The sequence below is a fragment of the Trifolium pratense genome, linkage group LG3 (genome assembly GCF_020283565.1).
Source record: "Trifolium pratense cultivar HEN17-A07 linkage group LG3, ARS_RC_1.1, whole genome shotgun sequence".
Lineage (NCBI taxonomy): Eukaryota > Viridiplantae > Streptophyta > Magnoliopsida > Fabales > Fabaceae > Trifolium > Trifolium pratense.
Genome location: NC_060061.1, coordinates 8,248,199 through 8,357,584, shown reverse-complemented (window position 1 = coordinate 8,357,584; position 109,386 = coordinate 8,248,199). Strand labels below are relative to the sequence as shown.

General features: G+C 33.4%; 13 protein-coding genes across 15 annotated transcripts; 6 read left to right on the top strand and 7 right to left on the bottom strand.

Moving 5' to 3' along the window:
- Positions 1-729: 729 nt before the first annotated feature.
- LOC123913989 lies at positions 730-1,935 on the bottom strand. The gene is made up of 2 exons (XM_045964941.1): positions 1,591-1,935; positions 730-1,257 (listed from the first exon to the last, which is right to left on the bottom strand). Exons 1-2 carry the CDS (start codon positions 1,842-1,844, stop codon positions 1,065-1,067), a joined length of 447 nt encoding a protein of 148 aa, XP_045820897.1. The 5' UTR covers positions 1,845-1,935; the 3' UTR covers positions 730-1,064.
- Positions 1,936-11,807: 9,872 nt separating this feature from the next.
- On the bottom strand, positions 11,808-16,549 carry LOC123913987 (small GTPase LIP1). The gene is made up of 7 exons (XM_045964940.1): positions 15,931-16,549; positions 14,545-14,636; positions 14,313-14,454; positions 13,918-14,222; positions 12,529-12,582; positions 12,314-12,438; positions 11,808-12,238 (listed from the first exon to the last, which is right to left on the bottom strand). The coding sequence occupies exons 1-7, from the start codon at positions 16,019-16,021 to the stop codon at positions 12,043-12,045; spliced, it is 1,005 nt and encodes a 334-aa protein (XP_045820896.1). The 5' UTR covers positions 16,022-16,549; the 3' UTR covers positions 11,808-12,042.
- A 3,313-nt stretch (positions 16,550-19,862) lies between these two features.
- Positions 19,863-22,626, bottom strand: LOC123913985 (probable WRKY transcription factor 51). The gene is made up of 3 exons (XM_045964938.1): positions 22,278-22,626; positions 21,670-21,804; positions 19,863-20,133 (listed from the first exon to the last, which is right to left on the bottom strand). Exons 1-3 carry the CDS (start codon positions 22,556-22,558, stop codon positions 19,965-19,967), a joined length of 585 nt encoding a protein of 194 aa, XP_045820894.1. The 5' UTR covers positions 22,559-22,626; the 3' UTR covers positions 19,863-19,964.
- Positions 22,627-26,684: 4,058 nt separating this feature from the next.
- On the top strand, positions 26,685-29,800 carry LOC123913984 (ras-related protein Rab7). Its single transcript, XM_045964937.1, has 7 exons — positions 26,685-27,279; positions 27,506-27,532; positions 28,050-28,149; positions 28,242-28,388; positions 28,976-29,056; positions 29,160-29,305; positions 29,557-29,800. The coding sequence occupies exons 1-7, from the start codon at positions 27,215-27,217 to the stop codon at positions 29,618-29,620; spliced, it is 630 nt and encodes a 209-aa protein (XP_045820893.1). The 5' UTR covers positions 26,685-27,214; the 3' UTR covers positions 29,621-29,800.
- Positions 29,801-31,626: 1,826 nt separating this feature from the next.
- LOC123913986 (iron-sulfur assembly protein IscA, chloroplastic) lies at positions 31,627-33,827 on the top strand. The gene is made up of 3 exons (XM_045964939.1): positions 31,627-31,872; positions 32,493-32,711; positions 33,532-33,827. The coding sequence occupies exons 1-3, from the start codon at positions 31,710-31,712 to the stop codon at positions 33,672-33,674; spliced, it is 525 nt and encodes a 174-aa protein (XP_045820895.1). The 5' UTR covers positions 31,627-31,709; the 3' UTR covers positions 33,675-33,827.
- Positions 33,828-35,637: 1,810 nt separating this feature from the next.
- Positions 35,638-38,526, top strand: LOC123913982 (probable ATP synthase 24 kDa subunit, mitochondrial). Its single transcript, XM_045964935.1, has 7 exons — positions 35,638-35,793; positions 36,283-36,376; positions 36,637-36,781; positions 36,907-37,017; positions 37,186-37,332; positions 37,794-37,916; positions 38,253-38,526. Exons 1-7 carry the CDS (start codon positions 35,755-35,757, stop codon positions 38,317-38,319), a joined length of 726 nt encoding a protein of 241 aa, XP_045820891.1. The 5' UTR covers positions 35,638-35,754; the 3' UTR covers positions 38,320-38,526.
- Positions 38,527-39,660: 1,134 nt separating this feature from the next.
- LOC123913978 lies at positions 39,661-42,511 on the top strand. Its single transcript, XM_045964930.1, has 2 exons — positions 39,661-40,057; positions 40,969-42,511. The coding sequence occupies exons 1-2, from the start codon at positions 39,767-39,769 to the stop codon at positions 42,277-42,279; spliced, it is 1,602 nt and encodes a 533-aa protein (XP_045820886.1). The 5' UTR covers positions 39,661-39,766; the 3' UTR covers positions 42,280-42,511.
- Positions 42,512-44,372: 1,861 nt separating this feature from the next.
- On the bottom strand, positions 44,373-46,537 carry LOC123913980 (probable receptor-like protein kinase At5g24010). The gene has a single exon (XM_045964932.1). The coding sequence runs from the start codon at positions 46,154-46,156 to the stop codon at positions 44,756-44,758; it is 1,401 nt and encodes a 466-aa protein (XP_045820888.1). The 5' UTR covers positions 46,157-46,537; the 3' UTR covers positions 44,373-44,755.
- A 569-nt stretch (positions 46,538-47,106) lies between these two features.
- LOC123913975 (RNA cytidine acetyltransferase 1) lies at positions 47,107-61,755 on the bottom strand. The gene is made up of 27 exons (XM_045964928.1): positions 61,516-61,755; positions 61,237-61,346; positions 60,923-61,014; positions 60,637-60,808; positions 60,416-60,538; positions 58,998-59,171; positions 58,108-58,218; positions 57,871-58,004; positions 57,691-57,784; positions 56,696-56,794; positions 56,442-56,578; positions 56,168-56,259; positions 55,650-55,773; positions 55,476-55,563; positions 55,284-55,383; positions 55,140-55,192; positions 54,768-54,944; positions 54,629-54,666; positions 52,339-52,432; positions 51,317-51,496; positions 51,122-51,230; positions 50,964-51,033; positions 49,232-49,379; positions 48,624-48,752; positions 48,152-48,277; positions 47,885-47,950; positions 47,107-47,799 (listed from the first exon to the last, which is right to left on the bottom strand). The coding sequence occupies exons 2-27, from the start codon at positions 61,339-61,341 to the stop codon at positions 47,536-47,538; spliced, it is 3,099 nt and encodes a 1,032-aa protein (XP_045820884.1). The 5' UTR covers positions 61,342-61,346; positions 61,516-61,755; the 3' UTR covers positions 47,107-47,535.
- A 1,956-nt stretch (positions 61,756-63,711) lies between these two features.
- LOC123913979 (glucan endo-1,3-beta-glucosidase 8-like) lies at positions 63,712-65,328 on the top strand. Its single transcript, XM_045964931.1, has 2 exons — positions 63,712-64,061; positions 64,221-65,328. The coding sequence occupies exons 1-2, from the start codon at positions 63,712-63,714 to the stop codon at positions 65,326-65,328; spliced, it is 1,458 nt and encodes a 485-aa protein (XP_045820887.1).
- A 2,972-nt stretch (positions 65,329-68,300) lies between these two features.
- LOC123913981 (S-adenosylmethionine carrier 1, chloroplastic/mitochondrial) lies at positions 68,301-73,736 on the top strand. Its single transcript, XM_045964934.1, has 13 exons — positions 68,301-68,406; positions 68,544-68,622; positions 69,299-69,400; positions 69,966-70,048; positions 70,229-70,305; positions 71,482-71,572; positions 71,862-71,915; positions 72,005-72,100; positions 72,210-72,299; positions 72,657-72,708; positions 72,905-72,966; positions 73,134-73,214; positions 73,370-73,736. Exons 2-13 carry the CDS (start codon positions 68,565-68,567, stop codon positions 73,505-73,507), a joined length of 984 nt encoding a protein of 327 aa, XP_045820890.1. The 5' UTR covers positions 68,301-68,406; positions 68,544-68,564; the 3' UTR covers positions 73,508-73,736.
- Positions 73,737-75,468: 1,732 nt separating this feature from the next.
- Positions 75,469-101,568, bottom strand: LOC123913974. Of its 3 annotated transcripts, none has more exons than XM_045964926.1 (26): positions 101,351-101,568; positions 100,842-101,017; positions 98,293-100,488; positions 97,945-98,020; positions 93,594-93,716; positions 90,779-91,034; positions 90,229-90,690; positions 89,967-90,152; positions 89,558-89,854; positions 88,183-88,797; positions 86,985-87,381; positions 86,727-86,854; positions 86,304-86,474; positions 85,495-85,695; positions 84,174-84,722; positions 84,040-84,099; positions 83,617-83,945; positions 82,558-82,990; positions 81,394-81,861; positions 80,140-80,256; positions 79,919-80,040; positions 79,107-79,839; positions 78,761-79,015; positions 78,268-78,450; positions 76,904-77,245; positions 75,469-76,635 (listed from the first exon to the last, which is right to left on the bottom strand). In XM_045964926.1, exons 2-26 carry the CDS (start codon positions 101,008-101,010, stop codon positions 75,886-75,888), a joined length of 9,618 nt encoding a protein of 3,205 aa, XP_045820882.1. In that variant the 5' UTR covers positions 101,011-101,017; positions 101,351-101,568; the 3' UTR covers positions 75,469-75,885. The 3 variants fall into 3 exon arrangements, with proteins under 3 accessions (XP_045820882.1, XP_045820881.1, XP_045820883.1); XM_045964925.1 differs by having other exon boundaries at positions 101,360-101,568; XM_045964927.1 differs by lacking the exons at positions 100,842-101,017; positions 101,351-101,568 and having other exon boundaries at positions 93,594-93,732; positions 98,293-98,355.
- On the bottom strand, positions 94,316-97,148 carry LOC123913976. Its single transcript, XM_045964929.1, has 2 exons — positions 95,278-97,148; positions 94,316-95,220 (listed from the first exon to the last, which is right to left on the bottom strand). The coding sequence occupies exons 1-2, from the start codon at positions 97,077-97,079 to the stop codon at positions 94,521-94,523; spliced, it is 2,502 nt and encodes an 833-aa protein (XP_045820885.1). The 5' UTR covers positions 97,080-97,148; the 3' UTR covers positions 94,316-94,520.
- Positions 101,569-109,386: the final 7,818 nt, after the last annotated feature.

The following is a 109,386-nucleotide window of genomic DNA, read 5'->3' as shown; positions in this document are numbered from 1 at the left end:
TAAAATGTTGGCTAAATTGCACTTTTGGCCCCCTAAGTTTTAGATAGTTGCGATTTTGGTCCCGTATGTTTTAAAATAACGCTTTTAGCCCCTTATGTTTACTCCTTTCGCAAAAGGTCAATTTTGATCAAGTCAACGCTGATGTGGGAAGTCATAACATAAATGACTCAGTTGCCACATCAATTTTTTTTCTTCATCTTATAATTATATATATATATATATATATATATATATATATATATATATATATATATATATATATATGCAAAGAGAGTATAAGCAAAGAAAAAGTAATTTTTTTGGGACACTTGTCCAACATGTGTCGTACGAATGTCTTACAGGTGTCGGATACCGGTCAAAGAAATGTCAAAGTAAAGGAAAATTTGACCTTTTTCCGACACCGATATGAGCTATCCGACACGTGTTGGAAGAGTGTCATACGAGTGTCTGACACCGACACGTGTCAGACACCGCGACACGCCTAATCATACAGGTGTCCGTACTTCATAGGTCAAAATTGACCTTTTGCAAAAGGGGGTAAACATAATTTTGCGTTTGAAACTTTAATATCAACATCAACCGAGATAGAGTTATCATCAGCAGAAATTGAATCCAAATTCAGAAACATAGAAACATCTGGACTCTGATCGTTGGAAACTGCAAACGATGAAGATGAATTCAGAAGATCAATTGGAAACCATAAGTGGGAAGCCTCCTTTTGAAGAAAATCATAAACTGAAAGTTGAAGGACAAATGTTGTTGAACCATAAGGGAAAGAGAAAGATGTAGAGGTAAATTTATGTTGCATGTTAACATGTTTTTTTATTAAAAGCATAGGATGAAAAAATGTTACAATATTCATTGAATTGCTATTATATAGTAGTATTGAGGGAACATTTTTTTAACATTCTTCCATGTATTGGTCGAAATTAGGAAAAGGTATGAAACAAACAAAGAACTTGTTTCATACAATACAAAGATAGCAATCTCCTACAACAACAGCTTTGAATTTTGATTAAAATGTCCCTAAAATAAGAACAAGAAAAAAAAAATAACTATTTTGATCAAAGTTCTGCTTTAGATTCCTTGTCAGTTTCAGAACTATCTTTCACTTTTTCTGTTGTCTTATGAATTGCATCTCCAACAAGTTCTGCTGCTGTTTTAGCAGTTTCTTTAACTGATTCTTTGCTTTTGTCGAAACTTTTCCCAACTGCTTCTTTCATACCATCATGTTCTGCATTTCCAGCACCCCTGAAACTAAAAAAAAAAAAAATATACATATCACCGACCTACGTTGTAAGGTGAGGATTGTCTCTTACTTATAAATTCATATTTCAGACTATCTCACATTTGTGAGACTTCTTAACACGAATCATTTTGAGTTGGTTAATTTAGTTATATATTTAAGATTTAATTCAATACATCTCAAGCTAACTCTAACGGTCAAATCAATCATAATAGTTAGATCTTTAAAAATATCTTTAAACTCTATATATCATTATAAAATTGTTTAGTTTAGAGACGAAATTGTGTGATCTTATATATAATCTGAAGATTAAATTGGTGATTCAATACTAAAAATGAACTTACTCCAAAGTTGGTGGTGAAAACTGCATCTGAAGATCATGGATGACAGTTTTGATTTTCTCCCAAGAACTTTCATGTGATTTTCTGAGAAGAGAAACAGTGTCCATCAATATCTTGGAAAAGAGTGGTTTTCCTGGATAATCTTGTGCAACATTTTGGCCACCTTCATCAGAGGTTACATGTTGGAATTGAAGGATTAACAAGATGCTAAAAAGAAGGAAAAACAGGGTTGTTCTGTTAATCAATTTATTTTCCATGCTAATTAAAAATTAATTGTTGAAGATTAGAGAGAAAGAGAAACACATCATAAGGTATATGGCTGGTTTTGGTAGTTAGTAGTTTGCTCAATCTATTCTTCTAACACGTTATGTCTACGTGGGACTCCCATCTTGCATGTCGTGTAAATATTTGAATATTTCAAACACTATAACCATTCTTATATTATATATTTTTGGAAACGTATAATCCTTTAAAATAATTTTTCAATGACAACTCATACATAATACAAAGTTCTGAATGAATTCAAATTAGGTAAAGATGCTCGAATTCGACCTAACAATATTAACATTTGTCAGTTAAGCTAGAGCTTCCGAATTCATGTTTTATCAAACACCAATGTATCTGAAGATCATAAACACCAACTACATATTATATGCAAACAAAAAATCAGTAGCCACATTCAGTAACAAGTCTGTATGAAGAAAGAAACCAACCAAATTATCCTTCCACTCTATGAATCATCAGTCAGGTTCGCATGGACGCAATGACATCTTCGTATTGATCTGTATCGATATTACCAAGGTTAATATGATGATAGTAGTCGAAAATATATTAATCACGAGAAACAAAATCTAAACAATTGAACCAATTGCGATAAAACTTCTTCGACACATTGATAAAATTGTTTCAATCTAGAGTTTGACACACTCACATACTTCACACTATTCCTTATCTTGTCCAATAAGTCACTTACTATCTGTAAACTCTCTTGAACCATAGAATCCAAAACACCAGCACAGCACTTATAATAAAAGTAATCCCCATTACTCAACAGACCTTCAAGCGAACAAAGTCGATGTTTCAAGTTTTGCAAGTCGTCATCTTTAGTTGAAGCATTATCCACAGTAATAGAAAAAACATTTTCTCTGGTGAAACAAAGAGGAGCTAAGCCCAAAAAACTGAACTTAATTTAATTCACTGGTGAAACAATTTCTGGAAAAATTAAAATAGTAAAGAAACAAATTATATTTTTATATTTAGAAATGGAAACAAAAATTGTAAATCAATAATAAAAAGAAGAACCAAAGCATATTTTTTTTAACAAAACACTATGCTTTAAATATGAGAGGAAATAGAGTGGATCTGAACTCGACTATTATGTTTAGCTCGACAGGGAAATTGAAGATTTTAATGGAAAAAAGTGTCAAATTAATTTATCAAGTTAGTAATAGTTAAAATCACATTAAATAAGATGACAAGTCTAAATTTTACCTAAATACTCTCTCCCCTCTAAATCCTTCCCACTTTTGGTTTATAAGAGTTTTTTGCACTCCTCCCCTCCATAAAATTTAATCAAATACCTAAAATTTAAATTAATCTCTTCCCTCTTCTCTTATCCCCTCCAATAAAACCAAGTATTCTCATCATTTTCAACTCAAATTAGACACACTTGTTTATGAATTTGAAGGAAAGGAGAGGGCTTTACTTTGAAGAAAGTATAGGGAAATAGAAAAATCTTCCATATTTTGAGTATTTTTGTAGAGAATAATAAATGAATTTAAAAAATAGATTAAATTTAAAAAGTTCATATACTTTTCAAAACCCTCGTCCAATACAATTGGTTAGTTCCTTCAAATTAAGGCAATTTTGCATTATGAAGGAAAATGAATCTTCAATAGCTCTCGTCTCCCAAATATCCTATACTTTCTATTTGCTCCTTCCAATTTTTCAAAACTCCCACCTCCCCTTCCCTCCAAACTCGCAAACAAAGTCTTAGTACTCTGGTCTTATCAATCTCGCCATCACAAGAAGATCGACGTTTCTCATATACAAGCAAATATCTCAGATTTTCAGCATGGAAAAACAATTACTAAAATGCATCATAGAAACAATTTCTACTAATCAACTAATAGGAGAGGTGCAAATCATAATAGATTTTTTTGTAAAAAAATAAAAACTATAATAGATTTTTACAATAGAATACTAATCATAATTAAGTTGTGAAAAATCTACAAATCCATTCTAAATGGAAAATATAACCAACATGTAGCATAGACTCTGCCACACAAGAAATATAAAATCAATATTACACTTGGTTTTCACATCTACATATTCCCCTAATTAAATAAATCTTGCTTCTTTTTCTTCATCACATCTTGTGAAGTTGTAGCAAAAAATTTCAACATTTGTTTTCTTGGATCATTTAGGTACACTTGGTAAAGTGCCTTGCGTTACAAGATCCCAAACAAAATCCCTCATGTTTGATCAAATTCTAACGTACCTTAAGATTATAAACACCTACTAAATATTATATGTCTAAGCAAAATATCAGTAGCCACATCAAGTAACGAGTCTACATGCAGAAAGAAACCAACCAAATCGATCATCCTTCCGATCTATGAATCTTCAGCTCCGTTCTAATGGAAGCAGTGCCATTAAGAATCTTTCTTAGATAGATTTATGCCAATTTTTCTTGCCTCCTGATGTAATCTACAAACTTGTCTGTGTATTGATATTATAAACAAGGTTAATATAATGATAATTATCAATGATATATTAATCAGGAGAAACAAATTCTAAAATAGTATACCAACTGCGATAAAACTTACCGCTAGGCGAGAGAACCCAAATAACCAACTATGGGAGCATATAAGAGCTTCCATATTTTTTGAAACCATACAACTTCTATACTTGTTCAAAATACTGATGCCATGACTAAAAGCAGATTCTGATGCTACTGCAATTATTGGGACACTCAACACATCTCTAGCCATCCTTGCAAGGATATCATATTCTCGATCGCGTTTCCAATATTGTAAAACATTTGTATCATCTATACATTTCTCTTTCAAATAAAGATCAAGTTGAGTCACACCACCTGCATATTTTTCTTGCCTCTCTTTTTCAAGATATTCCTATGACAATTTAAATCAAAGACAAAATAAATATTCAAGATGAAAGGGAAAAGAAAAAACAAAAGTTGCACAAAATAGAGACATACGCAAAACTGCCTTTCCCGAGATGTAAAAAGAGAATCCCTCACAGGTATCCTGCTTGAAGTTGATGCACTTTTGTTGGCATATTCATTAAAAAGAGCATATATAGCTTTCCTCACATTGCTCACTTTATTTTTTACTGTCTCCATATCATTACCTAAGTTTTCGTAAATAAACTCCAAATATTGAAACTTCAGACAAGGATTTAAAACACAAGCAAATGCAAGAATCATGCTATATTCACTCAAATATTTGTCAAACTCAATCAACATTTTTGAAGCCATGTCTCTTATCTTGTCATCTTCACTTAACATCATTTTTTTCAATGAAAACTCTATTCCCCAAAATTCATATAAATAAGTATCGGATGTAGGATAAGTAGATTCAGGAATGATATTGGCAAGTCCAATAAAATTCTTCAAGAATGCACAAATTATCTCTCCTCTTTCCCACTCCACACTCGATGGGCAATGACTATATGATGTATCTTTCAAACACATGCGTTCAAAGACACTGCGATATTTGATTGCACGCGTAAGCATCATATAAGTAGAAACCCATTTACCGGGCACATCCAAATACAAGCCATCGCCACCATCACCGCCACTAACTTCTACAACACATTGAGAAACTTGTTTCCACCTAGAGTCTGACACACAGAGATACTTCAAACTGTTCCTGATCTTGTCCGATACATCACGTACTACCTTTAAACTCTCTTGAACCATAAGATCCAAGACATGAGCACAACACTTAAAATGTTTTTCTAGAGATGGTGTTGTTGCTGATGTGATGAAAGTTCTCAACAAACTATCAAGCGAGCTGAGTTGATTTTTCAAGTTTAACAAATCATCATCATTAGCCGAGGAATTATCCATAGTGATTGAAAAAATATTTTTCTCTATTCCCCATTCCTGCAAATAACCAATCACCTTCCTTGATAGCTCGAAATTATCATGTGAAGGGTCAAAATGACAAAAATTCAACAATTTGACATTCAAATTCCATTGACCATCCATAAAATGAGCCGTTAAAGTAACATAGCCACGAGAAGAAGCGGAAGAAGTCCAACACCGAATGCTCAAACACACACTACCCTTAATTGCAGCCAGCCGTTTTTTCAATTTATCTTTTTCAAGTAAGTAAACTTTCATCACATCAGCAACAACAGCGTCTCTAGAAAGAAATTGATCTTCATTATGAGAAACAAATTTGGTGAATGCCCTAAATTCATCCCACTCAACAAACTGAAATGGAAGATAATGCTTTATAGTCATTTGAGTGATCGACTGACGAACCATCACGTGTTCAAGTTTTTTAAGCTTGAAATACTTGGCAATACGAGATTTCATCATCAAATGACATTTGGGAATATGTTGATCTAGCTGAGAAATACCTGATCTTCCACCACAAATAAACATTTTCCCACAAGCCTTACATTCACACATTTCTTTTCCATCTTCTTGAATTTTAATATAGTAGTTCCAAACATTAAACCTTTTAAGCTTCTTATTTGGTGGTTCATGATCACCATCAGAATATGCCGAGTTACCAGTTTGTAAAATTTGGCCATCATTTTCACCGCCAATGTAATCCATACTGCAAATAAATAAAAACAAAGACGACACTGAGTATTAATTTAACTTGCTAACAAAGAGATAATAGACTCTATATCCACAAAAAGAAAAAAGGGAAAAAAAAAAAAAAAGGAAAAAGATAATAGACACTTTGATATGAACATGAACAATTTTGTGCATTTTATGGAAACAATGAAAATACCAAAATATTTTTTTTTCTTCATTATTTTCATAAATCTAGCTAACATGTCATAAGTCTCTCAATCACTTTTCTTTTTTTGGTCAAGCAGCCTAACGGATAGAATTTCAATTTTAAGATGAATAAGTGATTGTACGAGAGTTCGAACTTTGATTTCTGTATATTACATGCAATATCTCTGCCAACTAAGTTAAGCTTATGTGACAGTCACAACTGTTTATTAGCAAGTTAAAATGAAAACGTTTCATAAAATGAAAATGGAACATATTTTCAGAAAGTTATCAGAGAATAAGCATCAACAATACTTGCTTAGATTCAAGCAACTAATAAGCAACAACAATATTAAATTATCAACAGCTAAACAATACAGATTCTAAATAAGTAAATCTATCCTTGTAATTATTATTAAAAATAACAAAGAATTTTAAAGTAAAAAAAAAAAAAAAAAAAACCGAACCTGGGAGAGATTTTGAGCGGAAGAGTGAAATGAAAATGACGATTTTGTTTACAATTACAATAGACTTTCATACGGGTTTGGGCTGGGCTTGGATGGGCCCGGCTGGAAATATATAGAAAATGGGTAGTTTTCTTTTCTGCACCCCATTTCAACATGTCTCCCCGTCTCAATAAAAAAAAAAGCATATCATGATTTTGTTGCAAAATATAAATAATTTTTTATAAAATTAATATTATTTTTCTTCATAAAATGTAATTCTTCAGTAATAAATATCATGAATGATTATTTTGAAAATACAATTATTTTTTTATGAGATCATGAAGATTAATTGTATCAATTCACCTAAATTTGATGTTAGTTACTTTTACTTATAACGAGATTGGATGATATATTTTTAAAATTTATTATTGGATCAATATTATATTGGTTCCAGTGGAACAAACATAAGAGGCGTTTGGAGTTCGAACTTTTTGGATTCAAAAATTGTTGATGGAATGAGAGACTCCATTAAAGGTGGCAAGTCGAGTTATTTGGCGTAAAAGCATAATTAATATATACTTCACACCAATATACTCCTAAAAAACTTATAAGACTGGTCACCTTCAATAAAACTTTGAGGTGAAGAAATGGACCATGAACAATAGATGAAGGTATCTTTCTACTAATCAACTAAAAGGTGAGGTACTAGAAAAATTTAGAAGGAAACCCATTAAATAAAGTATGGATGTGATTCATGACTTTAGTGTTAGAATGAATGTCAACTTCTAAGGCAAATATCATTGTTGAGCAAACAAATCATAATAGATTTGTACAACAGAATACTGATATAGTTGTGATAACTGAAAAATGTAACAAACATGCAATTATCCTTCCAATCTATCAATCATCGGCGTTGTTCTCATAGACGCAATGACATTTTGAATCTTGCTTAGATAGATTTATGTCAATTTTTCTTGTCTCCTCAACCTCGATCGCATCTTCAGATTGATCTGTTTATTAACATCACAACCAAGATTAATATAATGATAATAATCAATGATATATTCTTCATCGGAAACAAATGAATTGCGATAAAATTTACCACTAGGTGAGAACCCAAATAACCAATTATGAGAGCATGCGAGAGCTTGCAGATTTTCCGAAACCATACAGTTTCTATACTTGTTCAAGATACAACTGCCAGGACTAAAAGCCGATTCTGATGCAACTGTGATTATTGGGATGCTCAACACATCTCTAGCCATCCTCGCAAGGATGTCATATTTATCATCTCTGGACTTCCAATATTCTAAAGGATTTTTATAGTATCGACCTGTTTCTTTCAAATAAAGATCAAGTTGAGTCACGCCACCTTCGTATTTTTTTTGCCTCTTTTTTTCAAGATATTCCTATGAAAATTCCGATCAAAGAAAAAATAAATATATAAGCAGAAAGACAAAACAAAACAAAAAAAAATCACAACAGAAACATACTTGAAACTTTTGATCCATCGAGTACATCTCCTTTTCCCGTGTTGTTGATGAAGAACGAGAACCCGTTAAAGAAAACCTAGTTGAAGTTGATGCAACTTTGTTGGCATATTCATTAAAAAGAGTATACAAAGCTTTCCTCACATTGCTCACCATTGCTTTTACTGTCTCTGTATCATGACCTAATCTTTCGTATACATACTCCAAACTTTCAAACTTCAGACAAGGATTTAAAACACAACCAAATGCAAGAATCATGCTGTATTCACTAAAATACTTGTCATACTCATTAAACATCTTTGAAGCCATATCTCTTATCTTGTCATTTTCACTCAGCATCATTTTTTTCAATAAAAACTTTATCCCACAAAATTTATCTAAATGATCCAAGGACGTAGGATAAGTAGATTGAGTAATAATAGTGGTAAGTTCATAAAATAGCATCAAGAATTCACAAATTTTCTCTCCTCTTTCCCACTCTTCGCTAGATGGGCAATGGCTATATGTTGTATCTTTCAAACACATGCGTTCAAAGGCACTGCGATATTTGATTGAACTCTTAAGCATCCTGTAAGTAGAAACCCATTTACCAGGCACATCCAAATATAAGCCATCGCTATCATCACCGCCACCAACTTCTTCAACACATTGACAAAATTGTTTCAACCTAGAGTCTGACACACTGAGATACTTCAAATTGTTCCTGATCTTGTCCAATACATCACTTACTACCTTTAAACTATCTTGAACCATAAGATCCAAGACACAGGCACAACACTTAAAATGTTTCTCTAGAGACGGTGCTGTTGCTGATGTGATGAAAGTTCTCAACAAACTATCAAGCGAGCAAAGTTGATTTTTCAAGTTTTGCAAGTCGGTGTCATCATTAGCCGAGGAATTATCCATGGTGATTGAAAAAATATTTTTCTCTATTCCCCATTCCTGCAAACAACCAATCACATTCCTTGATAGCTCAAAATTATCATGTGAATGATCTAAATGACAAAAATTCAACAACTTGACATTCAAATCCCATTGATCATCCATAAAATGAGCCGTTAAAGTAAAATAGCCCCGAGAAGAAGCAGAAGAAGGCCAACACCGAAAGCTCAAACACACACTACCCTCAATTGCAGCCAGCTGTTTTTTCAATTTATCTTTTTCAAGCAAGTAAACATTCATCACATCAGCAGAAACAGCATTTCTAGAAAGAAATTCAGCCTCACTATGAGAAACAAATTTGGTAAATGCCCTAAATTCATCCCACTCAACAAAGTGAAATGGAAGATAATGCTTTAAAGTCATTTGAGTAATCGATTCACGAACCATCATATGATCAATCTTTTTGAGGTTGAAATGCTCGGCAATACGAGATTTCATAACCCCTTTACATACGAGAATATGTTGGTTTAGACGAGAAATACCTGATCTTCCACCACAAGTAAACACTTTCCCACAAGTCTTACATTCATAAATTTCTTTTCCATCTTTATCAATTTTAAGCTTCTTATTTGGTGGTTCATGATCACCATCATAATTTATTGAGTTACAAGTTTGTAAAATTTGACATTCATTTTCAACGCCACGCCTCTCACTAATGCGATCCATACTGCAAAAAGAAATAAAAAGCTTGAGTATACGCAAAAACAACGAAGCTTGAGTATTAATTTTACTTGCTACCAAAGAGACAATAAGCTCTTGAAGCGAACAATTGTGTATAATTTTTTTTTTTTTTCAACACCAGTATCCGGCCCACATACTGGACCGCCTAATCTAGTCCGGGGGGGTCAGTTCTGGCATCAAGTGATTCCAATCCAGCCCCTTCCCGATTGCAGTTACGGGGGATCGAACAGTGGTCTCCGTACAAAGTTCAGCGTCAATTACCACCGGACCAACTGGTATTGTGTATAGTTTTTTAATTGCTTTCATTGTTTAGAATTCAAATAACTAATCAGCAAGAACAATATTGAACTATTAACAATAACACAACACGTATTCTAAATCAGTAAATCTATGCTTGTAATAATCATATTAAAGAAGAAAGGGAAAAAATAAAAATAAAACAAGTAAAGCGAACCTGCGAGAGTTTGTGAGTGAGAGAGAGAGAGAGAGAGAGAAAGAGTGAAAATGACGATTTGCATTTCCGTCTTTCTATTTTCTTTTCTTCCCGCTAATTGGGAAAACTTTGTTTGGGTGCGAGAATTGGGCCTATAGTGTTTGTTTGAGTACTTTTTACTTTCTGCACCACTTTTCTTTCGCTTGATATTTATTGTTTTTTTAATTGATTGGGTCATTTTTTTCATAAAAGAATATCCATAATTTTCTTTCAAAATATAAATAATTCTTATATAACGTATATTTTATGATGTTATTTTTTTATGGATGAAAAATGATATTTCCAGAATACCTCTATTTAATAAAAAAATTGTTTTCAAATACCCTTTTGATAATAAATATGATAGTAATAGTTATTATGAAGTGGAGTTGTTTTTACTTCTCTTTTTTTTTTTTGAAGGAAGAGTTGTTTTGACTTATAACCATACTAAATTAATTTTTTTTTTAAAAAAACTTATATCATCATGATTCATGATTTAGCTTCCATGTTAATAATACACACTAAATTAAAATTTTGACTGCATGATGTATATAAAATGTGTTTGGGAAGTTGATATTCCATATGTGCTTAAATGTGTTTATCTTTTCAAATTTCTTATTGTAAATTTTGAAATTTAAATTTTAGTCTAAAATGTTAAACATATAAAGACTAGATGCTCGAGTCGGTTAGAGTTCGAAGAGAATGACAAGTATATGAAGAATGCGTACATTTCTTAGAAGAATATATCTCTTTTTATAAGCATAGATGTGTGGGTATATTGGGTGGTTTCACAACTTCGTACGTGCTCAAAAATTAGGTCATTCTCTTGTTTAGGTTGGATTCAACTTTGGTCTTGTTCGAAGTATATATAAAACTCATAAACACTTGAATGAGATGATTCGAGTCTCTTTCAATTTAACTAACAAACTTGAGTTTGTTGAATTAAGACTTGTGAACGTGATAGCGTTAAAACTCTTGAGGGAGAAACTTGGCACTCATTGTGGTTCTATTCGGCTAGAGTGATTAGTCTATGCAGTTGCACGAAGAAAATACTTAATTTACAATGATACTAATCGAATATGATGTCCAACTATTTTAAGTTCTAAAAAGCCACATTTGATTGATGAAATTTTAGTAGGCATATGCAAAAGAAGGTATCTATCACTTGAGTGACTTGGGGTATCACATAGTACTGTTTAACATTTCAATGGCAGAAAAAGAAGGTATGATATTAAAGAATCGACCATATATATATCATATAATAAATTCTCCCCAAACTTTGAACAAGTATACTTCTCCCCACTGAGAAAGCCTCTAAAAAATGAATGAATCAGTGGACAGGTTACAAGTGGAACAAAGAATCAAAACAAACATAACTTTGCTCCATGTAAAAGAATACATATCAGTGCAATAGCAGTGCCCAATTAGCAAACATAAAGATCTTCAGACATTTATATCTGATCGCTTTGTTCTCGATGAAGCACTCATTTCTGAGGAACCAGACAAAGAAAATCTAGGGAAGCTGTAGCTTTCAGAGACTGAAACTGGCTGTTGAGGATAGAGTGTAGGTGGTGGAGTTAGATTGCGTTGAGCCGGAAGTGGGGGAAGCATGTTATACTTGTATGGATCACTGCTTCGACTGCAATTAACAATAAAATTTGTAAGGAGTGGCACAAAATATGAAAATGATTTTTTGAAAAGAAGCTGACAATACCTTGTATTATAAGACTGGTCATCTTCGATAAAACTTTCATCTATACGCTGAGAAGATCCTTGAGATGTAGGAATGGACCATGCAGGTGCAGGTATTTCATCTGAGAAATATCTTCTCCTAATCAACTAAAATGAGAGAGGTACAACAAAATTTAGATGACAACCCAGAAAATTAAATAAAAAATAAAGGATTAAATTATCAAAGACATCACTGACCATGCGGAAAAACTTAGTCACAGCCTCCTTATCATACCTTGCATCTTTTGCTGCCTGTAGAGATCCCAACAACAAAAAATTAAAACTGATATAGGAAGAATGAACTGCATAGCAACTGTTGGAAAAAAGAAAAGAAAGGCCGATCTATGCATCAAATATTATTTTTTACTTCATAATCACAACTGATACTTTAGGTTTTGAATGACTATATGAGAAATTGAGATTCCCAGATAGTATAGCATCACCAGTTCAATATTTTCTCAAGTACAGCACAGTCGGCAATGCAGTAGTGATTGAGCTAAATTCATTATTCATAATGAGTGACTATAAAGAAAATATGATCTGATACGCTTCAAGAAACTATGGTTAGAAATATAATTTTATCCATTAGCCTCTTGATTTTGAAAATGAACTAAAAAAAATATCCTACTTCTAATCAAGATAGGTTTCAATGCAAGTCATTCATAATATACAAGCCTTGAAGTAATACAGAAATGGTTGTAAATAAGAACACACCGATTCTTTGGTCACATGGTGTTTTGAATAAGAACACACTATCTATTATTTTTTTTTAATTCTATATACTACATTCCATATTCTCTATAGAGTACAGAAGTTATACAAAATCTATTTATATTTATTGCTATTTAGATTTTTTTTTTCTATTACTATGTAGCATCTATATTTTCTATTAATATAAATTTATTTGATTAGTTTATTGAATTTGTTAAAGTTTATTGTTTGTTGTCCCCGTCAGTCAAATAAGCAGTTAATTTCTGTAGGGAACAACTGATCAAAAGGTTTCATTATATCCCTTCCAAAATAGTTCTATTTCATCTAGTATTTGGTAGAGATAAACAATAAATGGACATCGTCGAAAATAGAAATAATTTTTCTCTTCTGCTATTCAAACTAACAAAATAAAAGAGACCTTCTAAACACTGAGTAGAAATACTTGTTTGTTCTCTAATAATGCTAATAACTGCTCACATGATTTGAAATAAATTAAGAATATCCAACACAGGGGCAGCATAGAGAAACTTTTATTAATGCCAATGAGGTTATCATTAAGTTTCACTTCATCCATTGTCTAAAGTCTAAAGTACCATTCACATACAATGATATGGTTGTAAGAAAATAAATCAAAACTACGTGTAAAACACGTTTAATATGCATTTGAAAACACCAGACAGGTTTAAAGTACAAAACACACAGCTAAAATTATGAATTTGCAGCTATACTGGTTAATACTTAAAACTCCTTAATAATTAGCATTAACATCAGATTTATTCATGGGGGTAGCATACTATCTAGTAGTATCTATATCATACAAAGTGCCATATCAAACTTGTAAAACTGACATAAATAATTTTAAGTTGAGTCGCTTACTGCAACAAGTCCTCCACCTCCAGGAAAACTCTCAGTCAGCGGAAGCTCCTCACTGGATGGAAGCAAACCCTGTTTCTCGACCCACTGGCGTGCAACATCAACGAGATTCCCACTGCTTCCTCGTGTACCCTCTTTTGCAACAATATCAGCTTTGTTACCAATAACAATATACGGAACAGGAAGGCCACCAGGGCCACCAGATCCCAAAGGAGCTGAAAATGTCCCAGTTGCAGCAATCTCAGCTGCCCACTTCTGCAAGCTAGTCTTTGTTCTTCTTTGTGAAAGATCGTGAACAAATATTACACCTGCAAATGAAGTTCAAACAATAAATACTTCCTTCAAATGTAAACAGTTATACAGTTTATAAACTGAAACAATAGGAACTTTTTACTCACCATTAATCTGTGAATAAAACAGAGATCGGCAATCTTTGTAACGTTCATGTCCGGAGACATCCCACAGTTCAACAAAGAAATCTCTCTCAGAATCACCTTTGAGGCTACTTGAAGAGCTGCCAGAATTTCCATAAGTAGTATGCTGGAAATGAAACAGAGGACGTTCGGTGAAGACATTGAACAACAGAAACGCTGTATTCTCATGTGTAACCATTTAATGTGGAATACTTACCTTCACATCTACTGTACAACCAATTGTCTGAGAAGGGCGAGCGACGGGAGAACCTTTAACAATAAGGTGAACTAAAGAAGTCTTCCCAACACCTGCAAGAATGAGATAATATCATACATCTGCAACTAAGATACTCTGAAAAATGGGTTTAGAGAGAGTCCTGAAGTAGGGGGCAGAGCAAGCAATCACATGCCAATAAATACAAAACATAATTTATCTAAAAGCTTCAGAAAAATGCCATATGTGAGAGTGGAAAGCTACAATCTCGATAAATCCAAACTTTGTGGAGTCCAACACCCGTGTAAGAGGTTAAACTACTGTCCTGGAATTCTTGACTCGGCTAATTTTCTTCACCCGTGTATGAAGTTAACCTAATTTTGAATGACGTGAATGCTCATGGCATATGTCTCGAAAGCACGTTCAAAGAAATTTACATTTGTCAAACCACTTAGTGTTTCTCAGAAATTTCCACCTTCTTCCTACTTGTTTCTTATGTAATAAAATGTAGAATCGTAGATCTTTTATCCTTCTATGCTCTAAAGCAGACTACATAAATATATTCTACAACCTTGTGAATAATGCACTATATGTGACGCCTAATTTTAGCAAAATAATAATAACTCTACAAGATTTCATCGAGTATTATAAACCTATAATGGTTTCATCACAATCATTACTTTTCTTAATCCCCTGATCTACGGTTTTCAGCAGCACTGCTTCCAAATCCAAAAGATCTCTACATTACAACCTCCTTCACTCATTCAATTGGACTTTTTCCCGCACCACACAATCTGTAAATTTCCCATTCCCACTAAAAAATCACACTAAAGTTCATAAATCTCTTTTAAACTTAGCTAGTTTCTAAGGTACATAAAGAATGTTTTACTTGTATTGTATCCACCGAGTTAAAATCACAATATATTTCAAATTAAATTAGACTAATTGTGAACATATCTTAATTGTGTTAGTAGAATTAATTCTACCTCTAGAATCATTCTAACTTGAAGTTAGAATTTTCAGTTTTCACCTCTACAATTGATTTTTAGCCTAAAACTTATCGTTCAACCAATGAATCCAAACATCAATCACTTTAAATCCAAATCACTTTTACTCAGAATCTATGAAGCACAGACACGTACACCTATGAAGCACAGACACGTACAACGTCCACATCAATGATAATGTGAAAAAATGACATAATTCAGTGTAATCATAAGTGTCAGCGGTGTCAGACGACACTGGAACATGCCTAATCTGAGGAGTGTCCGTGCTTGTGTCCGTGCTTAGCTCAGAATCAATTTTTGTCGCGGCATAACCAAATATATATATATACACTAAAAATTGCTAAGAACAACAAAAAAGGTATAAGAAATAAGAATTATGAACCTGAATCACCAACAACGAGCACTCTAACTTGTCCACAAAGCACTCCACCGTTATGTTCCTTATTCTCCCTCTCACGTTCCCTCCAGAACATGATTTCCAAATTCTCCAGAACTTTTCAACAATAGAAAAAAAAACTTCAAATACAAACTGAAAACGTTTATTTCCACTAAATATACAGTAATCAAGTTCCGTCAAATAGATTCAACCATCGATTTTTCAAAACGACTGTGTTTAATTTGGTTCCAAAATCCATGTCACGTGAAAATCACGCTGAGATCATGAAAAGAGGAAATTAAAACCCTATAGTTACGCATCGGTGAAGAGAGAAAGGAAAATCATAAGAAAGTGAGAGAATGAAATGAAGCGGTTTAGCGATGGATCTAATGAGGGTGTGAAGGTTTGTTAAGTTTGTGAGAAGTGATGAAAATGATAACGATGAAGATTAGTATGTATGAATGAATGAGTAGAAGAAAGAGTTGAATGGTTTGGTTTGGGATCGATCAGAGTGGTGGAACCTTGAAGATGGGAAGAATGATGATGATGGATGCGATCTCGCTACTCAATCGTGTAAACCACGCGATTAGAAAGCATGTGATTTTATTATACCATCAATTTAATTCTTTGAGAGTGTATTTGGTTGTGTTAATACTTAGTGTATGTTTGGTTTTAATTCTGGAGCATTCAGAATTGATTCTGGACGTGTAGAATTGATTCTGACTTGTTTGGTTTCTCAAAAGTAGAATTGATTTTGCCTCCAGAATTGATTCTACTTGAAGCTAGAAATCGTAGCTTCTAGAATTGATTTTTACACTCAAATTTTTTGTTCAACTCACTTTTTCATGAATATATCCAAACATAAACCACTTCAGCTTAAAATCAATTTTGGCCAGAATCAATTTTACAGAATCAATTCTACCAAAATCAATTCTCTCCACCGCAGAACCAAACACACGCTTAGTAATGTAATGTATTTTATTTTTTTTTTTTGACAAAGTAATATAATGTATTAAAATGAAGCAAAATGATAAATAGTGTCAAAAAAATCAGTGTAAATGGTCATTTTCGTCTCTAACGTTAAATTGTGACGTTAAATCATTCAAAATTATTGATGCGGGACAAGTGTGAAGGTCAAATGATTTGTTGATGCGTCCTTGAGGACCAACTTTGATATAGAAGATCGTGAGCAACCTTTGTCATTTTTCATCTCTTTCACCCCATGCATCTTGTGTCTCTCCTCTCTCAAAACCCTTCACCATTCTTCTCTCTCAAATCTTGTGTCAACCTTCACCACACATGGCGGCGCATCAGGAGGAATTAGAGAGTACACTACTATTGAAAAATAAATAGACTAAATTGGTCATTTTCAATGGATCTATCTGTATTAAAAAATTATTTTTGTCATATTGACTTTTCAAAAGATAAGATTCATACTTTTTCACATTTGCCTTGTTGATTCCCGTTGTTACTTCATATAGCAGAATATAAGTAGAAGATTACAAGAGGAGGCACTAGTGTAGTGTTTTTCAGAAAATTCACTTCTCAATACACAACGCAACTCCAAAGCTCGTGAGGGCGAATCATCTTCTATAATTGGTCTTTGAGGCACATTAGTAATCTTAAATAACTTAATGTCCTAAACAGAAGTATGCCATCTCTTAGGACAATCCTAGAGTCAAAGATTAATTTATGTTTTTATTTGAGTTGAGATTAAAATAACAGCGCATTACACTTATAAAGACCAAAATAGTTGTTCGTCCATTAATTTTTAGTAATGGGGTTTATGTTTTTTTTTTGGATTAATGGGGGTTTATGTTTTGAAAATGATATACTTTGTCCTGAACTAACAGATGACTAATTTTGATTGATCTACTTACTTCACAATTTATAACCAACAAAATTGACATGATGTTGAAGAGTCGACCTATTTTATTGGAGTTTTGTATAAAAACCACATAATTGTTATTATATAGAAATAAGAATATTGTAATCTTAAAATATATAACCAAGCATAAAAAGAGTGAGCTGAATAAATATTCAAGAAATAAAAGTTATTACTTTTTATCACGTCACAAATACGAGTTTTTGCCCATACTCAATCATAGCTAGTATTTGCAGGAGAATCTGTTGAAAGCAGACGGTTGGTTCTATTTCAAGCAAATTTTTATACACACAGGAGTTAGAGATGAAACTTTTGAAACATAGATAAATTTATCATTTTTTTTTTTAAGAAAAAACAAATGAATATAAACACACTAAATCAATCATAAGTTCATAACACAAAATGTGCTAAGAAAAAGAATCACATGAAAGTACAAATCAACAAAGGTAAGTTATTTATTACTTACTCCCTCTAGTCCTTATTATGAGAAAAAAATTTACTTTTTAAATTATAGAATATTTGATGTATTTTATTCATGGTATCGACTAGATACATCGAATATTTTATGAATTAAAAAATAATTTTTTTTTTATAATACGGATTGGTGTGGGAGTAATATTTAAGTTTAGTAAACAAAAACCTTATTATTTAGGTTGTTTCTTTATTCTTTTTTACCACATTTTGTTTTGTTCTAAAACTAATGTTTAATATGGCTCGGGGACACATAAGAGGGGCTGGACCGAGTGAGTTGAGCGTAGCAAGTGAAAATCCTTAATTCAAACCAGTAAACTATTTGATATATATAAGGATTCGATATTCGAGTTCCGATTATCCCACTTATCAACCTTAAGGTGGAATTTCAAACCACTAAACTATTTGACCAGAAAAAAATTTCTATAGTTATGTTGTAGTCGCAGACTTAGAGCCCAACAACGATGTTCAATTATTTGCAATTTGCATTTCTTTTCTTTTATGATTTTCTGTAAGTAGGTTAATGACTTAAAAATATCGTGTTCAAATCATGTTTCTTATTGTGTCTTTATCAACTAAACTGTGTTTTCAATATATTTAAGTAGATTTAAGCTCGTTAGTACATAAATGGATAAATACAAAGAGAATATTTAAAAGTGATTAAGAGTAAAATAAGATATAACCCAATTTAGTTTGGTGATATTGGCTTGTGGGAGTGTGCTTATTAAAAAAAAAAGTAAAATAAGATTTTTAGTACCGCATGTGTGGGCATGAATACCACACATGTGTGATTGTGTGGAGTATATGTAATATATCTTTTGACCAAAAAAGGAGTCTAATCAATGGATTAATGTTTGTAATGCTACAATTTATAGAGAAGTTTCCCCTGTATATGTTCTGTCAATGTCTAACATCCCATGGTGTTTTTTTTATCACTCCCAAATTATAATAATCCATTGTATAAAAATAAAATAAAATTATAAGAAGAATCCACTATACCATTATAATTAGGGTTGGGAACAGGCCAGGTCAGGCCTTGACAGGCCTAAGCCTGGCCTACGATTTTTTTTCAGGCCTGAGCCTGGCCTGCGGCCTATTAAATGTTATTTTTTTTTTGCCTGGCCTGAGCCTTTTAAAAGTCTGGCCTGGTCTTGTAGCATGTTTAAAAGTCTGTGTTACATTAAAGTTTCTTTATATAGTTTTTTTTAAATAGGCTAAACAGGCCTTAAAAAGTTCACATTTAAATTTTTATAATTTCTACAACATTAAGGAAAAGCTAATAATATGATTAACACAATAATTAAAAACTAATAAAATAACAAATACGATTACGAAAAATAATAATTATTATAAATAATATTTTTTTATAAGATATAAATAATAATTATTATAAACTGGCCGGTCTATCAGGCTTCGTAGGCCTTTTTAGAAGCCTAAGCCTGGCCTATTTATGTAAACAGGCCGTTTTCAAAACCTAAGACTGACATTTTTAATAATCAGGCCAGGCCTGGTCAGGCTTATACAGGCCAGGCCGAAGGCCCCTGTAGGCCGTCTGGCCTATTCCCAACCCTAATTATAATAAATGAAAGGTAATAATATATTTTCATTTCTCATTTTTATATATATCAACATACATTAATTAATTAATTAGTAATTGATCAAAACAAGACATGAACGAAGAGAATTATGCATCAGAATATTGCAGAAAGGAGATTTGGCTACAGTAGGAGGAAAATGGGCTCTCATGGTTGTGCACACCTTCATAAGTTGTTATCACATAGCTTGAATCATCTCTATCTCTTTCCACTCTCTTCTTCACTTTGCATCCCACACTTGAACATTTATAGTAGTTCCTGAATGTCATAATTAATAAATACTCTATTAATTATAATATACTCAATTTAAATTAATACATTATTTTGTAGTACTGAATTTAAAAACTCAATAGATCAGGAGTACAACTTGTTTTTATTTTTCAGAATGTTTAGCCAAAATTTATATATAAAAAACGACAAACATTTCTTATTGACTTAACTTTTTCTTTATCATCTTGCTAACTACCACTATTATAATCGGATCTGGATTCCCTGCTGTTGGGAATCACACAGTTTCACGCTATTTTGCATCTCAGCCATCCATTATCAGATCGGACAGATCAGAACAATTCATTTACAAAATTATTTAAAATAATCACAACCACACGATTATGATCGGACAGTCCCTAGCTGTTACAGCGTCCTGCTGTAACAGCGTCCTGCTGTAACAGCGTCCTGCTGTAACAGCAGGAAATCCATTTCCATTATAATCTACCAAAAATGAAATTTCAAAGTGGGGTCCATTTGTAAAACTTATGTTAAGGCAGAGTAGTCTCTATCTCAAGCCATTATCCCACATTATGATCAGCCGCCACAACATTATACATCCACGTACAGCCTTGCACACCATGGATAGATAGTCTAACTAAAATTAAAGTTCCCTCTATCTTAAAATATACGTAAAAGTTGATCAACAAAAATGAATGGATTTAATCTAAATCTTTAATTAAATACATCAAGTTTCTTAACTCATTTTTCTTATATTTTGGGACAGAGAGAGTACATTAGTAAGATTTGGATTAGTCGTTAAAAAAAAAGAAGTAAGATTTGGATTAGGTTTTGCTGTGCAATCATAGATTAAATTTTAAAGTAGGTTTTGATTTACTTTATAAAAAACAATTAAAAATATTATTTACTAGTTAGAAATTTGAAGTGTCCTAATTTGAACGGGCAAATAGGATTTGTGTGACTAGATCCAAAATTGTACCGCACAAAACTTGAGTCCAACTAGTAAGTGTCTCATATTATATTTTTTTTTACCATCTTATCTAGTATTTAGGGCACTTATATAGTAACATGATTCTTTCTTATTATTGATATGCTATAGTTAACCAATTACACTTGAAGTATAATAAATAAAAGTATATTAATAAAAAATGCTTTATTGATATTATAAATTAATTAACTTGTTCAAGGCAATTGTTATGATTAAGATATGTCACATACTATAAACTAAAACTTAAAACTTAAAACTTAAAAATGGATTCACCGTAAAGCATATAAGAGCACCCTAGAAGCTAGTATTTGTTTAAGAGAAAGAGAAAAACTAACATGTGACTTTAACGTACTTGTTTTTTACAAACCCTTAAGGCACTTGTTAGTTTAATAAATAGTAATTTTGAATTAAAAGTTGTGCATTTATATTTTTAGAAGTCAATAATTAATTTATTCAAGACATAAGTACTATTTAAAGTATCCATAACATGTTGGTATGATCCTTTGTTTAAATACAAAATGAAAGTTTAAGGTAAATAAGAAATAAAGTATATAAATATAGGGTTTTCCTTTTAGTACCTTAGGTTGAGATTGTTCTTCACGATCTTCTTTCCATACTTCCTCCATTTGTATCCATCATCCATAATTTCAATCTCTGATTTTGTTCTAAAAGCTATCTTTGGCCCCACTTCTCTCGTAATCCCTTTTTTTTGGCTGCAAAACATTATTTCACATAAATCCAAAATACACTTTATACAAATGAATATTAATTTGTCATATACTCCATTTTTTTTTTGAATACATATACTCCATACTAATTTATCATATAGAAAACACAACACATAGCAAGTATTCCTTCTATTCGAAAATATAGTTTTTTTTATGTAATATATATTTGGACTAAATTTTTAATGAAATATATCAACCTTTTTGACAAAATTTTAATCAAATAAAAATACCATTTTTTTCGTATATTTTAGGACGAATAATACACAATTGCATTTTCTAAAAGTTTAATATCTGACTTAGATATATAGCGACATTAAAACTTTTAGGGAGAGTTTATCATTCATTTGAATCTCACAGCCACAAAATATAATAAATTAGTCTCTGCAATTGCACACAGTACTGGTTTACACCAAAAAGAATGAACAAGAGGAAAACAAATGAAGGAAGAAGGAAAATACATGTTATTGCTCTTAGAGGTTGCATCATTGAATCCTTGACTAGCATCACTGAATGTTATCTTCTCTAATGATTCATTAGTACTTTGTGATGTTACCTTTTCTAATGATTCAATACTTTGTGTTCTTGATTCTTGATCATGGTGAATATCATCAAACATGAGATAATCAGATAGTTGTTGCATAAACTCATGAGAAGAGGAATTAGGAATCATATGATGATGATGATGAGTAGATTGAGCAAAATTGGTAGTAGCATGAGAGTTTACAAAATAGTAGTCCATTGCATATAGATAAACTTAGTTATGAGTTGGTTGGTGTAAAAGGTAGTGTGTGTGTACATATCATTTTGATTTTCTATGATTATATAGAGTATTTATATTATTATAAAATAATGATACTAGTATCTTTTTAATGTAGAAGGATAAAAAAATGTTTTATCTATAATGCTTTTCTATGAACGATCCTTCCAAATTTCCAATGACCTTCCTAGATGGATTCTATGAAAGTTCCTCTATAAGACTATAACCCACGTGCCCACTATTTTGAACATTTTTATTTTTGGTAAGTCTATTTTGGACATTAATTAATTAAGTCGTCATTATGATGACGTTATTTTAATTATTGAGGCAACTAATTAAAGGTTACTATTTTTTTTTTTTTTGGTGATATAAAGGTTACTATATCTATCTATATATAACCAATATTATTGTCTTTTAGTTCTTTGGATTTAGATATAGATCCATATTTAGCAAACATAATCAATTTTAACCAAATATTGGCTAGTTATCATTCATTAGTCAGAATAAGATTCCAATTTTTCAGAGTCAGTTAGTATATTAGATTATAAAGACTTTTATAAGTCAAATTTTTAGCTGATGGCTTATAAGTATATAAGTTGATATTGGAAAAATTTTGTTTGATAACATTTTTCTACAAATTTAGAGCTTATTTTTATTAGCTTTAATTAACATATAGCTTATCATTTCTTACAAATAAACCACGACAAGAGAATAGTCGTTAGTCCAAAGAATTTTGGAGAGACTTTTAAAATTGAAAATTAGGTCTAACTCAATCATATAAAATTGATTTGTAAGTTGAAAATTATTTCTATTCACTATTTTATAAATTCACGTATAGACCATTCAATGTGAAATTTCTTACGAATATGCGATTTCGTTCCAATCAAATATGTTAAATCGATGTCAACATAAGATGAGAAACTTCTTTACTCTTCTTACTGCTATCGACCAATTTTAAGAGAAACTTTTTTTATTGCCCCATATGAGAATTGCATGGCTGACCGCAATTGAAAATCAAAGTCCAATCCATTGAACAAGTAGCAAACAAGTGGTTGGTAATAATTTTGCTATCTTCTTAAAACATACTGTACTATTGTAAAAGTTGGTATAGAAACTTTGTTGGTATTTGGTTTTTATAACAAACAAATATATAAACACACACATGATAGGTATAAACAAATCTTCAAACTCCAAAGTCTCATTTATTAAGCTTCTTATTAAGCCACCTCTTAATTATGAAATCCCTATCAAAGTAACTTTTACATGACTCAGCATTATTCTTTTGTGCCACTAGTTTAGGGGCATAGCCTTACTTATCAAAGTATAGTTTGTTCAACAATCAGCCATATCTGCAGCTAGGGGTGGCAAAGTGGGCATGCCCGTCCAGTTTAGGTCCGCCCCGTTTAAGCTCGCTTAAAAGTGGGATGGGGCAGGGCGGGGCAACTTAGATGTCCGGGTTCAACAACTCAAGCCCGCCCGTTTATTGGCGAGTTGGCGGGTTGGCGGGCCGGCCCGCCAAATACTTTTTTTTATTTTAATAGTTTGAATTTTAACTTCACAATTCTTACCTCCTAGTTGATGTTAAAAAAAATACTAGCAAATTGCATTGAGAGAAGATTGTGAAGTTAAGCAGGTTGAATTATAACTTCACAATTCCTTAAAATTCTTACTTCCTATTTTTAAACTAACAGAAAATAGGAATAATTAAGAGTTGAGAGAAGATTGTAGAGAATAGAGATAATTAAACTAACAGAAACACTAATTAAGTTAATAAGTAATTCCTTACAATTACCCTTAATTAAACTAACAGAAACATCAACTAAGTTAATAAGTAATTCATTACAATATAAGATAAAAGGATAAATACTAGCATAAAGGGAGCACGACGGCGGATGAAATGAATGAAACAAACAACCCTAATATTGGCAGAAAAAGAAACGTGAAGTTTTATATGAGAGAAAAATATGACTGGATTGAGATTTGGGCTCCTCATTCCAAGCCCAATTTTCAGTAAAAGTAAAAAAATATAAAAAATTAAAAATCCCGCTGGCTAACCCGCCCCACCTCACCTCGCTTTTTAGGCGGGTTAGGCGGGGGCAGGCCACCTTAAGATAGCGAGCCAAAAACCTCAGCCCGGCCCGCCAAAAATGGTGGGTCAAACGGGTCGGCCCGGCGGGGCCCGACCCGTTTTCCACCCCTATCTACAGCACTTTGTAACACAGCTGATGTATCAGCAGTTTCTAGTTAATGAAAGTATGTTTAACCTAAAAAAAACAACCGTTTAGGGGAAGGTTGAGTCCGTTCAGGGTATTATTTTTGTAGGGACAATAATTATTATTTTATTCTTAGAGTGTTTTCCTTTCTCTTGAACAAGGGGGAATTTTATGTTCTCTATTATGGTGCTAATTGAGTACCTAGCTAACATTGGTGTGTTTCCATTTTCAATTTCTTTCTTCCCCGATGAATCCATTTTAGAGTTGGTGATTCTGGTGTTTGATGACGAAATCAATGCCTATTGGAGGTGGAGAAGATGTTAGTGGCTTAACATACCGTTAATTAATCCAAGAACAAAAGTGAATTTAAAGAAATGTGGAGGTATATATAGAGAGACTAGGTGAGGGATACCAAGTATAGAATTTTACATTAATTTTACTACAAATGATCTTCAATATATATAGGTTCGATCTCAACTGTGCACTATTAAATTCCAAAGACATGCGCCCACATCTATGTCATTGTATCCTTCAAAAAAGAAAAATCTATGTCATTGTAATAATAGAAAGAGGAAACGAAAAAAAAAAAAAAAAATTATTAAGGTTATATTTCAATGTTACGAAGTATAATCACGTGTTTTACTTTTACCTACATTCAAGCGACACCACATGTTATGTCTCACACATGAGGAACTAGGACCGTGGCAAAATATTGTGGAGCCAACCACAATCAATGATAACTTTATCAGAATCACCATATCAAAACTGAGAAAGTTTGAGAAACATATATAATCAATCTAAAAATCAATATAACATATTTGCTCTTTTTTAAATATTTATGTCATGTTGGACGAAAATAAACAATATGTCAATGCTCCAAAAATACAAGAGAATGAGACTCTACATCTTTCGTAAAACTTTAATACCACTTGTTAGAGAGAGCGGAAGGATCAGAGATTTGATACCCCTTGTTGGAAAGTTTGTGGAGATTAGGAGAAACAATGAACCAACAATATATCCAAGACTAAAGAGGAGGCAACACTATTTCAACCCAAAACTTTAACGCGTTATGTATAGTCACATCTCTTATATATCTAAAATTTTGCTCATTCATAGTCGATGTGAGATATTACCACTCGCATTTGAAATCCAACCTTTTAATATGTTTGGATTATATCAATTGATTTTGAGTTTGCTTCTTGAACTTATTTTAACTTATTTTAACTTAAAATCAGGATTTGTAGTCTTTAACTTATTTCTTGAACTTATGTTAAGCGATAAGTCAATCGATTAGCTCACGATTTAGTTCAAGTATCTCGATTTATTGCTAGTTATCAAGTTTTTAATTATTGTCCACCTTGTATTGAATTAATTATCATGAATGAAATGAACTAAGTTTGCTTGTGTAAAAAAAAAACCTGTAATTTTACTTTCAATTTTATTGTTCATCTCATTTTTATATAAATATATCCAAATCATTATCTTTAATTCATTTTTGACTATAAAATGATTTTAAAATACTTTTTTATGATAAAATAATCTTGTGGAATAATTACACATGAACAAAAAATAGACGGACAATAAGCCGCGTCGCTAATTTTTTTTGCATAGCAAAATCCAATCTTTGAAAAACTACATTTATAGACTTAGGCGACAAACATTATTATGCTAGAAAGTCAAAAGTGTCAAATGTAAACAATATAAAAACGTATTGATTGTCTAAACATGTTTTTTCATGTTTGACCATTTTTACTTGAAGCAGCTTTGAGATCTCTCCCTCCCATAATCTGACAAGTAAAAAAGCTCCCGTCAAATCCACTACATGATGACAATCCAAACAAAACCATAAGAAAAAAAAAATCTTCAAATTTAATGTAGGCATCATAGTTCCTTGTAAGTATGTCAAAATTAAATAGATAAAATCAGAATTCACACCTAAGCAGAAAAGCATTTCTCAACCATCACAAAAGAAGAAAAAAAAAAAACAGCTATTGTAACCCAACAGATTTAGATCCAACAACATAAGAGGCAAGCACGTATATATAATCCAATTTCAACTTTTATTAAGTCAGCGAAAAATACTTTGTAACACCCTCTTTTTATTTTTATTAAAAAATTATAATATATGCTTTGCTGTCACTACAACTTTGGTTTTAGTTGTCAAAATTCACATGATTCTCACTTGCATCATTCAAAATAAAAAGCTTAATATCATCAACAAAGAAGAATCAAGAACAACTACCTCAATCACGGGATTCCCTTTTCTTTGCAACCATTTTTATTTTTTTACTTTCCTTATTTTTTTTTCAATAACGTACTTCATCATTCATTGCTATTGAAAACAGCAAAAAATTGTTCTTTCTGCTTCTGATAAGTGCTTTTGAGTAAAAAAAAAAAAAGTGCTTTTGAGTTTTGAATCTCCAACATGGATATTTCTAGTTCACACAGAAAGAGAACTTTGCTTAAGGTTATTGTCCTTGGAGATAGTGGGTATGTTGTAAATTTTTCTTTAATTCTCTCTTTTTTTTTTTTTCTTTTTTTTTTCTTTTTCATTTCCAAATATTCATTTTGTTTTCTTCTTCATATGCTTCTATGTTATTTTTATGAGTTCTTATTTATTTATTTATGAGATTATTGCTTCATGGAGTTCTTATTATTATTGATGAATGTGAATTGAATTTTGATTTTTTGTTTTCATTTTGATTTTTATTTTCAGGGTTGGGAAGACATCATTGATGAACCAGTATCCATTTGGCATTTTCAATAAAACAGAAAAAGAAAAAAAAAAAAGAAAAAAAAAAAGTGAAACTTTGTTATTTTTTTGATGTTTCATTTTAGATATGCATTATTAATTCCAAGTCATTAATTTTTTTTTGGAGCTTTTCAATATTTTCTTTTTTGTTCCCTTTTTTTAAACGACAAAAAATGATAGATGAGTTGGCAATCCTTTGCTTGTTGGGAACAGTGGTTAAGTCTAGCTGGCAACAGTGGCAAGTAATGATTGTTGCATAATGCATGTTCGAAGTCACGTCGACACCGTATTTTCGTTGAAGCTCTAAATACTGATTATACAGAATTCATCGTAAATCTAAATATGCATTAAAATTCGTGATGTGATCGATGAAATTTTAACGTAAAGTTGAATTATTCAAAATTTGGCTTTTTATTTTTCACTGCTGAATTTGTGTATGATACTTGGATTATAATATGAAATTTTGTTATGGAATTATATATTGTGGAACATTAACTTTTAAATTTAGATATGTTTATAAAAAGTTTAGCCAACAGTATAAAGCCACAATTGGTGCAGATTTTGTTACAAAGGAGATATTAGTTGATGACAAACTTGTAACTTTGCAAGTGAGTAATTTAAATTTTCCTCAATTTTTTTTTTAGTACTTTTTATTTTTATGAGGTAAGAGAATGAACAAAATTTTACAATGTTGATGCAGATTTGGGATACTGCAGGACAAGAAAGGTTCCATAGTCTTGGAGCTGCATTTTATAGAGGGGCAGATTGTTGTGTTTTGGTATATGATGTAAATGTACAGAAAACATTTGATACATTAAACAATTGGCATGATGATTTTCTTAAGCAGGTTTGTGTTTTAATTACATGCTGTTTTTTCTTTTTCAAAATTCTACATTTTTTTGTCACGTAGTTTAGTGACTAGAAATTTCACCCTTAAAGTAGATAAGTGAGATGTCCGGCGTTCGAACCCCGACCCTTATATATAAAATGCGATGTCCCTGCCAACTGAGCTAAGCTACAAAACTCTGCTTTTTTATTTGCATAGTTGCTAGTTTTTTTTAAGCGAAAGTAGTTTGGAGAAATGTTTTAAAAAGAGATCCAACCAAGAATCGACCGGTTCTTCAGTTTTTTTATTTATTTTTTTATAGGCTTTTTCAGTTGATTTGATCTCAATTACATTGCAGTTGAATCGGATTGAATTGCATTTGGATTCTTATTTTCATTATTTTTTATTTGTCACCCGATTCAATCATGGTTCAACGAATTGAACCATGATTTGGATGTCGCATTGCTTCAATTTGTGGTCCTCATTTTTTAAAGTATTGATTTAGAGGGTAGGGCCAACTAATTTGAGTATATAATACTTTTAAAATTTCTTGCTTATAAAAAATTGCTAAACTTAATCTTAATCATGTGATGTGAACTTGATCTCAGGCAGATACAGGAAATCCTGATGCATTTCCCTTTGTATTACTTGGGAACAAGATTGATATAGATGGTGGAAACAGTAGAAGGGTATGTAGATAATTAACCTTTTAATATTTTTTTATGAAATGTTCTAATTGAAACTTTTACATTTAAAGTGTTCACAATTAATTAGCCTTTTTAATTGTTGCAGGTTACAGAGAAGAAAGCTAGGGAATGGTGTGCTTCTAGGGGTAACATACCATATTTTGAGACTTCTGCAAAAGAGGGTTACAATGTTGATGATGCATTTTTATGTGTTGCTAAAGTTGCATCAGAAAATGAACATGATTTAGATATGTAAGTATCTAACTTTCATTTTAATTTCTTGGACCACTTAACAAATTTTAAATTCAAAATTCATGCTTCTTCTTATTTTGTTATAATTTATAATATATTTGATCTAACGAGCTCAATCACTATCCTCTGTCGCGCTTCATCAACTCCAACCGTTGATTTTGGTTTACGCAGCATAGGACAGTCTTAGCATGAGCTCCTCGGATCAATATTGATATATTATGTTGGTGGCTAACATTGATATTTCATGGCAGTTATTTTCGCGGAATATCTGAAACCCCTTCAGAATCAGAACAACGAAGTGGTTGTGCATGTTGAAGTTGGTCAAAGATGAATAAATTTTAAGGAACATAGCTTTGTTCTTTGGTACAGTAACTTTAGCTGATCAAGTTGTGTTTGGTTCAGGTTCTATGGGTTTCAAGAATGGAAAACCCTTCTCTGTTTTTCTTTAGGTGAAATTGTACTTTTTAAAATTTGTTGAATAAAATTATTTTGTAACATTTTTTTGTATATTGCAGCTGTAATTAGTGTACAATTATATTATATACTTTATATTTTATGCATTACATTTAGACAAGATGATAATAATTTATGCCTTTATCAGTACGTTTTAATTTTTGATTAATTGTCATACTGTTAATTTTTTTTAGAGATTAATTTATGTGGAAAAACTTTTTTACATATTCAAATGATCAAATTTGATGTTAAAAAAATAAATAAAAATACAATAAACTTTCATGGTGTATCACTTTTTTGGCATAAATCAGGCACCCTTTGTGTACAAACGGGTAGCAAACTCTCCCTAAGAGTTTTGTTAGATCCAAACGGGTAGCAAACCCTCCCTAAAAGTTTTAACACCGGTGGTGCATGCCCACGCCAGAGATCGAACCCAAGACCTCAGTTAAACTAGAAGTTGAAAAGACTTGCATCATCTTATCTAAGTTCTCTTAGGTTCCATCATATGCAGTATCACTTTGTTGCACCAACTTTTAAAATATTTCAATAAATATTTATATAATAAAATGTGGAGTATTGGATGAACCAGCGGTGATTGAATCATAACTGAGAAAGATAAACTTTTATAACATGGCAACTCAAAGTTTGTGTTGCGATAGAAATATATTTCATGTTTGACACACCTGAAGTATAGGAGTAGACACGTTACTACTTGTGTCTTGTTCAGTTTAATGGATTGGGAGCAGAGATCGAACTCTAGACCACTTAGTCATACAGGCTCTGATATCATGTCAGATATGTAAATAATCATGAAGATTCCTCAATTAAAGAATTAAATCAAGACAAACCATTGGAAAATAATATGTGTGAATGCATTGCCTTGATACATGGAGTAAAATCAAATAATACTCATAAAAACTCTCAATGAGTTTTCCATATATATTAGTACCGTTGGTTTTATACTTAGCCAAATAATAGTCATAAAGCCACACTTATGATATTCCCTTATATGTAATAGTACCGTTGGCTTATGCTTATAAATTGTACTAATAGTGTATCACACAAAAGCAAGCAATACAAGTATCTCACGTTGAAACAATTCTTTTCATTTCAATATCATTATTTTCATTTTCATCAAGATAATCGATTATCTCAAAAGCTTAAGCTGTTAGGATAAAGCCACATCAATGATTTTATATTATTTCTATCGGGGTAACAGATTCATAGTCCAAATCCGCAAATCCAATTCGTATAAATTAAAACTCATTTTTTTTAATTAATACATTGTTTAAGACTTATAATTCTAATTTAATTCAAGTGCTAAAATTTATTATTGTAACATCAAATTAATCTAATGGAACATGGCTTTGGCTCATTGGATTGGGCTGAGTTGTAATCTATTCTGGCCTGCCAGCTCCAAGTTGAGAGTTGGGCCATGAAATTTGGTCGGAGGCTCGGGTCTCATTGTCTCTAATGGGGCTTTTGCCCCTTTATGTATAAAAAAAAATTATTATTGTAAAATCAAATCTAAGTATTGTAAATTAGTAATATTTGTGAAAAAAATGTCATGTCATTTAATTAATAGTATTACTTTTGAAATTTTTTTAATTTTTTTCTCGTTTTGGTAAAAAAAAAAAAGAACTTCTGAATTTACTACTGTACTACTACTCTGTCCCAAAATATAAGGGAAAATTGGTCAAAGAAAGTTGATGTATTTGGTTAAAAATTTAGAGTAGATACATCAACTTTGGTTGACCAATTTTCCCTTATATTTTGGGACGGAGGGAGTATTTTGGTTTGGTTAATTTTGCAGTTGGGTGAAAAATGAAGGGCTCCAATAATTGCATCGAAATGAAAGTATATAAATGAAATTGAGACGTTCACGTACTACGTAGGTAATCGGTGTTTGTTTGGCGTTGTTCTCTTCTCTTGTTTCTCTACAAACAAAAAAATGGCTTTCTCTGCAATTTCTATGCACTGCTCTCCCCAATTTCTTCGCGTTCTTCCTCAATCTCATACTTCCATCTCCTCACGATTTTCAACTCCATCTCTCAATCGCCGTTTTACTCCTAAACCTCTTTCAATTCGATCACTTTCCGCTCCTGCTGCTTCTGGTACGCTTTTTTATCCCCTTTCATTGTTTATTCGTTTATTATCAACAATTCAACTACCTTTTTCTGTTAATCAACATGAAAATTATTAGATTAGGTTATTGCAAATAATTCATTTCCATGTAATTACAGAGCTGATTAACAGCTAGATTAGATTTTAGTACTAATTCCTAATTATTGTGCATAACCCTAGCTCACACGAAATCTGATAAATTTAGTTAGTTTCTTTATTAACAATTATGTTTATATTGAGAGAACCATAACTAGACATTATTTTCATACATTAAGATTCGGATTATGGATACACTTGTTGATTTAAGTGGCGATGGGTTACTTGGTTTCCCTCAAGTAAGGTTTCGGATTTTCCGGTCTTGTGAGTTGCGAATGAGAAAAGTAGATGCTAGGAGAGTTTTGTTTTGCTCTCTTGTACAAGTCTACTTGGCTTGACATGGATTAATTGGGGTTCATTGTGACTTTTGATACCATCTCCATGGGTCTAAAATGAAAAATAATCGGAGTGCAACAAAATACTTTGGTTTTTGTTATGTACTAGTATGCACTATTTTGATGTTTTGCGTTCCACTAACCACTTGTTCAACGTTTACTTTCATCCTATATTTCAGCTGCACCTGCATCTGGGGCTGTGGCACCTGCAATTTCGCTTACAGATAATGCACTGAATCACTTGAATAAGATGAGGTCTGAACGGAGTCAAGATTTGTGTTTAAGAATAGGTGTCAAACAGGGTGGATGCTCTGGTATGTCATACACAATGGATTTTGAGGACAGGGCTAATGCAAGGCCAGATGACTCCATCATTGAATACAAAGGTTTTGTGATTGGTATGACTGCACATTCTCTTTCTCATAGTTAACATTTTCAATTCATAGGGCTCTTTCTCTCTCTTTTATTTGACAAGCTTTAGCTACATTCAATATCTTCAAATGCAATACAGGTTCTAGTATTCATGAAAATCTTAATTGTGGTTTTATTCAGTGTTTTTTTTTTTACCTTTCAATGTTGGTATAAGTAACTGGGTTAAGGCTTTTAGTATGCATCAATGCATCTTTGTACTACAAATACCTAGTTCTTTTCTTGAGGAGAGGGAGGGATTCAACCAAGTACAAGTGTTATCAAACTAGTATTTCAATGGTAATAGAAACCAAGTGGTTCTATTTTGATTTAAACATCTTCTCTAATAGGAATTAACTAGTTTTTCTAGAGACAACTTTCAAGTTGGTCTATCATACCCGTTTTTGCTTCATGTATTAAGTGTAATCAATTTTTTGGTGGTTAACTAAGTGTAATTATGCAAGCCAGCTGCTAGCACTCTGTTTGTTCTTCGGGAAACAAATTTAACTCTTAAGATTTGATTGAAAGCCTGGTCCCTCCACATTTTCTTCTTGGTGCTTTTTAAAATTTTGTTTACTGGTTTTTGCAGCAATTGGTAGTTGAACAGTGTTTAAAACTTTTTGTAAGGTCGCACTTGGTTTGCTTTTACTGATACATGTATATGGCGACTTTGATGGAGGATGAGACTTTTTCTTTTATGTATTTCCATTATTAATGTGTCAGCTGCAGCGCTCCATGTTTCAATTTTTGTAAAGACAACCTCTTTAAATCACTGCATGACATATTTGACTTCTCCATTTGTTTTTGCAGTTTGTGATCCTAAGAGCCTACTATTCGTATTTGGCATGCAATTAGACTATAGTGATGCTCTGATTGGGGGAGGCTTTAATTTCAAGAACCCTAATGCGACACAAACCTGTGGATGTGGTAAATCCTTTAATGCAGAGATGTAAAATCATGTTTATAGACAGTAGTTACAATACTAAGGTAAATGTTTCAAGCAATACATGGACTAATTATAGGATTGTATTACCAACTATTACATTATAATAGTAATTGTCAAGAAAAAAATTATGGAATTTGTTTGTTATTCCTATTTCTGTTGATGTTTGTTGTGCTGCATCAGTTTATTGTTAAGGTCTATAATCACTCATAGGATCTGTTGTATTTATCGTCCGAAATCTGGTTGTCAGAATATAAATACTGAATTAGCAGAACTACCAACTACTGAACCACATTCTCTCTTGATGGATCGATTATGGCATTAGTGGTGCACTAAAACATCCATAATCGATCCGTAAAAAAAAAAATTCAATAATGCAAAGTACCTGCTGAATTGCGAAAGAATTTAACCAACAAGTGTGTGGTATTTTATGCAATTCGTTACAGTTGGTCCATAAAAAGTAATTGCCATGTGCTCTTTTCTATAACATTTTCATGGATGTCGTAATAATATTGTAAGAGAGATCTTTTATCTCCTTTCATATGTAAATGCTTAAGGTAAGACATTTTATTGGATCATTGGGGCTTTTGGACATGAATTTCTGATTTTGTGTACACTTGGGAGAATGAACCTTTTTTTTTTTCCTGGTTTTTCGTACATCATCCAGTGAATTGAAAAGTGCTTATTTATTTGCAAATTCTTGTTGAACGGTTTGTGACTTCCCTCGTTCCTCAAGTACATGGTGTAAACATCGTTTGTTACATAATACTAATCTATTAAACTGATGAATTAATCATATAATTGTGGTATGTAAACCAATTGTATAAATTTCAAACAATAACAATCATATACTTCTATATACAAATTGGACAACATCTGTCAACACCGATTTTACTTACAAGAGAAATGGTATAGTTTACACCTTTTACTAAGCTTACAAAATTTACAAGGTAGTATTTTTCATACTTCCAAACATATGGATGTAATTGTTTTTTTTTTAAAAAATGGATGTAACTATTCATCAATATAATATCAATGCTAATTAATACTAATAGCACGAAGTTGTTTTCTCCAATAAACTATGAAATCAAAATCAACCAATGGAATAGTGATAAGAGAGAAAAACTATAGTTCAATGGAGATAAAAGTGAATATAAAAATTGTGAATATTTCTGTACAATTTGTTAACACAATTTGAAACCACAATACTAGTAATTATATGTGAAAATGTTTGCTTTTAGGTTCATAAATTGTTTGATTTGTGTGGTTCATATAATGGAATACTTACATCAAACATTTTATGAGTATTAAAATATAAATTCAAAACTTATACTATAACATGTTCAAGAGTTCATGACTTATCTTGTAATTTTTTAATGGTTTCCGGCAAAAAATGATTATATGTAATTGTGCTATAACTATATGTGAACATCTCTTTCAACTTAAATTCAAAACTTAGTTCGTCATCTTGTAGGAGTTTAGTCCATTCTTTTGCTAGACCAAACTGTGCTTGTAAGTAGCCTAGTTTTATAGCACTAGTCGTAAACATATTTTTAGCTCTAATAATGTCATTGATATTTTTTATTTTGGGCAAACCTGAAACCACCATTTTGATCTCTGAAAATTAGTCTCTAAATATATCAAATTACAAATACATCCTTAATATATCATTTGATAGTAATTTTATGGACTAAATTGGCAAATAAATAATACATTTAAAGACAAATATGACTAATAAAAAAAATATTTGTAAATTTGTTTATAATTTTAATAAATTCAGAGACTATTATGGTAACGAATTACACATTTGAAGACCAAAACAATGATTCGCCCATTTTAGTTTTGAATAAAAAAGGGAAAATGAAAGAAAAAGAAGGGAATTAAGTGTAAGAGAAGGAACAAGAACCGTAGATTTTAGAATAAGCATCGAGACGAATCGAACGGCTGAGATAAGGCAAAACCTATTAATCGGGAATAGGGTGTACCTTCTCATTACAATAGAGCAAGCAAAGAGAGAAAGAAGAACAGAATCAGCATCAAAGTGAAATAAACAAAGAGAAAGCCCTAACCTAACCAAACGCATTTCAGCCATGGCACTCGCTTCTCGCATCGCATCCAAATCCAAATTGGTAATCTCTTCTCATTTCATCTCTTCCGATTGCATTTCATATTCCGATTTCTCATTTTGTTCTTCTTATACACTATTATCCGAATCTGCACAAATCTTGTTTTTTCATCTATCTGATTCTCTATCTCACTAATTGAATCAACACAAGTTTTGTAAAATTGAGATCATTTTTCATTGGATTTCGAGTGGTAAGATCTCATTTGTTATTTTATTTTGTCAAATTAGGTTATTATTTTACCCAATCGATCGGGGAAATCGCTTATTACAATAATCTGCATCTAGCTACAACAACTATTCAATAATCTCTCATCAGTTATATTAAGTTACATTGCAGTCGTTGAAAATGAATAAAATGACTGGATTTAATTTTATCGGTTGATATGAATTATTTGTTTATTAACTCAACTGTGATGGTTTATGTAATCCACCTACTGATTTTTTTTTTTTTTTTTCATATCGAATTGTGACCAATTATCTACTTTTGTTATAGCTCTATGGTGGTAGTCAAATGCTCTCTGTTCCGGTTCGACACTTTGCTAAAGAGTCTGGGCAGCAGTCTGGCCTTCCTCCCCTTAAGGGAGACCGTGAGTTCTCCTTTACTTTGGAATTGCATTTTTTTATATATATTTTATTTGCTTTATTTAGGGTATTCTAGGAATTTTGGTGTTTGATTCAGTAGTTTGATTTTTTAAGTTGTTTGTCTCTGGCCGTGTTTGTTCAACTTGAGTTGATTTATGTAAAAGACGAAAAGAAACAGGCACTTTGATTATCGGTTGAAAATTTGTGTTTTTTTATCTGAATTTCTGAATTCTGACAATATATATTCTTTGTTGAATGTTAAAAGAGATGCTGAAGAACATTTATTTGGAAGTGAAGAACAAATTTGAGACAGCTGTCGGAATATTAAGGAAGGAGAAGATCACCATAGCTCCAGAGGATCCAGCTGCTGTTGCTCATTATGCTAAGGTCATGAAAACAGTCAGAGAGAAGTGAGTTTCTCCTTTACCTTATTGTTTTTATCAGTCTTTCTACTTGGTATATTGCCGGTTTATATCTTGTAATCTTTCAAACATTTTATTTTAGTTTTTTACAATACTTCAATTATGATTTGCAGGGCAAACTTGTTGTCAGAGTCCCAAGATATCTTAGCCACCATCGATATAGAGACACAGGATATTCCTGATGCTCGAACTTATCTTTTGACCTTGTCGGAAATAAGGACCAAGTGCGTGATGTTCTATTCTACTCTCTCCTTTTCAAACTTTTGTGCATGCATGTTTTATATACATACAAGTGAGAGAAAAGGCGGCAACATGATGCATACATCCATTGCTTCAGGATAGTTCAGGCTCTAGTCACATTGCCTCATATATTTGTGTACATTCTTTTTCAGGAGAGGTCTTACAGATGGTCTTGGAGCAGAGGCTTTGATGATCGATGCATTGGACAAAATTGAAAAGGATTTGAAGAAACCCCTATTGAGAAATGACAAGAAAGGAATGGACCTTCTTTTGGCAGAGTTTGATAAGATTAATCAGAAGTAAGTTCATATTCATATTTGGTGATTTTTAAATATTACTTTCTGGTGTAGTTCAGTATCCTCATTCTATTGAAAAATGCTCATTTTATCTTATGTAAGTTATGTTGTAGAGGTCTAGAGGAGAAGGTTTTTTGTGATAAAATATACCTGAGTCGAAGGAATATGTCAATTGACTCTTATAATATACGAAGCTTTATGTATTTTCTTTCTTTCCAAATATTGCATTCTGTGGCTGCTGCTTGTTTTGTGTGGGTGGTGTGCTGTTTTTGTTTGAGATTCCATTTGGTTGTTTGAATGCCTGCATTTTTTTGGGGTATATAAATGCATACTTCACTAGTGTGCATTCTAAAATGCTTAATGATTCTCTTCATTTGAGCAGAATGAATTACTGGGTTATTATTACTTTACTTATTTTGGTTTTCCTCTTGTCGTTTTTTCACCCTTTGATGGTGCCATTGTAGACTTGGAATTAAAAAACAAGACTTGCCAAAGTTAGAAGAGCAGCTGGAGCTTAAAATTGCCAAAGCACAGCTGGAGGAGTTGAAAAAGGATGTTGTCGAGGCAATGGAAACTCAAAAGAAAAGGTATTACTCATAGCACCGTTTCCTTTTTGTTTTCTAAGAGGCAAATAATTACTCACAGCACCATTTCTAACTACTGTATTTTTCCGTTCTCCTGCATTTGTAAAATTAACACCTTTGATAAGTGCCGTGATACTTATTTTTATTTTCTGCTTGATTCCAAACCTCAAAGATAGTTAGAATATGTGAATATTACATGGTGACCAATTGATTTGTCGGAAATCGGACTATTGTTTTATCTTCTACGATTAGAGACACTTTTACTCGTCTCTCTATGAAGTATGTAAAAATTTTAAACCATTGTATGATTAATTTTATGTTGTCTGTTTGCCATTTCAGGGAGGAATTCAAGGATGAGCCTGAGTCAGTTGACGTCAAAACTTTGGACATCCGGAACTTCCTTTAAATTTCTTCAACATATTTTTATATATTATAAAATATTGCATTTGGATAATGGTGAGGCCATGTTTCTTCAATAAGTAGACACCAATGATTTTGAAATGCAACATTGAAGCCAGTTTGAAGATTCTTGAGTTTTCAAGTTCTTTTTTATTCCAATTTCCTCATTAAATCTGGAAGTTGAAGTAATCCAATGTTCTAAATTTTATTTTGTTGTTTCCCGGATTTTTCTTATTAATGTGACAGATGTTCCCAATTTTGATTGCATGAATCTATTCATCGATCTAGGCATCTATCATTTCAGTATTTAAAATGAAGTATTTGATATCCCGAGAGAGAAGATTGGGATGGTCACATTTTGCTTCATAACTTGTGGATATGATCATCAAGAATGATGATTATTTCCATTTGAAATCAAATTGAAACCGTGTTTATTCAGATATAATATAATCTCTGCATATGCTATACTATTGGAAAGGATCCTCTTAAAATATTGCAGGAAATTTATACAAATTTTGCGCTATCAATAAATCACAACTTATCATGTCTAATCATAAAGTAGTTATGACACACCCCAAAAAAAAAAACAGTTTATATAAAAAAAAGTAACTGTTACGAATAAAGTTGTATTATTAAAATAGAAAAAACGTTTTATGAATAAAGTTAAATATTTTTAGTGATCTAACAATTATTGATTGATAATTTTTTATTCAATGAAAATGTTTATGAATTAAATCCATATTAAAATGTAATATATTGCATAAAATTCTACTCGTACAACAATGAAAAACAAATGATGAATTAAATTAACTAATTCCCGAGAAAATGAACTCATGTTCACTTGAAAGGTAGTTGAATCAAGATAAAAAAACAAATTAAATGTCTACTATTGAGTATTGACTCAAAGATTAGTCTCATGATGAGAGACACAAATGGTCTAAGCTGCGAAGATATAATGAGACGCCCACGATTGATCTTTCTTTCATCTTATATTATTTGCACAGAAAAATATACTATTAGAAAATATCTTTCATATGGAGATAAAAGGCTTAATTAGTAAAATGGTCCCTTAAAGATATTTTTGGTTTCAGATTGATCCCTTAACGAAAAAAAGGTCCAAATAGGCCCCTTAAAGAAAAAAAAAGGTCTGAATAAGTCCCTTAAAGACATCTCTGTTAATTAGTTTGGTCCCTAAAAAGAGGTCTGAATAGGACCAAACTGATTAACAGATATGTCTTTAAGGGACCTATTCAGACTTTTTTTTTTTAAGGGACCTATTCAAACTTTTTTTTAAGGGACCAATGTGAAACCAAAAATATCTTTAAGAGATGATTTTACTAATTAAGCCTAGATAAAATATACAACAAGAAAATATCTTGGCTGTGTCTCTTGTATGGCTAAGACATAATAACTAGTGTTACCGTTTGGTTAGTTAGTTATTCTACAAACATACAATGTTGTTGCAACTTCATCTTTCCACACCCGTGGTTCATACAAGGAATCGATGCTATGTCTTTTCTCAACACTACTACCACCATCTCTCTTCTTCTAACCTTTTTCCCTTTTCCTTTTCTTCTCCATCTTCAATCTCATTCACTTCTCATTTTTGTCTTCCTTCATCATCAACAACCGTCGACTCCACCGTCACCACCGATGACCCGCCGGTCAGGTTGGTGGCTATTGTTGGCCATGGAGCTGTCAGCCCTCTAAACTCTGCTTCTTGGGAACAAGTCATGCTTCACACTGTTAAGTATCCTATTTCCTTCTACCTCTCTCATTTTGATGGTGTCTTTGTACTTTCTGATAATTAAAACAACAACAACAAACAAGTACTTATTATCTATAAGCTATTTCTACATAAGAAAATAATATTGTTAAATTACTTTCATATTATTATTAGTTGCAACTTGCAAGTTATTTTTGAGAGCTTATTGAAACAAGTTGAAAATTGTAAATGATATAGACTCAGTTTGGATAAACAACTTATACTAAAAGTGTTTATGCATAAGTTATTTCTAAACTAAAACATAAAACAAGGTTTACCTTTTTCCATAGAAGTTATGAACTGTTTTTATAGGCTATCTTAAAGAGCTTATAGAAATAACTTATGGAAGCTGTTTTATAAACTCTCTTAAACAATCTCACAAATGTTTATAGGTCAGTGGATGAGATCAAATAAGTCAACACAAACAGAACCATAAACATCAATAAGCTATAAATGCATATAGTGGAATAATGAGACATATTTTATTGTGTGGGAGTAGAAAGAGAAGGCTAGTCTAATATAAGCATATAAAATAGTAAAATTTGAAGCACATAAAGTTCAGTTTCTTACTTAGTTAAATTTTAAGGCTAGTCATATTTTATTGTGTTGGAATTGCATGATTCATAACCGTTGTAGCCCCCATTTTGCTTTATTTAATCCAGTGTTTTTGCTTTTGATCTTTTATCACTACTTATTTCTTCCAAATTTTCTTGGACTACAAGCAGCTTTTGCATTAATTTAGAATGTAAAGGGTTGTAGTCATTGCAAAATTCTTTTAACTTCTCTTTTCTTATAAGTGTTTATTGAGAAGCTTATCCAAAAAGGCTCATATTAACAGAGTTTTTTTTTTCTTTTTCCTGTTTGCTGCTCATTGCCATTTAATGTTATCAGGCAAAAAGATTGAAATGGGTCGATGAAGGGTATGAACTTCTTGTATTTACCGACGAGTGCATTCAATCTAATGAACAAATGGCCATGAGACTCGAGAGAGAGTTACTGAAGGCTGATATATTGGTGATTGTTGCCATTACAAACCAAGAGTCAGTTAACTGGATTAAAATCAGCAGCAAAACTATTGAAAATGTAATATGTTTTGACTCGTCAGCAGATTTGAAGAACAGATTAGGAGGCTATGATATTCACAATGAAGTGAGAGGAAGTATTTTTGGAAAAATATTGGGGAGTTCCGAGTTAGATAAAACTAAAGACTCAAATGAAGTAGTGCAAACTGTATCCGAAGCATGGGATCGACGTAGTTCTGATGATATACGATTCTGTTTGCTATTGTTAATCAATGCTTATATAAGGCCAGTTCCAATATTGAAGAACTTGAGAGCAAAGGGTTTCTCAACTTTAAACTGTATGTTGACGAACTGCGGCCGTCAAGTACTTAATTGCTTGTTGGATCCTAATTGTAGAAAAGCTCTTCAATGTTTAAATAAGTGTAGTCCTGTTGATCAAGTGTGTAATTATCGATGTATCGCTTCATACGAAAGTGCAAATCTGGAAGCCTTTTCACTTTGCGTGTTACAGAAAAACAACTGTCTTGAATTGGAAGCAGAAGTCCCTACCAAGCCATATGTGCCTCCAATGGTTGAATTTCGCGGGCAGAACTTGAGTCACGAAATTGCAGAAGATTTGTTCGTTGGTTGGTTAGGAAGTTTGCAATGGAGCTGGCGTGTCGTAGCGGGGCAGAATCCAGCGTATGATCAATTCCCATGCCAATATCAGTTATTTTATAGAGGAAAAGCAAAAGGGTCATTTTGGTATGAACCGGTTTTTCAGGTAAAAACATTTGAAGGCCAAATGGTATGGAGAAGAAGAAAATATAGGGTTAAGAGAGGTAAGATGGTTGGAACATTCTATTTCAGTGTATTAGATAATGGAGTGGTTTCAAATGAGTTTTGGACAATTGTGGATGTAGCTGAAGATCTAAGTTGGGGTTTGTTTCACTATCATGGAGCTGCTAGAGCTGCAGGGCAGTCTTATACTGGGGCAGTACTTGTTAGTCCAGATGGAGCATTTCCAAATGAAAGAGAGAAGAAAAAAATAGTTGCTGCATTAGATAAATGTGAAATCAAAGAGTGGGAGCTTTATTTTGTCGATAATTGTTCGTGCATTGATGCTCCATTGGGAACTCCAGAGGGTTCAAGATTACATGCTGTAGTAAAAATTGATGATCCAAATTGGATTCATGTCTGAAATTCTCATTTTGGCATATCCTCTGATGCAATATTCGATGCAAGTTAACTTGTTCTGTTGCTCTGGTTATTGTTTAATAGCATTCACCTTGTTATCAGGGACTATAATCAAATCATGTATATTCCAGTTCTATGATGCATGTTGAAATGCAAACTTGTAGATTGGATCTCTAAAATATATCTATTTCAGAAGTGATTCTGTGAATCAAACATGTTTAAGAACAAATTACTTACCGACAGAGTCAAATTTTCAACAGGTATATAGAGGTAGAATTGATGTGTTCACTCTGCGTTAATTTTCAACAGCTTATTCTTGTGTTAGCATTTTACCGCTCACCACTCAGCGTCATACAACATCACAGGTCATGTAGTTTTTAACACAAAATTTTATCTTAACGCCTTCTTCAATTTCAACCACCCCACTTGAATCTGATAGTTTACATCTCTCTATTTCTCAGTCATTTTGCACAATATACCCAAGATATCTAAATTGTAACATGTGGTATGATATGGCCTCCAACATTAACCTTGAAGCTAGGGCTACTTCGCCTTTTGTTAAACATATATTCCATATAGTCTATCTTACTTCTACTCAAATAGAAACAGTATGCTTCTAAAGCCTGTCTCCAAGCCTTTAACCTTTCATTTATTTCCTCTTTCATCTCGCCACATAGGACTATATCATTTGTAAAAAGAATGCATTTCAATGCTGGCCCTTGAATATGCTGCCAAAGTACATATATTAATATGACTAAGGTAAAATGAAATGGACATAAAGTTGACCATTAGTATTGTCTTATAGTTATTAGAAAATCTTGTGGCCCTGCATTCTCACACTAGTTGTGATCCCCTCATACATGTCCTTCATAGCTTGAATATGGTCAATCCAGAGCTCTTTCTTTTCTAGGAGGCACCACATCAAATGTTTTTCCTAATCAATGAAAATCGTGTGTAAATCTTTTTTATCTCTCTGATATTGCCTCAACACTCTCGGTAGCTAGTAAATTGCTCCTACGGTCGACCTCTTAGGCATAAAACTTATTATATGGCTAATAAGTTTGATACCTCTAATTGCACAATTTTATATATCTCCCTTTTTATCAATCAGATTTGAAGTGCTTCTATCCACCTGTCCGTCATTTTCTTTTACCTTGTAACCTCGTTAAAAAATTGTGAGCCAACTAATATTGAACCCAAAATAAATCAATATTACACCTTTGTCGCTTGGTATATTGACAAAAGGAGATACCATGAGCGTGGTTATTCCTAAGAACACTCCCATTCCTGTCAAGATCATGACAGAAGAAAGATGCAAGACAAGTGTAGATAACCAATTTGGTGTCTCGATTAATGTTTATGAGGGTGAGAGAATAAGAGCTAGTGAGAACAACTTACTGGGTGTGTTTAGTCTCGTAGTTCCTTGTGCTCCTCGCGGCCTTTGTATCAAAGTATGTTTTGCTATAGATGTGGATGGTATTTTAAATGTTACTGTTGAGGAAGAAACCACTGGGAATAAGAAATAGATTACAATAACAAATAACAAATGAAAATAGAAGGTTGTCAACCGAAGAAATTGAGAGAATGATCCAGGAAGCCGAGAATTTCAAGGCTGGAGCAAGTTAGAGCAATTAATGCTTTGGAAGATTACCTTTACAAAATAAGTAAATTAATGAACGATAATAGCTTTAGTTCCATACTGACTCTTGGAGACAAAATAGTGCTCAGTTCTGCCATTATGAAGGGACAAAGTTTGATTGTTAACGATGGCATCCAACACAAAGAAACATGTGTGTTTGTGGACTTCATGAAAGAGATTGAAAACATCTTTGAAACCACGTTGAACAAGATTAACAAAGGTTACTTACTCATATGACAAAGTGGTTTGAAATATTTTAGTTTTTCTATTTGAGTTTATCAATTTCAGTTTCCTCATGTTTTGTATATTTCAAAAGCTGCTTGTTTTGTTTGTCTGGTTATATTTTTTTATAATACATGATATATTGGCCTTGTTATAAAAGTTAGACATGTCTTATCATATCGCGGCTTCCTTCGTCCTATAGATTCAAAGTGGTCATACCATACCAAAACATATAATTTGGGGCATCAATAAACTCATTACTACTCAAAATGAAAGTTACAAAATCATGTTCACACTTCAAACAGTTACAATGACGAAAGCAACAATATTTAAAAACAGAGCAAAACAAAAATGATTGAAACAAAATAATGTAATGGCAAAAGTTATGCCTTAATATTTTGATATATAAACAAGTAAGACAACTTAGATATATTACAACAATCCCTAACAAGTAGTATTAGTTGAGCTTTCAAACTATGGCATCCATCATGGCTTCATCAGCAGCATGCTCTTTCGTGTTTCTCTTTTCTTATCAAAACCAACAAGATGGATAGATTTGCAGATATTCTACAAACAACCTATTTACTTGCAGATTAAATATTGCCAATCTGCTTTTTTCTTAACCCTTTACATTATTTTCAGATAAATTCACAGGCAACCTTGACCATGATACAGATTCCCTCGACTCAATAATCCTCCTACGAATCACTATGGATAAGCTTAACACAATGCATACAGCAGCCACCAAAGTAAGGAAAATACCAGTATTTCCTCTTGACCTGCGGCTCTTGAGAACAAAATCCGCACAAACATCTCCATCAAGACTCTTGTGTGTATTGTTCAACTTCATAACCTCAACTGCATTCAACATACCATCAATGACATGTGGAATGCTGCTCTTTGAAGGACCTATAGTAACACTCAAAGCCCCTATACTGACATCTACGTCGACAACAAAGTCAGCATAGAACGGGGAAGCCAGTGAATCTGTAACTAGAGAGAGATCCAAATCTTCCAAAGCCAACTGACCATTCACATAAACATTGAAATATAGCAAACGCATCGAAATGCTAGCAATATCACAGAAATGCAACCTAACAAGGTACTTATATCCACCCACAACTGGAAACACCCAAGTCATATTAACATTAGGCACAGAATCATTCTTACTTCTAATCAACCTAGCAGTGTTATACACATTATCAGGTCCAACCTCGCGACTAGCACCTCCAACCCGATAGTTGATCCTACCACCAAAGTAATATTTTTCAGACCCAACACTTGATATGAGGAATTCAAAATCAGGAACCCAAGTCCTCCACAAGGAATCATTAAAAGGAGTAACTTTAGGACCCCCAACAGTTACTCTATGCACAACTTCAAGAGCTTGATTATTTAAACCATCAAAACTCTTCAAATTCCCTGAACTCAAATACTGTGCTTTTTCAGGAACAAGGTCTTTAGGTGCAGAAATGACCTCAATAGCATTGACAAAAGCCAATTTGGAATCTTGATTTGGCACAAACACAATCACAAGCTTTTCAGATTCAACTAAGATAAGATATTCAACTACCTTAGGGTTTGTTTGACAATCAGTAACAAAACGGGTAAAATTACTCAAAACAACATACCCATCAACCAAGATTTGAAATTGAGCACGACCCAGGTCGAGATTTGAGGAATTGAAGGCATGAAAGTGAAAACGAATCAAGTGGGTACCTTTGTCTTTAATGGGGAAAGAGTATTTGGTAGGTTTAGTGAAAACCCTAGCGGTGTTGTAGATTGGGGGTAAATTGGGAAGTGGGTTTTGGTTATTGATGAAAAGGGGACGGGAGGAGGTGGAAAAGGAAGGTTTTGAGACGAGGTCGCCGGTGAAAGGACGGTTTTCGTGGAGGGTGGTGGGGAGAGTGGAACCGGAGTTGATGAGGTAGTTGTCAAGAGGAGAGAAAAGGTGGGAGAAGACGGTGAGTGTGGAAAAGGAAAGGATGAAAAGAAGAGAGAAGAAGAGGTTGTTTTTCATGGTTGGGTTGTGTGGAAGATGGTGATGAATGAAATTCAGTTACTAATTGTATAATAATAATTGTGTGATGATGAGGAAGAAGAAGAAGAAGAAGATTGACTTGGCAAGGAAGATTCTAGTGGGCCCCACACGCTATGGTCTCACAACTTACAGCCTGGGAACCAATTTCTTTGATTCATTCAAACAAAGATGATTTGATGGTTCATACAAAAAATATTAGTTGTTCCAGTGGTGATTGACGCTTAACTTAGTATGGAAGAGCACGGTTCGATCCCCGAAACCGCGAGAGAGACTGAAATCACTAATGTCAAAACTGATTCTCAAACCAAATTAGATAATCCCGTGGACCGAATATTGGGATAAAAAGAAATAAAAATCATATTTCCTTCCACCTTCCTCATTTTGTTGGTGTCTTTATACTTTCTAATAATTAAGTGGTTATTAGACAACAACAAACAAGTACTTATTATCTACTATAAGTGATTTCTATATAAGGAAATAATATTGTTAAATTATTTTCATATTATTATTAGTTGCAGCTTGCAAGTTATTTTTATAAGTTATTTTTGAGTTTATAAGGGCAATTTGTCAGTCCAGATGGAGCATTTTCCAAATGAAAGAGAGAAGACAAAAGTAGTTGCTGCATTAGATAAATGAGAAATCAAAGAGTGGGAGTTTTTTTTTGTTGACAATTGTTCATGCATTGATCCTCCATTGGGAACTTAATTTGTTCTGTTGCTTTGGCTATTGTTTAATAGCATTCACCTTGTTATCAGGGGCTAAAATCAAATCATGTATATTCCAGTTCTATGATGCATGTTGAAATACAAATTTGTAGATTGAATCTCTAAAATGCATCTATTTCAAAAAAGAAAGTGATTTTGTGAATTAAACATGTTTATGAACAAATTACATACCAACAAGAGTCCAAATTTTAACAGGTATAGAGGTAGAATTGATGTGTTCACATTGCGATAATTTAAGGAGTGTTAAAAACAAATGACACGAATTTAAAATGTTTATAATATGTATATAACATTAATATAGTTTCTCCACTAAAGGGAGAGCAAAAAAACAAAACTGGGAATTGCCTTAAAAACTGAATTTTTTTCCTCAAGTTTAGCATTAGAACAAATTCCTGTACTTTGAATTAATTAAAATTGATTCCACACATCCATCAAGAACAAGACAGGGAGATCCAATATAACATCTGATCTTGTAAAACATTGTTTTTGTTCCCCCTTTCTTCAATTTGATATACTCGGCTCGGTATTACTAATGATCTGACTCTAACCAGGACCAACAATGCCTGAAATCGTTCCTCCAAAAAAAATGCCTGAAATCGTCATGGTTTGTTCTGCAAAGGTTCTACTCTTCGATCAAGACCTTTTCCTCTTTTCCTTTTTACCCGATTTATGGCTGCTATTGTCCATACGCCTCTTTTTATCACTCTTATGACTTCCATTCTCCTTTTCAGACTTGATTATTTTCCTATTGGATTTCATACTGATAAGACCACCTGTGGGTATTTTTCCACCAGTATTTTGCAAAGCATTGTCAAAGCTAGATTCCCCATCTTCAATGGCAAACCGCTGGAGCGATTCAGGAGCAAAGAGCGATTCTGATTTTGACTTCATATCGTCCTATCCAGTAATCCAGTAATAATATTAAAGATAAGAGCTACTAAAAACTGGACGTGACTTTAGAGCAAAAGATGGAAGTACATACCTCAACTTGTTTAGCCCCGTCGTTTAGGTCTTCGTCCACAGAAACACTATGAGGTTCCATGACAATCTAGGGACAAAACACAAGAAAATCAACAAAAAGGAGGGGAAAAGAAAAAGAGGCTCATGATTAGTGAAGGGTAAAAAGGGAATCTGCAAATAAATAGAACTTAAGGCCTACATACTGCAGCACATGCATCTGAGAGTTCATTAATCAAACTTCCTAGAAAACATCAACGCAATACACAATGTTCAACCATTATTAACTTACTTCTTTCAGTCGTGGCATGGTTGATTCAATCTCCTTGGATGCAAGACCATAAAGATATTTGTAGAATTTCTTCATAACCTTTATAAATAGAGACAATATTTGTTGCCTTTCCAACTTCATTTGTCCCTATTAGACAGAAGTGCACAAATGAGAATGTGATTATATCTTTTTTGAAAAGGCACCAACAGGGAAGAAATCATACAGAATAAATAATCTTTTCCTTCAAACCGCTTACAATATTAAGCAATAGAATTTAGAGTAACTCGTTGATTTAATAGACAATTTGTATCATGATAAATTAAACAATGTAAATAACAAATTTCAAAAAGAATGAGGATAAAATTTTCTATAACTTTTTCAGTAATGGTAGTCAGCATTTGATTGCCTTTTGTCACTTACCAGTACAAAACATATTAGGTTAGATGCTATAATTGTGTTATTTCAATAAAAATTGTTGTGTGAGTGAACTAACCTCAATGTGTGAAATGTTCTGATTCTGCAGACCTGTGCAGAGTAACACACAAGCTTGAGCATGTGATAATGTAACTGGAATCTTTTCTTGGAAGTACAGGTGTGACAGTGCAGGAACTAAATCTAAAATCTGTCACAAAATAAATAAAAACAAAGGTTAAGATCATTACTTAAAAGCACACACATCAAAGGCCTAAACTTTGATACAATTTTTGCATCACAGCCACAGTTTATATGTATACAAGTGCATAATGTCCAATCCTACACAAGGCCACCATCCCAAACCATTTTTTAGGCTCATGCGCAAGAGGCAAACTCAAGGGAATGTTAATTTAATTTGTCTGGCAATTGTAGTTTATCGAATTAAATAATTTAAGATATATGTACAGTAAGTGAACAATCATGCAGAATTACGGTGTTTGGGGAAAGGGCGGGAAACAAGATGAAATTCTAGTTTAAATTTTAAATGTCTATTACCAAGAGTGTGAAAACTGTTTGGACTTTAGAGTGGAGTGCAGAGCGCAGAGCATGTTTTAATGACCAAAAAATATCAGACTGGTCATCATCAAGAAGTAAAAAAAAAATAGTATCCATCATTTGAGAACATACCAGATGAAAGTCAACAAGATTGTCAACATAAGCCTCTAGTCGCTTCATATCATGTGGTGATAGATGTTCTTTAACCGATCTCAAAAAACTGTCGGTGGTTTCCTTGATAGGCTCTTGCTCCGTAAAGTTTATTTTTGGGTCTATGATGCTGGATACATTATCAAAATAAAAGGCATTATTAATAAATGAAGGATCCAGATCATACAGAATTTCATATCTGAATTCTAGTCAATGAATATTGGATTAGATTGTGCAATAGATGTAGAATTTTATGTAAGGATAAAAGCTTGAAAAATTGCCAGATGTCATGGTAGTTGTGGCATCTTGTAAAGGGCAATCCTTACCTATATTTGTAACACACTATTATTCAATAATTAATAAATTGAAAATAAAGAAAAGAACTTCCCTTGCCTATTTCCATTCCATGCACAAGAAAGTTTTATTAATAATATATTATTTTGCAAGACATCGAAAAGGAAATTATTCTTCAGCCAAAACCACATGTGGGTCCAATCATGCAACCTCATTCAATTCTCACTCCAATGTGAGTTTCTATCACTGAGTTGCTTAATTCCCCAAAAACACCCCGCTCATCAATAAGAAAAAAATATTTTAACAAATTCTACATCTTTTTTACAAAGTTTTGATTATTACAACGGCAAACAAATTTTTTTCGTCACACATTCATCTGCTTCTATTTTCCATCAATGGTGGTGGTGGTGATAACCTTTTTATTGGTGATTAGAAACATATACGTAAAAATGTACCAAAAAAAAAAAAGAAACATATACGTAAAAAAAATGTAAGTTTTTTTTTTTTAAATCTTTGGATTCCCAAAAAAATATAATTTCTTTTATTAAAATTTATTGATTCTTTTAAAATTTTCCTAATATACAAAAGTTTCCTAATATATAAAGTGTTATGAAATCTTGATTGTAAAAAAGTTTTTGAAAAAATCTCTCAAAATCCATTCAAATCATGTGTTAAAAATCTTGATTGTAAAAAAGTCTTTAAAATCTCACAAAATCAATATAGTCCAACAAAATCTCATAAAATCATCAAGACTTTTTTTGCCAAAATTGTCTCATAAAATCTCAATCCAATACACCCTCCTAAATATGCAACTCTCACTAAATCTATGAAACACAATCACACGGAGATGCACTTAATGCTCTATAATAAATATTCTAAAAGGGGATTCAATGATAGACATGCAAAAAAAGACAAGCCAAGCTTTGTTCGTGATATATCCTTATAGTTAGTTTGCTCTGGCTTTCTGCGTTTTGTATGTTCTGTTTTCTTTTTGGAGCACATTTTATCTGCAGTTTTTGTACTCTTTCTCCTCTAACAATACGTCTTTTTTATTTTTATTTTTTGAAAACTTGGTATCCGGCCTTAGGACCGACTAATCCAAAAGGGACCAATCCCACCACCCACTTGCGGGGACCCCATTTAAAGCCAGAGTTTTTTTTTTTGCTCTGTATGGACTTAGCCCACCGAAATTGGCACCAGTGGGAATCGAACCTGAGACCTTGAGAGGAGCATACTCCAAGGGCCCAAGCCAACACCACTCGACCAAACCCAAGTGGGTTCCCTAACAATACGTCTTATATTTAAAAAGATAAAATTAGGAGGAAAATCTTAATCATCAAAATGATCTAATTAGTAATAACTGTAGTCCCCTAGGATTTAAGAAACTTCATAATGTCCACTTCAAATTCCAAATACTAACCTCATTGCAAGCTTGTATTCCATGTCACGGAAAGTGGAAGCCAGAAGTTTTGCAAATCTTTGCCTAAAATCTACAGATAGCAAACTAAATAATCAGAATTTAAGAAGATGAATCACAAATATGAAACAGTTCATAATGTCAAAGGAGGATGAACCCACCCTGGTAAAATGGACCATAAAAACCGTACTGATTTGATCCATCAACTTCAATTTCATCGTTATTCAAGGGTTTCAGGACCATGCATGAATGTTCACCAGTCACATTATTCTATCAGGTTGGGGAAACAATGTTAATTAATTATTGAAAACATACATTGCCATAGTCTACTGGTTAAGAAAAAGATAAAGCTTAACTGGAATCTGGCCAATGTAGAACGGAGCAAATTTATGCTTCTTCCAAAAGCGAAAAAGTTCCAAGGTTAGTCCAAAGGAGACACCAATATAATGAAGCTTCTCCGGGCGCCTTTCACGCAGATGTACAAGCAAATGAGGAAGATCTGTTCTGGGTTTTATACTTTCTTCAAGTAGTGAAACCTGAATTCGAAGTAGTATCATAAAAAAGGCAAAGCATCTGTTGGAAAGATAAATATAAAGTGGTATATATAAAATCTCAGATGATTACAAATCAAACATGACTGAACTCGGATATTAAAACAAACATACAAACTCAAGGTGTTCAACAACTTTCACCCACACTGAATTTCCAGAGGGAATGGTAAAAAGGAAAACTGTCTATTTTCAGAGACTGCTGTAGCTGTTGCTTAGTCTATGTTATTTAACTATAATTAGAAATACTACAGAACTCTATATAGAATCTTTGTAAAGTCATTCAACTCATAATAACAGAATACACATTTCAGTGACTCCTTTCTGTTTTGTCCTCCTTTGTAATTTTCTCTTTCTTTTATTTTATTTCTACTTTTAAAAGAAAAAAATTAGACAGGAGGAAAAGAACAGTCAAAGTGAAAAATGTCCTTTTTACTGAATCAAGAAAGAAAGAGGAAACACACAATAGATCATCACCAAAGAAAAGCCCTGCTGCATCACCTACAAAGCTCCTCTAAAAATCCTATTAGCCGAACAGCACAACCCAATGCAAATTTGTTCCATTTATTGGGGCAGCAGCATATATCCTAAAAAGTTTTACCATTTGTCTCTAACAATAAACAATGAATAACTGCTATAAAGCATTTCACATACACAACATTATCTCAAAACTACGAAGTTCTTTCTTTACTAATTGAATCTTGGTCTTAACAGTGCCGTGATGCTAATCAATTAGAAAACTCCTAGATAGCTCCCATATATTAGATATTACTTGCTGAGAAGAACAGAACAAAATAAGCCAATAAAAAAGGACCTTAGAAAGAACATACCTTCTCTGCAGCTTCTGTAACTCTAATTCTTGGAGTGTCCACTTTATCGTCAACATCATTCTCAGAGATAGGCGTAAGTTGTCCTTCAAAATAACTGCAGACAGTGTGTAGTGAGTGATTAATGCCTGATGTGCTGCTTATTTTTAACATAATTAAAGACTAAATGCAGACTAAGGTGAAGCATCTTTTATATTAATGAAATAACAAAATGAAGGGAGCGGTCCAAACAGTCACACACGAGCTAAACCATGGAAGTTAAAAATTTAAAATCGTGCGCCACTGCATAGAATCGCAGGATTTTGTGATCAAGCTACCATGGGCATGTTCGCGCATGGCCAAAAACAAAAATTGGTGGAATAGCCGCACAAAGACATGTGAGCGGTGGAATTGTGCACGTCGACCAATTTCATTTGAGTTCCTCCTTCCATTCTTTACTTCATCAATAACAGAAAAGTCTGTCAAGTATTGTCGATTGCTCCTTCTGTTCCATTTGATCCTAACTTGTCAGCCTCAAAACCACCAGAGTCTTCCATTCCTTTGGCTCCTTCTTTCCTTACTTATCAATGTTGCTCCCGTCCTGCACCCAGTGGAGGAAATTTCCATTGAAGAGACTTGTGCTTCAACAGAACAGTCTGTCTCTCCGGTATTCAGTTTCTTCTATAGTTTTTCTGTCTTCTTTGCCTCTAGCGATCAGTGTTGTCAATCATGGATAACGAGAAATAGTGGTTCGTTCAAATAATGCCATGCATCAATGCTATAACATCATTATAGCCGTTATTTGACAACATTTCTTCTATAACCACTACTTAACAACACTGCTGGCTATTGGACTACTCACCATAACTTTCTCTCAATACTATTAAATTTACAAGTCTCCTCCACGTATTAAAACTAGAAGGTTCAAAGTGTGGTTGAGGCAAAAAGTCATTTGATTCAAAGACTAGAATCACACACGGTTCGGTTCAATATGGATGACTCCTTTAGAAAATCTGATCAAATTTAATGTAGTATACTTTCGATCGTTTTCGGTTGGTCCAAATTACAATTGTAAGAAATTCCATTAATTTGTAAACAGGTATGATGCAAAATATAAAATATGATATACTAAAAAATAACATTACGGGATAACAATAGTTAATTAAGTTTGAATCATGAAATAGTAAAAATATAAATTAAATTAGAATGATAAGTATCATTAAAAAAATGAAAAGCCAACAAATAAAAGATAAATGCAATATTTTATACTAATAATAAAGTATTAAAATTTATGTATGTGGTGTGGTTTGGTTTTGAAAAATGCATCTTAAATCTGATTCATGTGGTTTTCACAAAAGAACATCCAATAAATATTCGGTCTTGTGCACACATCCAACGCAACATTCTCAACTCTGCTATACTAAGCTTATTATTGTGTTAACATTTTACCGCTCACCACTCAGCCTCATACAACAGCGCAGGTCATATAGTTGTAACATAAAATTTTATCTCAACGCCTTCCTCAATTTCAACCACCCCATTTGAATCTGATAGTTTACATCTCTCTATTTCTCTGTCAATTTGCATAATATACCCAAGATATCAAAATTGTAACATGCGGTATGATATGGCCTCCAACAATAACCTTGAAGCTAAGGGCTACTTCGCCTTTTGTTAAACATATATTCCATGTAGTGTATCTTACTTCTACTCAAATAGAAACAGTATGTTGGCTCTTGAATGTGCTGCAAAAGTATATAAGACGAAGGTAAAATGAAATGGGCATAAAGTTGATCATTAGTATTGTCTTATAGTTATTAGAAAATCTTGGGGCCCTGCATTCTCACACTAGTTGTGATCTCCTCATACATGTCCTTCATAGCTTGAATATGGTCAATCCAGACCTATTTCTTTTCTAGGAGGCACCCCATCAAATGCTTTTTCCAAATCAATGAAAATCATGTGTAAATCTTTTTTATCTCTCTGATATTGCCCCAAAACTCTCGGTAGCAAACCTCTTAAGCATAAAACTTATATGTGGCTAATAAGTTTGATACCTCTATAATTGCACAATTTTATATATCTCCCTTTTTCTTATAAATCAGATTTGAAGTGTTTCTATCCACCCGTCCGTCATTTTCTTTGACCCCATAACCTCGTTAAAAAATTGTGAGTCAACTAATATTGACCCCAAAATAAATCAATATTAAATTAAAAACTTTTGAAGAACACCCAATTCTTTTGCAACATCTTCAGTAACACACAAGCTTAAATGAGCATCACTAAGTTAGAAGGAAACCGAGCATGCACTCACCGTGTTAAGAGCTCGACTGCTTGAGAACCATATCCAAGCTGAAATAAAATAAAGAAGGTAGAAGATAAGAGTTGTGCCCGTATTACAATTTTGGAAGAATTGGGTTAAACAATAACCATATTCTAAATATAGAAATTACCCTCATTGCACTGGGGTGTGTAGCAATGCGTACAATGCGAGCACCTGAAAGTGAAGGAAAAACTGTATCTCGGAATTGCTCACAGAATTTCCATGGTATTTGATCACCAGAAGGTTGATGACCATGGCTCAAACTTTGGATAGCTGACTGACGAGATATCTGCCCCTCAAGGCAAACCTGTAAATAGAAGTTATGAAACATGAGAAGTCCCAACAAAAAAACAAGCATGATAAACAGAAAATGGGGTTGCAGTAGTCAGTGATGACAAAGAAACATTTTCTTAAACCAACCAAACCCCTGGGTTCAATCAAAAGAGAATAAAGCAACCCAATGACGTGGGGGTAATATATGCCTAATGCCAAAGGTGCAAACCTGGAGGACACACAAAATATCAGGAAGTTGATTTTTTGATTCATCCACAGGCCCTGTCATACAAATACTCTTCTGTTTAAATCATGTCACGTAAATTTTAACATATGAACAAAAAAGAATAAGTAGAAAGAAAATCAACCATACCAAGTAGCACAAACAAGTGGTGTGCTGGAGCATCTGCCATCAATTGCAGATCATTTGGAGAATTCTTGTAATGTGATGCAACATATAAGGCCATCATTCGCTGCAAGAATACAAATATTTTCTTATGCCATTTAAACACGTGAAAATATTAATCACAACCCACCCAACATCATTCAATGAATCTGGTTTTACCTGCAAAAATAATTCACTATCCTTGTGATAGGAAAAGAGAGTATCCCGATTAACATAATAAAGATCACACTCACTGGCTGGAGGTAACCTGATTTCAGACCAAATCAACAACCATAAATAGGGATCGAAAAAATGGACTCGTATTCCAAAGTATGAAATTAGCTTTCATCTAACCTGCTAATATTAGGGATGGCATTTGAAACATCTAAGCAAAGTAATGTGTTAAGCCAGCTTTCAATGGGATCCCCAGAAGCATATCTGATGGATTCACTCAATTCTATTTTCTTAAACAGGCGACCTGAAAGTTCAAAAAATAGCCAGCAATAAGATGCATATACCTGAAACATTGTTACGAATTAGGAATAACAGATTGAATTAGTTTAGATTATATTTAGAACTTGATTAGCTGATTCAGATAAGATTGAGTTTCGGTTTTATTTCTTATCCTTTGTATATTTGTATTTATGCTTCCTAGTTAGTAGATTAGATTGGTTAATCAACAAGAAATAAAACCAACACTTATTATAAAAAAAATGGCAACCTTTAAAAAAATTATTACAATCATATAATGGATCATTGAAAACCAAAGAAATTAATTTAATAATTCACTTAGACTGTTTTTCAATTCTGAACAGTACATGACAAGCACTCTATTTATTTGAAGTGAATTCTGAAGGTCAGAAGCATTGTACCAGTGCCCTCTGTGCTCTTAGCAGACTGATGGCTTTGCTCTTGCAGTTGCTGCACAAGTTTTAGTGACAACGAGCGTCCAGTTCCTTCATAACTTAACATGGACAAAAGAACAATTTTTTCAGTAATCAAAGCCTAAACAGGAGTTAGCTCTGTCAAATAAGTTTGACGCATCAAACTTGACCCCCAAGAGGAATGAAAGGGCTAATAATTCACCACTAGAAAAAAAATTATGATATATGGAAGGTTTACACCAAAAGCAAAAATTAGCCATACCCATTAACAGTAGAAGACAGGAAGACCAGATATGGGCCAAGCAAAGACTTCACCATCGGCAGCGGGATAGCAGCTGCTTCGTCAACAACCAATAATTCAACTTGCGAAAGCTTTTCATGTTCGTGTGGCAATATATACTGAAAGATATTAGGATGAAAAGTAAGGCCAGAATTACATTTTTAACCACTTGTAAATATCAGTAGACACTTTTTGAGTCACATTCATCAATGAAGAAGTATCACCAGTGAAATTACCTGAATGGTCTGTCTGTGCTGCTTGTAAATATTGATCCTTATAGTAGCCTTCTTCAGCTCAGGATTTGCACTTATCACCACATCAAAATGTTTGCCCTCCTATTCACATTGGAAACACACCTCTCTTAAACAAACACCATTCAACTTTTTACACACAAACAGACCAAAAGGCCTTTAGAAAATGTATATTGTCAGTAACTTCTCGTTCCTCAATAAATGAGGCAAAGGGGAGACTGTAATAAGAACCAACACCAATAACCCTAACTCACTAACCGGTATCTCAATGATCATCAAAGTAAAAAGGCATCAATTTGATACACTTAGGACAGTACCCTGCATCTGGAATCGTTTCATTTGATATTCTTACATATGAAAATTGATTGAATGAGGTAACTTACTATATATTTATTGTTGACAATATTTCTATTAAAAAGGTCAGAGCTACAACACTGTCTAAAAGCTATGATTTCTCGGTTGCATAAATTATTATGTGTTAATAAATGTAACCACAACTTACTGGGCCTTTGAAACTTGAATTGATTAAACATTCTTATGATTTTTATGGCTTCCATTACTGGTCAGACACATGGGTATTTGACCCGGTTCGCACACTTGCCTTTGTTTTCTTATTCTCTCTGGTGACTCGTTTCTCAAGGAAGGAAGATTTCTTGATTACAAAGGGAGTAAAGTAATGTGCTATCTATTTCAAACTTTGACTAGACAGTAGACAGCCATTAGGACTGGGAATTTATGCTTAATCCACAAGTTAATAATGAAACAATTTAGTCACAATAAAATATTCCAGATATGCACCATATTATGATTTAAATGGGAATGAACCATTTGGCAATCAAATATAAATGTCAGTGATTGCTTACAACTCCCATCCATTGCCAAAGTTAAATTGTTCAATCACCATCCTTAGATCTATTGCAACTAAATGCATCTTAATTAAGGATTAATTATATTAGCTATCAACAAGTGAGAACTAGTACCTCGTACTCAAGTGCCACCAAGCCTTTGCATATGAATTCAAACAAGGTTCTCAGATTCTCAGGGCTGGGTGCAGTAACAAAGATATTTGAATACCTACACCAGATAATTTTAAAATGAGGACCTAAACAAAGTTGGTGTATCCATCATGCATAAAGATATTTATGACTGAAGCCTAGTACCCCACAGCAATAGCTCCAGCAATTGATAAACCAAGAGCAGCTGATTTCCCACGGCCACGTGCAGCAAAAGTGGCAACAGTACCACGAAGTGTCTTGTCCAGAATTGCATCCAGGAATGTTATGACAGCTTTTCCCTATTAACAAAGAACATATATATTCACTGACATGCACCACATCAAAAAACCAATTTGGCTGACCACAGCAGATGGTGAAAAGTTGAAAGGTGCATAATCGTACCTGGTCCAACGTGCAACACTTCCGGATCAGTGGTCCAACAGGTAAATCTTCATTTAGTTCTTCTTTAAGTTTCTTCAGCTCCTGATCTACTTCTGAGAGTCCATCTGAGTCCTACAGCATCAATTCAGTGACAAACGTACATTCCATCAGAATTCAACAAACAAGCATCCAGCTTGGCTGCCAAGAACGGGAATGGAGGAAGGAAAACTAATACAATATTAAACAACAGTTTTTGGCAATATAATTTGTTTAAGAAATTGCAAAGCCATGCGCTATAGTTAGATGTAGGTTGGGATTGCAACACAGCAAAATTGTAAGATAATACTCCCAAAATTCAATGCACTGACGTTTTTCAAAAATAATAAAGCATCTAACAATGGCAACGGGGAATTTCGCACCACAATGAAAGACCAGCACCAAAAATTGAACATTGTTTAGAATAATTGAGAATATATGCTTTGGGCCTAGATGTGCTTTGTGGCACAACCTAAACCTAGTTGTGGACTATATAAATGGGGAGGCTGTGCTGTATAGATCATCCCATGGAAGGACTACTCCATTCTATCTTCCTCTTTCTACTTTCTCTCGCTGGCCTCTTTACAAATATAACATTTGCAGTTATCAAACACAATACGACTATCACCAAGATTACAGAACATTATATATTGAAAGCCACAAGTAAAACCAAGGAAAATATGACCCAAAAAACACAAATCATTTTTTGTTTCACTATAAAAGTAAGTCTATCTATCCCCACATATCTTCAAAAAGTAAATAACAAATATGACTTCAAGATACATGCAGTAAAGCCCAACTTCATGTGCAACCAAAAAGAAAGGGGAAAAGATAAAAAGGGAATGAAGAAATAGTTAAAGATGTAACAAGAATACCTCTTTAACGGGAACTGGTGTAATAGACCTTATGTGAGATGAAATTGGTAATACATTCAGCTCATCGTCCATGACCACACACGCCTTACAGGAGGCAAGTGATAGTAAAAAGCGTTCATTAAAGCGCCCAGTAGCCTCAGAGTGGGATTCAGTTCGAAACCTGTCGTGGACATCCTGCAACAAGTGAACCACATGAAAGTCGATAGGATTATAGGAATGATACTTTTAATAAAAGAGTAGCATGGTATGTAATGACCGTATAAGCTACTTAACCATAGAAACAAAAATTAATGATTTTAAGGCTTACATGTAGAGCACTAAGGGAATGAGAACAATGCATTCATTTCTGTTGGGGCACCAAATTATTTATAGGGGGCATATCTACTATACTATACAGCTATTTTACTGAAGCCTTGACCAAATATATATGTTTAAAACAGTTTAGGTCAGAGAATCAATTCGACAAAAATGTGAACTTGTTCTAGCTGAGATATAAACCAAGAGTTGGAAGAAGCTCTTGGTTGCAGTTGCAGACAAGTTATTCTGCATATAAAGAATTTTATGTAGGCACTATATAGATATAGATCTGTTTCTGCATGCGATTTTGTGATTTCGAAGGTTGAAAGAAGTAAAAAGGAGGGGAGCAGTATAGAGAGAAATACATGAAGATAGTGTACAATACATGTTGCAGTTATTTGGTGCTTGCATGGACGTGAAAGCAAGAATTTTAGTGGATTGTATTTTTCGTCATTTGCATTCAGTGACATTTATTATAAGTTCACTGGATTAGGTACAGGCTAAAAAGATGAATTTTTGTATGTAGAGGCCAGTAACCTATACTTTCTTAGTAGATGTGCTTTTCTTGTTCTAGACACTAGAACTTCGCAAGCGTGCATGTGAAAGATTAATTTAATTGGAAATTTAGTATCCTTAACCTAACAATTCTGATGAACACGCATTTAATTATCCCTTTCCACAGAATAATATCTCAAATAAGAACACCATTACAATCTGGTCACTAGAGAGAAGTTCTAGGTCGCTGAAGTAATAAAATAATGCTCGAACCCCTTTGAGACCAGCAAAACCCGCTTAAACATCTCAATCTTGTTCGCAGCCCAATAGATATTACCCGATCAAGACAGATATGTCGAAATGAAACAATTACCAGTATTCCTTTTATTATGAAACAATATACTTAAGGAGAAAGATGTATGTCTAGTATATGGCGAGTCTTATGAGCTCCTATAAATGCAACACAAAAGAAGATTCTAAATAAAATTACTGGTGGCAGATGCTCAAAAATAAACAAAAGGGCTATATTGTTATAGTCTATGAGAACTCTAATAATTAACAAATGAACTATTATTTTTTGTGCAAAATAAAGCTAAAAAATATGAATTGTAAATCGGCCTCTGTACCATGACCATTGTGTACAAACTGGTTAGTGAGGATAGAGAGCGAAGAAGCAAAACAACCAACCCTCCTCCCTCCACTGTCTCTATTGTTCTGGCCAGGAGATTAGGTGTTAATGCCTCAAAATCCTAAAAGGAAAGACAATGGCAAAACCGATTAATTTATGTTGGGTAGAAAATACATCCTAAAAAGGAAAAAGATTGAATTAGTATGAAGTATACGATACCTGAAGAACACACATCCCATATGTGTTGCCGAGAACTTTCTCGGAATTTTTATATAAACAATGAGTTAAATCCCCGCTTTGCATAAATAACGAAAATGCATCAGCTTTGTCAGGATCCAATAGACCCCTCTGAATCAACTTTTTCACCTGCTTGACACGTTTTTCCTTGTGACTGCATGCAATCAAAATCATTTTAAACAAACAAATAAACAAGATTAAGTATCATCAGAGTTTATCAACACAACTCAACACTGATTCATCATTCATGAATTATTAAATAAAGAACCTGCTAAGTTCAAGCTTTTCCTTGTAACACCATAAAACAGTTGGTCTGGATTTAATTTGAGCCTTGCTAAGCATATAATGAAGATTAACAATCTGCATACAACAGATTCTGAATTAAGCACTCAAATTTGCAACACTCTTAATTTTCTTCGACACTTAAGGCCTATTTGGATTGATTTATTTGAGATTATCTAATGGCATAAGTTTTGCAATAACTTATTGAAGCTACATATGAAAATTTTCATAAGATTTTTTTCAACTTATTTTCATAAGTTCTCCAAATAGCTTATCTATAAGAAGTGATTAGTAGGATACCTGATCACGGGATTTGTCACCGATAATGACAAACATGGACCTATGTCTTGATTTGACACCATTTTCAATGAGAGTTCTGATTCGTTCATCTACCTTCTTCCTCATTTTGTCTGCAACGAAAATGAAAACAGCGTAAAAGTCAGAAAGTGGTGTGAAATTGAAAGTATTGTTCCAGTTTCGGTATTTGAAAACCGTTACTTGGTAATTGAATCATTAACCGTATAAGAAAGTGATTGAATTTGGAAATTAAACAGAGAGAGAGGGAAGCGATAATGGGACCTGAGCTGAGAGGTTAATTAACGGCAGAAAGAGTGTGTTAGGGTTTATGGAGGGTTTTACGACACACGGGTATCTCTCTATCAGTTCAATTCAACGTGCCGCTAGGTTAAGATTAAATTTTGGGAACATGTATTTATACTGTATTTACATTTACACTACTAAACCGTATATCCGTGCATCCCACGTACCCTACTTTTGCGAGTGAGTTCTCTGCTTCTTCTTTTTTTGGCACAAATGAGTGCTCTACACAGATGAATGTATAAATGTATAAGGGAATAATCTTAAATCTACGAAAATTAATCTAAGAATTGACCGTCCGAGAAAGAGTATGAGCAATTATCTTCACTTGTCTCCTAACAAACCTTACTTCAAAGTTTTTAGAAAATAGTTTAAATATAATCATTTTTTTATAAGCAAAATAGTATTATAAGGGAGTACAATGGGTACTCAATCCCCTACAATGCACAGCAAATTATAGTATCCTTTGAAAACAACCATAAGGATCAAAACACCACTCAGAAAAAGACAACAAAGAATGGCGTCCGGATCGACCACTAAACCAAACCCAAGATATACCTTTAATATCGTTCAATAAAGAGTCAGCATTAGGCAAAGTCCATTGAAAATCACATTATTCCTAAGGTTTCATATGCACCAAGTGGTAGCTAACCAAATCAAGTGTCTAATATGATTACTTTTTTAAGATTTAATCATATTTCCGAAGTGCAATTCCATCCTTCCAAATCTGGTGTCAAACTACATCCTATCTATCTAAAAACCTCATTCCACACACCTTTGATAAAAAAACAACGAAAGAAAATATGGGAACGGTCTTCAATGTCCATAAAAAACAAAATACAAGGGAGATCATACAGATCGAGTAAAAATACCTTGGTGGTTTAAATATAATCATATAATTTTGGTTCATTTATTTTATCATTTTTTGTATTTCAATCCTCTATTTTAAATTTCTCAATTTTGGTCTCAGTCTCCCGGATTGTTTATAATTGAGACATTTAGTTTCACTTATCAAATTGACTCACAATTTCAATTACAAATTTAATAAAATAGAGGAATAAACTTCAATTAAGTCTATAATCTACCGATAGAAATGAATGAGAAATTTTATTTTTTTTAAGAAGCTGAATGGGAAAATTCATATTAAACTTTTTAGATAATCTACGGTTCCTATAATCTATATATTTTTTTATTTTTTTTATCATTGTATTTTGTTTTCCGCTTGTGTCACGTAACACGTTGTAGTCATGTTTCAATAATCGAGACTCAGCGAAACATGATTACTCATTTACTCCTACTATGATGGAAAAGAAATAGAATAGAGACTCCAATAATGAAAATTTATGACAAAATCTAAAATAAAAATGACTACAGTATATTATAGTACTCTGTGCGGACAACAAATATAAATAACTCGGTAAATTATTGTGAATTTTTTTATTGTAACCACACAATATATTATAACCTCTTGAGTCTTATAGAATTTAAATAGATCATAAATTCTCTTTGTTGGATTTAGACGGGAGCCCATGATCATTCACATTAAACTAAGAGTGACAACACAAGTGATAGAGACGTTACATCTTTATAAAAAAAAAATTACGGATTGAATTTATGAGTCACATTACTTGTATTTTTATATTTTGTTCGTCCATCACTTCAGACAATACGGAAACTTTCAACTTACACTTTATACACAATAATCTCCCCTCAAATATGAGTAAATTCAATTGATCATAGTGAGTCAGTTTAATTCATCATGCTACAATCACATGCAAATAAGTCTCACGTTCTTTGGCAACAGCACACATTGATTAATGCAATTTTTAAACCAGCGTGATTTTATCAATTGTTTTCTCTATGTAAATCATAAGTATGAATATATTTGAATTTCATGTTAATAAATAAATTAAGAGTCAGTAACAACTATAATTAGAAAATTTTAGTCAAAGAAGAAAAACTATACTTAGAAAATTAGTTACACTAATAGCTTAAGTAAGTAACCAATTCTATTTTAAAGCTTTATTTAGACTCTGTATCAAACTAAACACACGCATTAACATCCAACTGTGGCTCATATAATATTGATCATTCAATCTTAAGAGTACAAACAATACAATGTGTACACTCACTAATTAACTCTATCTTTTGTTACTTTCACTTAATTACTCACTAATCATGGCTCGAATAGAGTTTCTTATGTGTGCAATAATTATTCTAGCTCATTTCCAACAATGTAGTTGTCAAGAAGTTGTACAAGGTGTTGGTGTTAATTGGGGTTTATTAGCCACTAATCCAATTGATCCTCATATTGTTGTGAATATGATTAAGGATAATGGAATTAAAAGGGTCAAGATTTTTGATACAGATCCTTGGATTTTAGGTGCTTTTGCTGGCACAGACATTGAAGTTATGGTTGGAATTCCTAATGATCAGTTGAAGAAACTATCTAAAGATATGGATGAAGCAGAAGATTTTGTTAAACACAATGTCTCTAAACACATGCATGATGGAGGAGTGAACATAAGGTAATTTATATATATATTTTTCGTGTTTTATTTTGTAAAACATATCATAAATTTACGAGTAAATCATCGTTTTAATAGTGAAATCAGAGGGTCTATACAAATTTATTTTGAAATCAATGTAAAACATATCGTAAATTTTTGTTTCGCCTTTTATTGTAGATATATATCTGTTGGTAATGAAGCCTTCTTGAAGAGTTATGGTGGTTCATATATAGGGACTACATTTCCAGCAATGCAAAATGTTCAAAAAGCTATTAATAAAGCTGGTTTGGGAGACAAAATAAAGGTGACCACAGCTTTAAATGCTGATGTATACGACACTAGTTCAGACAAACCGTCAGGTGGAAATTTTCGTGCCGACATTTCTGACGTTATGAAACAAATAGTGCAGTTTCTCGATGAAAATAAATCACCATTTTTAGTGAACATATACCCTTTTCTAAGTCTATACCAAAATGAAGCTTTCCCTAAAGATTATGCATTCTTTGATAGTTCAAGTAGAACAATTACCGACGACAATCAACAATATACTAACGTGTTTGATGCAAACTTCGATACACTTGTTTGGTCATTAAAAAAAGTTGGTCACCCTGATGTGTCAATTATGATTGGTGAAATCGGTTGGCCAACGGATGGTCACCACCATGCCAATCCAGATAATGCAAAAAGATTCTATCAAGGTTTCCTTAAGAAAATGGCAAACAAAGAAGGTTCGCCACTTCGTCCAGGGCCTATGAACGTATATCTCTTTGGTCTTGTTGATGAGAATTTGAAGAGTGTTGCACCAGGTGACTTTGAGCGTCACTGGGGGATTTTCCATTTTGATGGAAAACCTAAGTTTCCGATTGATTTGTCGGGGAAAGGACAAGATAAATGGCTTATTGGAGCAAAAGGTGTTCGTTATTTAGACCGTAAATGGTGTGTCCTAAGTCAAGATGTAAAAAACTTGAGTGCAGCTTATGGATCTTTGAGTTTTGCTTGTGAAGCAGGTGATTGTACAAGCTTATGTTATGGTTGTTCTTGTGGAAATTTGGATGTACCGGGTAATATTTCATATGCTTACAACCAATTCTTTCAAATGAATCAACAAAGTGTTGAAGCATGTAATTTTGAAGGAACAGGTACTATTGTAACAAAAGATCCATCAAATGGAAGTTGTGTGTTCCCTATAGAAATTTATAGTGGTGGAAGCATGCTGAGAGGAGGAATTCATATAGTTAGAAGCATGTTGATTGGGTTTGTATTAATTTTCTTAACATTTATATAATAAAGTATGCATATGCGGTTAGTAAGGATTAGGGAGGATAGATTTTAGTAGTTTACATGTAAGTTTTATAAAAACTAGTGAATATTTGAAATAATATTAATGGCAGAGGGCTGATTTTGACATTTTTGCAAGTATTTTGAGTAACAATTGACATTTCCTCTTAAGTTGATTTTAACTTGAAATTAGAATAAATAGTTTTGCATTTACAATTAATTAACTTTTGTCCTTTAATTCATTGTTCTTTTACTTTTACATGATATCACCAACCAATTGTGAAGTATAGTTTAAAAAATTAAAATTTTAATATGAATAAATCATACACACTTTTTTCATTCTCATATATTAAATATGATTTTACAAGTCATGCGGATCAATCACGAAAAACACCAACCACTAATTATTACATGCATACACAATAAATATATTAGGATCCATTCTCCTTAATTTTTCATGTAATCTTACTTACATCATTATTTCTTTGATCCCTTTTATTTTTACTAAGATAAACGATATTTATTTATTTGTATTTTTCTCTTATTTCTTTTCATATTTTCTTATGTTTTTTTCTCTTTTCTTTCCTTTCATATTTTTTTGCATATATTTTTTAAAATAAATAAAAAAGATAATTGTGCAAACTTACGAATTACATTGCTACTACAAAAATAAAAATATATCCTTTAACTATTTACAGAGAAATTTTTACTTGGGCACAAACCCAAGAAAAAATTATTTAAGCACACGCTCAAAAATGTAAAAAAGTTAAAGCAAAATTAATAATGTCGCATCATTTTTTCTTTAAATTTTTTACTCGTGTGTGTGACTAAATGATTTTTTTGGGATTTGTGCCTAAGTAAGAATTCCTCATATTTACAATATTATTAAAATAAATTTATGTTCATCCAATAATTATACATATTATATATTATCGAAAAATATTTGGTCTCTCTAAATAGTATACATATTATACACTAGTAACCTTATAAAGTAAAAGGTTAAAATAAACTTGTTGCCCTTATACGTATTTTAAATTTCATTTTGAGTACTTATAAACAATTTCAACAAGTTTTTATCCTTGTTTTTAAGTCAATTCACGTGTATTGTTAGAAATTTTGATTTTTTTTGCGGTTGTTTAGTGCATTATAAAAAAATTTATTCAAAAGCTTAACAACGGATGCATTATTTGTATTTTTAAAGTTTTTAATGCTTAAAAATTTATATTTAATTCATCTTTTGTTAAAAACTTAAATTTTTTTGATAGAAATTCTGATAATATTATAAATAGGACATAAAACTTAATCATTTGATTTAAAAACAAGGACCAAAAGTTCTGACGAAAAATATTTTGATAAAAAAACTGCTGAATATTTAATAAGAATTAAAAAAAAAAATTGACATATTTATAGGGATCAATAACTTGTTCCGGTTGTAACAAGTCAAAATGAACTAAAGGACTTTTTTTTTACTAAAATAAATATATATTAATTTATATTAATATATATTTTAAAAAATATAAAATATGATATATAAACAAAACTCGTAATATCATGTTAATATTTAGCATAAAACAGCGTACTCGTACAAATAATGTGATCGAATCAAAGTGGTTAAAGTACTTATGATTGTGGATTTGTATCGTTGATGATCCAATCATTGGTTGAACTAGTGATGAATTTGTCAATTTAAATCAAACCAATATTGCAACGACTACAAGGAATGTTAATTTCACACTCTCTAACACACTCATTTAAACACACTATCGTCTATTGGGCCACAGCAGTACCCCACTTTGCTAATGATTTCCCCAGTAACCTGATTAGTCGGTTGAGAATCATCATCCACTTTTTTTCTTTCCTTGAAAGTATACTGATGTATTTTCTTCTCCATCTCCACAAGCTCTTTTTGCAATTGTCGACATCCATAGGTTTACTGAGGAGAAAAAAAAACTCTTTCTCCTTGAAAGTTTGAAGCTTTCTCCACAAAATCAATCTTGGTATATCATTCTTCAATTCTCGTGAGAATCTTTTTCTCGTTTTGAATAATGATAATGGAGAAAGTGAGATTACACAGATAGATTTTTCATATTTAAGTGAAAGGTTTGATTTTTTATATTAAGATAATAGAGTTTAGTTATATATACTTCTAATCGTATTATAATTCAATCTTTTCCTAACATAAAAAATAATTTTTTTATCTAATTCAATTTCTTTCTCAACTGCTTTGAATAATATAAATTTGAATTGCTAAAAATTCAAAAGATAAATTTGAGAACAAACTCACAACATCCAAGTTAGCATACAACGACAAAATGCTTGCAAACGTGACATAGCCTACAATTATGACGAAATTGAAGTGCTCAAAATACTATGTCTTAGAGCCTGCAATGTTGAAGACGTAAAAGTCGTTGATTGAATATGCACCGAGTCGAATATAATTTGTCAATATGAACTAAACAAACACCACGCAAAGACGTGAAACAGCACCAAAATGACGACCAACACAATGTCGCATTAAAATGACGAAACAAGAACAAATATTTTAGAGGAGTCATTTTAGATAAAAAATTATCCTAAAACCACGTTTCTTTGATGAACGAGAAAAAAGAAACAACTAAAATTTAAGAAAATAAGGGGCGGCTGCAGTTCGCGGTAGTTGTTGGTTGAAACTTCAAAGAATAATTTGTTGTCTACATTAAAATTTCAAATACTAATTTAAATAGGGCAAACAAAAACAATTATTTTAATTATAAAAATGTATTTCATCTTTACCTGAGTAATATTGTATTGAAATTGTAAATACATTATTTATAATGTCTCTTTTTATTAATAATTTGATGACTAAATTGACCCAAAAAAACATATTGAAGAAAAAAATGATTAATAAAAATAATTATAACACAAATCATAATTTAACTAATCTAAATGTCAAAATTGTTAGGTCGTGAATATGTATACCTGATTTTTTGACAAATATTACCCGATTTAAATACTTGTTTTTGTGAGCATATGAACAACTAACGTGCAGCTTAGTAGAAGATAACTTGTTTCTGCACACCCTTCCTCTCCTCTCTTCACTTCCCAGGTTAACTAATTATCTCTCTCTTCGGAATACATTCGAAACGACCTCTGTTGTTGTCGTTTTAGTTCTTCTCAAAATCGAAGTTTTGTTTGTTAAATACTACAGTACTAACTAATTCGCTTCGTTTTCAATTTTTTCAGTTCTGATTTCGTTGGCCATTGATGGCCCCTCTTACACTCTCCGTTACGGTGCAAGATTCTGCCATTTCACCATCATCCGGTAGTTTTCACATTTTCCTACAAGAATATTGATTTTGGTTTTGTTGATTTTTGCTTCATAATTGTTTGTTACACTCATTTATGATATACCAATGCAATTCAGTACAATTGGAAATTAACTGGATTTAGGATTGAGGCTTTGTTTGGATAAATATCTTAATTAAGCGCTTACAACTTAAATGTTTATCATATAAGTGTTTATGTATAAACTATTATTACAATAAAAGATAAAATAAAGTCAAATTTGTTTCCATATAAGCAATAAGCTCTTTTTATAAGCTATCCTGGAGAGTTTGTTTCTATAAGCTCAAAACAGCTTATGGACACATCATAAGTTGTTTCCAAAAGTTCTCTCAAACAATCTTACAGGTGTTTATTGTCAGTAGATAGAGTCAATGAGTCAACCCAAACAGGCTCTATATTCACGAGGGAATAAGAGCAAATCACTAATTTTACGATATTATTGATTATTGATGGTCGATGAAAAAGAATTATCAATTTTATGCATAAATTATTATAAGCAGAGTTTTGTTATTGATTAGCATATTAGTTATTTTAGAGAATGCTTTATGGTAAACAGTGAGAATCTCATATTCTTGTGTTATTTTAGCACATTGTCTGCTGCTATGTTGTGCTATATATGCTTTCTCATTTTAACATGTTATATGGTTTTGCAGATGCTTGTACTAAGAGAAAACAGAACCTGGTTCAGAAAAATTCTTTTGCATCTATTACCGTGGGACAGGAAAAGCCATTTGACTTCTTGCGCACTTTATTTGGTAACACTAACTAACTACTATCACATATCTCCTTTGTTGTTCAGTTGTAGCTAATAGTGGATATCAGTGTTACAATACAAGCATTATTCTGATGTCAAAGTGAAAAGGAAAGACATATTGATAAAAATAGCAAATTTTTGCAATCTAACATCTCATTATTTTGTATTCCAACTTCATGGTCTCACATACATCAGTTGTGTTCCCTTCACGTGTCTATATTTAAAAGAACAAGAATTATTTTATCTGATTTGATACATAATTTTCTCTTCTTTTAATGGTTGAGGGTATTATTACGGTTACTTCTTATTAGGACTCAAATGACTGCTTTCTTTATGGCATACCAAAATATTATATTTGTCAAATACTTTTAGGCCCTATTTAAGTAGAAGGCTGACCAACTCTAAGATGCTATCCCCCAACCCTTCTTTCATATATGCAGTGAGGAGTTGGCACTCTTTCCCTATTATACTACGCTCAAATATCTTGATAAGTTGATAGGCAATACTATGATTGGGATGGATTTTTGTATTTCCATTTTTCTGACGAGCTTAATGGCATTTTGCAGAGGGTGTTATTGCAGGAGGTACAGCTGGAGTTGTTGTCGAAACAGCTTTATACCCCATTGACACTATAAAAACACGTCTGCAGGTAGATTTTTACATCAAAACAAATTATAATGACTATTGAGGGTTGTATTTTGTTGTGTGCTATACTGATTTCTATTTGATGCTGTAATAACATGTCTTTTTCTTTTTCTTATTAGCAATTTTAGAGGACTCCCATTTTTCGCACAAAATGTGCTGATTATGTTTGTTTTTGTTTTTTTAGGCTGCTCGTGGAGGAGAAAAACTATTATTGAAAGGCCTTTATTCTGGATTGGCAGGGAACCTTGCTGGTGTCTTACCGTGAGATCCTCGTGGATAGCATGATGTTTCAAACATTCTAGGTTTTGTATGTTAATTAGAAATTATGAAAAACTCTAACTTGAAAGAAGCCATAAAGGCATAAAGTTATTGGCAAGCATATGGCAAATTTCAGCTGGATTTGAAATATGGTTTATCTAATTCTTGGATGTGATTGGAAAATTGTCACAAACATACGAACCAAACTTTCCATTTATTTGTTAAGACAACTGGAGTCAGGTTATGTGAAAATTATGCAGATAATATTTAACTGATATTGATATAGGAAAGAAACAGATTGAAATCTCCTGTCCTGAGCCATTATTTAACATAATTTTAATATTGTGTTCCCCAATATAGATTTTTTGTTCACTTTTGGATTCTTGGTTGCTCTCGTAAAGCTCTTAACCCTAGCGTGGTCTTGTGTTCTTTTCATATGGTGTACGAGCATGTATGGCCAATATTTGCATTTGTATATAGTGGGATCAAAGTTTGTGTGTCGCTATTTCTTGTATGATGGGGTTTGACATCCTATTACATAGAGTTTGCCTATTTGGCATTTAATTGAAAATTGTAATCTGAAAAGTAAACAAAAGTCAAATTGGATTAGTTTGTGGTTCTATCTTACCTAGACCCCCCACGCATAGCAGGAGCTATACAGCATCACATGCCTCTTTTTTGGGGTTCCATCTTACCCATAGAAAAGTTCATGCATTATAGAGTTTTGAGACAAACTGTTATCCTGAAATTATCCGGGTTGTGGTTCTTGGAGTGTCCTTAAGTTTTTACTTTAAGGCTTAGTAATGGGTTTTCTTGACACTCCATTAGTTAAATATGTTAACTGCAGTTATCTTTGTTGATAATTCTTACAGCCTATGCATCAAGTTCTGTTCTGATTTTACAAAAGGGTGGTTGGACTTGACTCGACTATTAATTTTTTGGACTCTCTCCTTATATAAAACTTTGTTTGGAATAGTAGTATCTTTTACAGAAACTATTTATTTATTTATTTATTCTACATTAATGTTGTATGCATACACTTAATTGAAAGAGTTATATATTTCACAAATTTATTTTAGTGGTTTTCAGGAATTATTGTTCTATGCATATCAGGATATTGATTCATGAATCATATCTAGATTCTTTCTTTAACATCTTGTGCTGCTTTTAAATGTGCAGGGCATCTGCTCTATTTGTTGGAGTTTATGAACCCGCAAAGCAGAAATTGCTAAGGATGTTTCCGGAAAATCTGAGTGCTTTTGCTCATTTAGTAAGATACTGCTTATATAAACATTAGTATGAAGATACATTCTGCTGTATTCACTTTAGAAAAAGGCACATATTTTGCACTTCAACTTATTTGTATCTCATTGCTTTAAAGTCTCAAGTCTGGCCAAATATGGTCCTCTGAAGGCTCTTGCATATATTTGGCTTGTACCGGAGTTGATGCTATGTCTATGTTATCATTCTTTTGTTGCTGGCACATACTTTTATTGATGCAAAATGCTTTAATATTTTTATGGGATTAAAGTCTTGATTCAGTTTTAAAATTTCCTTAGACTGCAGGTGCCATAGGAGGCATTGCTGCATCTTTTGTTCGTGTTCCAACAGAGGTTACTAAATTCTCATATTTGTAACACTGATATTTCCATGGTTGAAACCCGTTTCACTGGACAACTTCATATTCTTCAATGCTACACAGGTTGTCAAGCAACGAATGCAAACTGGGCAGTTTACCTCAGCTTCTAATGCTGTTCGCTTCATTGCATCTAAGGAGGGCTTTAGAGGATTTTATGCTGTATGTAGCTCACTATCTCTTTCTTTTAATATTTTATGACAAATCCTATTCCCCACACCTGTGATATTTTGTTTAAATGTCTCTTTAATATTGATATTTGGAATCACAGGGGTATGGATCTTTTCTACTGCGGGATTTGCCCTTTGATGCTATTCAGTTTTGCCTCTATGAGCAGATTCGATTAGGTTATATGCTTGCGGTAAATTTCTCAAATTCTTTATGTATAGACTTAAGTCCATTTGGTTGCCAATCATAAATTCCCAAGCCACTGTTGTGATGTTTTATTGCTAAGAACGGTTCCTCTCTCGGATCTTTCTGGCAAACAAAATTTATTTTCAAATTTCATGCCGTTGTTTAACCATTAAAAATTTATGTTTACGCATACATAATTTAGTAGCATGTATTTGAGGTTGTAATATAAATTTAAAGAATTAATATCAACATGTAAGATATACTTATTTGGGGTTTATCAAGGATGCCAATGCTGCTGTTTTCTCCACTATTTCATTTGTGATTTGTTGTAATTGGCGATGTGATTTGTATTTCTTTTTGCTAGGCACGAAGAAATCTGAATGACCCAGAAAATGCAATTATTGGTGCTTTTGCAGGTAAATAAATGAAATTATAGGTCTAATGTTACTTGATATATAATTTGAATAAAGATGTGTGGTTATTCAAAATTGTGTTGCTTACATTGTCCATTTATATTTATAATATTTTGAAGATGGTAGGTAAATGGGTTTGTGAGTAACTAGGATTCTTTTATCTTTATTTATATCGGGTATGCCTTCTCTTTTCTTGTAGGTGCACTAACTGGAGCTATAACTACGCCCCTTGATGTCATCAAGACAAGGTTAATGGTTCAGGTAAGATGTAATCCTGTTTCTTTTTTCATTTTTATATCTTGTTACCTGATAACTATAACTAACAATCTATCTACATACACATGATATCTTTTGTGTCGGATTAATCTGCAAGCAAATAACAAAAGAATACAGTCACTGACTAAGTTCCTATTTTCCTCCTCCTTAAGGGACCTGCAAACCAATATAAGGGAATTGTGGATTGCGTTCAAACCATTATTAAGGAAGAGGGACCTAGTGCTTTTTTGAAGGTACATGTTTTCTGTGTTTTCTTCCACACATTGTAGCTCGAATAGTAAAGTAGCATGGTGCTAATTCCTCCAAAAGCATGCACTTTATCTTCTACCGTGGCAAGAAATGTATTTTGGAGCTTATAATATAAACCATATTCTTATATTTATTGCAGGGTATTGGGCCAAGAGTACTTTGGATAGGCATAGGTGGTTCAATATTCTTTGGTGTCCTTGAGAGTACAAAACGTGTCCTTGCTGAGAGGCGTCCGAATCTAGCTTTGCGCACAAACTCAGAAAAAAGTAAAGATTAAGAACATGAGTTTTGATTCTTAGGACGCATTATAGCCAACAAGGATGTTCCATTTATTATCCCTCTGGTTAACTTGAAATGTATTCCATCTTAGTCTGTAGCATTTGAGTTGTTTATCATTAGATATTCTTTGCTTCAAATTTTAGGGTTTGGATTAGTTTAAGAAACGGCTTTTTGCTTTCATTTTTTTTACTAATAATAATTATAAAAGCATGAATTTATTTTTGTTATTTTCTGTTTTCAAAGATTTGTACAGTTAGTTTTTGTCTTCTGCGCAAATATTTAAAACGTAAGAGTTGTTGTAAAATAAACTAGTGTTTTGTTTCGGAGACTAAAAACTTATTCCTGGGAATCTAAGATAGGAATAAAAAATACCTATGTTTGTTATAAGAAAATAAATAATTATTCCTAGGAAATTATTATTACCGGGAACCTTTTATTCCCTTACACTGTGTTTGTTTAGGTAGATTTACTAAAGAGAGAAATAAGAAAGAGAGAGATAGAAAAGAAATTAGCTATTTCTATGGTTTGGATGAGGAGAGAAATAAGGAAAGAGAGAAATATAATGATTAATAACTGACAAAAATAAATCTCTCCATATTAGGAGAGATTTGTGTGACAAGAAGTGAAATAAACAATTTTACAACAATACCCTCATTCAACTAATTTATTTTTTTTGTAGAAAAGAGTAAATTTGTTATTTTCTCATTTTTATTAATTTATCTCTTCTCACTTTTCTATTCATCCAAACCATATAAAATTTATATCCAATTTCTCTTCTATCTCTCTTCTCTCTTATTTCTCTCTTCACTATTTCTCTCTTCCCTATCTCTTTGGCATCCAAACATAGTGTTAAAGCCAGGAATTTTATTCCCTCCTCATAAGCATGGGAACAATTCATTCGCGTTGGTTTTTATGTCTAACTGTTGCATCCCACTACTTGATCCACGTTTTCTTCAAGTTTTGTGAGGGACACAGCTTTTGTGTGTATGCAAATGGTCTTTACTTAAAACAAAAAAGATTAATTATTTATGAAAATTTAAAATTTAAAATAATAATTCTAGTTGTTTAAAACACTAACCAAACACGTTTTTTTACAAATTACTGGGAATAAAATACCTGCCATTATATTCTTTAGAATAAGTTTCCTAGGAAAGAATTTAGAATCCGGAAAATAAATAATTATATTTTTTTTTACGGTAAATAATTACATGTTTTAGGGACTGATAATAACAGCAAAGCTTTAGAGACTTTTTGATAGGACAATGATTGATTACTTTTTGGACAATGTCTTGGGCGAAAAAAGATGCATGAACTAGGTGTAGAATGATGGTTATCGAGGTATAAATCCCAATCACCATCACAAAAGGCAATGCAAGACAATATCAAACTATAAGGGTATGGTTGGATGGGAGAACTTATCTTTCTCTTTTAAATTAAAGAAACTATAAAATTTTCAAATATATACTAAAATATAGACTTATCCTTCCAAAATTCTCCTCTCCAAAATCCTCTATAACCTTACATCTAAACATACCATACCATAATCTTTGTGAGTTTGAAGGGGAGATTTTTGGGAAGAGATGAGTACAGGAAAAGAAATAGAGAAATCTTTCCATTTCTGAGTGTAGAAAATGATAAATAATTACTTATGATTAATATATTTTAAATATTGAGAGTATTATAACAACATAATTGAATTTGAAAAGTTTTTTCAAACCTTTCAAAATCCTGGTTCAATACAATTTGAGTTCCCCTAAATTAAGAAATTTTGTATTATGAAAAAAAAAAAAAACTTCCAAAGCTCTCCCGTCTCCTCCTAAACTCCCAAATAGACCCTACGGAGCAGGAAGCCATGCAATGCAAACAATCAACAATTTTGACAATGCAAAAACCATTAAAGATTAGATGTCTTTGAATAATTTTGTCGGCATACAGAAACGGGAGCATCTATGCAAAACATGGCAAATGGATTTTTATATTGATGTACATAAACTATACATTATGGAGCAAAAAAGAAAGAGAAACCAAGGGACATTCTATTCTATTGGCCTCAAAATTGACAACAAACTACCCTCTTCTCCCCTACAAAAGAATTGGAGAAAACAACAACTATAAGGGCTTTTACAAGAATGAGCTACAGATACAATTGGCCTAATATACAACCATCAAGCATATCTACTCAACCAAAACATGTACATGTATATAGATCAACAACCCATTCAATATTCATTTTGTCCAGCCATTCCGGTTTTGGCTCAGCACCATTCAATGTGTGCGGCAATGACACCACATTGTTTTTGAACCAGTAACGGATCAAGGTCAAGAACCAACCAACCCAGTTTGTCCAATCATAATGACAATTTACAATAGAAATTTTCACATTAAAGGGAGGTAAGCACCACCATGACCTTTCCTCAGGACTAAGGGTGCCGCATTGTCAGGGACCTTATCCATTTCTTGCGTGCATGCATCAATGATATCCCCAAATCCAGTTGCTACTGTAGCCAACTGCATCCGCAACCTCAAATCCCTTGTTCGCTTCAGTAAACACCTGAATGACCTTCCTAAATATTTAGCCCATTCAGCAGGTAACCCTCCCCCTGTGAGCCATACAGAGAAATGAGATTGGTCCCCTCTGGCAGCTACTTCAGCTCTATAAAATTTAGCTAAATCAGTCAACATTGAAGGCTGAAGAGGTAAAACTGCCACAAATTCAGCTACAAACTCCTCCATGACTTCAGGTTTGAGCATTTGGTTCCAGAGCACCAAAGCCCATTCGCTTGGCTGGTTCAAGTTATAAGCTTCAGCTACAATTAAAGCTTCTTGGAAACGAGACTGTTCAACTAATGCCCGTCTAGCATTGGTTTCTGATCGATAAAGCCACTGGAAATCTGGCATTCGTATTTGAAGGGATAGAAGGGAAGCTTGAGCACAATCCTTACGTGTTTTATTGCCAGCATCGATGGAAGAGTGAACCTCGGCAGCTTCAATGAAGTAGCGCATGGAATCCAACAAGTCTTCATTCTGATCCTTGTTATAACGACGAAACCACTGTTCACATGATTGCTCTGCTCTAGACTCTAAAAGAGAAGCTGTCTCATGTTTCATATCAAAATGAGTATAGACCTGTAAAGAATACAAACTTATAATCAATAAATATTATCACATTTTAAATCCATTTGTTTCATAGTTTGCTCCATATTGAAAGATGTTAAGCATCAATGACCGAGGAACTGAGAAACAAGAAAAAAAAATGAGCAAGTGGAAAATGCAATGTGTCCACCCCTTAAGTCTATGCTTGGAAACATTATGCCACATTACGCCACACATACTCATATAATACAAAGCAGGATAATGATCAAGTATTTCAATAATATATACAGAAAATACAAACCAGAGCAAATGCATCAAGGTCATTAGGGTTGAAATGCTTCAAAGATGTTAGAACAGCCATTCGGAATCCTCTGACAGCCTCAGCAGTGCCTGTGTTTGTGTCTGCAGCAGCAGAGTACTTCTGAAGAAGCAGATCCAATTGACCATTTTCTATAAGAATGCCGAGAATGAAATTGAGAGCATAGAAATTTCCAACTCCAGTTATTAGGCGAGCCAAGCATGGGAAATCACCCTCCAACACGTAAGCATCAACCCTAGTTGCAGCAAGGGCCACAAGAACATCAACTCCATCAAGGCAAGCAGATGATTTGTAGAAATGATGGGACAGAATAAGAAGCTCAACCTGGAAATGGCAATTTCACAGGAAGAACATTGTCAGCTCAAGACAAAAACGAATGATTCAGCCAAAATCCTTAAGATCAATTCTCAACTAATATTTCACTTATCCACACTACAGGTTCACAACAATTATCCCTTAAAAGATAAGGCAGCACAGAACAGCAGTGGATGAGAAGGGTATATTGGTTATCATGCTGTAATTGGATAAAGAGGAGCAAATCTTAAAAATAGGATCTTGTATGAATGGCAAGGTCACGAAGTTTGTGGTGTAAGTGGATTAAAAAAGGATCTTGTCATCTAATGCTCAACATTCAAGGAAAAGTTGATTAAAATTCACTTCTGCTCTTCTAATAAACTAGTTCATTTACTTGATATGTTCTCTCTATCGCTACACGCAGTTTTCTATTATGTCTACGACTGAAATTCTACCACAACAAGCTAATTATGGGTCAACTTTTGGTCAGGTGTATTGAAAATATTTGGAGTTAAACAGTTTATCTTTATAAATATTTTTTTTTGGTTTACTTTATCTTTATAAATATTGTTGATGGATTGTTCTTGTTCTCTTTGTAAGTTTGATCTATTTGTTTCTTTCTCTTCTCTATTACTTTTTTCATTTTCTGCTCTATTTTGAATATTCTATTTTATTCTATATTCTCTATTTGCTTAATTTTTTAAATCTTCTTAATTCTGTTTTAATTAATTCCTGCTGTTTTTAAATTATTTTAATTCTATTTTTTAAATTATCTTAATTCTTTTATTAATTGTTTATCCTTTTTCTGTCTTTGCTTTTGGTTTTTGTCCATTCATGTAGCTATTTTAGTTTTGTAGACAATGTCACTGGTATAATATTCATCTTAAAAAAGAAGAGTAAAGGGAATCACAGTCAACAGTGGACTACATTTATCATCATCTTAGATAGCATGAATTAAAATTTTATCAACAGAATCTATTTAATTAACCATTTCTGAACAAAGATAGCAAAAAATAAAAAATAAAAATTACTGATAAGTCATGAACATGTACCTCACAGGCATGTGGTATTTCTTGTCCGGTTATCACCAAACGCATTAAAGCATGCCCGATCTCTGGTTCAGAGGGACAAAGCTCTGCCCATTTCAAGAAGTCTGAGAATCTCCAAAGCAAGGGAGCAGGGCCTTCCTCTTTTTGTGAATCTATATATCCTCCCCGATGTGCAGCCAACACACCCTGTACAATATAAATATTTAATTAGCAATAAGTCACAAATCCCTATCTACTTCACAAAATTATATCTAAACAGAGTTGTTTAACATAACCCCTACATAACTGACACGGCATTTGAATTACAAAACTGTAAATCATAATGACATCAATTCACAAATCCAGGTTAATTTCTTCGCTCAATAGATGGGAAACATGCCCACAGAAGTCCAGCTAATGCTTAGGATGTCAACATATCCTCCATTTTCCATACACCAACCACTGTAAAAACATCATTAACTAGAATCATCTCATCATAAAAAAAAAATGAACCGACCTTCAGGAAAGATTCTGCAAGTATTTGAGCAATACTAGCTGCTGGCATCGGATGAGTCTGCACCAGAAATTTTGCCTCCTCAAAGGACTCTTGTGCTTTAAGAGAAAGCAGTTGTAGTAGCTCAATCGGTTGCTTGTTGAATGCCTCAAAAAATGAGAGGCCCAAGGTGTTTGCAGCTTTTATAACTGCTATTATTTTCTTACATAGCCCACGGCCACTGCCTTCGGTAAAAATGACCACCAAACTCTCCAAAACCTAGCATTTTGAGCAAATATTCCACAGCATTGTACAAATCAATAATGGAAAAAAAAATTCAGGGATGGGGAGGGGAAGTTTGGACAATTACCTGGAATGGGTCAACACGGTGCTTATTATTCAGTAAACCATATGTCTGCAGAACTGAATGCACTTCCTCATCAAGCATTGACACTGATACATTGCTAGAAGGAGTTGACATAGAAGCAAGCTTCAAGGCTGCATCCACAAGTCTAAACTCAGATGGTATTTGTCCAGGGGAGAATTTATATTGGAGTTGTTTGGCGGCAGTGATTTGCCCAAATTCCAATAAAGAAAGAACGGCCCTTTCCAGCTCTGCCGCTCCAACCCTTTCCTCCCACCTAGAAAACGACATTTCTACTTTCAAGTTTTCTTCTTGCAACTGCAAATCATTTTTGAAACTGATACCGGAGCCATCATCAGTATCTGCACTTTTTTCTACCGAGTCTAGAGCTGGGCGTCTCAACGCCACATATCCTTTGGCCCTTCGTTTTGGCTTTGTACTCCCACCAAAAGTAGTTGAAAGACCAGCATCCACAACTTGATTCTTGTGAGGGATTTGGTTGTTTTCCCTGGAATCATATTTTTCTACAGTTCTATTCCTCATAGTATTTATATGGTTATCCATCTTTGATATGATACTTGCAGTTCGGTCAATAATACTGGAGTCGTTCCTGATAGCATTCTCTCTGATAGAAAAAGTAAAATTGAAGTCTCCTTCACTCTTCACCTGAGTCTCAGACTCAACGGCTAAGAGCCATACTTTGGTTTCAATTTCACGCAGAAGTTGCAACGGACAGACACTGAAAAATTCAGCAACAAGATCAGTAAAGATATTAATTAAAGTTGAAACAGAAAGTAATCCTTAAATATGTTCCATACGGGTTGGAAAGACTAATCATCCCACTCAGCCATTGCAAAGAAAGCAATAAAAGTTCATGAAGCTCCCTTGCAGGAAGATCTTTCTCCACAGCTTCGGCATGTTTAAGAAAAAATAAACCAGCCTGCAATCATTGCAATGGAATAAACTTACAGCATAAAACAACACAGTATAATTCTTTAGCTGAACACTGACTGTACTAGAAAATAGAAACTAAACATACTTGAAGAGAAGGAAAGGAATATCTGATGAATAGTGCATGACAGTGGCTCCATAAAGCAACCCTCTCTTCTGGCACATCCCAAAGGAATTCCTTCCATTCAGCTACCATAGATTCAGCCTAGCATTTGCGGAAGAGGCAGAGAGATGAGGGGATAATGTTCATGAGAAATATGAAAAACTATTAACTAAAAAAGCTAAATGTCAAAAAAAAAAAAAGTTAAATGGCAAAGAAAAATTATATAACTCAATATATGACTGAATTTGTATAACTTTTTTAAGATCTTGAATGTGCTCATTAAACAGTAAAATTAAAATTTGTAAATAAGAATTCATCATTCTCAATACAAGTGACATTGGACATCCATTTGATCAAATGAAATAATGATCATCTACACCAAAATTTATTAAAATAGCATAATTAAAGTATGAGTAATTGAACTAAACAAATCAATCAGACAATTCTGTGCAAGGTAACTAAACCACATATAGATGTAGTGATTAAACAATATAAGAGTATAGCAGTGGTGTGTAGCTCAAGATAGACAGTAGCTTTGTGACAGCTCTCCTTATTAGTGACTGTTGTAACCAACTCGGCAGAGTTGGTGTAGGATAAAAAACTGTTAACGCAGGATAAGGCCTGTTAGAGTAAAAAACTGACTATAGGGTTTTTACAAGGCTAGAGAATATAAACTTCCTAATGCTTCTAGAACAACCCTATAGTCAGTGTAGTTAAGATACTAAACTGACTTTGCCAATTACTTTAACAAGGTCCAGCTATATATAGCTGTTGGCGCTTTAATGTAACTGATTTTGAACAGATTCAATACACTACAACAGAATTTCTCAACTATGTTTTCTCTCATTTTCCCTATTGAATAAACAAATTTTTTTTGAAGGGCCTTTCTAATGAACAATCAGATCCTAAATATTGAAGTTTCCAATATGGTTTCAGCATTGTTTTAAATCCACCGATATATAATTAACTAGTACAGTATGAGGTTTGATGGGCCAAAAATTATAATTATTAAGAGACAATATGAAGAGCAGTCAGATAAAGAACCTGTACTAATATCAACAAAATTAGATAAAGAAAAACACCACGGATTAGTTATAAAGGGGTTCTACTATTAGTTCTGTATAAACCAGTCAATTGATTGAGATTCAAATATAGGATCAATTGACTTCCCCTCACTTGAGGTTATAGTTCATAACAACGACTCCATTTCACAAACAGGTTTACAAACTTAGATACTACCTGAGATTCTGTAACATGATGCATAGCAGATTTCCAGGGTGCACCACTGGCCTCCAACTGCTTGGCCCAATTCCTTGCTTGCTCCCAGTGCCTATTTTTTTCTAGTGCAGACAAGAGTGAAGCATCATCCCAATTTTCATTACCTAAATGTAACTCGTCGTCTTTATGAAGTAGAGGCTCTGCTAAATTAATTTTCCAATAAAGCCTTCGATAGTATGCCGCTGCATTTCCACCATCACCAAAGTCTGTGGCAGCAAGAAGTTGCAGCAAGCATCTTTTCTCATAAGGAGAAGGGCAGGTTGAAAGCACAGCATCAGCAGCTGTAGCAGCAGTAGAACTAATCCATGATGTCCCAATCTGCCCCTCCCTTCCTAAATTTGCCTGTAACTGCGGCGGTTCTTCCTTAATTCGAGCAGAAAAGGAGCCCAAGTGTGCAGAAGCTTCTGAGAGGCGCATTTGTGAAAATGCCTAAAGGAAAAAGGAAATTTTCAAAATTGGAGGGATATAAGATTTAAAAGTTAAGGCTAAAATCAAATGGAAAAAGCACCACAGATTTATCAGGTTGATATCAATATTTGCATCAGGGATATTATAATCTATGCAAAGCTTTGGTTAAAAATACACTTCCAGAATGGTAAAAAAATATTTCCATAGAAATATCATAAAAATAGTTCACAACAAACAAACAACACATACTTAGAGGTTTGACCTGACTTGATAAAAGTGATTGACACTGTTCTTAAACAAGAATTCAGTTTGAACAAACATTTAATATTAAACAGAAGAATCCTCCGCAATTTAGCCATCATGGAAGAGAATTCTCAAATTTGGGGTGGCATTTCCTGTTCCTAATTTGTGTTCACTTGACTCTCAAGTTACAGAACATCTCCAAGTAAATTCACGTTAAATTTAGGAACATTGCAGAAGTATGAAAATAACCAGCTACTAGTTCTTGAATACCAAGAACATTTTACGGCACTTGACCAAAAGACACAGGAGCACATTAAAAAAAATTAAAATTTTTATTTTTTTTGTTGCGTACAGTACAAACCTATCATTAAAAAGTAGTACTTTATTTGTACCAAAAAAAAAGTAGTACTTTACTAATCCCAATGATCTTATGTGTACCAAAGATCCAGACGAATTGTGAGTCAGTTACCATACCTGAAGAGCACGGATAAATGGCAGCAAGGGGCACGATGGAAGGAACATCTCAAAGGCCCTTAGCAAAGGCGAAAACAACTGTTGTTCACAAAGCACTGCAACCATCTTGGAAAGAGAAGCAGGACCGTCATCGGAAACACTTTCAGGAAGAACAGATCCACGATGTTCTGCTGTTATTTCATCCTCCATAGTTTTACCTTGAGAATCAAATATTCTTTCATTTATAGAAGTACTTGAGATGTCAGACATTGCAGAAGCAGAGGATTCGAGTGAAACAGGAGTTATTAACCGTCGACGTTTAGGACTCTGCCTATTATAATGGAATGTGAGCACTCTGTCTACTACAGGAAGGGCATTAGTTGCATTTACAGCCGCTCCAACATTGTCTGCAATCTGAGAAGCAATATCGTTCACCTTGATTGATGAAGTTTCTCTGTCCGAAACATAAAAGGCAATGAGTTTCGATCATTGAAGTAACTCACATGTTTGAATTGAGTGTGTGTGGATCGGTTATCGCTTATTTAAGACTAGAAACACTTCGACCTATAACAACTCATCATAGAATGTTATTTTCAATTTAACCATTGAATTATACAACAACCAACCTCATTCCTACTAGCAGTCAATTAGAAAATGTTGCTGTTGTGCTTGTCATACTATAATTATGAAATCAAACAGTAACAAAAAAATATGTTGCACATTAGTTTTATAAGGGCCAATGCAATATAAACAATTTCAGATTCATTTAAAAAAAATTAAGCATAATATTCATGATGGAAATTATAATTCGACAGCGGATTTTGTGAGAAATTGGTCATATGAAAATATTATTCCAGCTGCTGTCAAATTTCATTTCATAAATAATGTTACCAATTATCCTAAAATATAGATAGAAAGACTGATTTTGACTAAATGTCACATCGGACTACTTTAATACACAACGTAAATCAACACATGCAAGACTACAGGCCCTTCACAACTGAAATGGATAAATATAAAAGGAAAAAACATAACTAGAATATGATTATGAAATCATTATTTGAGAGCAGTTTCGATCACCTTGCTGCAGTAATTTCCAACCAAACTGTCAGACATGACAATGGAGAGACATCAAGGAAACATGAAGCAACCATTGCCAATATTGACCAGGACAACTCTTTTGCTTTCATCAAGAGAGCCTCTCCTGGACATTTTTGCTTTTCGCACACTGCTAATATTTGGAAGAGTTCAACTGGAATGCATATGTTTTCATCAGGAAAGGGTGTTTCACTGCTTTTCTCCGGTGCATCCGAGAACGGTGCAGAGCCTGCCTTTTTTTTCGATTGCATTCCTCTCAAAACTGTTAACATATGAAGTCTGAGACGTGGATCGCTGAACTCCTTTGATGCCTAGCATTCATAATCACAAAGATATAAGAAATTTTGTTTCAACATAACTCACACAAGTTACACTTATTGAGTTTAAATAGGATACAAGACTCACCACTTGGACTACTGTATCATATGGATATCCTCCAATCTGAGCTTCAGACAAAAATTCAATCTGACAGGAACCAAAAAATTGTAAGTTTATTGGTTAAGGAATTAATAGAAGAAATAACAAAAGTAGAAACATACCCAGTCACTGTCTCTAGCTAATACAGAAAGGTACTTTGTACTTAAGGGAAGCTGGTGCAACCTACAAAAATTTGTTACCAATGACCAGTGCTGGCTGGAAACCTTTCGTTGAGATCTTAATTCATTTCCATCACCATTTCCACTTAATATCCATGACCCATAGGTATTTCCATCAACCAACGGTGGAAGGCTTGCCTTTTCCAAATGGTGTAAGACAAGAATAAGAGCTCGTGAAGGCTGTTTACTTGGAGCTCCAACTTCGGAAGAAATTACAGGAGAATCTTTGTGCAGATACTCATCAGCTAGAGCTCGCGCAAGAGATTCTGTTACATCAGTTTCATGTGATATTGCATGAAAGACAGATCCCTTAGGTAATAATTGCTTGAGATTTTCATTAGTTTCATTTGATTTGTGGAAAGAAGATATCCGTTTTAGCACAGCAATGTCAATTCGCATCTTGCTGGCAGATAAACCACACAGCTCCAAAAGAAAAGCACAAGAGGCAACAAGCATAGAATCTTCGAAATGCAAAATTGCAGTTGACAAAACCTGAAAATTCAAGCACAAATCTTTCAAACCATTCAATGATGTTTTTTTTATCAGGCACATAAGGAAAAAAATATCTAAAACTCGGGAAAGAGCCAATGATGTTTAGTTTGATGCTTCTTTCTTAATCCTAATATTTGTTTTTCAAAACCTGATGAAAAATTAAACATCATGGGCTCTTTGCCGGGTTTTATAAATTAAACATCATGGGCTCTTTGCCAGTTTTTATAAATTAAACATCATCTTGACAAAACCTGAAAATTCAAGCACAAATCTTTCAATCTACCGTTCAATGAGGGTTTTTTTTGTTAGGAAGCAATGGAAATATGTCCAGCATCAAAATCAAAACAAATTCTACGATGAAACATAAATTAATTGGTGTCCCCTAACCAAATAACTTAACCTTTTAGGTTTAACTGGTTCTTCACAAGGTTTGAAAGTTATGTTGGCCAAGTGATCAGAAGTTTGATACTTTACAAACTTAATCCCCAAAATTCAATTTTTTTAAAAAAAAAAACTGGGGAAGGGGAAATTTTTATTAATTCAAGTGGCACTAATGGCAATTTTACAATTGTCCCTGACGGGATTCGAACTCGGCACCTTGAGGTTACAAGGCTAAGCTCTTCAATTAAATTTTACTGAAAGTAAATTGGCCTGGTGCGTTGTCCAAGCTAAAAGTCCAAAAGTCAATTGCACCAAGTGCATTGGTTTGTTTAATTTATCTCTCATTTCAAGCGCATAACCAGTCAAACTAGAAAGAAATAAAAAAACTCACAGATGAAAGTAGAGTATCTTCGCCTTGTCCTAGTGGTGAAAGAAGTTTCTGAACATCTGATTGAATGTTAGTTTGCTCATGAGACGAACTACTGCCTTCCTGTTCTGACTTCAACTTTTGAACTCTATGGCCAAGAATTTGGTTAAAAGCTGCCAACGCTCGTCCACGATGCAAATGATGCTCAAGCCCAAATCCATTTTCCTGAAAAATAAATTTGCGATACTGATATACAGTATAAATGGTACATGGATAATATGGGTGGCCCAATAATGAATTCAGGGTAGACTCTAATACCATCTTAGTTTTTGAGTCTAACATACCCATAAAATCGGTTTGTACAGTATCGGTGAGGATTGCCTAGATTTATAAGCTTTAGTTACGTCTTATCGCCAACAAATGTATGACTTGAATTTCTCCCATTATGTATTATCTTGCACTTGCTCAACCCTCCCTATTGAAGCTTCTATGTATCTTCTCCATGCTGGTCCAAACCACTTGCCACCAAGGTCTGCCATTTTTTTTACAATGGGAATTACCATCTTTATATACTAATTGTATCCCTAATCCTATATATCTTGTATGACCACTCATCTGTCTTCAATCTAATCTCTGCAATACTAAGTTTACTTTATCGTTGGATCAGTACTGCCCTAGCAAGGCTTTATAATTGGGGTAAAACTTCCCTTCAAGCTAGAGTGGTGCTTTTATATCACAGATCACACCAGAAATATTTCCATTTCATCCACCGTACTTGAATTGCATGGTTAACAAATAAAACAAAAAATAGCAATTAAATTAAATGAACGTACCTCAAGTAAAGGACTGTGTAGTTCTTCTTCAATGTGCCGTTGGATAGTTGCCTCCCAGGAGATTGCACTTATATCATCATGCAAATCAGCACTTTCAAATAAGTCAATATCTCTGTGTAGCAAAGTTTCCCCCATAGGGAATGCTGAAAATGATTGGCAACCAAGAGGACCCTGTAATATATGAAAACTGCATAACTTTGATGGCATATACATGGAACGTGTCCACAATAGCAAGCAAAAAATCAATGATGAAGCTGTTCTAAAATGACAAAAACATAGAAGTATTTTATAAAGAGTCAATACCAGATAGGAATAGTCTGAATTGAAATTAAAGAGACAACTGTACTTGTTTAAAAAAAAAGACAACTGTAGAGAAAAGACAGCAATTGTATCCCGTCACTCAAAATGGAGAGATAAACAGACCTGGACATAAAGCTGTATCAATCTTCGTACTGGCTTAGGAAACCAGCATGGAAGCATTTGTAGAAGTGAAGTATCACGCCCGGTAGACAAGAAAATGTCATCGCGCCAACTAAGATAGTCTAATAAAGCTGCATTTCCAAATTGTGACAGACGAAAAATTTGATGCAATGAGAAAAAAAAAGTGGGGTAAGTTAAGTGCAAAAATAAAGTAGGAGAGTAGAGGAAACAGTCGCCCAACAAATGAGGTTAATAGCTAACCAGTTTTCGCTTTGGGCACCAACAAGCTCATTGTATCTTGACCAAGACATGCTCCAACAAGTGTGCGCCACAATGTAGGAAACCTTTGCAAAGTCGGCCTAAGGTTCTCCAATGTGCACTGGGCAGAGGAATTGCTGTGCCTATTTACACCACCACTATTTAAGCAGCTTTCGATGGGGACAGAAGCATGCATCAAGGTTGCTAGAGCTGCCATTTCTCCCCCTCCTTCAGCAATGTCATCAACAGTTCGAATTATTTCATCCAACTCCAGAACACCAAGGTTGCTTCTAGGAGCAAGATCATGTGACATAATTGAACGAGCATTGGCAAGTGAGGCCTTGTATTCACACCCCTTAACTCTGGATAAGAGCAGCCATCTTGCCCATTCACAACCAACCTGTTGACATACAACATTGATAAACAGAAAACAAATATATTTGTTTATACCCATGAACATAGAACACAACTAACAATAACTTTTCACGTCCTCTATTTATCTGTTCTATTTTTACTTATTTTTTATATTTTCAAACTGAATAAAATTTAAATAAGTTCCCAGGAATATCAAGTACTTACCAAACACATTTGTGGAAATAATATTTCTAGTAATAGGATTCCTAAAAAATCATTCCTGAGTATATAATTCTATATCTTGAAATAAACACCCGTAAGTAGTAACAATATACACACACACATACAATAAATATACACACACATACAAATAGATACTCAAATAAAAAGTTAATTGTAAATATCTCCAGTTACAAGCATACTATTGGTGATATATAACAAAACCTCGACTTTAAACATTAGGTACTACTAAGTAATCTAGCATCATGTGACTCCCTTAATTTAGAGTTCAGCAATGTGCAAGATTTTTCCTTTTGTGTTCTTTTCCCTTTTTTCAATGGAGGATCCCCCATCTTCCATATTCCTCATACTATTCTTCATCTTCCTTGAATACTCATCCCCCCCCCCCCCCACACACACACACACAAAGAAGGCACTGGTTCCCTATTTTTTTCACTGAAACTTACATAACAATACAAGAGACAAAAAACAAACTAAATTTTTTAATTTCAGTGAATCAACCGCTTATTGATGCTTAATAGTATCGTGATTTCAAATAATGAAAACCAAGTACAGAAAATCAGAATAACACAAACATTAATAACACACAACAGACACAGAAACTTACTGCAGTATCCTGTAATGCATAAAGTGAATCAAGATCAAGGACCAAGCGATGATGGTCAAGGTAGAGGTCCAAAAGATTTGGCAAGTTATATTGTGCACAGTGATGCACAAATATTTTATGCAAAGCTTGTACAGTTCCATCTCTGACTGATGAAGTCTCATTGAGATCATCCTCCAACCTAATGTTATTTTTGCCAGATATATAACCTGAACGAGCCAAAAGAGCTACCAATTCCATTGTCCCTTCCCAATATTCCCTCAAAAATATAAATCTTTCTGCAAGCTTTTCTTCCGTAAGCATCCTTATCCACCCAGAGAAAATATCAGGTGAAAACTTGTATATTTGAACATCTGGAACTTCAATGCATACAGAATCCAATTCTTCAAGAGAGTATAAGAAATTTTCATAATTAGAAGGCTTCACATCACATCCTGAAGATGAGACAGGCTGTACAACATCCACATTGAGTTGAAGGCTTCCAGCAGATAAGACATATGCAGGCATTATATCTAATAATCTAAAGACTTCCTTCCAATGATTACGACACACATGGTAGTCAAGTTGTGACTCCCACAATAAAGAAATGTCTGAATGAAGAGATTGATTCAGTATCATCTGTACACACAGAGATGAATGATTAATGAAAAGAAAGTTATTATAGAGAGAATAATTTTGTCCTCAAATAGTTGCAGAAATTGAATTAATGACTAAAAGCAGCAATGTGACTGAATACATATAGAGGGAAGCAAATTATTGTCATGAGTAAAGGTTAGAGCTGTTTGGTTTGATTTGAAAACAATAAGCTTTATCTAGGAAGACAAAATGCATATTAGATGCAATCTCCAAGAAGGCATAATCACTTTAACTTCCAACCTCATCCAGTAGATATGGTGTCCTAGTAACAAATATTAAATTATTAAGAATTCTCTAAGGGTCTGTTCGGGAGATTAGGAGAGGAGGGGAAGGTTTTGAAAATAAAATGATGAAGTGGAAAGAATGGAGAGCTTTGGGAGGAGAGTGCTTTGGGGATTTATTTTTCTTCATAATACAAAATCCCCCTAATTTGGGGGAACTCAAAAATTGTATTGCAGGAGGATTTTGGAGGGCTTGGATAAATTCTCTAAATCCATTCTATGTTGTTATATTAATCATAAGCATTCACTATTCTCTGCAAAAGCACTCTCTCAAAAAAGTGAAAGATTTCTCTATTTTTCTCTCTACTCCTCCCCCCAAAGCCCGTCTCTCCCCTCCAAACAGAGCCTAACTGAAACTTCACATTCAATCTTTTTTAATTAGTTAATGACAAGAAAATACTAAACCTAGCATCCAGAATATCTGCACTAGAATGTAGTAACAAGACAGATAAACAACTAACCCGATCAACAGTTCTTTGCTCCCATGCATCAAACCAGATAGCAGCAGCAGCCCAATATCCAATATGAGCATCATCATCATCGTCAACTTCCAGTGCAGGGGAGTTTTCATTAATATTCATCCACGTATCCAAGACAACTCCATCAATCTCACCACATTCAATGACAAGACTATCAAATGAATGGTTATGCAAGAGCCTTAATCTATTTTCCAACGGTGAAACAGAGTTTGAGGGACCACTTGTATCTTTCAGCCGATGATGATATGTTTTCCAGAAACCACTGCTTGGATAGAGACTCTACTCATACACATGCATACGGACAAATATGATTGCAAGTCTCAGCTTATGGAAATTTCTCTTTCGCATACTAAACATTGACCACAAAACAAGACAAACAAATTCCACGTACCTCAATCAGTGAAATATCTTTCAATATCTTCAACTCATATGGTCCTAGATAACCATATCTTTTCATTTCCTCGGCAATCTGGGCTCGTAAGGATCTCCTTACAGTGCCAAACAAAAGTTGTTTGAGGCAATATTCAATGTTCTCACCAAGTCTTTGAAGTGTTGCAACAGCAAGTTCTGCTTCACCCTGTATAATTGCATGATGAGTCATGTTATTTTCATTGGGATATATATGATACCAAATAGAAAGTTGAATACATCACCTTCATAAATAAGTCATAAGCAACAGCTCTTCCAATGTCACGAACTTCAGTAAAAGTATCATGAGGCTCTTTGTCAACAATGAAATCCTCTGATTGATGTAGATGAAGTTGAAGAACAGCCAAAGGGAGTCGACCAGATAGCAGAGCATCTTTAACCACAGTCTTGAGGTCCAGATTACCCACCTTCCAGCGCGCCATCATCTCTCTTGGATTTTCCAGAGGCAAAACTTTCTTTTCTGAATGAGATAAGTTACCTAATTCATCTGAGACCAATTTAGACTCGGAATCAACAGGTACCAGCGCAAGATTTTCATCATTTCCGCCACTTGATGCTGGTAAAGGAAAAGAAATATCACGTTGGTTCAATATATCCAATGACTCTAAATTTGATGGAAGAACTGCAAGTTGGGGTTCTTCGTGCAGCATCTCTATACCCGTAACAGATGACTCTTCACCATCAACCTGTAAGTTTTAGCACTAAGATAACATTTAATATTCAGTAAAAACAATTAATCAGTAGTACAAGTAGCATAATTGGGGAGCACCATACCAATCCTTGATTAGCCTTTTGGAATGTTGTCCTATGCCTACATTGCAGATTTCGGATGATCTCCAAGAAATGAGCCAGGTCGGAAAGTTTTTGAGCAAAATCCACTTCAGTTTGTAGTTTCACTGGTTCAATTGGGGGAAGTGAAAGCAATCCTGTCTTGTTCAAGCCCTCTGCTATGCATATATCCTTTTTATGTTGTAGTAACCCATACTTACGAAGCATTGTAGTTGCAAAGCAAGTTGCCAGTGCAAGAAGCCTAGATATCATAAGTCGGAGTTAAATTTTCTTTCTGGAATGAAAAAACAATAGAGGATGCATGCCATCCACTGCTTTGGTTTTATAAAAGCTTTTCCTTTTTTCTCCTTTATATAACACCACTGGTAAAAGGGTAGGTGACAAGAAGTCTAACAGAATAACAACAATCCAAGTGTGATTATTTGAATAGCAAATTTGATATGGTTCCAGTTATCACAAATTCATCCACTAATAGAAGAAAGGGTTGCAATACTGAAATTCCCTTCCTCGTTACAACCAAGCCTTATATCCCACAACCACAAGGTGGGGTCGGCTACATGCATCAAACGACACCATAAATCATGTCTACATTTGAACCATTGGCCTCTAAATCTATCTTAATAGCTTCACCTATGGTTTTTCTTTGACTTCCTCTGCCTATAGCAGTTGGGCTGACCACTATCTGATTTACTCTTCTTACTGCAGAATCTACATGTCTCCCCTCTAAATATGCCCAAATCACCTAAGTCGAGATTCAGCCGTCTTTTTTATAATATGTGTTATTCCAACTCTCTCTCTCTAACGTCATCATTCTTAAGCCTATCTCGTTATCTCATTTAGTATTTCTACTTGTCCTCTATAAAAAAAGGATTTTAAAAAAATCCAGTTGTATCAATTTAAGTATATCAGGCATAACCATAAATTTATGGTTTTTAGAAGTGAAACTAAGGGGTGTCACTCTTAATAAACTTACTAGGCATAATCTTACAAAACCGGTTTGTAAGATAAGGGGTGTCATTCTTTGTAAACTCTTTTTAGACCTTCTCTCTTTTCAATGCGAGACTTGGATTTTCTCGATACACCCACCAACTCGTACCCAACACTATTGGGCTTGGTGCACGGATAATTTAGCGGGATGGCCCGAACGGATAGGCGTTGATACCATACTAGATTTTATATTGAGTCTAACTAATCCTTACAAAACCGACTTGTAAGGTTACGGGTGCACTCGTATAAACTTTTTTCAAGCCTTCGCTCTTCAATGTGTGACTTGAGTTCTTCCTAATACTTTGAAAGAAATATCTACCGTTCATGTATGTAGGACAAACACGTGCTTATCATGTATGTTAACCAATGTTGTTTTTTACATGTAATAACAATAAATTACATGGGAAGCAAATGACAACTTCACATTGGCTTATATAATAATGAGCTAAAATGGAAATGAAGTTAGAACTTAGAACTACAAGTTCATACAACAAAGAGGTCTTGGTTAAGCACATGATGTACATATAGACATCTTAATATTTCATTATTACATAATTTCAGTGTCCACATCCAACATAACTATCCTAAAAGAAACTACTAACAAGGAAATTCCAGTGGTTCTTAAATAGGAAAGACTTCCAACAATAACCAAGCATTTTATCACTAGAGGAGATCGGCTAGATGCATTAATCGGCATAAAGTTTTGTGGTATACTATTGTATATCCCAAGACCATTTAACTCTAAATCTCTTTTAATGATTTTTGACCTATAGTTTTCCTTAGTATGCATCTACCTAAAACTATTAGTGTGTCCTCCATCTGGTCTACCCTTCATATTGGTGCTTCTACAGATCTTCTCCATACATGACCAAACCACCTAAGACGAGATTCTACCATCTTCTCTACTATGGAGAGTGGAGACTATGCCAATTTTCTCTAATAATTATATTTCCAATTCTATGGTCTAGTATAATCACTCATCCACAGTAACACTCCCATTTCTGCAACACTTAGTTGACTTTCTGGTTAGTTTGTTACTACCGAACATTCAGCTCCATATAAATGTGCAAGTCTAACCGTTGCACAATAAAATTTTCCTTCAAGTTTGAGAGATAGTTTTCATCGTAAATCACACTTGAATTATTCCTCCATTTATCTACCTTACTTTTCATATAGTTGATGTGTTCCTTTATCTTTCTGTCACTTTGTATAGAGAACTTAAAACATGAGACTTTTAGTATTGAGTACGTATTTTCTAATATTTACTTGTGAGTTAGAATTTTTTTGCCTTATGCTAAACTTGCATTTCATTACTTCAACTTCAGAGGAAACCAAGTGTTTCCAAGGTTTGTCATTTTTCTAATTTTCATTTATCTCGTCTCTCGATTCTCCAATTAAGAATATATCATCCACACACACAAAAAAAAAGTATTGTGGCACCACTTTTTGGATATGTTCGATAAGTAAGTCCAAAAAATAAAAAATAAAAATATGGGATCATAGTTGACCCTTGGTGGACACATAGTTATTGAGAAATCCTCTGTATCACAATGCAAATACTTCTACTAACAAATGTTTCTATTTTATTTTATTTTTTCCCAAAATAAATTAATATAGCTATCCAAAAAATACACATAAGATAAAGGACCAAATACCAAATGATGTCACATATATCTTTGGAGGACCAATATGAACAGTTACCCTATATAATAATTATGACAAGTTGATACCATTTCTTGGGAGTAGCAGCTTAGTTTAGAAATGATAAAGATGCAGAATAAAAGTATGAAGGCTGATGAACATATAAATTTACCTGGAAGCAGCAGAAGTTTCGCTATCATTGCCACTTTTATTAAGCATAAGATAAACTGCAGCAAAAAGCAATCTCAGAATCCCCTCTTCTGCTAGATTCACATCCACAAGCATTTCCAAAGATCTGCCCATCAATAAAACTGGAAAGTGAATTTCATTAGACAATATTTGCCATTTAAAAAAACCTAAATACTATACGAGCACACCAAAGATATCTTTCACGACTTCATTTCCATTGAACCAGTACCACTGTAATACACACAACAATTTAATTTGTGGTAATCTAAAAATCAAATTACAGTGTGAATAGATAAGCAAAATATTTATAGAGGAAGGTCCAAGAGTCACAAAGAAACTATGTACCAACAAAAGAAAAATTTGTTAAACATTATTGCTTTTCGCAGTTATGCATGCGTCAACTGATACAAAAGTTATGCTAAGAAGCCATATGGAAAATCCAGAAGGAAGAGCAAGGGAAGGATAATACTTAGGGGACGTTTGGGTAAACAATATAATTAGTGTTTATTGAGTAGTCACTTATCACATAAGAACTCGTGTATAAGTTGTTTCTACAATTGAATTGAAGGGAGGGTGAAGCTGTGAAGGTAAACATTACATAAGCACTGTAAATGTGGTTTCTATAACGTATCTTGTATCCTTAGCTATTTTTATAAGTTCTGTAAAATAATAGAACTGTGATCTTAAAGAAGAAATATAAATGGATTGTGATGAAAATTGGGTAACTGTATTATGGAAACGGATGAACAATTACAATTATTTGAACATGGAAAACAAGTAAAAACAGAGTAACAAACTGTTAGAGATAATCTAACAGCCCAAAGCACTAAGTGCCCCCAAATCACTATGAAAGTGATCCAAACAAACTAACCAAATACGTGAATGAATATTATTCTCTTTCTACTAAGCACTATATATATAACCAATTCCTGATGCAGCACATGCATTCCTCATGCATTCTTTGCCACCTCAACATTCTTTCATTCCTTCCCCCTTCCTTTCCACACCTTAGGCTTGGGCCAAAGTCAAGGCCCACTTCATGATTCAAGTCTCTATCAATACCCACCTCTTCAAACAACCTTGTCCTCAAGGTTGAACTTATTTTACATCCATCAAACTTGCCTCTATCAAATACAAAGTTGAACCATCCAGGAAAAATAAGTAAGTCACCCCAGCAATAGTCATCAGTTGTAGTTGCCATAGGAAAATTGAATTCTTCTGGATCCCACTGTTTGTTCAAAATGATTGCATGCAAGAACATCATCCCACAATCAAATCCAGCTTTCATTTCTTCAAAAGTCCCCATCATAGTATTCCAAAATCGTCTCAGCATCTCAATCAAAGTAGTTGACAACAAATGATTTCTATTAGCCAAAGATTTCAATGAGCACCCATTCACCTCCTTTCCATTTGACAACAACAATGGATCGGCATATGCTATGAACCAACTCATGAAAGTTCTTGAACATATATGCACCAACAACATCATACTCCTAAAATATTTCAGCACTTCCAAACACATTCCTTGTTGTGCAAACTCGCTAATCAAAGAGTACCACATTGTTGTATATGGTGACATCTCTTCATTTTCACTCCAACGGTGAGCATCATTAGGGGCCATGCTGCCGTCACTTTCTGCTACAAGCAGAGGAAAAAATATGTCATCAGCCACATATTTAGCTAAGAGACCATCAAGCTCATTTGCAGCATCCACTATAGTTAATGCTGCATTTTCTTTCATTCCCAATAGCCTAACAATTCCCTTTATTGAATCATCTGCTGCAAAGCCCTCTATGCAAAGAACCAACATGTCCCTTAATTTAGATGATAAAATTAGACTCATCTCATTTATCCAAGAGTTCCTAATTGTCTTTGGGGACACCTCTTTACTTTCCATCCATTGAGACACATCAACAATTTTCTCATTTGGTGCCTTCAAATTAAAACTCTCCGTTACAAAGTTAAAAGCTATCAAGTTCCATACTCTCTTGTCATAAAAACCCTCTAACACCAAAGCCCAATTGCCACTCATGAGATAAGAGTTAACAATTGCAATCACATCCTTGTCAAGAGCACCCACTTCCAGTTTCACACTAAACCTCTTAATATGCCTTCCAAAACACTTGCACAAAGGGAAAGCACATGCAGAAATTATAGCTACTTTTTGGTACCCCTTGTACCTCACTTGTTTAAACTTCTCTAGAGGCAAACTTAGAGACCCGTACACAACAATCTCTTGCTCAAATTCTCGAATTTTGACAATTGATTGGGATTCCTCCTTACAAACATAACACAAATTGGAAGATGGAGAACACTTATGATGAGACGCAATGGACTCAGCTGAAAACCCATATGGAAAAACGAAATTTCTTGTTTGACTTAGAATATTTGAGTTACTCTTTTCCTCAACCCAAGTGCTATTATTCTTGATTTGGGCCCAGCCAGATAGTTTTACTCTGGCCCAAAGGGAAAATATCTCAAAAAATAAACAAATATTAACTTGGGTCTGGCCCGTAAGATCAACAGATTGCATTGTGTAAGAAGGATACGTGGCAATAGCAAGTGGTAAAGGTTGTTCCTTGGGTGACACATGAAAATTGGAATACTGGCCTGATGATAACACGTGTAATAAGTTGTTATGGTGGAAAATGGACGGAAGAGATGTGTGTATCTGACCCATTAGATTAAAATGGTTACCAACCTTAGCAAATTCCCTTTTCACCCTTGGTATCTCTAGATCCTTCTCTCCGTTCAGATACGACGTCATATGCGGCGATGCTCGCCGTGATAGCGCCGCTGCCAATCGATCGGCATCTGGCGGGTCTGGCGAAAGTGGTGGCCTGAGCAATTTCGTTTGTATCCTCCTTCTCTCTACATCCGCTCTCCCATATCCACCCTTATCCAAAGCTACGCTTCTATCTGGCGGTTTAGCCGGTGGTTCTCGCCGTGAACGGACTTTCGTAGGTTGATCAAAGCCCAACGGCTCAACCTCCACGTTCGGTGGTTTCGACGGCAATCGCAAGTCCACGCTATGTGCACGTTGTCTCTCAACCTTCGTGTTTGGTGACTTCCCCTTCTCCGACTTTCCCGATTCAATGCACACGATGAAATCCTTTCCGTTACCCTTAGACGCCTCGTTCAATTTCAACATTGAATTAACTTTGTTATTTGGCTCGTGGTGATTCTCTTCCATCACCTCAACCACACTTGTGTGATTCTTCTTGATTGATGCTGTCACCGTAGTTGTTGCTGGAAACTTTCGATCTAATTGCTCCGATGACTTCTTCATCGATTCAGAATCCATCTCTGAATCATCACCAATTTCTGTATTCACCTTCTGAATCTCTGCTCTCTGGGGAAATGACTTCTGTCTCTGTTCATATTCATTCATTTGCTTTGATAGCAATAGCATCGTTGAATTCACTTCTCTCAAATTCTTAACCAACAGTTCAATTCTGTCTCCCATCATTTGAATCCGGTAGGTCGGACCAATTAATAGAACTGTGATCTTAAAGAAGAAATATAACTGGATTGTGATGAAAATTGGGTAACTGTATTATGGAAACGGATGAACAATTACAATTATTTGAACATGGAAAACAAGTAAAAACAGAGTAACAAACTGTTAGAGATAATCTAACAGCCCAAAGCACTAAGTGCCCCCAAATCACTATGAAAGTGATCCAAACAAACTAACCAAATACGTGAATGAATATTATTCTCTTTCTACTAAGCACTATATATATAACCAATTCCTGATGCAGCACATGCATTCCTCATGCATTCTTTGCCACCTCAACATTCTTTCATTCCTTCCCCCTTCCTTTCCACACCTTAGGCTTGGGCCAAAGTCAAGGCCCACTTCATGATTCAAGTCTCTATCATAAAACATTTACTAAGTACTTAATACTTATGCCATAAGAAAAGCAAAAATAAGTTCTTCCAAGCACCCTCTAGTCAACATGAAAGAGGAACGATAATATAACTTTTTTCATTAATGAAGTGTGTGTTTGTTTTCTTGGAAATTATATTATATCCACCTTCAGGAATCAGGATAATATTGTCAATTGGAGTTCTCCTTGGAGGGGATGTAAATTCTTTGTTTGACGGTTGGTTAGTTAATTAGTTGGTCGGGATAGTTAGTTAGAAAGGTAGGGAGTGACAAATATATAAAGAATAGGAGGGAGAGGTACGAGAGAGTATCCGATTATTAAAAGGGACTTGGGGCCTTCAGACATGGAGGGCTGTAATAACATAGCAACATTTCTATCAGATTGCTACTTTAGAACACAGGAAATATAAATCGATACTACAATAACTAAACTTGGGTTTACCTTTCTATTTCATCAAATTTCAAGTAGTCCAATGCTATTTGTAATTGACGAATACGAGAAATTTTGGTGTCCCATCCTGAAAAAGAAAGAAAAATATAAGCATGAAGCTAAAAAAAAATTTGTGAAATTCTAAAGTAGTGTATCAATTCCATTCCAATACACAAACTCATCAAACTTTGAATAAATAGACATCGCTATCAAAAGTTTTGTTCTTATTTGTAATTATTTTCATCTATTCACCTTTAATAACAATTTTACTGGTTTCTATACCAAATAGAAAATTACAAAAAAAAGTTATAATAAAAATCAAACACAACTAATATATATAGATCATTTTTTGTAACTCACCATTTCTCAAACACAACTGATCTGCCTCTTTGATTCCTTCATACACAAGAACTCTGTCCAAAATTTCAATTTTCCAAGGAGAAAACCTTTTGGTTGGTTCTCTTAACTCCACATTGTCTTTAAGCAGAACTGAAATCCCTCTATCTTTACTTGGTTGGCGATAACCAATGTACTCAACAGGAAGAAAACTTGATAAGAGTGAAACAGAAGGAATATACGCTGATAGACAATCTTCTCTCACAATATAGAAAAAACCCTGAAATGTGCAACCAACTACTTCTCCAATAACAGCTTCTTCTTTTCCATTAAAGTGGTATACATCATATGCACTATCTAAAAGGTTGTCATCGTGGGCATCTAATTTCACTTGCAGATTAAAATGCACAAGTTTTGAGCCTTTCTGATTCTTTACATTCTTCATTTTAGAGAGAATAGTAATTCCCATGGGAGAAAAAGAAATAGAATCATCTTCACATAGTTTAAAATTGGGAAGGAATATCTTTTTCATAACAGGCGACTTCACATCAGAACCAATAAATTTGTGGTCGTTGGTTGCTTGAGAAAAACCACTTGAATTGGGACCAAACAAATTGTGCCTTTCTTTAGACGTGTAGCCATCAATTTTCTGGAACGCATCACCCTCCAAAGCTTTGTCTGGGTACGAAACACTTCTGTTTTTTATGTTTAAATCATTTGATTGAAAATATCCCGAGAAATTAGAGAATGCTGCTTGACAATCTATATCAGAACCACCTGCCCCCCAGCCAACCAACAACCCCAGTCCAAATTGCTGACAATATGGAAGCAACTTCTCAGACATATAACTCTTTTCGGTAACATATTCACTCAAAGATACCACATAGATCACACCACATGCATCAACCACAGCTAAAAAGTAAGTATGTGAAGCAACAACTAACCTTTTAAATGATCTTTTAAGAGGATCACGGTGTTGATCGTACAAGTTATCCTTAATGGCAGACCCACGGGAACTAAGAATAGGGTTAAGTCCACAAGCCTGTGAAACATTTAAATGTGTCACGAATTCACCAGATATTGCAGAATATAGAACAATCAAGCCAGATGACTCAAGACAGACAAGAAGATTATCACAAAATTGGAAATCCATCCACTCAGCTTCCTGAACAATGTTTGTGTTTTCATCAAGCTTCACCACTGAAACCCACTTAATGCCCCAGTTGTCTAACTTGGCAACAAGAAGTAAATTTTTACTCCCGCCTCTTTGGTTTGGACCACTAATATTGACAGACACATGATGTATCAATGTCAAAAAAAAACCCACCAAGCAATGAGAAGCACTCGAGAACATTTTATGGCATTCGTAGAACCCATTAATCTCAATACCAAATACATTGGAAAAACAATCAGACTTAATACCCTCTGTACCCGAGCTCAAGCTTGGGTGATCAGAAGCATCTTCTACTAAATCAGCTGGTTCCTGCCGATTCTCCTTACTTTGGACTGATTTTTCATTGAAGAGATATTCCAGGGATAGACTTCCATCAAATATGTTAAAAGAAACCACTTCTGTAGAGCAAGGAAATTCTTTATTCTCAGGGAACTTGGTCCAGACACTACTGTCAGTTACAATAGTTTCAACTTTTGTGAAAAATGATTTTAAATATCTCTTAGTCGGCGCAGAGCCTCTCGAAAATTCAACTCCACCATCATCTCCACCATTCCAATTTACATTCTGGCTTCCAGAAACTTCATGAATAAGGCTGGAAGATTCTCCTACTTCCATGTTTTGAGCTGATGCAGGAATAGGGCCCCATTCCACCCACCTGCCTTGTCTATAACTACCTTCTAATGCAGATTGAACTATTTCTCTGGCTTTAGTCGGTTTGGGAAAAGCATGGACTGTTACCCCACATCTTCCAGAAACAAATAAAAATTCTCTAAATGAAGCATCATTGTGTTGATCATAGCTGTCCCCACAACGAGCCCAGGCCAATGAGTTCACATCACTAATAAATGGGTGACTATTGGATCTTGAAGATTTAATTTCAGCAACATTGGTATCAATGCCAATTCCTGATCCTGAAGTGCAAGGCAAATCATTCACCAAACCTGATCCGCTAGGCCTATCGAATTCCTGTGAGGAAAGAGTTGGTGAACCTAGAATGTGATTATCGTAATCGTTGCCACTTTCACAACCACTAGAATTTGACTCCCCTGCAATTATCAAAGCAAGTGCAAACACCAAAACAGAATATCAAAAAAACTTGAAACAAATTGCAATTGCATTTATCCACGAAATTAAATATATACATACACTATTCGACTACTAGACAGCAATAGCCAAGCCAAACTACAATTGTGTTCTGTTAGTGTTTATCATATATGTTTTAACTGTTTTCATAAGCTACCCTGAAGAGTTTACGGAAATAAGTTGAAAACAACTTACAAATATGTCAGAGGTTGTTTTCATAAGTTCTCTCAAACAGTCTTACAAGTGTTTATATTAGTATGTAAGCTCGAATAAGTCAATCCTAACAAACCCTTATAAATAAAGTCGTAGCAATCACCTTTAACAAGAGGAAACAACAGAGCTTCCTTTTGATATGAATGCAAAAGCAGAATCTCTCTGGTAGGAGAAATAAAAGCTTCACGAAATTCCGAAAGCCCGACTTGAGTCTCAGATGGGTCCCACTTGTTCAACTGAAGTATAGCAGGATCCTCACTAGCCAAATCCATTCCACTCCTGATTCAACCAAACGCATATTCAACAAAATTTAAAACAAACCATAATAAATTAATAATCATTTATGTAATTTAAAAAAAATTAAGGCTAATTAACATAAACTAATGATTAATTAGAACTAAAACAATTCAAACTCCAAACACTTTTCATCTTTAAATTCAACACTCAGAAAATCAAATTTCAATTTAATTTCATCGATTATTGATTAAATTATTATTGAAATAAAACGTGAATCACGTGGTGTAATTTGAAACACATCGAACATGAAAACTAATAAAGATTTGAATGAGTTAAGGTGAAATAAAAAATGAACGAGTTGAATGAAATGAAAACCTGAGGAACCTGAAGGTTGAGAGATTAGAGTGGGAAATTGATTGAAGATTGTTTTGCCATGGATGAAGAGAGTGGAGTTTTGCGAAAGGGGGGAAAACGGAAGTTTTGAGATTGAGATTGAGAATGGAGCGAAGTTTGAGCGGAGAAGGAATGAATGAATGTGTCTCAAATGTTTTCCTCACTACTCTTCGCTGCCCGATCCAAACTCCGTTTAAGTTAACGATAAAACAAAATACATAAATATCGGGGATTTATCGTATCGACTTCTAATAATATTTAATACAGTACTCACTCCGTCTTTATTTAAAAGTAAAAGTTATTTTTCAGATTAATTGAAAAATCAATGTAAAAAACAAAAATTAATCATGTTAATTAGTATCCCGGACACCAATACAACCCAAACAATTGGGTTAAGTCGGGCAAGTTGGTGGATATAAATTTCAAAAATGAAAAAATCATAAAAAATTTGGATTTCGGGTAAAACTAGACTCATCCCAAAAACCTCGATGAATCACTAGCGTTATGAATTTTTTAAATATTTATTATAAAAATACTAAAGGTTTTATCAATTAATCGATAAATATTTTTTATTGAAATAAGTTGTACTACTTCTTCAATGTTAAAAAAAATATGTGTGTATTAAACTACTTCTGTGATGTTAACGTGAAACTGTTGCTTCTGTAATGTTAAACGACTATGTTTATGTGCGATTGTCTTGAGGATGTAATAATTTGGAATTAAAATTCTCTAATCTCTACGAATTCTTTATGAATTTACTAATATCACAAACGACATGTTTTCTTTGTGTTTGAAGCAATGTATCTTAAATTTGTTTTTCATACCTATTTGATCAGTAAACTATGCTATAAACTATAAGTCATAATAATAATAATAATAATAATAATAATAATAATAATAATAATAATAATAATAATAGGTGTATATTGGTATCCACCGGCTACCTACCGCTATCATGTAGCGGGAAAATAAAGTCATAAACCATACTAATTATAAGTATTAACGTATGTTTCAATTGAAATATGACGTGTTTTGGTTCAATGATATTGTCGATTTTAAACTTGTAGTTATTTATTAGATTAAAATCTGATGTGTTCTGGTTCAATTGAATAAAAAATATGATGTTAAAAATTCTAATTAAGGGAGTATAATTAAAATATGATGTGTTTTGTTGATTGTTTTGCATTTTATTTACAAATGGTGATTTATATGAGACAATAGATGTGTTTTATTCTCCTCCAACAATTGTCCATAATAGGACTACCATGCGAACACCAAAAACCCGTAAAAACATATGTGTTGTTTGGGATGACTTCACGTTAGATCCATAATCGAAGAATAAAAAAAATAGCCATATGCGACCATTGCGGTAAGAAGCTCAAGTATAATGGGACGAGATCGACATAGTGGCGGAGCTATGTGTGGGATGAGGAGGGTCGTAGTCCGTCCCAAAACTTCCGATTTTAATATATGTATATTTTTGTTAAGTATACTCGGTAGGGGTTTTGTATATACTCGATTTTACCTTATGTTATTGTTCTTTTTCGAATTTGTTATTTATGATATTTGTTCATTTGTCTAAAGTCTTTATTTAAATGATTTTTGTGTTTACTAATATTGTAGTTGAAGACCTATGTGTTAAACGAATGTATCGTTTAAACAACATTGTGAAATAACACCAAGAAGACATATTTTGTGTGCGAGTTTCATAACATGGGGTTATTTCAGAACATGGGCATACAACTCAAGAAAATGACCAAATAAATTAAAACACAAAGAATAATAAGGATAGAAGATAATGACACCTTATTCGAAGACGATGACTGGGTGCGAGATGACGACAGTGGATCGATGATGGAGCTCAAGTTGAAGAGAAAGAGAGAATGAGCGTGTAGTTTAAGTGAGTGTTGAGTAAGTTGTGCACAAAACAACATCGTAATAAAAATTACTAATAGTGTGTGGTTTAAGTAGTACAGGTCGGTTCGGGTACTCGCAGTTTCAATTTACTGAACCGAACCCGACCGTATAAAGTCACCTGAACCTGTCATATTCACCCGCGGGTCAATTCATCCATTTCAAACCGACCCTATCTTTTTTTTTCTCTTTCAGTTAGAGCGGGTTGGGCTGGCTGTCGGGTCTTGTCCACCCCTAGTCAAAGGGTCCATTACCCTTAACCAATGAATAAACATCACTTTTTTCATCAACAATGCTACCACTTGTACCTAGGAGGAGATGCTCTGCCTCTTTTACATATGTCGGATTTTCAAACACCTCACCAATATAACGAGGTTTTAGTGTTTTGCAAATAAGATATTGAATTACATACATTCTAGTCGCCTCACATAAATGCATCCAATGTTGTGTCATATTATGGTAGTACACAAATGCATCTAATGTTGTGTTTTACAACTTTTCAGTCGATTGAGTATTTGTAATCTAACCTTATTGCTGCACAAAATAAAGAAAAAAACCAATTTAACTCACCTAACAAATGAAAAGCTTCAAATGAACATTGAAGAAACTAGAAAGTAAAAATTGATCCAAATAATGTAGGGAAAATTGGTAAATAGCTTAACCAAAATACAAGTACCAAAGGTTTAAAATAAATGGAAAAAACTTAATCTTTTTCATGAAAGAACTTCAAGGTTCAAACATAGGGAAGTTAATTTCAACAAAGGACAACATAAGAAAACAAAGGCTAAGTGCCAAAAAGGTACAAGTACAAAATGCATGGTTACAAAACACCAAGACTACACCTTAAACGATCTCAAATTAAGTTGTGAAGCCTTTTCAGCATCCATACTAAAGAGCTTCTTACCATACTATTAATAGGTAAACCATGCCTTACACATTTGTTTATATGAATGAATGAAGTTATTAATACTAGCATGAGTCTTATTTGAAAGGTTTGAGTCGAGGGTCCATTACCCTTAACCATTGAATAAACATCACCACTTTCATCAACAATGCTACCACCTGGACCTAGGAGGAGATGCTCTATCTCTTTTACTTATGTTGGGTTTTCAAACACCTCACCAATATAATGAGGTTTTAGTGTTTTGCAAATAAGATATTCAATTACATATATTCTCGTCGCCTCACATAAATGGACATAGAATACTTCGCATGTTGCGATGTATGGTTTTATGACAACTTTATTATGTATGCCAATGTTATTGTATATACCCTTAAGTCTATTAATCGCAACGATTATTGTTTTTTGGCCGACATATTCAGATGGTGTGGTTGTATACCTCCCATCATAATATTGTAACATTGTAAATCTATCGATGTTATAGTCCGTCTTTTTAAATTGAAACCTTAAGTCACTAACCGAACAAGCAATTAAGTAGAGATCGGTTTTTTTAATAAGAAACTTAGCCGATTTCTGTTGCTGATTTATAACTTTGACTTCAAGCAAAGGGTATGCTTCTTTATATCAATGTGAATTTCGAAGTACCGTCAAAACATGCCATCACCCTAAGTCAACTTATCATTTCAACGTATTTTCGAAGACTACCACCAACATCGTCATTTATGTACGACTTATTTTTATGATTCATAGGCATTTCATGGTAGAAAACCGAACTAGAAATAAATTATAAAATATAATCATAAACATAACACTTTCTTAAATTCACACGTTGAAAAATGATAAGAAAATAATGGATTTAAATAGATTTAGCAATATACGATTTCTCTAAATATGATGATATAAATCCGTAAAAAATTCAAATAAATAAATAAACGATTTCTTCTACAATTTCTCCTTCCACCTAACTATCCTAAAATAACTCATGATATAAATCCATTAAAAAAGGGAGAGAAAAAAAAAAAAAACTAGTTAGTTGTTATGTTTGTGATTATTCCATTTGAAATTTGTTTGATGATTACCAAGACAATGATTTGAAATAATGAATTGATGATTACCTTATGTTATTTTTCTTTCTCGAATTTGTTATTTAATTATGATAGTTGTTCATTTGTCTAAAGTCTTTATTTGAATGATTTGTGTTTATTAATATTGTAGTTGATGACATATGTGTTAAACGAATGTATCGTTTAAACAACATTGTGAAATAACGCAAAGTAGACATATTTTGTGTGCGAGTTTGATTGAGTATTTGTAATCTAACCTTATTGCTGCACAAAATAAAGAAAAAAACCAATTTAACTCACCTAACAAATGAAAAGCTTCAAATGAACATTGAAGAAACTAGAAAGTAAAAATTGATCCAAATAATGTAGGGAAAATTGATAAATAGCTTAACCAAAATACAAGTACCAAAAGTTTAAAATAAATGGAAAAAACTTAATCTTTTTTCCTGGTGGAACTTCAAGGTTCAAACATAGGGAAGTTAATTTCAACAAAGGACAACATAAGAAAACAAAGGCTAAGTGCCAAGAGGCACAAGTACAAATGCATGGTTACAAAACACCAAGACTACACCTTAAACTTTTAATAGATCTCAAATTAAGTTGTGAAACCTTTTCAGCATCCATACTAAAGAGCTTCTCACCAGACAATGAATAGGTAAACCATGCCTTACACATTTATTTATATGAATGAATGAAGTTATTAATACTATCAGGAGTCTTCTTTGAAAGGTTGGAGTCAAGGGGTCCATTACCCTCAATCAATGAATAAACACCATCACTTTCATCAACAATGCTACCACCTGGACCTAGGATGAGATGCTCTGTCTCTTTTACATATGGTGGGTTTTCAAACACCCCACCAATATAACGAGGTTCTAGTGTTTTGCAAATAAGATATTCAATTACATACATTATGGTCGCCTCACATAAATGGACATAGAATACTTCGCATGCTGCAATGTATTGTTTTATGACAACTTTATTATGTATGCCAATGTTATTGTATATACCGTTAAGTTTATTAATCGCAATGATCATTGTTTTTTGGCCGACATATTCCCATGGTGTGGTTGTATACCTCCCATCATAATATTGTAACATTGTGAATCTATCGATGTTATAGTCGGTCTTTTTAAATTGAAACCTCACGTCACTAACCGAACAAGCAATCAAGTAGAGATCGTTTTTTTTAATAAGAATCTTAGCCGATTTCTGTTGCGGATTTATAACTTCGACTTCAAGAAAGAGTATGCTTCTTTAGATAAATGTGAATTTCGAATGCCGTCAAGAAGAATATCGTCAAAACACGTCATCACCCTAAGTCAACTTATAATTTCAATGTATTTTCGAAGACTACCGCCAACATCCTCATTTATGTACCACGTCTTTTTATGATTCATAGGCATTTCATGGTAGAAAACCGGACTAGAAATAAATTATAAATACATAATCATAAACAAAATCATAAACATTACACTTTCTTATGATTTGAGGCATAGTTGACCATCAACAAAATATGTCTTCTTAGTTTTATTTCAGAACATGAAGTGTTATTTTAGAGTTTATCGTTAAAAGTTGATTTTAAGTCATTGTTGATTTTAAGTTTATCGCTCTCTCTCTAGTATGACCCAACCGACGATAGTGAGAATTTGTTGATTTTGAGTTTATCGCTCGCTCTCTTTCCCAACGAACAATAGAGGGAATTAATTTGAATAATGTTAATTTAGCGGTTTGTGCTCACCAATAAGATTATTATTATTTAATTATTTTATTTTCTTACTCACTTAGCGGTTTGTGCTCTCGCTCTCTCACTTTTTTTTTCTTATAAAAATGACCGGATGAAGTAATAAATTAATGAGTCATGCTAACTAGTGCCCTCGGGACACTATTTAAGGATACCAAAAAGAGAAAATTTTTCATATAAAACAACACTTATTACATTTAAAGGTTGATTACACAAATTTTAAATAACATTTAACCATATTTGCTTCTTTAACTAGTGTTCGGGGGCACTAGTTAGCATTTTTCTTAATTAATATAATAACATTTAGGAGTGTACATGGATTGAGCAAATCCGGTCGACCCGGTCAAATCCATCCAATTCAACAATATGAATTTCAAAAATGAAAAATTTAAAAATAAAATAAAAATTAGAAAAACTAAAGGTTTTGTCATTTAATCGATGAATATTTTTATATTGAAAATAAATTATACTACTTCCTCTAGTCCTATATATATAAGAAAAAATTTGCTTTTTAAATTCATTGTAAAATTGATGTATCTAGACTATAATGTTGTCTAGTTGTCTAAATACATAAACTTTACAATAAATCAATTTTTTATATATATATAGGACCGGAGGGAGTATTTATTAAGAAAATAAAAAGATTGAATAATTTTTATAAACAAATATGATAATTCATCGCACAATTTTTTTATATATATAAAAGACTGAATAATTTTCATAAACAAATATGATGATTGATTGTTTAATCATTTGATATTTAAAAAAGCAAAAAAAATCATTATCCAACCCCTAAATTAGTAGGTTTACACAAAAAATTGATGATTATTTTTTACAGTGAAAAACAATTATACACTTTTTTTTAAAGAAAATTCAATGGTTGAATTATTTTTATTAAAAAAATTGATGATTCGTCAATTAAATATCTAGTATTAAAAAATAATAATAATTTGGGTAACGCACACCCAACCCAATCCAACCCGGAAACTAGAGGATTTCCTCAACCTGACCCAATGTTATAACAGGTGGTTATTTTACTAGACCCAATTTGGAGTATCCTACGTGGTTCAGATTTTGATTTTGGCCAAATTTAACTCAATTCGACCCATGTACACACTCCACACATTACATTGATTTTTGATCTCCTAAAATATCACGAAATTCATCACATTCTAAATTAAAGATGAATTTAATTTATATACACTGCCAGTGTAAAGTTATTTTACACATGTATCCAATAATATACTCTAATTTGTAAGGATAGTGATATGATATAATAAGAAACTAGATAAGGATAAGATATTATAGTGACAGGATAAACACTTATCGTATCATGTGTTTGTTGCACACATGATAAAATAGTGAATATGACTATTATATTATTATTTTACGTGTTTTATAATTTTTTTTTGTATAAAATATAAAAACAAACAATATTTTTGCCACTCACACCAAACAAGAAATCAGTTCCTTAGCTATCATAAAAACATCAAAATGTTACTTCATAAGAAAGAAAGGTAAAAATAAATTGAAGGAAGAGACACCACCATCATCATCATCATCATCATCATCATCATCATCATCATCATTTATATATATAAAACTCACTTCTTTTTTTATCATAAAAACCCACTAGCTGAATCCTAGTAGCTGGTTGGATAGATTCAACTAGTATTATGTCAGGAGCATGTATTTGTTGCATGCTATTAATAAGCACAAGAACTTGATGATTGATTGTTAAATAAAAGGAAGTGACGAAAATGAAAGAATGGCAAAACATAAAAACAAAAAATGCCGAAAGTGAGAGTCGAAGAAGGTATTCGAGGAAAAAGAAGAGCGTGTTTTGTTATCAGGTTGGTAACCCAACTAAAAATTGTTAGATAATAAAATAATAGTCTATGTTATTGGGCCTATTAGGCCTATTAGTTTAGAGTCCATTAGGTTTTATTATATATTCTCTAGTAACCTTTTTGTAATGTCAAGCAATGCAATAATATTCTATTGAAACCCTAGCCGTCTCTTTCTCTTTTCCTATTTGTGTATCTCTAATTCTAACATGGTATCGAGAGCAAGGTTCGATCCGCCTTGAACCACTTGTTGCTTCCGCCGTCAAAATTCCCAAAAATTTGGGAATGTTGGGTGTTTGTTTCCGTTAAATTTCTAGTGTTGGTATTTTGAATTTTTGTTGGGTCTTTCTCAAGTTGTTTTGAAGGAATCGGCTTGAAAAGAATTTGGTTTACAGTAGGTATCATTGGTTTGAACGGTGAAATTTGTTTGTTTGTCCACCAAAAGTCATTAGTTTGGTGAAGGAATCCAAAGGTCATTCGTTTTGCAATGTATCTCGGTTTGCTATTGAAGTGTGATTTCTTATGCAATTTCGATTTGTTGGAAGTTT

Excerpts from the sequence above, each read along its gene's own strand:
- LOC123913989 (XM_045964941.1), bottom strand. The coding sequence starts at position 1,844 with ATGGAAAATAAATTGATTAACAGAACAACCCTGTTTTTCCTTCTTTTT. Across the intron at positions 1,258-1,590 it reads TTTTCACCACCAACTTTGGA|TTTCAGGGGTGCTGGAAATG; the intron begins GTAAGTTCATTT and ends TTTTTTTTTTAG.
- LOC123913976 (XM_045964929.1), bottom strand. The coding sequence starts at position 97,079 with ATGATGGGAGACAGAATTGAACTGTTGGTTAAGAATTTGAGAGAAGTG. Across the intron at positions 95,221-95,277 it reads CTCTTAGCTAAATATGTGGC|TGATGCTCACCGTTGGAGTG; the intron begins TGATGACATATT and ends CATGGCCCCTAA.
- LOC123913974 (XM_045964926.1), bottom strand. The coding sequence starts at position 101,010 with ATGGATTTGGCTAGTGAGGATCCTGCTATACTTCAGTTGAACAAGTGG. Across the intron at positions 79,840-79,918 it reads ATGATTAGTCTTTCCAACCC|TGTCTGTCCGTTGCAACTTC; the intron begins GTATGGAACATA and ends TGAATTTTTCAG. Across the intron at positions 79,016-79,106 it reads ACCGTGTTGACCCATTCCAG|GTTTTGGAGAGTTTGGTGGT; the intron begins GTAATTGTCCAA and ends TCAAAATGCTAG.
- LOC123913987 (XM_045964940.1), bottom strand. The coding sequence starts at position 16,021 with ATGTTCTGGAGGGAACGTGAGAGGGAGAATAAGGAACATAACGGTGGA. Across the intron at positions 14,455-14,544 it reads GTTGTACAGTAGATGTGAAG|CATACTACTTATGGAAATTC; the intron begins GTAAGTATTCCA and ends TTTCATTTCCAG. Across the intron at positions 12,583-13,917 it reads GAGGTGGAGGACTTGTTGCA|GCAGCAAAAGATGCAAGGTA; the intron begins GTAAGCGACTCA and ends GGATCTCTACAG.
- LOC123913975 (XM_045964928.1), bottom strand. The coding sequence starts at position 61,341 with ATGAGGAAGAAGGTAGATGAACGAATCAGAACTCTCATTGAAAATGGT. Across the intron at positions 55,384-55,475 it reads ATAGTGAATTATTTTTGCAG|CGAATGATGGCCTTATATGT; the intron begins GTAAAACCAGAT and ends GTATTCTTGCAG. Across the intron at positions 51,231-51,316 it reads TCTACATTGGCCAGATTCCA|AATAATGTGACTGGTGAACA; the intron begins GTTAAGCTTTAT and ends CCAACCTGATAG.
- LOC123913985 (XM_045964938.1), bottom strand. The coding sequence starts at position 22,558 with ATGGACTACTATTTTGTAAACTCTCATGCTACTACCAATTTTGCTCAA. Across the intron at positions 21,805-22,277 it reads ACCTCTAAGAGCAATAACAT|CCAAAAAAAAGGGATTACGA; the intron begins GTATTTTCCTTC and ends AATGTTTTGCAG. Across the intron at positions 20,134-21,669 it reads AAGAACAATCTCAACCTAAG|GAACTACTATAAATGTTCAA; the intron begins GTACTAAAAGGA and ends TATGACATTCAG.
- LOC123913980 (XM_045964932.1), bottom strand. The coding sequence starts at position 46,156 with ATGAAAAACAACCTCTTCTTCTCTCTTCTTTTCATCCTTTCCTTTTCC.
- LOC123913978 (XM_045964930.1), top strand. The coding sequence starts at position 39,767 with ATGTTGTTGCAACTTCATCTTTCCACACCCGTGGTTCATACAAGGAAT. Across the intron at positions 40,058-40,968 it reads AACAAGTCATGCTTCACACT|GCAAAAAGATTGAAATGGGT; the intron begins GTTAAGTATCCT and ends TAATGTTATCAG.
- LOC123913984 (XM_045964937.1), top strand. The coding sequence starts at position 27,215 with ATGGATATTTCTAGTTCACACAGAAAGAGAACTTTGCTTAAGGTTATT. Across the intron at positions 27,280-27,505 it reads ATTGTCCTTGGAGATAGTGG|GGTTGGGAAGACATCATTGA; the intron begins GTATGTTGTAAA and ends TTTTATTTTCAG. Across the intron at positions 29,057-29,159 it reads ATGGTGGAAACAGTAGAAGG|GTTACAGAGAAGAAAGCTAG; the intron begins GTATGTAGATAA and ends TAATTGTTGCAG.
- LOC123913986 (XM_045964939.1), top strand. The coding sequence starts at position 31,710 with ATGGCTTTCTCTGCAATTTCTATGCACTGCTCTCCCCAATTTCTTCGC. Across the intron at positions 31,873-32,492 it reads TTCCGCTCCTGCTGCTTCTG|CTGCACCTGCATCTGGGGCT; the intron begins GTACGCTTTTTT and ends CCTATATTTCAG. Across the intron at positions 32,712-33,531 it reads ATACAAAGGTTTTGTGATTG|TTTGTGATCCTAAGAGCCTA; the intron begins GTATGACTGCAC and ends TTGTTTTTGCAG.
- LOC123913981 (XM_045964934.1), top strand. The coding sequence starts at position 68,565 with ATGGCCCCTCTTACACTCTCCGTTACGGTGCAAGATTCTGCCATTTCA. Across the intron at positions 71,573-71,861 it reads TGAGTGCTTTTGCTCATTTA|ACTGCAGGTGCCATAGGAGG; the intron begins GTAAGATACTGC and ends AAATTTCCTTAG. Across the intron at positions 72,300-72,656 it reads GATTAGGTTATATGCTTGCG|GCACGAAGAAATCTGAATGA; the intron begins GTAAATTTCTCA and ends TCTTTTTGCTAG.
- LOC123913982 (XM_045964935.1), top strand. The coding sequence starts at position 35,755 with ATGGCACTCGCTTCTCGCATCGCATCCAAATCCAAATTG. Across the intron at positions 35,794-36,282 it reads TCGCATCCAAATCCAAATTG|CTCTATGGTGGTAGTCAAAT; the intron begins GTAATCTCTTCT and ends CTTTTGTTATAG. Across the intron at positions 37,333-37,793 it reads TTTGATAAGATTAATCAGAA|ACTTGGAATTAAAAAACAAG; the intron begins GTAAGTTCATAT and ends GTGCCATTGTAG.
- LOC123913979 (XM_045964931.1), top strand. The coding sequence starts at position 63,712 with ATGGCTCGAATAGAGTTTCTTATGTGTGCAATAATTATTCTAGCTCAT. Across the intron at positions 64,062-64,220 it reads GATGGAGGAGTGAACATAAG|ATATATATCTGTTGGTAATG; the intron begins GTAATTTATATA and ends CTTTTATTGTAG.